Source organism: Amblyomma americanum, chromosome 1, assembly GCF_052857255.1.
Source record: "Amblyomma americanum isolate KBUSLIRL-KWMA chromosome 1, ASM5285725v1, whole genome shotgun sequence".
NCBI classification, from domain to species: domain Eukaryota; kingdom Metazoa; phylum Arthropoda; class Arachnida; order Ixodida; family Ixodidae; genus Amblyomma; species Amblyomma americanum.
Genome location: NC_135497.1, coordinates 87,058,322 through 87,181,617, shown reverse-complemented (window position 1 = coordinate 87,181,617; position 123,296 = coordinate 87,058,322). Strand labels below are relative to the sequence as shown.

The 123,296-nt window shown below is 48.4% G+C and overlaps 3 protein-coding genes and 1 pseudogene across 5 annotated transcripts; 3 read left to right on the top strand and 1 right to left on the bottom strand.

Annotated features, from left to right (window-relative positions):
- Nucleotides 1-14,880: 14,880 nt before the first annotated feature.
- On the top strand, nt 14,881-20,993 carry LOC144113161 (natterin-3-like; annotated as a pseudogene). The gene is made up of 3 exons (XR_013310664.1): nt 14,881-15,228; nt 18,683-18,910; nt 19,732-20,993. The product of XR_013310664.1 is annotated as a natterin-3-like (transcript).
- A 29,825-nt stretch (nt 20,994-50,818) lies between these two features.
- Nucleotides 50,819-114,072, top strand: LOC144113159 (natterin-3-like). Of its 2 annotated transcripts, XM_077646088.1 has the most exons (4): nt 50,819-51,104; nt 54,732-54,961; nt 110,255-111,184; nt 111,727-112,098. In XM_077646088.1, the coding sequence occupies exons 1-3, from the start codon at nt 51,089-51,091 to the stop codon at nt 110,489-110,491; spliced, it is 483 nt and encodes a 160-aa protein (XP_077502214.1). In that variant the 5' UTR covers nt 50,819-51,088; the 3' UTR covers nt 110,492-111,184; nt 111,727-112,098. The 2 variants fall into 2 exon arrangements, with proteins under 2 accessions (XP_077502214.1, XP_077502213.1); XM_077646087.1 differs by lacking the exons at nt 50,819-51,104; nt 54,732-54,961 and having other exon boundaries at nt 110,489-111,184; nt 111,727-114,072.
- LOC144113165 (uncharacterized) lies at nt 81,509-83,466 on the top strand. The gene is made up of 3 exons (XM_077646092.1): nt 81,509-81,666; nt 82,376-82,497; nt 83,101-83,466. The coding sequence occupies exons 1-3, from the start codon at nt 81,534-81,536 to the stop codon at nt 83,221-83,223; spliced, it is 378 nt and encodes a 125-aa protein (XP_077502218.1). The 5' UTR covers nt 81,509-81,533; the 3' UTR covers nt 83,224-83,466.
- On the bottom strand, nt 113,344-114,870 carry LOC144113160 (uncharacterized). The gene is made up of 2 exons (XM_077646089.1): nt 114,579-114,870; nt 113,344-114,404 (listed from the first exon to the last, which is right to left on the bottom strand). Exon 2 carries the CDS (start codon nt 114,382-114,384, stop codon nt 113,344-113,346), a length of 1,041 nt encoding a protein of 346 aa, XP_077502215.1. The 5' UTR covers nt 114,385-114,404; nt 114,579-114,870.
- Nucleotides 114,871-123,296: the final 8,426 nt, after the last annotated feature.

Genomic DNA, 123,296 nt, shown 5'->3' with positions numbered 1-123,296 from the left:
TCGCTCTGCGTCCAGTCGGCCGGGAAGGCGAGCTTCCATGCCAGCTACACGCAGGCATTATTCAAGTACGCAACACGTTTCCCCAAACCGTGGCGCAGAGTCGTAGCCACGGCAGGTCCAGACGAAATTGGCAACGGCAGGGCACGCTAGGAAATAGTTTATTATCGTAACGCAAGGCAAAGCACAATGCGGAAGAATGTTCTGTCCGTAAAATAGGTGTTCAGTAGCTCACCAAGTCGACGTCGACCGCACTGGGTTCGTGGGCCGGCGGGCAGCGAAAGGGTTCCTCGGGGCACTCCGGTCAGGTCCGGCAGCGAGAGAGCGTTTCCCACCGCGAGTTCCTCCTTTTATCCCCTCTGGCATTGCCTCCCTAGCAACAAATCGTTGCCGTCATGCTCAGGCACGCAACCCTCTCCGCAGTAGGCAGCGCGATGCCATGACGTCACGTCAGTGCTGGGGCGGAAATGAGCAGAGTCGCAGGGGTGCCTTCTCTACGCATTCCTGGTGGCCAGCGCGCACGTGGAAGTCACGATCGCCGCTGGCGCAGGGGACGAGGGGGGTTACCAGTGTATCCCACAAGTGCAGTGTTCTAAAGAGGAAGTCTGTCTGTTGTTGGTTGTCTAGTTTTCGAGCCCCTTCAGATGCCAGTTACCCTTTCTACCGAAAAGAAAAAGAATCCTCACAGATAGTTTATGCACGTTTAGAGGGAGCTTAGTAGCCGCCGCGGTGGCTGAGTGGTTACGGTGCTCGGCTGCTGGCCCGAAAGACGCGGGTTCGATCCCAGCCGCGGCGGCCGAATTTCGATGGAGGCAAAATTCTAGAGGCCCATGTATTGTGTGATGTCAGTGCACGTTAAAGAACCCAAGGTGGTCGAAATTTCCGGAGACCTTCACTACGGCGTCCCTCATAGCCTGAGTCGCTTTGGGACGTTAAACCCCCATAAACCAAACCAGAAAGCTTAGTAACTTGTCTCGTGATAAATGTCTACTGTTTATTTTCTACATGTGTATATGACTGTGTCAAAAGTGTCGTGATGGCTAGAGAACTGTGACATGTTTATGACAAATGAAGAATGGAGACGCAGTTTACTATAACTTTGGCCAGGCAGGTAATTTTCTATAATACTGTGGATTGATCTCGGGGCAAATCTGATCATATTGGTCTAGGATTTCAAGTTCATAGTCAATAGCCTGCATGGTTGTATCGTCTAATACCACCAGGATTGTCGTAGCCACCTCGGTAGCTCGGTGGTTATGGCACTGGGCTGCTGACTGGAATGACGTGAGTTCTTCGATCCCGGCCGCAGCGATTGAATTTCGATGGAGGCGAAATTCTGGAGGCCTGTCTACTGTGGGATGCCGGTGCACGTTAAAGAACCATAGATGGTCGAAATTTCCGGAGCCCTTCACTACGGCGTCCCTCATAGCGTGAGTCACTTTGGCATTAAACCCTCATGAACCAAACCACAAGGATGTTGCATGCATCTGCTGTTCTATTCTATTCTATCTGTTCTCATTGAAGTGTACACTAGCAGAGGTTTCGATGTGTGCAGTATTATGGCCTTTTCTGATCTGACAGCAGTGGACACTGCTGCCTCACGGCTATGGGATACAAAGTGCATGGGTAATGTGCATTTATCTCTAAATATGTTCTCTATTTTAACCCATATAATGCTTAGCATCCTATATGTAGAACGCTTGCTTCAAACGTAATAGCTTCTTTCTGCTCAACGGCGCAAAGCATTGGCGTTGCGAGGTGTAGAGTCCGTTTCCTGGGCTATGCGAGTGGGGCAACAGGCCTCAAAAGCAAACCCGTTGAGCCGTATACTTTTGACAGGAAGGTGTACAACACTGCATATTTATAAACTGGTGTGCCTTGCACTTATGCTTCAAATACAAGCGCATTCGGTATATTTCATGATGTACAAGAAGTTAACCTAATTTCAGCGACGCCATTTTATAATTAGATAATGCGGGAAAGCCAACTCAACAAGCTTTCAAATGTGTTTTTGGCGTTCGATATTTTGAACCAAATTGCTGATTAAGAAAATTTAAAAACTGGTCATCCTTCCATGTTGAGGCCATAAGTTTTTCAGTATAACCTTGCCCCCTAAAATGAAAAAATTTAAAGCATTTATTAGTTATTAAATATAATATTCCAATTATCATCCATGACGTGCGTAATGTCCACCTTGCTTTACATCCAGTTCAATAGAACGCACCGAAATATCTCACAGTTTTTAGAATAAAAGTTGTGAAGGTTTATGACCCTGTGTATTGTATTCGTTATTGTTGATAATAATTTGTCTTTATTGCGCCGCGGACAAAGGTTTTCGTGTATTACTTTGAACGCGGTGTGAATACTATTAAGTTGCAGCGTGCTAAAGAGCTGCCAAGCAGATATGATGCTGTTCTCAAGCTTTTTTTTTTGCGTGCATTGTAGACTAGTAATACTGAAATTTAAAATAAAAGCATTACTGAACGAATGCTGCCTAGGTAGTAAAATTATTTTTCCTTTTTTATTCAGAAAAGAGTTTTCTGATTCTCAGCTTCAAGCATGGGCTCCATATGCGCGAAAGAGCGAGCGACGCGACAAGGCGGCACGGCGACGCTCGCTCCGTCGCTTGTGGGCAACCTCCATGCAAGCGAAGGCGGCAGGCGACGCGAACCCACGACGTGCTCAGCGGACTCCGTGCTTTGCGCACTCAAGCTTAGAAACACGCCCGTAACCTGTTCTTTCTCTTAAAATTTTGTGAGTGTGCCTCAAAGTCAGGGCCGAAGGAATATTTCCTCTACGGCAGCGGTGTAGCGGCAGTGGAGATAACCAACGGCGTGCTTGCGGAGACGAAGTCACATCACGGGTTCACGGGGGAGGTATGCTTTCGTTCGGTGCCTGTGCACTCCGGCTTAGTAAAAACACTCCCATAAACTGTCACCGCAATCTGACTGTAAGTGAGCAAACTATAATATACCAGTGAGAATGCGCGCCGCGAGTGTTTCTGCACGTATATACAGTTGGAGCGCAGCGGCACGGTGGATCGAGCGCCTGTACCCGCGGCTCGACACGCATCTCTCCCTGCAGTACGCCCGCTCGCGTAGTCCGCTAAAAATGCTATTAGCCCTCCGCAACCAACAAGTAGATTGTTTTAATTACTTAAATCATGCGGGTCTGCCTCTCAGCTACAAAAATATTTTCTCGACGGTGGCAATGACCCAAGACGACGCGCTGGTAGGGTTTCGTGAGATGTACCCGTGAGAAACCATGGACAAACTGGAAACGGCTTTGTGGGGCTCTGATTGGCCAGTCGTGTGGGGGACTTCCGGGCGACGAGCGAAATTTACTGTTGGCGCGGTAACTATTGCCATTTTACAGTGAAAGCTGTAATAGCTCAGAGCCAAACATAGGGGGTACGACACTGGAGTCGATGTCGCAGCTGCGCGTAACGCGCGTTTCACGTGGAAAAAAATAAGGAAGCCTGGTGTGGCGGCAGCCGAGAGTCTCAGTATATTGTATTATTCGAATTCTAAAGCCTCCGTTGGTTTTAAGAAAAGTAAAGGTACCTAACTGCCTCACAGTGCGATTGAGGTGTACACTGACCCAGTAAGCCAGTTGTGTCTTATTTTCCTCAAAACCAACGGATGGTTTAGACTGTGAATAAAATGATACTGGAACTAGACTAATTTTCTTCATGCAAGTGGGCCCTGGAGTTCGTGAAGTGTGCCAGGAACGCGGTCGAACGGAAGACCGCAATCGGAAGAAGGCGTAGTATACACGTGAGCATAGAGACGCCGAAACGGGCCTGTGAAACTTAATCAGCTCTCGCTGATTGATGCGCTAAGCCGGAAAGCTTAGGCCTACTAATTGTTTGCCTCCGGATTACTGCACATCATTTACGACTAATGAAAGCAGGGATTAGAATGAACCAGATTACACCCACTTGCCTAGAAGTGTGCCCTTCGGGCGGAAATCGCCGAGAACGACAACAACCGTGGTGTGCGGAAGGAAGCGAGAATAGGCATTACTCGGTGGGTAAGTCGTCATCTAGTCAGATTCCTGATAAGTGTGCCCGCGGGGTCTTCGTGCTAATATTTCCAATCCTGTCGACGTGTTCGAACAGTTTATTGATGACGACAAAGTCGGTGAGACGTTGCTCCAGGCAGAAAGGTGAAAAGACAGTCGTTGATGAACCCAACTTTATCTTCAAGTATAATGCAAATATGGGCGGCGTAGACCGGATGAACTGAAATATAGCGAAGTACCGAATTCCCATCCGAGTAAAGCAATGGTACACTCCTCACTCATTACTTGCCTCCTTTACGTAACAGTGAACAAAGCGCTGATTTTGCGCAAGCATGCAGGGGGAAACTTAGGTCATCCTGGTTTTCGGAGTGACCTTATCTGTTACATCGCAAAGTATGGATCGAATCCCTCACGTTGGAGGCCCATTGTACCATGCAGAAGACCGCAACTCTGTGCGAAAAGTGAGATGTTGAAGTGCACGTCCGGTGTTTCCAGGTGTTCCATACCCGTAAGCAGTATATTTGGGAAGGTCCGTGAAAGTGATTTCCTATATTCTCACATGCATGAAAATATCGGTGATGTTTGCTGAAATTTTTTGTTGAATTTTGTCAAAAAATAATTTTAATTCGTATTCTTACTCTCAGTTTCGGCATTATATGGGCTAAGTAAACATGGGCTTCACACGCAGCTCCCTATGATGTCCCTGCAGGCTCCTGGATTTGCATCTTACGTATTAAGGGAAGTGCTTTGAAGGCCATGCATGTGGCTTGGAACATTCATCTTGCTTCAGTAGGCTGAGAGGCTTTATTTTTTAAGGGTCACTGAGGACAATTTGAAGCCGGCCTGGCCTGTTTTGGTAGATTACCGCTTTCTGAGAGCAAAGACGCAACTTTAAATCAGCACGAAGCTTTGATAAGCTAGAAAAGGCCAAAAAATAAAATGCAGGTGTCGCTACCACTGACCAGTTTTACAAATTTTCGGCATCGACGGTTTTTTTTTTTTTAGGTGCAGATTCCAGAGGCTTATGGCAACTCCACAATTAGCATCAGTACGTTGACCAGGGAGTACTTTTTTGGTGTAGAAGTCGCAAGTTTGAATCGAGTGATGGGGGTAGTGGTGCTGGTGGCGGTGGTAAAAGCTTTATTTGGTGCACTGGGATGGGTTTTAGGGGCGAGTGGACGGTTTCGCCCCTCCCTTGCTTGGGTGGTAGTCCTTATTCGGGGACACCGTTGGTCGTAGCCGCCGCGCGGGAATTTTCTAAATGTAATTTTCTCCAGATTAAATCTCTCTTTTGTTGCTTGGCAATTGTCAGCATAACCAGGAAGAGCCATACAATCAATTTATTAACTACAAAAATGATATGGAGCTGTCCTCAATGTCACTTGAGTGCGGTGTGAGCACGAGAATAGCACAGATGTTTGTCAGTCTTCTTTATTCGAAACAGTTTCATACAAATTGCCTTGGGAGGCATAGCAAAAATCCCATTGAAAACCACTCACTTCCCCTTCAGTCATATTATCAAAGCTGAAAAAGTGTAACACAGCTAAACCTCGATGTAATGAAGAATTTTAGTATTAAAACTTCGTGTCCATAGGACAGGTTCAATGTAACGATGTAAACTTTGTCACTTTCAACGCAACGAAATTTCAGTGTTTGCTCGTGCGGGCTGAGTGGCTGCTGCGTCGAGGGCTATTGGGGCCCCGGACAGAGGGCCCCGCTCCCAGTACCGCAACATGTACCCCCAACCCTTAAGTAATAAATGTTTTTTTACGCACACGCTGCGCGGAGTGCGTGACGAAGCGTGCGTTTTAGGGTGCCTCAGTGAAGCTTCCTGCCTGCCGTGCCATTCGGGGAATGCAGTACGTGACGTCAAGGCTGGCACGAGCGTCGGCACAGTCTGGGCAGCCTGCAGCTCTCACTATCTTGCCTAAAAATCAGCGCCTTGTTTATCACGTTTATTGATCCCCGAAATTCGTTGAAAGTACTGGAAGGGTCAGTGCCGTGGACGCGCCCTGTCTCTCTCAACCGCCGACTAGTATGCGCACTAGGGCATTATGATGGAGCGAACTTGCTACACATTTAGGCTAAGCGCATGCTCAAAAGGCATGCACAGCTGGGGACATCGTCCTAGCTGTTCCTCCTTCTAGACTTTGGATCAACCGGCACCATGCGCGCACGCGTCTCGAACTAATCTGCCTGAATGACGAGTGGGTGAAATGGTTTTGTTCGCGTTTTATGTGCCGAAGTTTCGCTTTGTAGCGACCAGCGGGAATTAAAATAAAAAAAATCAGAGGGCACTTAAGGCTACTTAGGTGCTGTGAAGGCGACAGCATAATTAGTGTGTCATCGTGAGCGTTCGACCTCGCCGCAGGTCGCGCACTGAGAAATGAAACGAAGACACGCCTCCGAACGCTGATTTCACAAGCGCCGAGTCCACAAAGGTCCGAGTGAAACACTCGGTTTGAATACCTGTCGCGAGCTGGCCTCCAACATGACTATTGGTGAATTCCAATCGCAGGCCCGGAGTGGTCTGCACGCTCTGTGACAGAGCGCCTGAATCCGGCGCAGAGCGCGCGACCTGAAATTGCGATTGGAGTACACTTGCTCTGGCCAGAGCATGCAGGCCAGAGCATGTAGGGCGCCGCTATCGCCGCTGAAAAAGAACGTCACGCAAACTTCCGGTCGGATCCGCCGATTTCGGCGGAGCAGTCCCGACTGCTCCACGGAGCAATCTCGGCTCTGCAACCGCTCCCTGTCTACGGTTGGAAGACGCGATCCGTGCCTCAGATCTGCGTTTGGAATACAGTTGCTCCGAAAAGAGCAGGAAACGCTGCTCCAGAAGTGCTCCAGCTCTGCGATTGAGACGTATGCTATACGATGATAGAAACGAATGAGCAGCGCTGACAGGACGGAAGAGAACACAGACATGCGCTGACTAGCAACTGAATGGTTTATTTCGACAGGGAAAAAGTCGCCGCTGCTTGTTTCCCAAGCCATCTTGTCTCGCTTTGACGGCAACGCGCTATGCCGTGCCGCTCCGACACCGACCTCTGACGTCACCATGCAAGCGAAGAAATATATGGCTACCCTAGAGTGACTCACGATCCAGTACGTAACGGCAGTTTCGAATGTTTTGGGTCCTGTTTGAGATGGACTTTTACACCATTTGAGGACGTCCTCAAGACGTTTGGCATTTTCTGGGAAGTGTTATCCAGGTGGACTTGGAAGAAGCAGACGAAGGTATAGCGTCGACAGAATATATATGGGAGCTCTTGTATGAAGGAAATATTGGTGACGTAGTCCTCACCGCGGAGCGTGAAATGTATACTCCTGCAATAGGTTACTCGTTAGCATCGACATATGGCAGCAAGTTCTTGCGGTGGTTGTGAAAACAGGCGCACATTTCTCGGGAAACCGGGCATGGCCCATGGAGACGCTTATGTTTAAATCCGGTCGGAAAGTTACTGCCGCGAAGAATTTTCCGTCGTCCCTAGAGTTCACACCGATGAACTGAACCCGTAACCGTCGGCACCTAACATGCAATGCCGCGTGCACAGCCTGGTGTACAAATCGGGCCCCGGCAGCTGCCAGAACAACGTCGAAATAAAAGTGGAGAACTGGCAGCTTCTAATAATAAAATTCGTCGCTGTTTTGTTAAAACGAAGCCATGGCGCTCGGGTGCCGGTTAGAATGTTATCCAGGTTGCTTTGAAAGAAACAGCAGGAAGCAGTATACGAAGATAACCTCAAAGGGATACATGGACTTTTGTAGGAGCATCACACGATTGATTGTGCTGGGGAGTGCCAAATACGTCATGACAATAAAAAACACCCAGAGTGAATTGTGTGTAGTGTGTGTAGTTAAAACGGTGCAGTCGCCATTGTCACCAGCGATTGTACAGGAGTAGTGAGCCTCTCACAGCGTTATTTATAATGGGCATCAGGACCAGAAGCATTACAGAGGGAAATGGTACGTGAACACACGAGCGCGTGAGGAAGTTAAATTGCACTTCCGCATAGCCTCACACACGAGTGACGTCAAAATTATTGCGCACCTGCAAGAAACGCAAAAGCCATAGCAGCTCCCCGCGTTGTCTGCGCCTGCTCGTTTCTCCGTTAGTGCCCAGCACATTCCTCATACTTGTTTACCTTAGGAATGGGCGGCCCTGTGCAAATGGAGAAAATAAAATACGGTAGTCGCGCAAACATTAAACAGCACCAGAATACATACAATGCTAGCTTCCGTTTCGCTGAGCTGTTCATAACTCATACCATAGATTTCAGGCGGAAGGTGGGGAGCGCCTCCAACAGCATGGCAATAAAAAGCATCCAGAGTGCATTGTGTTGGGTGAATCACGTGAGGTGCGAGGCGAAAATTACTAGGAGAAACAGCATCGAATGAGCCAGCGGCGATGATCAGTAAGGCGTACGTATACAGGGCGCTCCCCTTACGATAAGGTGGTCGAAGAAATAAACAGCACTTTTCAGGAGCTAAGCAAACTTAAAAACAACGCTAATTAGAGAGTTTTAGTTTCACGTACGTAGAGGGTTCACGTACGCAAACGTGAGAAGTCTACGTAGCCTGCACGTAGGTCGTTTGAAACCCTTATAGTTACACGTACGCGAAGCACGCTGCGCGTTACGCCTAGCGCCATCTACTAAGAAACACAGACACTGGTTGCAGCCTAAATCATCCAAGACAAGTCTGTAAGCCAAGCCATACATAGCGAGACCGTTGCTATGATGACGACCAACGCTACTTCGTCAGGCTTAACAGCTGAAAAATCGCCATTCTGTCTGAAAAACAAAAGCTGTTTGTCGCTTGAAACCTTATGCGAGGGTAAGAATGGGCAAATCGAAGGCGAATGCAACAGTTTACAACACGATATCACGTCGAAGGATTAGAGACGAAACTGTTATCGCTGTAAAGCGGCGGGTAGGGCGCCGCCACGTTTGTCAACGCTACGTACGCGAGCGACGCAAAGACCGCAACGTAAAAATCCGAATCTCACTTACGTACGTGAGGCTCGCGCATACCCTTTGCGTTCTGCGCATGCGCACTGGTCACCCGTAAGAGCTCTACGTACGTGAAGCCTCTACGTACGTGAAGCTAAAACTCTCTATTAGTTAGCCAACCAACTAAGTCTTACTAATTAATATATTTTGATAAGCGCAGCCTACTGACTGAAGCCAACGGCGGGTTCGTAGCCGCTAAGGAGACGATGTGATGTCAGTGTTTAAAACGAAGAAAAAGACTCTCAGTAGAGGAAATCTTGTTTTTTTTTTTTGCACAATACCAAAACACACCTACGGTGCAAGCATAGCGTCTGCTGGTGACGTGTTGGAATGCTTCCGGCGCTCATTTCTAACCGTCTAAATAATGTGCATGGGGCGGCGCGGCATGCACATTATTTTCTTTCGTCGCTTGAAGAGAAAGGATAGCCTTCGATTTTGTGCAGAAGAAAGGACGACACTTGCTCGCGCTGCAGCCGTTTTTTTTTCTTCGTTTCTATCCGCGAATTCGACTAATAACTCTCCCCTGCTATTTCTAGAGCCTATCCCATAGTCACCTACCGCGTCTTATATATATTTACGGATCATGAATACCTTCTTCCGCAAACGAAAAAAACAGGAAGTGGACCTGGAAGAGCCCCAATGGTGAAACTAAAAATGAAATCGACTTCATACTATGCGCTAAACCTGGCATCATTCAGGATGTGGCCGTCCTCGGAAAGGTGCGTTGTAGCGACCACAGAATGGTAAGGTCTAGAATTAGCTTAGACTTGAAGAGGGAACGGAAGAAGCTAGTGAAGAGGAAGACCATTAACGAGTTAGCCGTAAGAGGGAAAGCACAGGAGTTTAGGATAGCGCTGCAAAACAGATATTCGGCTTTAACTGAGGAAGGCGATCTTGATGTTCATTCAATACACGATAATCTGACATCAATAATTACGGAGTGCGCAGTAGAAGTAGGCGGTAGGACAGTTCGAAAGGATACCGTGAAGCTATCTCAGGTGACGAAAGATCTGATTAAGAAGCGCCAAAGCATGAGGGCGTCTAACCCTACCGATAGAATAGAACTAACGGAGCTATCAAAGTTAATAAGTAAGCGCAAGATAGACGACATAAGGAAGTTTAATATGGAGAAAATCGAGCATGCTCTAAAGAACGGAGGTAGCGTAAAGGCAGTGAAGAGGAAACTAGGCATAGGTAAAAACCAGATGTATGCATTAAGAGACAAGCAGGGCAATGTCATTAGCAATATGAATAAGATAGTTAACGTAGCCGAAGAGTTCTACACAGACCTGTACAGTAGTCAATGTAATCAGAGCGTTAATGTGAAAGACAGCAGTGCACAGCAATGCGTCATCCCGCCAGTAACGAAAGATGAAGTAAAGAAAGCCTTAGAAGCAATGAAAAAGGGAAAAGCAGCTGGGGAGGATCAGGTAACAGCAGATCTGTTGAAGGATGGAGGGGACATCGTGCTAGAAAAACTAGCCAGCCTGTATACGCAATGCCTTATATGACCTCGACTGTACCAGAAGCTTGGAAGAATGCAAACATTATTTTAATTCATAAGAAGGGAGACGCCAAGGACTTGAAAAATTACAGGCCGATAAGCTTGCTATCCGTTGCCTACAAAGTATTTACTAAGGTAATCGCTAATAGAATCAGGGCAACGTTAGACTTTAATCAACCAAATGATCAGGCAGGCTTTCGTAAAGGATATTCCACAATAGATCATATTCACACTATCAATCAGGTGATAGAGAAATGCGCAGAATATAACCACCCTCTATATATAGCTTTCCTTGATTACGAGAAAGCATTCGACTCAGTAGAAACCTCAGCAGTCATACAGGCATTGCGTAATCAGGGGGTAGAAGAGCCTTACGTCAAAATACTGGAAGATATATATAGCAACTGCACAGCTACTATAGTCCTCCATAAAGTCAGCAATAAAATTCCATTAAGGAAGGGCGTCAGGCAAGGAGACACGATCTCGCCAATGCTGTTCACCGCATGTTTACAGGAGGTATTTCGAGGCCTGAATTGGGAACAGTTGGGAATAAGAATAAATGGAGAATACCTAAATAATCTGAGATTTGCTGATGACATTGCCTTGCTGAGTCACTCAGGAGGTGAACTGAAAATCATGATCAATGAGTTAGACAGGCAGAGCAGATCGATGGGTCTAAAAATTAACATGTAGAAAACGAAGGTAATGTTCAACAGCCTAGCAAGGGAACAACAGTTCACAACTGGAAGCGAGAGCCTGGAAGTTGTGACGGAATACGTCTACTTAGGGCAGGTAGTGACAGCTGATCCGGATCATGAGAGGGAGATAACTAGAAGGATAAGAATGGGGTGGAGCGCATATGGCAAATTCTCGCAGATCATGAGTGGCAGTTTACCAATTTCCCTCAAGAGGAAAGTGTACAACAGCTTAATCTTACCGGTACTCACCTACGGGGCAGAAACGTGGAGGCTAACGAAAAGAGTTCAGCTTAAGTTAAGGACAACGCACCGAGCCATGGAAAGAAAAATGATAGGTGTAACGTTAAAAGACCGGAAGCGGGCAGAGTGGGTGATGGAACAAACACGGGTTAATGACATCCTAGTCGAAATCAAAAGAAAGAAATGGGCTTGGGCAGAGCATGTAATGCGAAGGCAAGATAACCGCTGGTCCTTAAGGGTAACGGAGTGGATTCCAAGAGAGGGCAAACATAGCAGAGGTCGGCAGAAGGTTAGGTGGGCGAATGAGATTAGGAAGTTTGCGGGGGATATGGTGGCCGCAGCTGGCAAAGGACAGGGTTAATTGGAGAGACATGGGAGAGGCCTTTGCCCTGCAGTGAGTGTAGTAAGGCTGATGATATATATATATATATATATATATATATATATATATATATATATATATATATATATATATATATATATAGAATCAGCCTTTTTATTAGTATAGTCTGGTGGTTAAGGTCAATGGCGAGTCCATAACTATACGGACAAGAGGGCGTCATATATATATATATATATATATATATATATATATATATATATATAGACTCGCCATTGACCTTAACCACCAGACAATACTAATAAAAAGGCTGATTCTTAATTTTTAGTTAATTACCTGGGCAATTAGCATGATTTACAAAATTACCGATGTACACCGCTGCTGACAGTTTGTGTCTGAACATATTTTTTTTTCGTCACTCTATATTGCTAGGAGTTTTTGAAAGTGTTCGCTAAACACCCGGTCGCGGCGATTTTCCGGGCGGTACAGAGTTGCGTGCCGAAGCCCCGAAGCCAACCACCTCCACGTGGGGTGTGCTTGCAGGCGAGCCATGCAAGGGACGATGGGGGGCCTGAGATCTAGGGCGGAGCAGTGAGAGACCAACCGGTTTCTGGTGTTGACTGCGGCATTGATTGCAACGGAGAGCGGGCGCGCATCGAGGCACCCTACTTGCAACTACATCACCCCCTTTACCTGAAGCCCCCTCTGCCCCCTCTCTTCACCGTCCCTGGCCTTCCTGAGCGATAGTGCCTGCTTGTGAGAGGGTGGGAGCGAAGATTGGCGTGTCCTTCGCTTTTGGACAGGGGGGGGGGGGGGGATGGCGCTGGGTGGACACGCGCCGAACTAGGAGGCACGTGTGGGGAAACTGCAAAAAAAAAAAAAGCGCGGTGGGACAGTGGCCATCGGACAGTGCGCAGAATTGAGGAGCTCGTGCGGATTAAAGCGCCAATTCGGCTCCGCTGAAGGGGCTGCTGTTGACAAGTGACAACCTCTGAGAGAAATGTATTTTAGCAAATAAATTATATGTTCAATTTGTGCTGTAAGCTTCCTCAAATCGGCTAGTTGGTTTCCCATGCTCCACTTCACCATGCTCCACTTCATGCGTGCGCGCACACACACACACACACGCACACGCACGCACGCACGCACGCACACACACACACACGCACGCACGCACGCACGCACGCGCGCGCGCGCGGACGGACGCACGGACGGACAGTAAAAGACACCACCATTGCGCTGACCGCAACAAGCGTCCACACGCCACACGCTTCGAAATGCGCCTGTCAATTTCAGACGTAGGAGCAAGCTTCGACACTTGCCGCATCATCGCCAGTTGTTCAGCTGCAGGCTCCTTAGGCTCCGCAGTGAACTTTGGCCCGCAGCTGCGAACTTTTTGAACCTCTGTTGTGATGTCTTTCTGTCCGCCCTTGTTTGTATTGTGTGCGTTGTGGTGAAGTGAGGCTTCCAAAGTCTCCGGTCTCATCTTGTGGGGTCGCGGTGAGCACATTTGTTCCTGCTATATGTCCCCACGATCGAGTCAGTAAGATAGCGGAGGTTACTACATTAATGTGTGTTGCTAGCAGTAATGCCTCCATGTCGTACATTTTCCTCGCGCTAACTAATGACGCTATGCGCGGACACTGCGACATTTCCTTTGAATTTTCAAGACACCAAGCAGAAAGTGGCGGGAAGGGAAATATCTTTATGAATTTATTATACAAACTAGCCTTCCAAGGAGGTGATTTTTTTATTTATGTGTATGTGCTTGAAGGCTTGAAGGGATGATGTCTGAGAGGTCTCAAAAATACCACAAAAAAATGCGTCTGCGTGGACATGAACAGCGTGGGGAGACATATTCAATACCCCATACACAATACACTGGAACGGGAGGTGGAACGTACGACTCCCCTGTGCCCCGTTTCCAAGGCAGTATAATGCTTACGCCTTGACAGAAACAACGATCTTTTTTTTTCTGCCCCCATAAAAAAATTTTCCGCTCTCTCGCGCTTGCTCGTTTGGTCTAAAGCGTTGCGCTACACTGCCCAGCTGTCATCCAGTGCGGTGGTCCAGAACTTCCGCACCTTTAAATGCAGTCTTGCAGTGCGCGAAACTTGCTCTGCAACGGCTGTGCCCTTTCACGCAGCGCTGCACCCTTGGCCGCTTGTAATGGAAGCGAACAGCTGGTAAAGCTTCCGTGTGCCTGGTTGCGTAACCTTTGAATTGAAGCCCGCTATATGTCGGCCTCTGCTTACTTATTTACAGAACATTTTAAAGTTACACCGAAATAACGAATACACGGAAGAAATTTTGCCGCCCGCTTAACTACCAGCAGTATTTCGACCAGGAATAAAAATTATTCTACAAACTTTCAGCTCATCGTCAGCACTCTCGAGGGCCAAGAGACAAGCGTACAAAGTGCAGCGACAATACGGAGGTAACTTGGCTCGTTTACGTTGACACGAAGGGCGAGATGGCACACGCGCTGGTGATTTCAGCCGTGAGAAGCCTTGTTCTACAGCAGCCGTCGATATGTCGCGTCATCGTTTTCACACGACGCGAAATGTAATAGCTTTTCTGGTCACGCCTACGCTATTCAGTGACGTCGCCGCCGAATTTTGTTATTCTACCGCAACAGATAGGAGTCATCGTGAGCAGTGGCTGCACTGAATTTGGATTTTGGGTTTGCATTTGGATATGTAGCTTTCCTTTTGCATCGGTTTCAGCGATTGGTGTTGCTGGCGATGCACCGCAGAAAATCAGTGCGTTTCACGTCCCAAAGCTGCCCTTGCGCAATGAGATAAACAATGGAGGGCTCTAGGTTGAGTTCGACCACCACGGGTTCTTTACCGTGCACTGACAACGCACAGCACACGAGCGTGTTCGCATTTCGCTTGCGTCCGTGTGTGGCCGACGTTTCAGGCATTCGATCACACGACCTTGGGTGGCAGTGAAAAACCCTGTGGCGGTAGTGTGGTGCACTCTTGCTGGGGCAGAGAGAGAGTGAGGCAGAGAAGAAAGAGTGTGCTGCCCGTGCACTCTCCTCCTCCCAACGAGCTCGGCTACTACAGCTCGGCCAGCGCCGCCTCTATTCGTTCTTGGCACACCGCGTTCCAGTCGGCGACGAAACCCCAGCTACTCCAACCGTACAAGGGATGTGCAGCGTTCCGGCGCGGGCTTCAAAAGGCACGACTGCACCGCCGCTGCTACCGTACATTCGTTCCTGGAAAATGATGGCCTGAAACCAGCCCGCGTCGTTCGAAGTTTTTTCAGTGGTTGTGCCGCCATCTGTGGAGCTTGCGGAGAGTCGGCGCGCGGACGTTGCAGCCTACAAACCGTCTGACCGACTCAGTGGCAATCCCCTTCGTTCAGCGCGGGGCTGCGCTCAGTACTCGATGAACCCGAACTGGGGTAAGTGATTTCGAAGCATTGGCATGTGCACCATTTATTATTCTGAAACATAACAGTACAGCGATACAATATGAGAGTCTGCTCGCATTGGACCTCGAACATACCAGGGTATGGGCAGCGCTATGTTTTCACTGCCTAGAGTGTTAACGCACCTCAAATGAGCACGTGCGAAGGACGCGGCTCCGGCCTTGAATGATAAGTTATCCCACGCTGCCTCTCTCTTTGTCTATCTTTCTCTCTCTATTAAAGCACTCTAGGTGCTGAAAAGTTCTAAAGTACGGGAGTTTTTCTCCTCATCATTGGAGCTGCTGTTAAACTTAATGAATTCTCTTTGCATTTGGGATCAATTGCGAACAAAAACACATCGGCGCGCCTCCTCGCTAAAAACAGGAAATGCGTTCCTACTGAGAAGGAGGCCGCTACATTCAGCAGAACAGCGCAGCCCGCGCTAACGCCTCAGGTCGGGTGCTATGCTGTCGCTATCGGAAAGCATTCAGACTTGCGATCGTCATTCGTAACGAACACTCATGTCGACTACCAAGTTCACGTTAATAATATAAACAGTTGCTTGTTGAATTCTAAATTACCTACAGGAAAGTGCACTGCAAATTTCTAAGAACACCACGTGCGGCACGGTCTGATTACCACACGCGAAGCAGCACCGACCACGATTTGGCAATTTCGCCTGGAGGGTGAGCAACTGCGCTGGCTCCAGCTCCGCGCAGGAGGAAAGCTTGCGGAAGAGTTTCGGAATAAAATCCGATTCAAGCTTCGACTCGGGCTTCGGCCGAGAGGAAGAAAGGACAAACAAGGTGCAAAACTTGTGTGTATCAGTTAGAAAAAAACTTGCTAGTTCCAGTCCTGACCCTTTTACTTCGTCCTGTTGCGCGTTTACTTCAGATACCATCGAATGTTTAAGGTAAGGTGTAGGGCTGCAAAATGACTGTCCCTGTCGGACTGCGGAAGCCAGTAAAGAGTCACAGTTGGTCAGTCCCCCGACTGTAGGCACGGCATCTAGGAGTCGGAACTTTCGTTTTTAACGCGATAGCATTAAACACCCGATTACGCAGAAAATCCGGCGTCGGCGTTGTGAGCTTAAAATAACGGCCATGACTCTGGCAGGTGGTCTCCAGAGAGCAACTTATGGGAGACAGGTGGGCCACCTAGGTCACGTGACCTTGCGACGTCATCACAACGTGCCCACCGGATAGCGAGAAAACTGCCCACCGTGGAAGGTAGCAGTTGAATTAATGATTGGTCGCTCGGGAAGAGCAACCTCGGCCGCACAATAAGGCCCACCGCTGGGAGCACCTGCCATCCCAGGGCAATGGCGCATAACTTAAACGCTGCACCACTGCGCCAGCAGAGGCATAAGGACTGCCATAGATTTATGAATGCAAAGTAGAGAATGACATTCTGGCATATATGGGAACTAACCCATTACGCTCTCGCGTCATACCCTTGAGGCGGAGCTCAAGTGTCTCCTCCAATTTTCTGTTATTTCTTGAAAATTCGCAAGACTTGTATCGGTTTTTATTTTACAGGAATTTTTTCGTTGATATTGTTTTTTCAGTTAATATTTTCTGCGTATGGAAACCGATTTTTTCGGAGATGACGCGGTGATAACATGTGCGGTCAAATGGCACTTAGAACTTGTCTTGACTTTTTTTTTTGTCAGCCATAGCGTTTGATTTACCGGTAAATACCGCACAAGTGGCCGTTAATTACTGGTGAAACGTCTTATAACTGCTCTTGCACAAGGAAACCCTAAGGCAATAAAAAAATAGCGAAAACTAAATAGTGGAACCGTTAGACAAAGGCGCTATTGGAAGGTGATTCCTATCGCGAGCTGTTGCGCTAGGTTAAGCGCGACGGTGGGACATTACATGGTCTGCGCGTTGATAGCAATGGAACTGCCGCTTAACCTTCGTGGTATGCAAAACATGACGCTTTATCGTGATGCGCGTGTGGTTCCGAGTGTGATTACATGCAGTCCTAAACGGGTCAGGACAGTGAACAGCACTAGGCTGCCATACGACTTTTGACTAGGAGGTGTAGCCTCCCAGTCCCCAGGGGCATCTAATGTAGCGGAACAATACCTCAGAACGCACAACTGCACTGAGTGCAACTCCGAGTCGATGGTCGCCCGACCTTTTTCGGTTAAAACCTAAATTCGAAATTTGAATTCGGCGTACTTTTATCGGTTTAAGCCAAGAAGTCCAATTCCTAATTATATCTAAATAGTTTTTGTTTTACTTCGAAGCGGAATGTACAGCTGGCGCCAGCATACCAGGGGCAGAACCTTCAAAGCAGTCTATGGTGGCGGCAGCGCAAAAAAAAAAAGAACGATTGCAACAGTGCAGGGGACAGGACGGAGCGCTGAACTTTCAGCTGTATGTTTATTGACTTGAAGACGTTAATGTGCTGCCGGCCATGGTGAAAACAAAAATAGGCCCGAAGATTGTAAAGTAGACTGCACCTGTCAGCGTTTCTGGCGATGCGCGATCTCCTTATCTGTGAGAGCGACGGACGGTTTCCTCACGCAGGCATCGCCCTTCTTATGGGTGAAAAACACTTCGGTTCTTTCTCTTTAGATGGCTGCTGTTTATGCTTGAAAAGCAACCTATGGTATCTTCACGGAGTACAGCCGCATACAGCATAATGAGTGGCTAGGTGTACAGAAGGGCCGTTGTTCTTATGCACTGTTATTCTTTCGTATGCGCGTGTTATTACGACGGAAGTGTGGCGCATGTGAGCATGTCCACGTGAAGAACGACGTTTATACACAGCACAGGTTTCGCAATCGACGTATTCAATCGAATACTGAACCGCGCATGATTAATATTTGCTCTATGAATTGAAAATTTTTTGTAAGCAGACTATACGGTTACTTGGCGCTCACTCTCCACCGATCTGAAAAAGTGAAGACCGGACTCTCGTCGCAGTTAAGCCTCTTTCTTTAATTTTATAAACGTAAAAAATTCACCTGGTATGAAATGTATCATTCAAAGCATATTCGTGCAACAGATGTGAGCTCAGCTAACAGAACTATGCAGTCGTCCCCACACCTGTCTATAGCACTCGACCGGCGCACCTGAGAATAAGTACATTTGCGTCATCTAGGAGTGACCTAGGGCTCGAAACGAGACCTTATCGTGCATGCACATTCACATGGGTCATATTCAGCTCCTTATGTCTTTAAATGCTATATTTGGCTAGTCAGACAGCGGTGATTGTCGTAAATGCAGAACAGAGCGTGCCGCTCGAGCGCTTTAGACAGGTGTGCGGACGACTGTACAAGTAGCTTGCAATGCGTGAAAGTGCTGACTGAGTATCAGGCGGAGGAGAGGTCAGGAGAGAGCGCGGGAAGGGAGGTGAAGATGGCTTGATTTAAACTTTTATCCCGTTACTCGGCTACTGCTGCTCACTTTGTCCTCATCCTCGGCCTGCACAGTGTGGTCGGCCCCTAAAGCCTTGGCCTTCATGCCCACAATCATGTGGGTTCGCTCCGATGGTGGCAACATCCCGAACAACGCGGTGCCTGGAGGCAAGGATGGCGGCGAGAAGACATACATCGGCCGAGCGGAACACAACGCAGATCTGATTCCAGGCAAGGTGGTGGCTTCGCACGGCTGCTGCTGTGTCGTACGCCGGCGGCGAGCACCGCTACGAAAACTACGAAGTGAGCAGAGTTTCAGTGTGGCGTATACGTTTCTCCCAATCAGCTTTTCGTGCCTGTCTCCATGTTCTGGTGCTTATCTACGCAGATGTATGTCTGTATATGCAGAATTTCCCACCTAAAGCGATTTAAAGCGAGCCAAGGATTAAAAAGAAACGGGCCTTAACATGCTTGACAGATGTAAACAGCTAACCGCAGTCGTAGGGATCCGCAATCAGCCTTGGCAATTTTCCCGTTTTTCCGCGCTTACTTTGCAGCGAATACCACTGAAAGAATTAGCTGAAGGAAACCGCAGAACGCTTACTGCCTGGGGCGTGGGGACCTGCGACACTTCCTGCCTGTCGTTAGCGCGTCTGATATCCGCCGTTCGCGCTTCCGCCTTTCAGGCTGGAAGTGCATGCTCTCAGCAGCCACTGCTGAACCAAATAAGCATTCATCACCATAAGCAGGGCACGACGGAGTCCACTGTGAAGTTGTTACTCATAAATTGTTCCTTTATGAGAAACGGTGCCTCCATAGGGCGGAAGCTGGCGAAGGACACACCCCTCCTTAAAACTGGCGAGCCACCAACGATTTACGCGTCCTTCAGGTCCATTGGCTGCAACTGATTTTTATGACTGAAAATTAACCAGGCGATTTTTAGATGGATTCAGTATGTGCGTAAGTGTGCCATCTCCTCTTTGATGTGGTACGGTTGCGACGCATTCTCAATAATGCGTCATCCGGAATCCTCGATCCTTCAACAGGGGCTTTATTCCAAGTGCTTGCGTTAGACTCGCATCTGCCTGCACACGTGCCGTTGACATCTCGCCTCTTTTCTACAGATCCTGGTGTTTGACGGTGCCTCGGTGCACTGGGTTGCGAGTTCCGGCGGCTCCGTTCCGCACAGAGCCGTCGAGGGCGGCCGAACTTCTGCCGGCGAGAAGCTATACATCGGTCGCACCCACCACGAGGGGACGGTGACTGTGGGCAAGATTCAACCATCGCACGAGTGTCTGTACATTCCTTACGGCGGTTGGGAGCACCGCTACACGGGCTACGAGGCTCTGGCCCTGCAGTAGTGACTCTGAAAGAACCATGGAGGAAGGAAATGTGAGGAGAGGCCCCGTGTCTGCCAGATGCATTGCGAAAAGTGTGCCGGAAGACACGCGTAAATTCTAAGCCTACTTATGAGGCAAATAGCAGCGGCGGCAGCATGGCCGGCGCGTTGCCGCCGCGGGTAACGGAATGACACGGGAGACGAGGGAGCTGCCTCAGGTATATGGGGCGACCGCATCTTCCGGGCGCGCGGCGGCTTCACGTTTGCCACATCACATCCTCTCCTCTCGTTTTTCTTTCCTCCATGGAGAGAACGAACGTCAGTGACGTCATTCGTTTCCTATATACTTCATCAGGGAATCACAAACCAACCTTGCAATGCTGCTTGTCAGAATGATAAGCAAAGAATGTCAACAAACATCACTGAATCGGTGCACGGTGAATAGGGGTCAGGAAGGTGAGTTTCTTTTCAACACGTACAAAGTTTACCAGGTAGAGGGGGGGGGGAAGCTCAGGATGCTTAGCCAACGTTTCGACAAGAGAATTTTATTCGTCCTGAAGGGCATCTGGCACCTAAACGAAGACAAGACCTCCTGTCGAAACGCTGGCTAGACACACTGAGGATCCCCTCCTCCCTTATTAACTTTGTGTTGTCACTGAATCATTGTCACTTGCCGATACTTCCTCTGGTTGCTTTCTAAATTAAACCGACATACCGCAGAAGTCGAAAAACAAAGCTGCCTCAGGAAAACGTTGATATGCTCATCGAGGTTCAATGGGTGCCAGCAAAACTGTGGGCATTGATGCACGCCGTAATAAAGGACTTCTCATTAGTACTCGCCCCACGTGGTTCTTTCACGGTTGCACTAACATCAGCGTGCGAAAATTTCCGCCTGCGTCGAAATGCAGCCGCCGCTGCGCGGATCGAACCGGAGAACCCGTGCTCAGCTGCCGAACATCCCCGCCCTTGAGCCACCTCGGAGGGGCGTCCCGACGGCGTCGTGGTCGTATCGCAGGAGTAAACTTTACAAAACCACACTCCAACTTTCCCTTCCTTCCTTTCTCTTCCATATCTGCACAATGTTTACGTTTCTCGCTTATACCCAGAAATTCTGGGTACTCCGCGTAGCGTCAGATTGCACCACAACAATCAATATAATCGCAATTCCCCTCGGGACGCTTTGCACCCCACTGATTTTCTACGACAGCCTTAATGGCTCGGTGTGATCGCAGTACAAACTTTAACTGTAAAAGATTTTGCTACTCATCTCAAGATAAGACCATTCTCATCAATATGTTCATAACAGTATTTTACAATATTCCACATTTGCCTCAAAATTAAAAGTAATGTATGAGAAATCTGGACTTGTGGCCAGAAAACTGTCGCACATGTCATAGGCGTAAATGAAGATTGGGGGGAGGGGGTGCAGTCGACATGAGGGATCGAGGGGGGTCGCAAATTTTGTTCCCTATTGTTCCTTGCTACCCATAAGACTTGAAGAGGCGCTACCATGCCTCTCGGCTCGCCCTTATGGAGAGACCTCCGCATGCCTATGCCTGAGATGCTTTAAATACCGACGGGACAATGCTTGTTCGTCGTCTTCGTAAGTCTATGCAAACTGCTGCTCAACGTCATACCTTTTTTGTTCGCGCGGTTGCGTGAAAAAAAAGGCACCTTCGATCCCTCATGAGGATTCTGCCTTTCTGGACACCGCTGGCTTTTAGCATCCTGGTACGCCTGGTAGTGGAATAGCTATCCGCACATGAGCATTATACTCTACTGAAATAGCAAAGCCAAAGATAACTTTGAGAACAGTTCTTACCACCGCGAAACCTCAAAGCTGACCACATCAATTATTGTTCAAAACTGGAGAAAGAACTTATAGCTTTTTTTTTAAAATTTAAGGCTGACCGAACTATACTAGACCAGCAGAGTCGAGTAGGGAAGGCGGGGAGAGCTGGGAGCTGGGAGAGCCTGCCTGCACGTTGGTGAGTGGTCCCAGTCCACATCACAAATGGTGGTGGAAACATTATTACAACGAAATTACAGCAATACTTACGCAATAACATCAATAACTGCTGTAACTCAACCATTCACTTTTTCATGCCAGTTAGTATTTCAAAAACGTTTATAAGGCCATAAAAACTTTCGCGCGCAAATGCGTTACGCATTTTTTTCTTCATGATTTCCTCGAGTATACACCGCGGAAAATATTTAGCAAATTTTTCTAACGCATGTTTTACAATTCTTGATTAATATCAGTAGTGCGGAGAATGACCATAAAAGTATGAAAAACCCTCTAAGGAGAGAAACACATGAGTACTATTAGAAAATGCAAGCAAATCACTAGATGGCAGACAAAAGAGACACTCCTTCTGGCACTGCTTCGACAGGGAAAACTATAGAGCTACACTGGCGCAAGGCAAGGCGCTTTCTGACAGAAACAAAAGGCTCTGAAAGATGCTCGCTCACAAAGAGCCCAAGAATCCCGACGTTGTTTTAGCTAAACGCGAAGAAAAGAAAGAGGAACGGAGCTCCTTCTGCTCACCACGAGGCACGCGTTTCATCGAATTTCCGCTCGCCGCTATAGTCACGCTCTGAACGTGCAGTGCCTGCTGAAGGTCGCCATTTTGACCCAAGGCTTTCATTTTCGCCGCTTGGCAGCTAGACGAAGTCCAGAGAACTCACTTCACGCTCGATCCGCATCCAGCGTAACGCGACGACATTTCGACACTATCGTAAGAGCTCACGCCAGCCCGTTTCGGAGAGGAAAACGTCGCACAGCTCGGACAGCTCGAGAGCCGTACCGAGGGAACCCCGCCCGTAGCGCGAGCCCACGACTGCGCCCACGTAAGCGGCATGCCTCATCAACTTGTCTCTGCTGTTGTGCTTCCAGCTGCGATGCCGCAACGCCTTCACAGCAGCCTCAAGACGGAACACCAACGATCGCCCATTAGCGTGTGCATTCTGAACAGCAACTGCCCGCATGCCTTCGGCGGGCTGCCCACAGCTGCTCCAGAGAATTTTCCTCTGTTCGTGCTGGACCTGCTTCGGCGCCCAGGCTTTGCGCACAAGAACAGTATCCTTGCTGTACCCCATCGATGCGAAATGCCTGTCCCCCGTGGCGCGCAAGAACGCTCTGGTAGGCATGAACAGCCGACCATGATTGCAGTCGACGCAGAGCACAGTGTCGCCATCGCCAGTGCCCGGCATCTGCAGGCACCCTTGCCTCGATGCCCACGTCGTCCTCGCAGCAAACGTGACCGCCTAGTGCTCCAGGTTTCGGCCCCAGCTGTCGCCCGACTTCTACGTCTTCTTACGGTAGACATTGCACCGGGACCAGGTCGCATCGTCCTAGAAGCGGGACAGCTAGCCCGACTGCTGCGATATCTCGTCCAGGCTGCTGCTGCCGTGCTCCCCGTTCTGGGGACTGAAGCGCATTCACCATCCTACCTACGTCGCGTCAGAGAAGATGAGGGAGAACTTGTGCACCAGCTGGCGGCTTTCGCCAAAGCTGGTGCCCAGATTCATATTCTCCAGCTTGCTCTTGGTGTGCCTACGGCCCTCTTACCACCTGGGCTCCGTTTCATCGAAGAAGCGGAACACCCGTTCTGTGTCGTGTAGCGCGATCACCTCCCGGCCGGCTCACTTCCGGGGAAGCGGGACGTGAGGGCGCCTTGTCCGCCGAGAGCTGGACATGGAACGGGAGCGCCCTCACGATCTTCATCGTAGCCTCCAGCGGACCTCGACCAACGGGACGAGTGGATGTGATTGCAGGATAAATTTATTAGCGATTGACTTGTTGTTGAAGCATTAAGATGATGATTTTGACGCCTTCATTGGTGGTTCAAGTCTGATTTCCTGCACATGTGTGCCTCGATGCATGTTTCGCTCAGTTCGCATGGCTCATTAGTTACTAAGAAACCGCATGCTTACTCGGCTAAAATGAGTACGAACATTGCCGCTACACATGGAGTGCTGTGCTGGGCGTTCTATTAGTTCTCTTCAGTGAACTGAAATCAGTGTGGCATTTCTACCACATTATTTCGTCAGGTTTCTCGCCACGTGTTCTTAAGTATTGTTGCCCTTCATGCGTTAAAAACAAATTATCTCTCCTGTACTTGGATTTCTTGGCCGTGCATCAAATTGAACCAGCAGAGATTCTTCTCGACGAGATTCTTCTCGACGCTCTCTAACCAAGTTCAGCAGTACAGTTAAACCGCAGCTATTTTTTTTCAGCAGCACTACAATAATAATAATAATTGCTTTTTTTGGGATACTGCGCCATTTCCTTTCCCCAAAAAACCAATTATTATTATTATTATTGTAGTGCTGCTGAAAAAAAATAGCTGCGGTTTAACTCTACTGCTGAACTTGGTTAGAGAGCGAAAGTTGTGGTGTATCGGGCAACCATTTAACTTTGAGTGCTTTCGCGTTCCTGACACTGGATAGGCTGCAGCGCGCCCACCCTGCCACCTTGGCAGGTGGCAGTTCAATTAATAGTCGATTGTTAGAGGTTGGTCACCCAATGAACGCTGCGGCCTATTGCTGCAGTGCCGAGTGTCTGCCCCAACGTCGTAAGCGTTTATGCATGCAGCCCACATATCTCTCGTTCACCACCGCCACGTACCTCAAAACGCGGTTTAGGCGCCCACTGACCCAGGGAGCCAGTTACGCGCATTTCCTTTCCTCAAAATCATCGGAATCTAGAACGTTGTCAACGCCAACGCTAATGAACACAATGAACGCCGACGACCTATGGCTTCACTGCCGCGTTTCTGCCACAACGTTGTCAATGCCAACGCACGCAGCGCACATGTGTCACTACCGCCGCGTAGCTTAAAACGCGACTGAGGTGTCCACTGTCCGGGGGGGAGGGGGGGGGGGGAGTTATGCTCCTTAATTTCCTTTGCCTTCGAAGCTCCCGCTCTTCATCGCTTTCGGCAACGCTGCGGAGCGGCTGCTGGTCCCTGAAGGTCAAAGCGACGGAGTCGGCGAAACTCGCGTAACATGGCATAGTAAAGCTTTCGCTAAAGAAAAAAAGTTGCCAGTGAGCGTTAACCGATAGCTTCAAATTGTGAAGCACCCGCCGGTTAAGCTGTGTGGTCAGAGCACTTTGCTGAGCCCGGGAACTCGTGTTAGCGGCCGCGAAATGCATGCCGCCCTTGTGCTGTGCGACGTTTAGCGAGCCAAGGCGGCACAGTCCATTGGTCGCTTTAACTTGGTAAACCCAATGTACCAATCAAATCCTGACGAGGTTCAGAGTTAAGGGGGCACTGTGTCAGTTTTAGAACCTTATTCTTATAATAAGGGGGTTGGAATATTCGGATTGAACCGACAAAAATAAAAACAGAAACGTAATGACTTCATTTTTTTTTTCAAATTTAGTTTTAACCGGAAGAGGCCAGTATGCTTCAGATGTATGCGCCACAACTTGCGAACTATTGAATGCGAATTGCAATTGGTCAAACGAGAGGAGTGACGAGGTGTGGCGGCCAGAATCGCCGCGAGGAAAACGAGATCGTTGGATTAAGCAGTGCAGCTATGTGTTTTCACGTTCTGCTCCTGTATTTTAGATATGCCACGTGCATGACGAGAATGCACCACTTCACCATGCTTCAACTGCTGGCGTACCCTCTTCTCGCAGAGGGCCATGGCCCTGGCGCAGCCGTTGACCGCTGCTTGGTTAAGGCATTACTTCACAGAATGTAAGGACGTTGACAACGCTTGTAACCGTTGCAAGCCAGCGTCAACTCGAAATCATGCACAAGCGTTGCGAAGAAAGTTCCATGTGTGGCGACAATGGGATGGCACTTTCATTGCTGGAGTCACCTTACGGACTATGCAGCTGGAGCCCATGAAGGAAGGAAACAGTTGCCAGAAGCCCTCTGACTGAGCAAGTATAAGAAAACTGACTAAGTAAGTAGGACACCTTGTTGACTATGTCTGTGAAGTAGCCGTCACCTCCGCGTGAGATTTGCGACCAATGACGGGTCTCGCCGAATATTTTAACTAATTCTTGCGTTATTTTAGACGATAATTTCCTTTTCAGTTAGAAATTAAGCACCTGCGTGATCGCGGATTAATATTGGACCGTTTACTCTCCCACACCGAGAGCTGGAGAGGACAGCGAAGAGAATCCTCATTCATATGGCGTCAGTGACGTCACGATGAGGAGTGGGGGAATGCCGAGGTCCACCCTCGGAAAAAAAATCGACACGTGCACACCGTTTTTGGCGAATAAAGCATGTCAGCTCTGATTCGAGCAGTGGATTCAACATGCCGAGGTAATGCTCGGCGCTTGGGTCCACGGGCATCGACGGCCGTGATGAGGTCGGCTTCAAAGAGTTCCTGCGAGATCGAAAGCTTGCTGTGATGACTGACAAGTTCAAGGCGTCGAAAGTAAGCGCTGTCTGCTCGAAGCACATCCGTGACAGTGACTTCGTGCAGTGCTTATCCCCAATCCGGTCGCAAAGTATTCAATCAGGTATGCGGTCCATGCATGGCATCCCCATTTTGCTCACTGCACTGGTGTGTGCATCGAGCGCAAGCACGCTGGACGCGGGAACACAAGTTTTTTTTTTTCGAGATGTTTGCCATTAGGCATAATGAGAAAGGAAGAGAAAGTTAGAAGAAGGAGTCTAAACAAGCCTCGATTAAAAAGTGGCAAAAGTACTTGATAGAGCGATTATCATGAGTCCACTTGCGATAGTCGTCTTCAAAGTCCCATCGCAGGCCTACCATACTTAGGAAGCGTCATTTCACGGAGGCTGTAGCCGGGCAAGTTGACAGCAAGCGTTTTGCGTCACAGAGTTTGGGCGCAGCACCATAATGGGGACACTTGTCAGTCACGTGTAAACGTTTGCCACGCCGCAGATGACGCACAGAGGGAGTCAGAGCCGCTCCTGCCCGAATCCGGCGCACGGATACCTCCTCCTCCGGAGTGAGACTATGGGGGAGAGGGTACGAACACGGAGGAATTACAGCGCGTGTTCGCTGACGCAATGTTTGTTTCTCGGAAAAATGGATCAGGAACCGGTCTGGGGAAGAGGGGAAGGCGGAGGGATGTCTGATGTGCCAAGGTGTGTCATTGTATCCACATGAATATTATGCGCATCGTAAGCATGGCTGCGAATCCAGTGTATACGCACAGGATAGGGCTATTTTTTGCAGGCTTGGTGAATGGATTGTGTAATCTGGAATGTGCGCCGGACAGCCTTATGCTGCTTAAGGGCGGCAAGGGAGTGAGTGTAAATATGAACAATATCGAAAGTGGGTACGAGTGGAAGGGAAGCAATTGCACTGTGTATCGCTTGAAGCTCTAAGGCAAGGGGGGTGCAAGTATCCGCGCTATATGTAGTGCGGGAGTTAAGACGATGATGGGAGTGACTGTAAAAGTGCGGTAACTTCCTGCAGTACTGTGTGTGATACATCGATGTATATTATGCACCTTGGAGGTAGATGCGCGACTGATATCGGCGGCGAAGCAGAGGAGCGATGATAATAATTGGTTTTTGGTGGAAAGGAAATGGCGCAGTATCTGTCTCATATATCGTTGGACACCTGAACCGCGCCGTAAGGGAAGGGATAAAGGAGGGAGTGAAAGAAGAGAGGAACAAATAGGTCCGTAGTGGAGGGCTCCGGAATAATTTCGACCACCTGGGGATCTTTAACGTGCACTGACATGGTCTGTGAGTTGCAATATGACTATGGAGGAAGGGCCTGTAAACGATGAAGCTGAAGCGACATCTTGCGTGCTCTGATTGCCTCACGCTGGTCGATGATTTCACTTCATGTATTAAGTTGAGCGTACTCTTGCAGAATGTGTAGGGGTATAATACGAGGGAGATTTGTTATTGCGCGCATAGCCTCCTGATTGATTGCTTCAAGGGAGTCCCACTGTCCACGGGTGAGGCGATGAACTCGGGCCTGGTACACTATCCGCGGCTGGAGCATGGAGCGCACAAGCTGACGGGCAGTGTCAGAACGCGCTCCGCCAGAGCGCATAGCTACGCGTCGAATCAGACAGAGAGTAGCGTAAGCCGATTTGCGGGTCGCGTTAGGCACGGAGTCCCAGTCCCAGATGTATGAAGTAGAAGACCTAGAACACTTTCTACTTGAGGAATTTGAGAATTATCTACCGTGACGGTAAAAGGGGCTGCTTTCCGCAAGCCACATCTACTTCCAATGCGAAGGAAACATGATTTATTATACGAATGGGTCACACCGAAAGGGGGGAGTCTTAAGGCATCCAGCGCTTGCTGGAGCACCGACTGTTTCACAGACCCATCCGGATGAAAGGACCACAAGGTTATGTCGTCGGCATATGAAAGGACGCGTACAGAAGGCATTTTCTCTAGCGCTCGGACAAGGGGTATAAAAGTTACGTTAAATAATTAGGCGGAGGGGGGTGCGAGGACGGAGCCCTGGGGGACACCGCGGTTAGAGGTAGAGTGACCAAAGGCTTCCCATGGACGCGTACACTGAAGGTTCTCTAAGGTTCTGTTTATTAAAAATGAGTGGTGTCTCCTCTCAATTGACTCACTTTTAGGTAGCACAAGTTGCCACCACCTGTTTACAGTTCAAAGAGCATGCCGTTCTGAAATCTGCGTGTATCAGATGGAAAGGTCTATATAGAATACAATCTTCTAAATCTTGCCCAGATAGAGTTTATTCTCTTTGTTTGACATCGATTTTGTCATTAACCGCAGGAAAGAAAAAGAAACCTCTTCACTGACACGCCAGCAAATAAATATCGGCAAATGTAGGCAAATCGACATAGATTGCAGATGACCGACACCTGATCGGTCATCGTTCTGACATGGGACTCCTTAAGCGAAACCCGCCAGTGAACGGTAAGAGTTGCGTTACGGGGCACAAACTGAAAGCACTGAAAAACGCTTCCTCACAAAGAGCCCGAAAATCCATTACCTCTTTTAAATGACCTACAAGGAGAGAAAGATAAAGGCAGTTCGCTTTAAACACCGCTCAGCCCGCGCACCACGCGGCACGCGTCTCTTCCGATTTCCGTTCGCCGCTAGTCGCGCTCGGAATGTGCCGTGCTCGCTGCAGGTTGCCATTTTGTCCAAAGGCTTGCATTCTCGGTGCTTCAGAGCGAGTATTGCAGAGGACAACGTCGACAGCTGGCACAGCTGGAGAGCCGTACCGGAGGAACCCCGCCCGTGGCGCGAGCCCAGAGTTGTGCCCACGTAAGCGGCGTCCCTCATCAACTTGCCCCTGAGGGCTGTCGTGCTTCCAACTGCAATGCTGCAACGCCTCCCAAACAGACTTAGGGTGGAACAGCAACAATCGTAGGAGCCGCTCCTACGCGCTGGACGTTTGCTTTCTTCAATTCGACTGCCCGCGTGCCTTCGCCTTCTTGCCCAAAGCTGCACCAGAGAATGTTCTTCAGTTCGTGTTGGCCCCGGTTCGGAGCCCAGGTTTTGCGCACAAGAACAGTCTCCTTGGAGTACCCCATCAACGCAAAATGCCTGCCCCTGATGGTGCCCAAGAATGCTCTGGTCGACATGACCAACTGATCATAATTGCAGTTGCCGCAGAGCACAACGTCACCATCGCCAGTGTCCAGCGCCTGTTGACGTCCTTTTCGCTATTCTCACGTCGTCATCGCAGTAACCGGGACCGCCTTGTGCTCCAGGTTTCGGCCGAAGCTGTCGCCGGACTTCCGCGTCTTGTTGGGGCAGCCACTGCATCGGGACCAGCTCGCATCGTCGTAGAATCGGGACAGCTAGCTCCCTTGCTGCGAGATCTCGTGCAGGCTGCTGCTCCCGTGCTCTTCGCTCTTGGGAGAGAACCTGTTTTTGATACATATGAAGCGCATTAACCATCCGACCTCCGTGTCTTCAAAGAAGACGAGGAAGACCTTGTGCACCAGATGGTGGCTTTCGCGCATGCTGGTGCCCCGCTACCTCTCCTCCGGCTTCCTCTTGGTGCGTCGACGGCCCTTTTACCATCTGCGCTCCGTTTCGTCGAAGGAGCGTAGCAACCCTTCCATATCGTGCAGCACCATCACCTCCTGGCCGGCACACTTGCGGGGAAGCGGGACGTCAGTGCGCGGTGTGTTTCGATAGCTGGACATGGAACGGGAGCGCCCGTACGATCTTCGTCGTAGCCTCGAAGCGACCTCGACCAACGGGAGGAATGATGAGTGGAGCGACCGGATGCATTTTATTTCCTATTGAATTGTTGATGAAGCAGCAAGATGATAATTTGGACACGTTTATTAGTATTTAAAGTGTTAATTCCTCCAAATGTGTGCATCCATACATGTTTCGTTCAGTGGGCGAGGCGCGTTATTAGTTAAGAACAAATTGCTTGCTTACTCGGTTAAAGTGAGCATGAACATTGCCGCGACCCATGGAGTGCTGTGCTGACCGTTCAGTAATCTTCCGTCAATGTGGCATTTCCAACTTATTATTTCGTAATCTTTCTCGTCACCCGCTCTTCTGAGTGTTCGCTTTCGTGCGTGAAAAACAACCAAAAAATTAACTCAGCTGTACTTTGGTTTTCTGATTGTGCATGAAAGAGTATGAGCATAGAGCTTTTCAAGGTCCGTAAAGTGCTGCTGAATAAAAAAAAACAGTAGCCGTAGTGCATTAACCCATAGCATCAAACCCTGAAGGTCCCGACGCAGTTGGTCCGTTGTTCGAGCGCTCGGCTGAGCCCGAGGGCGCAGTTTCGAGGTCGGGTTTCGATGCAATCTAAATGAATGACGGCCGTGTCCCGGTGTGCTGTGCGATGTTTAACGATCCAAAGGGACACCACCCATGTGTCGCAATTTGGCTCGTTAAACCCCATGCAGTAATTAATTCCTGAGCGGTTCTGCGTTGGAGGGCGCACTCAGACAGCTTTGAGACCGTGTAATACCATATAAGTATGGGGCTTGAGTTTTCGGTTTTAACCCAACAAAAGATACTGATAACCGTACCGAATTCATTTTTTGAAATTCGGTTTTAACTGAAAAAAGTTTTTTACCTTTCAGATGTACGCCTCACCTAGCTGGCTATTGTATGAGTACGAATTACAATCGGTCGCACGAGAGAATCAAATGAGTATATCGCAGCCGCACAATTCAACACCAACCAAAGATCGATAACTCTAATCTTGAGCAGTGCGAGGAACTTGTGGCTGACTCAGAACCGCGCAGATAGCTTCGGCTGATCCAACGGGCAGCTGGATCCGAAAGACTCCTCGACTGAGGAAGCCAACTACTGCTCCCATCCTTAATCTATCCAAAGCCAACCCCCTTACCCTCTTTCCAATCAATCAATCAATGAATACCAGCTAGGTTTGGGGCGAATCGAACGGGATCATTAGATTAAGCAATGCAGTTAAATTTTTTGACGCATTGCTGCGCTACTTTAGACACGCGGTGTGCATGCCCAGAGTCCACCACCTCATCAAGCCTCGCCTGCTAGCGTAGGGCCTTCTGCTCGCCGACGGTCATCACTTTGTTACAGCCGTTACTTGGTTAAAGCATTACTTCACGACGTAAAAGGACGCTGACAACGTCTGTAACCGTTACAATCCACCGTTATCTCGAAACCACGCGCAAGCGTTGAGAAAAAGTGTCATGTTTGGAGACGGTTCGATGGCGATTCCACTGCTGCCGTCACCATGCGGCCTATGTAGACCGAGGTCATGGGGAAAGGAAACAGTTGCCAGAGGCCCTCTGACTCCTTGTGAATTCCTGCTGTGGTCACTTTTTATTTCAGTCCGAACCTTTGCTCTTGTAATGCCTTTGCACAGTTCACAGTTCGTTCCGTGAATGAAGGAGAGAGCAATTAGCCGAAAGCAGCAAACACTCTTGCAATTATCACGAGCGTATCTAATTTCAGCATGAAGGCGACCAGACAAAAAAAAAGTCTAGTTTCACTTGCGTAAATAGTGCAAAATGTATTTGTGTGTTGCTCGCCCGTACATTGCTTCTGCTTTTATTTCGTTTATTTGAATTTTTGCGTGATCAAGTTTTTAGAATTCAACTTGTATTTACGTTTTTCATATTTATGTTTTTCTCTTATGCCTCGGTCGCTTGATTTTCACGCTCTTAGCTTACTTTATGTCCAGCATTTTTTAAAGAAAATTTTTGTATATTGTAATATTGTAAGCTACTGCTGTGGAAATGTTGAAGCTAATGGTCCATTCTTCCGTTGCGTTGCAAAGTCTTACTTTTATACTCTTTCCATCGCTCGCATAGAGTGGTTAAGACTGCCATATAAAACCAATGGGGAGCGTTTTTGTCGATAGCAAGAACGGTAATAGCCAAAAATTGCAAGCCTAGTCACGGGATATCTGCGGATATACTGATTTTTTTTATAGTCAGATGTTACAATATACAAAAAATGCGTTCATAACCTCTTTCCCATTGAAACATGCTTTTGTCCGAATTGTTGAGTATATCGGCGATAGTACTTCGAATTTCCGGCGGACCAACTGCCTCGGGAGCTTCAGGATTTGAAGCTATGGGTTAATGAACTACGGCTACTGTTTTTTATTATTGTTATTCAGCAGCACTTTTACGCACGTTGAAAAGCTCTGTGCTTATTCTCTTTCATGCACAACCAGAAAACGCAAGTACAGCAGAGTTCATTATTTTTTTGCTTTGGTTTTTGGGGAAAGGAAATGGCGCAGTATAGCTGTCTCACATCTCGGCGGACCCCGAACCGCGCCGTAAGGGAAGGGATAAATGAGGGACTGAAAGAAGAAAGGAAGAGAGAGGTGCCGTAGTGGAGGGCTCCGAAATAATTTCGACGACCTGGGGATCTTTAACGTGTACTGACATCGCACAGCACACGGGCGCCTTAGCGTTTTGCCCCCTAAAAACGCAGCCGTCGCGGTCGGGTTCGAACCCGGGAACTCCGGATCAGTAGCCGAGCGCCCTAGGCACTGAGCCACCGCAGCGGGTTTATTGTTAGTATAAAAAAATACAGTACGTTTATCAGTTTTTTTTTCGGTTCAAACCGAATATTCCCACCCCTACTTATAAGAATAAGGCTTTAAACTTGCCTCAGTGCCTTTTCAACTCTGAACCTCTTCAGGATTTGATTGGTACATTGGGTTTAACGATCCAAAGTGGCCAATTGGCTGCGTAGCTTTGGCTCGTTAAACGTCCCACAGCACACGGGCGGCATGCATTTCGCATTCGCCGAAACGCGGCCTCTAACACGCGTTCTCTGGCTCAGCCCAGCGCCCTGACCACATAGCTTCACCGGCGGGTGCTTCACGATTTGAAGCTGTGGTTTAACGTTCACTGGCAACTTTTTTTTCTTTTAGCGAAAGCTTTACTATGCCCCGTTGCGCGAGCTTCGCCGACTCCCTCGCTTTGACCTTAAGGGACCAGCAGCCGCTTCGGAGCTGTGCTGAAAGCGATGAAGAGCGGGAGTTTCGAAGGCAAAGGAAATTAAGGCGCATAACTTGCCCCCTCGGACAGTGGACACCTCAGTCGCGTTTTTAGCTACGCATGCGTTGGCATTGGCAACGTTGTGGCAGAAACGCAGCACTGAAGGCATAGGTCGTCGGCGTTTGTTGTGTTCATTGGCGTTGGCGTTGACAACGTTCTAGTCTCCGATGATTTTGAGGAAAGGAATTAAGGCGCATAACTTGCTCCCTGGATCAGTGGGCGCCTCAACCGCGCTCTGAGGTACGTGGTGGTGGTGAAAGAGAGAGATGTGGGCTACATGCATTGCCGTTCACAAAGTTGTGGCAAACAAGCGGCACGGCAGCAATAGGCCGCACGCAGTGTTCATTGGGTGACCAACCTCTCGCGATCGAGCATTAATTGAACTGCCACCTGCCACCTTGGCAGGGTGGGCGCGCTGCCTATCCAGAGTCAGGAACGCGAAACCACTCAACGTTACATAGTTGCCCGATACACCACAACTTTCGCTCTCTAACCTGGTTCAACAGTAAGCCGCAGCTTTTTTTTTTCGGCATCACTACAACCTCATCGAGAAGAATGTATGCAGGTTCTCTTTGATGCACGACCAAGAAATTCAAGTACAGGAGAAATAATTTGTTTTTTTTTTAAGCATGAAGGCAAACAAAAGAAAGAACACGTGGCGAAAAAGCTGACGAAATAATGTGGTGGAAATTCCACACTTTCGGCAGTTCACTTAAGAGAACAAAATAGAACGAATGAAACGTTCAGCACAGCACTCCATGGGTAGCGGCAATGTTCGTACTCATTTTAGCCGAGTAAGCATGCAGTTTGTTAATAACTAATGATACCGCGCGCACTGAGCGAAACATGCATGGACGCACACATGTGCAGGAATTCAGACTTGAACCACCAATGCAGGCGTCAAAGTCATCATCTTAATGCTTCATCAACAAGACAATCGGTAAGTAAATTTATAATGCGGTCGGTTCAACCAGTACTCGTCGCATTGGTCGAGGTCGGCTGGAGGCTACGATGAAGATCGTGCAGGCGCTCCCGTTCCATGTCCAGCTCTCGGCGGCCGTAAGGACCTGCACTCCCGCTTCCCCGCAAGTGAGCCGGCCGGGAGGTGATCGCGCTACATGACACAGAACGCGTGTTCCGGTTCTTCGATGATGTGGAGCCCAGATGGTAGTAGGGCCGTAGGCGATCCAAGAGCAAGCTGGACAAGAGGAATCTGGGCACCAGCTTTGGCGAAAGCCGCCAGCTGGTGCGCAAGTTCTTCCTCGCCTTCTCTGACGCCGCGGAGGTCGGATGGTGAATGCGTTTCAATCCTCAGAACGGGGAGCACGGCAGCAGCAGCCTGGACGAGATATCGCAGCAGCCGGGCTAGCTGTCCCGCTTCTACGACAATGCGACCTGATCCCGGTGCAATGTCTACCGTAAGAAGACGTAGAAGTCGGGCGACAGCTGGGGCCGAAACCTGGAGCACTAGGCGGTCACGTTTGCTGCGAGGACGGCGTGGGCATCGAGGCAAGGGTGCTAGCAATTGGCGAGCACTGGCGATGGTGACACTGTGCCCTCCGTCGACTGCAATCATGGTCGGCTGGTCATGCCGACCAGAGCGCTCTTGCGCGCCATGCGGGACAGGCATTTCGCATCGATGGGGTACAGCAAGGATAATACTCTTGTGTGGAAAACATGGGCGCGGAAACAGGTCCAGCACGAACAGAGGAACATTCTCTGGAGCAGCTGTGGGCAGCCCGCCGAAGGCATGCATGCAGTTGCTGTTCAGAATGCACACGGTAATGGGCGATCGTTGGTGTTCCGTCTTGAGGCCGCTGTGAAGGCGTTGCGGCATCGCAGCTGGAAGCACAACAGCAGAGACAAGTTGATGAGGGATGCCGCTTACGTGGGCGCAGTCGTGGGCTCGCGCTACGGGCGGGATTCCCCCGGTACGGCTCTCGACGTTTTCTTTTCCGAAACGGGCTGGCGTGAGCTCTTACGATAGTGTCGAAATGTCGTCGCGTTACGCTGGATGCGGATCGAGCCTGAAGTGAATTCCCTCAACTTCGCCTAGCTGCGAAGCGGCGAAAGTGAAAGCCTTGGGTCAAAATGGCGACCTGCAGCAGGCACTGCACGTTCAGAGCGTGACAAGCGGCGAGCGGAAATTCGATGAAACGCGTGCCTCGTGGTGCGCAGAAGGAGCTCCGTTCCTCTTTCTTTTCTTCGCGTTTAGCTAAAACGACGTCGGGATTCTTGGGCTCTTTGTGAGCGAGCATCTTTCAGAGCCTTTTGTTTCTGTCAGAAAGCGCCTTGCCTTGCGCCAGTGTAGCTCTATAGTTTTCCCTGTCGAAGCAGTGCCAGAAGGAGTGTCTCTTTTGTCTGCCATCTAGTGATTTGCTTGCGTTTTCTAATATTACTTATGTGTTTCTCTCCTAAGAGGGTTTTTCATACGTTTATGGTCATTCTCCACTATACTGATATTAATCAAGAATTGTAAAACATATGTCAAAAAATTTGCTACATATTTTCCGCGGTGTATATTCGAGGAAACCAGGAAGAAAAAATGCGTAACGCATTTGCGCGCGGAAGTTTTTATGGCCTTATAAACGTTCTTGAAATACTAACTGGAATGGAAAAGTAAATGTTTGAGCCATAGCTGTTATTGATGTTACTGCGTAAGTATTGCAGTAATTCCGTTGTAATAATGTTACCACCAAAATTTGTGATGTGGACTGGGACCACTCACCAACGCGCAGGTAGGCTCTCCCAGCTAAGTAGGCGCCCCGCCTTCCCTACTCGAGTCTGCCACTGTGATATAGTTCGGTCTGCCTTGTATTAAAAAAAAAGCTATAAGCTCTTTTTTCAGTGTTGAACAATAATAGATATGGTCAGCTTTGAGGTTTCGCGATGGTAAGAACTGTTCTCAAAGTTATCTTTGGCTTTACTATTTTATCAGTGTATAATGTTCATGTGTGAATAGCTATTCGACTACCAGGAGTACCAGGATGTTAAAAGCCAGCGGTGTCCAGAAAGGCAGAGTCCTCGTGAGGGATGGAAGGCGCCCTTCTTTTTTAAACGCCACCGCGCGAGCGGAAAAACGTATGACGTTGAGAAGCAGTTTGCACAGACTTACGAAGACAGCGAACAAACTTTGTCCCTCACGTATCTAAAGCACCTCAGGCATAGGCATGCAGAGGTTTCTCCATAGGGGCGAGCCGACAGGCATGGTAGCGCCTCTAAGTCTTATCGGTAGCAAGGAACAATTGGGAACAAAATTTGCGCCCCCCCCCTCGATCCGTCATGTCGACTGCACCCCCCCCCCCAATATTTATTTACACCTATGACAGGTGCAAGAGTTCCCTGGCCACAAGTCCGGCTTTCTCATACATTACTTTTAATTTTGAGGCAACTGTGGAATATTGTAAAATACCGTTATGAACATATTGATGAGGATGGTCTTATCTTCGGATGCGTAGAAAAATCTTTTTCAGAATTAAACTTTGTCCTGCGATCGCACCGAGTCATTAAGGCTATCATAGAAAACCAGTGCGGCGCGTTTTTGAGAATAAAAAAAAGCAGAAAACTACAAGCGTCCCGAGGGAGGATCTGCGGTTATATTGATTGTTAAGGTGCAATCTGACGTTACGCGGAATAGCCAGAATAGCTGATTCCCAGAATTTATGGGTATGAGCTTTATTGCGGCGTGCCTCAATGGCCACAATGTTTCTGGCACCCATTGAACCTCGATGAGCATATCAACGTTTTCCTGAGGCAGCTTTGTTTTTCGACTTCTGTGGTATGTCGGTTTAATTTAGAAAGCAACCAGAGGAAGTATCGGAAAGTGACACCCATCCAGTGACAACACAAAGTGAACAGGGGAGGAGGTGATCCTCAGGGTGTCTAGCCAGCGTTTCGGCTTGTCTTCGTCTGGGTGTCAGATGTCCTTCAGGACGAATAAAATTTTCTTGTCCAAACGTTGTCTAAGGATCCTGAGCGTCCCCCTACCTTGTCCACTTTGTATGTGTTGAAAAGAAACACACCTTCCTGACCCTTATCTGCCGTGCACCCATTCAGTGATGTTGTTGTCGTTTTCTCCCACCCTCTGCGCGAGATTGTAAACGGCACAATATTAATAATCTACATCGCCGGCGCTTAATTTGCAACCGAAAAGAAAATTATAGCTTAATATAGCTTGCGGATTACTTAAAATATTCGGCGAGAGTCGTCATTGGTCGCAAATCTTAAGCGGAAGTGATGGCTGCTTACCGCCGACGCTTCACTCCAACTGCTGCACGGCCTTCCTAGCACAAGCCTCGCCTGAGATAGTATATCGTTCACCGGATTCCCCGCAGAAGCTGTGTGTGCGTGTTAGTGCATGTGTGTGCATGAAGCCTGCACTTTCCTAGCGCCCCTAGCGGATCGGAACAGGGAAACTTCTCGACAAGGAAGGTGCCTCCTCCTGAGCACCCACCAGTGGGTGAGAACACCTCCGGGCACCTGCCAAATTCTACGGACTTCCTCCACGCGAAGGCCAAGGGTGGCCTCCGTATAACGGCCCTCGTCGCAAAAATAACTTCATGGACATCACCTGAAAGGTGCCTCTTGCTGTTACTCACGCAGCTTATAAATATAGGTTGGACTTTTCTGTCTTTACTTTCAATATTCAGCGGACTTTTTTCGGTGTTCATTTCAGAATGCAATCAGTTCATTTGGGTAGCCGGAGTAGTGGATAGCGTACTGGATGTTTTCTGTGAAGGGGCGCTAGGGCTGAAGTTCACGTATGAACTTCCCCTTGATGAATGTTTGTAGTTCCTGGATGTGTGCATTTTCCTCTCTAGGCCTCATGTGTGCTGGATCTTTCGGCCCAGAACCAAAAACAGATATTTTACCTTATTATTCGGCCCACTCAAAATCAGTGAAAAGAGGCATAGTGCGAAACGGCAAGCGTGGTGCCCTGACGAAGTCTTGCCCCCACAAGCTTCTCGACAGCCTTGAAAAGCAGGTGACCAGGCTGGGTAAGTCCGTATACCCGAATGAACTGATTGCATCTGTCGCCGAAGGCCTCTTAATTGAGGTAATAAAGGGTTACCGTTATAACGGCGTTGCTAGGTCTGAGCCCAACAAGATGCGGGCAGCTGTACCGGGCATGCACGGGTTGTCACACCAGCTCAAAAAGTTGGCGATGAAAAATGGTGTCTCGGTGGTATTAACGGCACCCAATAAACTGGACAGGTTTTGCCGTATCGTGAACGGTGACAGCGGAAACAGCAGTGCCTGCACCAAGAAACACCGAAATAGACCCGTCAAGTGCCAAAAGGACGTCGTATATAATATCCCGTTGCCCTGCGGGAAACGATATTTGGGGCAAACCGGGCGCTGCCTGATTGAGCGGCTGCAGGAGCATCAGCAGAAAGTTTCAGCAGTTGCCATAGAAGGCCATCTGGCCGAACATTGCAAACTGTGCCCATACAAGCCAGCATGCATACCAGAATGGGATAAGACTGTGGCTGTAGGAAGGCTGAAAACGAAAGATGGAAGGGAGATCCTTGAAGCCTTCCACATTGCTAAGGCACGGGAAGGCTGCGTAAGCAAACAGTCTTCGGCCTTAACAAAGAAGGAAATGCGCTATTTAGAAAGTTATGTTTCACGGTCCAGTGAGTGATTGGTAGGTTTGTTCACACTACCTTGAGTCCATGTGTCTCCAGTGTTTAGTATTCCATTTAATTTTACTATGTTTGACAATGTTGTGGTTAGGGCTTTGTTTGATGTGTTTTTTAGGACCACGTGTGATCAGTTTTTATGACCACGTTTATTCGGGTTTAGTGGAAGATCCAATTTTGCTAAGTTTATATTGTCGTGTGTAGGCCTCTTTAGAGGTCCCGTTGTTTCTATATTTTTCATTCTGTCCGCCCTTTGGTGTGGTCATCAACATTCGGTAGGCCCTGGTGTTCCTTGCATCATCTGAACATTGGTGCTGTTTGCACGTGTTGTTGGTCTTTCTGCAGGTATCTCGTGCTGGCTTTTGCTTCTTGATAAGTTTTCATCTGATACAGACCACACACCGTTTTTATGTTTAACTTTTAGATCCTCCTCGTTTTTCGTTTGTGTTTCGCGCCACATTAAAGCACCCTATCAAGTTAGATTTCACTTATCTTCTATTGCTAGATGCCTTCGGGGTGCTCCCGAGCACATGTGCCTTGTTCATTTTGTTCCTTCAAGCTTAATTTTCTTCATCGTCATTTGACGCGACGGCAACTGACAGGTGGCACTGGTGGCGCAGAAAGAAAGTGTATAAATACTGTGTTTCAAGTAAAAGATCCAGTTGCAAGTCTAGCGTGTGTTCTGTCTCTTACTCTTACTTTGGTCCCTGTCTGAGTTTTGCGCTAGTCAATATGTTTCACTGCTACAATCAACTAGCCCAAATGAAAGCCTTAGCTTTGACGAACAAAGAGGCTCTCGCTGGCGACGTCTGCAGGCTGGAAATTTTTTAAGGCCCGCTTTTGGGTTTACCATGCCTAAACCGAAGACAGAGACGACAATGTCTCCCTGTCTCCGTGAATTGTATTGAAAGCGAATTCACATTGCTTGAAACTAGACTACGAAATGCAGACTGCTCTCCTTAATCTAACATGTTTTTTTTTGCTCTCATCTTGAGATGCGCTCGTTGTCATTTTTCTGATATTTTCAATGAACATATTTATATGCGTGTCAATAAACATAGCGGGAGCCAGCGCCCGTATAGTCATGTCTTTATGAGTATTCGTCAAAATATAGCGCTCTTTAATTTAAAGAAAAGAAATGCATCACCAACTAGCCCCGCAACGTGTTTTATTAAGAGACAATGACCAATGTCGGACTTGTGAGGCGAGATCGGAACCCTCGACCACGTAATTTGGGAGTGCCCTGGCTTCCCGGGCGTCAGTGAAAATATCACGTGTACAGATGCCTTGCTGCGAAGCGAGGTCCCCGCTAAACAGCTACACGCAATACGCCAGGAGGCCGAATGCGCGAGATGCACGGCCCCCGTCCCCGGAGCCTGGATGCCGGGGCCGGGGGGTAGGGGGCCTCCTACATTGGTGGAACAACGAAGTTTTCAGTCAATCAAAACATCATTAAGGGTGTCAACCTAAAAAAAAAATACCGAGTGAGTTGGGGTCAGAGTCCGTTGTTCTTCAGCTTTTCATTGCAAAAACGAAAGTTTTGGAAGAAGAAAGCCTGCCAATCAGTTTTGGGCAGCGGATTCAACATCTTAATGAAATGGCAGCCCACAAGAAAACACAGACGGAAAGAAGGGGACAAGCGCTTGTGCCCTTCTTTCTATCTGGGATTCAACATGCCGAGGTATTGCTCGGCGCTTGGGTGCACGGGCACCGACGGCCGCAACCTAGTCGTCTTCAAAGGGTTCCTGCGAGATCAAAAGCTTGCTGTGATGGCTGACAAGCTCAAGGCGTCGAAAGTAAGCGCTGTCTGCTCGAAGCACATCCGTGACAGTGACTACGTGCAGTGCGTGCTAATCCCCAATCCGGTCGCGGGGTATTCATTCAGGCACGGCTGAACAGTGACGCGCTTTCTATGAGTTCATCGTCTAAAAAAAAAAAAAAGAACTGAGACGATAAAGTGAGTCAGGTTTGGGCTCCTACTTCGGTTCCTTTCTTCCTTCATTCATTATTACAGCGCAAAGACGGCACAGAACAAGAAGGGGACACAACAGCGCTGGTGTCCTATTTCGGATTCTGTGGTTTTTGTGCGGAACTATACGTGTAGAGTGCTCGCGACCGGGCAGTCCAAGAAGAGAAAATAAGCGATGGGAAGCACTCGGTCCTTCGGCGTATATATATGCGGCTTATAAGCGTGTCTTAATTTCTCGCGCAAGGGAATGTGCGCTTTCGACCTTTCCAATAAGCGTTCCTTGGGCATCCCCGTTTTGCTCACTCTATACTGCCGCGCGCATCGGCGCAAGCACGCTGGACGCGGTAACACAAGTCACCTGCACCTGTTTACAACATTTCGAGGAGCAGCAGTTCTGATATCTGCGTGTATGAGATGCAAAACTCTATAGAATACAATCTTCTAAATGTCGCTCAGATAGTTTTTAACCTCCTTGATTGACTTCGATAATGCCAATAAGCAGCAAAAAAGGAAAGCAAATCTCTTCACTGACACAGCTGCAAATAAATATTGGCAAATGTAGCGACAGCTGATCCTGATCATGAGAGGGAAATAGCTAGAAGGATAAGAATGGGGTGGAGCTCATATGGCATGTTCTCTCAGATCATGAATGGTAGATTACCAATATCCCTCAAGAGAAAAGTGCACAACGGCTATATCTTATCGGCACTCACCTATGGGGAAACGTCGAGGCTAACGAAAAGGGTTCAGCTTAAGTTGAGGACAACGAAGCGAGCCATGGAAAAAAAAATGATTTGTGTAACGTTAAGAGACCGCAAATGGGTACAGAGGGTGGGGAAACAAACGCGGGTTAATGACATCCTAGTCGAAATCAAGAGAAAGAAATGGGCTTGGGAAGGGCATGCAATGCGAAGGCAGGATAACTGCTGGTCCCTAAGGGTAACGGAGTGAATTCCAAGACAAGGCAAGCGTAGCAGGGGGCGGCAGAAGGTTAGGTGGGCGGACGAAATTAAGAAGTTTGCGGGCATAGTGTGGGCGCAGCTGGCAAAGGACAAGGTAAACTGGAGAGAAATGGGAGAGGCCTATGCCGTGCAGTGGGTGTAGCCAGGCTGATGATGAAATGTAGGCAAATCGCCATAGATTGCAGGTGACCGACACCTCATCTGTAACCATTCTTATATGAGACTCCAAAAGCGAAACCCGCCAGTGCAACCCGAAGAGCTGCGTTACAGGGCACAAATCGAAAGCACTGAAAAACGCCTCCTGACAAAGAGCCCGAAAATCCGGGACCTCTATTATATATGACCTGGAAGGAGAGAAAGATGAAGGCAGTTCGGTTCAAACCCCGCACGACCCGCGCCCCACGCGGCACGTGTGTTTTCGAATTTCCGTTCACCGCTAGTCACGCTCTGAACGTGCCCTGCCTGCTGCAGGTCGCCATTTTGTCCAGATTATTTCGTTCTCGGCGCTTCACAGCTACTTTCGCAGAGGACAACGTCGACAGTCGGCAGAGCTGCAGAGCCGTACCGGGGGAACCCTGCGTGTAGCTCGACAGCGCGAGGCCACAGTTGTGCCAACGTAAGCGCCGTCGCTCACCTACTTCTCTCCTGTCGTGCTTCTAGCTGCAATGCCGCAACGCCTCCCGGACAGGCTTAAGGTGGATCAGCAACGATCTTCCAGGAGCGGCTCCTTCGCGCTTAACGTCTGCTTTCCGAAAACCGACTGCCCACGCGCCTTCGGCGGGTTGCCCACAGCTGCACAAGAGGAAGTTCTTCATTTCATGCAGAGCCTGCTTCGGAGCCCAGATATTGAGTACAAGAACAGTCCTCTTACTGTGCCACATTGTTGCGAAAAGCATTCCCCTGGGGGCGCCCAAGAACGTTCTGGTAGGATTGCAGTCGACGCAGAGCGCAACGTCGCAATCGCCACTGCCCAGCACCTGCTAGCACTCTTTCCTCGATGCTCACGTCGTCCTGGCAGCAAACGGGACCGCCTCGTGCTCCAGTTTTCGGGCCCGGCTGTCGCCCGACTTCTACGCCTTGTTCCGGCAGCCACTGCACCGGGAGCAGCACGCGTCGTCGTAGAAGCGGGACAGCTAGCCCGGCTGCGGCGATATCTCGTCCAGGCTGCTGCTGCCATGCTCTTCGCTCTTGGGACTGAAGCGCATTTACCATCCGACCTCCGTGGCTCAAGAGACGACGAGGAAGAACTTCTGCACCAGCTTGCGTCTTTTGCCAAAGCTGGTCCCAAGATTCTTCTTGTCCAGCTTGCTCTTGGTGCGTCGACTGCCCTATTACCATCTGGGCTCTGTGCCGTCGAAGAAGCGGAGCACCAGTACCAGGTCGTGTAGCGCGATCACTTCCCCACCGGCTCACTTGCTGGGAAGCGGGACGTGAGCGCGCCTTGTCCGCCGAGAGCTGGACATGGAACGGGAGCACCCGCACGATCTTCATCGTAGCCTCGAGCTGAGCTTGACTAACGGGAGGCGAAATGAGTGAAGCGCCCGGATAAATTTTAACTGACCGAATTGCTGATGAAACAATATGATGATTTTGACTCGTGTTTTGTCTCTTCAAGTGTGATTTTTTTTAAAATGCGTGCTGACGTGTGTTTCGCTCTGTGGGCACGGCGTTATTACGTAACAAATTCGGCAGTTAATTCTCTTCGGTGAACTTCCGTCAATGTGTCAATTCGGGCACATTATTTCGCCAGCTTTCTCGCCATCCGTTTTTTTTATTGACGTGTTTCTTTCGTCCTTGAAAAACAAATATCTGTCCTGTACTCGAGTTTTTTGATCGTGCATGAAAGAGAACCTGCAGAGATGCTTTTCAACTTGCGTACAGGTGGTGCTGCTAACACACAAAAAAAGTGCCGTAGAGCATCAACCCCCATAGCTTCAAATCTTCAAATGCCCGCAGGGATGGCTGTTTGGTTAGTGGGCTCGGCTGAGCGCCAGGACGCAGGTTCGAGGCCGCGTTTCGATGGAATCGAAATGCATGACGCGGTACGCTGTGCGATGTCAACACAGCTAACGCCACACAACCCACGTGTCGCTTTGGCTCATAAAGCCCAAGTTACCATTCCATTCCTGAAGCGATAATTCATTAATGCCGCACTCAGATAGCTTTAAAAGCGTACTAACTTATAAGCAGTCTTTTAAGTTTTCAGTTAAGACAAAAAAAAACATAAACGTATCGATTTCACGTTTGAAATTCAGTTTTAACCGAAATAGGTGGGAAATCTGATGTACGCCACAATTTTCTGGCTGTTGAGTGCGAATTACAATTGGTCACAAGAGAGAAGTACCGATCTATGGCAGCCAGAATTGCGGCGAGGAAAACGAGATCGTTTGATTAAGCAATGGAGTTATATGTTTTGACGCACTGCTCCGCTTCTTTAGACATGCCGGAAACAAACCGAGAGTCAACCACCACATCAAGCTCCGTCTGGTAGCGTCGAACCTTGTGCTCACAACAGAGGGTCATCACCATGTCAGAGCCGTTACTTGGTTGAGGAATTACATCATGGGTTCTAAAGGCACAGACAATGTTTGTAACCGTTGCAAGCCACCGTAAATTGGAAACCATGCACAGGCATCTCTAAATAGTGTCATGTGTGGCGACGGTTCAATGCCACATCCATTGCTATTGTCATGCGGACTATGCATTCTGACACCAAGGAGGAAGGAAACAGTTGCCAGATGCCTTCTGACTCCTTCTGGATCCCTGCTGCGGTCAATTTTTGCTTCCAGTTCTTGCCTTGTTTCTTGAAAGGCATTTGCTTCTGTCAAAGTTCGTTTCGTGAGTGAAGGAGTGAACAGCATGCCTCAAGCAATAAATATACTACCATTTAGCACAAACATATATAGTCGTGCCCCGTTATTAAGACCCCGTTAATATGGACAACCCGAATTATGGTTAGTTATGACCAAACTGTTTCAATATATTTACGCCTCGCTAATGTGAAAATTCGCTGACCGAACAATGGACAGGGTGAAAACGCGCCATAACGCGTCTCTATGATCACTCAGCGCTTCAATTGGGCTAAAACCTGCACCGCATAATTTTAAAGATAATGAGTACCCGAAGAATCACCGCTGGCTTTCATTATTGTCAGATTTCAACTTCACTGCCTGCCAATAAGCGGAGAAGCAGTCCGCAGTCATCAATAGATCCTTTACAACTTCTTGTTTTTCTTCATGATTCGTTTTTGCGGACGACTCGCTTTATTGACACTTGCGCGGGAAAGTGTTCCTATTAACGCGGCACGACTGCAATGTTTTTTTTTCAGCATGAAGATTACCAGACAAAAACGTCTAGTTCCGTTTGCGAAAGCGGGAAAAATGTATGTTTGTTGCTCGCCGGTACATTGCTTTCGCTTCTTTTTCGTTTATTTGGATTTTTGCGGGGGGGGGGGGGGGATTTTTAGAATTGAACTGATATTTTTGTCTTTTGGCTGGATTGCTTTATTTTCACGCTGTTAGCTTATTTCTACGCCGGCGGTATTATATTGCAACCACTCTTCTAACGCAAGGAGAGCTCGGCATTCTCAATGGGGCGAACCCACATGAGAGCGTCATCAGCGTCACCTCTTGAGGATTTCACATGCTCACGTGAGGGAGGATGCGCGCATGAAAATTTGTGAGGACGATGGTGAGGAAGGGAAGGCATGGTGAGGTGAGGGCGATGGAGGGAAGGCATGGTGAGGTGAGGGCGAGGGAGGGCTAGATGCATGGGCTAAGGGCGAGGGTGGAGGCCCGAACCGTACTCCGAACTCACGCTTCTTGTCTGCGCAGCCCGTTACGGATTCCTGTTTTTGAGCGCTGGTTCTTAGGGCGAAGGTTCGCGGGGAAGACGGATAGGTTCTGCAGTCAGGATGCGCACGATGCGAACACGAAAAGCGGGGAGCCGGACGCCTTCTCCGTCGCCGTGCCCGTGTTGTAAATAAAACAAACAGAGGAAGCGCGCAATAAGATCCTCAGCTAGGCTTTGAAGGAAAACGAAAAACGCGGGAAACGGCGAAGAAGCGTGAACGAAAGTCATAAAACGGTCGGCACACTCGGTGGACGAAGGCTTACGGAGTCGGGACTAACCCAGCGAGCGGACTGCGCGACAGTGAGTGAAGAAGTGCGCGTTGATGACGAAACGTGTGCCGGCTCGCGGCAATCATTGGATCGTCGTGATATAAATTCGACCATGTCTGCTCGAACCAACGCTCTTAAAAAGAACTTGCATGACTGGATGGCTGTGTAGAGTTCGACTCATCGCGGCGCGGATGGGGCATCTCCCGTTGCGATCATGTCTGCGCCACGGCGGCGACGCCGCTGGTTTTGCAATACTTCTCACAATTTGGTCTCTTGAATGGGAGGTGTGTGTGCTGCGACTATAAAGCTCGTATCACCAGTGCTATCGGAAGAAGTTGTTCGAAGAAATTCGCCATAGCAAGTAGTGAGGTTAGATGATGCAGCGATGTTGTTGTTCTTCATTCATGGTGTTCCCGTTTGCTGACGCAGCGACACGTTAACAGGCCATTATTATTGCGCTTTGAAGATGTATGCGAATATTTAGCTGTACTAGATACTCTACCTAAGTCCCATCGAGACAAGTCCACCTGCTGCCATGGTACAGCCTCCCCGCAGTATGTGACTCCTCACTGACGCATTCAGACAAAAACCAAAATTCACACGAGCGTATACTACAAGGATACTTCGCACTGCAAGAAAAATATGACGCCTGTACTGAATTTTACATTGATGACTGAAAAAAAGTTGGAAATGCAGTAATTCAATGAAACAATGAAAAAATAATACGACTGCCAGAGTGCGCATCGGTTTTTACTGCCGAGTGTTATGCCATCTTCGAAGCTGTAGAACAAATAGTGAGAGAGAACATCAAAAACAGAATCATTTACACTGCCTTCCTTAGTATGCTCAAAGCACTTCTTGAAATGCTGCTTATCCCATAATAGCAAACATCATGCATGTTACAGTCACGACACAAAACATAACATTATATTCTGCTGGGTCCCTAGCCATGCTGGAATTGTGGGTAATGAAAAAGCAGATGCATGCGCTGCACAAGCCCGAATTCGTCAAATAAAACAAGTGAACATACCGCACAGGGATTTCTTGAAGTTAATGTACAGTAAACTCAGAAAGAAGATTAGGTTAAGATATATGTGGGTTTAACGTCCCAACGCGACTGAGGCTATGGGAGACGCCGTAGTGGAGGATTCCGGATAATTTCGACCACCTGGGTTTCTTTAACTGCGCTGACATCGCACAGTACACGGGCGTCTAGCATTTCGCCTCCATCGGAATTCGACCGCCACGACCGGGATCAAACCCGCGTCTTTCGGGTCAGCAACCAAGCACCATAACTACTGAGCCACCGCTGTGGCTCCTGAACCACAACGGTGGCTGTGGTTCAGGCTCCGACGTGTCGGAGTCGATGCGCCCGGAACGCAACTTTAAAGATTGCGTATCTGGCTCAGAGACTCTCATACTGGTCTGTGGGTATTTACGGCAACGGCTACGGATTACAGCCATATACGTTTACGTACCTAAATCTTTCTTGGCAATAACCGGCTCAGCAGTGGGACCGCCGAGTACAGAAGCCACCGGGTTGTACAGTGAGTGAGTGATTTGTTTATGCACAGCGGGTTATCAGTCAGCGCTGTGCATAAACATAATGCACCAACTACCCCGCACATCAACTCTTGTTGAGTGGTTGGTAGACGAGTTATTGAGTGCGTGGATGAGTTGAGTGAGCGGGTGGGTGAACGAGTGAATGAGTCGGTGGGTGTTAGTGGGTCGGTGAGTGGGCGGCTGAGTGAGTGCTGTTAAAAAAAGAAAACTGGGCTAAATACCTCTTCCAAGTGTTTCTTCCAGTAGGGACGGGGAGCTTGTACTCTACAAACCAGTGACTGATTTGTTGGCCACTCACAAAATCCAACATTATAGGTAGGCACAATAGCCGGCGGCGTGTCGCGGTGTCGGCCTGTTGCCCTCCTTCACATTCAGTGTCCGTCTTGCGAGAAGCTTCAGGCGATGTCCGCTAACTGGCAGTGCGTTTGCCTTCCCACAGCGCGTCTTTTGGCCTCAAGGTAGTCGGCGAAAGTTATCACTGATTTTGTTCTGTTAAAAGTCTCTCTTTGGTTTTTGGCATTGCTTTTAGTTCGATACTGTACGAAGAATTCTAAACAGTATGTAACAATCCAATGTTTTGCCCATAATTTGTTGCATAGCACGGTAATAACAACGCGTCGCGGTTCACCGAAGTGCAAAAGGTGTAGAAGTGTTGGCAGATTTGGTTCCGTGATGAGAAGTTTTACTCAACACGCCTAGTTATTATTTAAACGCCTATCAACCTAAGGTAAGTTCTAACATTTTAAAACGCGCGTGTTGGGTGTTATATATGTGTATACTCAGTGATATTCCAAAGTCAACAAATAGAAAAAGCAGTCATATATAGTGCGATGGATAAAATACTGGCCTCGCATTTAGGGGCCCCGGGTTTGATCTCAACCACTTGCCGAGTCAGGGAGTTTGTGATGAGCTATTGTACGTGCATCACAGATTTTACATCACAGTTCTTGTAGATGACAGGGTGCGAGCATATTCGTCTAAAAAAAAGAAAATACGGGTGTTATACTACAAACTTGAGAGAAGGAAAAACTTACAGCACTTGTCCTTTAGTGATACAATTTTGTTAGTACTAAATTTGGACGTTTCGTGCAGGCATTTTTAATCTGCACTCGTTGCCGCCAGTGAGAAAGAGCCTGTATTTGATGTAATCTCAAGCAGCTTTCCAGAGGCATGATCAGTTCAGCATCTGTATAATTTACAATATTAAACACACACGCACACGCACACACACGCACGCGCACGCACGCGCACGCACACGCACGCACGCACACACAAACGAACACTAACGGAAAGTAAAACACGACCATTGCGCTGACCGCAACAAGCCACACGCTTCGAAATGCGCCTGTCAATTTCAGACGTAGGATCAAGCTTCGACACTTGCCTCACCATCGCCAGTTGTTCACCTGCAGGCTCCTTAGGCTCCGCAGTGAACTTTGGCCCGCAGCTGCGAACTTGTTGAACCACTGTTGTAATGTCTTTCTGTCCGCCCTTGTTTGTATTTTGTGCATTGTGGTGAAGTGAGGCTTCCAAAGTGTCCTGTCTCATCTTCTGGGGTCCCGGTGAGCACTTTTGTTCCTGTTATATGTTCCCACGAGTCTGTAAGATAGCGGAGGTTACTACATTAATGTGTGTTGCTAGCAGTAATGCCTCCACGTCGTACATTTTCCTCGCGCTAACTAAAGACGCTATGCGCGAACACTGCGACATTTCCTTTGAATTTTCAAGACACCAAGCAGAAAGTTGCGGGAAGGGAAATATCTTTCTCAATTTATTATGCAAACTAGCCTTACAAAGAGGTGATTTTTTTTTCTTTATGTGTATGTGCTTGAAGGCTTGAAGGGGTGATGTCTGAGAAGTCTCAAAACTACCACAAAACAATGCGTCTGCGTGTACATGAACAGCGTGGGGAGACATATTCAATACCCTTTACACAATACACTGGAAGGGGAGGTGGAATGTACGACTCCCCTGTGCCCGTTTTTCATGGCAGTATAATGCTTACGCCTTTACAGAAACAACGATCTTTTTTTTTTCTGGCCCCATAAAAAAATTTCCGCTGTCTCGCGGTTGCTAGTTCGGTTTAAAGCGTTGCGCTACACTGCCAAGCTGTGATCCAGTGCGATGGTCCAGAACTTCCGCACCTTTAAGTGCAGTCTTGCAGTGCGCGAAACTTGCTCTGCAACGGCTCTGCCCTTTCACGCAGCGCTGCACCCTTGGGCTCGCGTAATGGAAGCGAACAGCTGGTAAAGTCTCCGTGGGCGTGGTTGCGTATCCTTTGAATTGAAGCCCGCTATATGTCGGCGTCTGCTTACTTGTTGACAGAGCATTTTAAAGTTACGCCGAAATAATGAATACACGGAAGAAATTTTACCGCCCGCTTAACTTAACTACAAGCAGTATTTCGACCAGGAATACAAATTATTCTACAAACTTTCAGCTCATCGTCAGCACTGTCGAGGGCCAAGGGAGAAACGTAAAAAGTGCAGCGACCATACGGAGGTAACTTGGCTCGTTTACGTTGACACGAAGGGCGAGATGGCACACGCGCTGGTGATTTCAGCCGTGGGAAGCCTTGTTCTACAGCAGCCGTCGATAGGTCGCGTCATCGTTTTCACACGACGTGAAATGTAATAGCTTTTCTGGTCATGCCTACGCTGTTCAGTGACGTCGCCGCCGAAGAGTTTTGTTATTCTACCGCAACAGATAGTCGTCATCGTGAGCAGTGGCTGCTCTGGATTTGGATTCTGGGTTTGCATTTGGATGTGTAGCTTTCCTTTTGTATCGGTTTCAGCGATTAGCGTTGCTGGCGATACACGGCAGAAAATCAGTGCGTTTCACGTCCGAAAGGTGCCCGTGCGCTATGAGAGAAATAATGGAGGGCTATAGGTTGAGTTCGACCACTACGGGTTCTTTACCGTGCACTGACAACGCACAGCACTCGAGCGTGTTCGCATTTCGCTTGCGTCCGTGTGTGGCCGACGTTTCAGGCATTCGATCACACGACCTTGGGTGGCAGTGAAAAACCCTGTGGCGGTAGTGTGGTGCACTCTTGCTGGGGCAGAGAGAGAGAGTGAGGCAGAGAAGAAAGAGTGTGCTGCCCGTGCACTCTCCTCCTCCCAACGAGCTCGGCTACTACAGCTCGGCCAGCGCCGCCTCTATTCATTCTTTGCCCACCGCGTTCCAGTTGGCGACGAAACCCCAGCTACTCCAACCGTACAAGGGATGTGCAGCGTTCCGGCGCGGGCTTCAAAAGGCACCACTGCACCGCCGCTGCTGCCGTACATTCGTACCTGGAAAGTGATGGCCTGAAATCAGCCCGCGTCGTTCGAAGTTTTTTCAGTGGTTGTGCCGCCATCTGTGGAGCTTGCGGAGAGTCGGCGCGCGGACGTTGCAGCCTACAAACTGTCTGACCGACTCAGTGGCAATCCCCTTCGTTCAGCGCGGGGTTGCGCTCAGTACGCGATGAACCCGAACTGGGGTAAGTGATTTCGAAGCATTGGCATGTGCACTAATTATTATTGCGAGACATAACAGTACAGCGATGCAATATGAGAGTCTGCTCGCATTGGACCTCGAACATACCAGGGTATGGGCAGCGCTATGTTTTCACTGCCTAGAGTGTTAACGCACCTCAAATGAGCACGTGCGAAGGACGCGGCTCCGGCCTTGAATGATCAGTTATACCACGCTGCCTCTCTCTCTCTCTCTATCTTTCTCTCTCTATTAGAGCACTCTAGGTGCTGAGAAGTTCTAAATTACGGGAGTTTTTCTCCTCATCATTGGCGCTTTTGTTAAACTTAGTGTTCTCTTTGCATTTGGGATCAATTGCGAATAAAAACACACCGGCGCGCCTTTTCACTAAAAACAGGAAATGCGTTCCTACTGAGAAGGAGACCGCAGTCCGCGCTAACACCTCAGGTCGGGTGCTATGCTGTCGCTATCGGAAAGCGTTCAGACTTGCGATCGTCATTCGGAACGAACACTCATGTCGACTACCAAGTTCACGTTAATAATTTAAACAGTTGCTTGTTGAATTCTAAATTACCTACAGGAAAGTGCACTCCAAATTTCTAAGAAAACCGCGTGCGGCACAGTCTGATTACCACACGCGAAGCAGCACCGGCCACGATTTGGCAATTTCGCCTGGAGGGTGAGCAACTGCGCTGACTCCGACTGCGCGCAGGAGGAAAGTTTGCGAATGAGTTTCGGAATAACTTCGAATTCAAGCTTCTGCTCGGGCTTCGACAGAGAGGCAGAAAGAACAAACAAGGTGCAAAACTTGTATCAGTTAGAAAAAAACTTGCTAGTTCTAGTCGTGACCCTTTGACTTCGTCCTGTTGCGCGTTTACTTCGGATTCCATCGAATGTTTAAGGTAAGGTGTGGGGCTGCAAAATGACTGCCCCGTTGGAATGCGGAAGCCAGTAAAGAGTCACAGTTGGTCAGCCCCCGACTGTAGGCACTGCATATATATATATATATATATATATATATATATATATATATATATATATATATATATATATATATAATTGGTTTTTGGCGAAAGGAAATGGCGCAGTATCTGTCTCATATATCGTTGGACACCTGAACCGCGGCGCAAGGGAAGGGATAAAGGAGGGAGTGAAAGAAGAAAGGCATCTACGAGTCGGAATTTTCGTTTTTAACGCGATAGCATTAAAGGCCCCATTACGCAGAAAATCCGGCGTCGGTGTTGTCGGCGGCGGCGTTGTGAGCGTAAAATAACTGCCGTGGCTTTGCCAGGCGGTCCGCAGAGAGCAACCTATAAGAGGCAGGTGGGCCACCTAAGTCACGTGATCTTGCAGCGTCATCAGAACCTGCCCACCGGATAGTGAGCAAATTTCCCACCGTGGCAGGTGGCAGTTAAATTAATGATTGGTCCTCAGGAAGAGCAAGCAACCTGGGCCGCACAAGCCTCACCGACGGAAGCACCTGTCATCGCAGGCCAGTGGCCCATCGCTTAACCACTGCACCACTGCGCCAGGAGGGGAATGATGATTCCCAAGCATCTATGAATGTAAAGTAGAAAGTGACCTTCTGCATATATTTGCATCAACCCTTTATGCTCTCGCGTCATCCACTTAAGGCGGAGCTCAAGTGTCTCCTCCAATTTTTTGTTATTTCTTTAAAATCCGGCAGAGTTTTTCCGGTTTTTATTGCACAAGAATTTTTTTCGTTGATATTCTTTTTCAGTTAATATTTACTGCGTATGAAAACCGATTTTTTCGGAGATGGTACATGGTACCACGCGGTGATAACATGTGCGGTCAGATGGCACTTTGGCAGTTTGTCCTGAATTTTTTTGTCAGCCCTAGTGTTTGATTTACCGGTAAATACCGCACAAATGACCGTTAATTACTGGTGAAACACTTATAACTGCTCTTGCAGAAGGAAACCCTAAGGCAATAAAAAATAGCGAAAATTAAATAGTGGAACCGTTGGACAAAGGCGCTATTGGAAGGTGATTCCTATCGCTAGCTGTTGCGCTTGGTTAAGCGCGACGGTGGGACATTACATGGTCTGCGCGTTGACAGCAATGGAACTGCGGCTTATAACTTTAGTGGTATCCAAAACATGGCGCTTGATCGTGACACGCGTGCGGTTCCGAGTGTGATTACATGCAGTCCTAAGCGGGTGAAGACAGCTGATTAGCACTAGGCTGCCAGACGACATTTGACGGTGAGGTGTGGCCTCTCAACCTTCAGAGGTATCTAATGTAGCAGAACAATACCTCAGAACGCACAACTGCATTGAGTGCAACTCCGAGTCGATGGTCGCCCGACCTTTTTCGGTTAAAACCTAAATTCGAAATTTGAATTGGGCGTACTTTTATCGGTTTAAGCCAAGAAGTCCAATCCCTAATTATATCTAAATAGTTTTCTTTGTTTTACTTCGAAGCGAAATGTGCAGCTGGCGCCAGCAGACCAGGGGCAGAACCTTAAAAGCAATCTATGGGGCGGCAGCGCAAAAAAAAAAAAAACGATTGCAACAGCGCAGGGGACAGGACAGAGCGCTGAACTTTCAGCTGTATGTTCACCGACTTGAAGACGTTAATGTGCTGGCGACCATGGTCAAAATAAAAATAGGCCCAAAGATTGTAAAATAGAGTGCACCTGTCAGCGTTTCTGGCGATGCGCGATCTCCTTATATATGAGAGCGACGGACGGTTTGCTCACGCAGGCATCGCCCTTCTTATGGATGAGAAACACTTCGGTTCTGTCTCTTTATATGAATGCTGTTTATGCTTGAAAAGCAACCTGTGGTACCTTCACGTAGTACAGCCGCATACAGCATAATGAGTGGCTAGGTGTACAGAAGGGCCGTTGTTTTTATGCATTCTTATTCTTTCGTATGTGCGTGTTATTACGACGGAAGTGTGGCGTATGTGAGCATGTCCACGTGAACAACTACATTTATACACAACACAGGTTTCGCAATCGACGTATTCAATCGAATACTGAACCGCGCATGATTAATGTTTGCTCTGTGAATTGAAATTTTCTTGTGAGCAGCCTACTGTTACTTGGAGCTCACTGTGCACCGATCTGAAAAAGGGAAGACCGGACTCTCGTCTCAGTTAAGCCTCTTTCTTTAATTTTATAAAAGCAAAGAATTCAGCTGGTATGAAATGTATCATTCAAAGCGTATTCGTGCAACAAATGTGAGCTCAGCTAACAGAACTATGCAGTCGTCCACACACCTGTCTATAGCACTCGACCGGCGCACCTTAGAGTAAGTACATTTGCGTCATCTACTAGTGACCTAGGGCTCGAAACAAGACCTAATCGTGCATGCGCATTCACATGGATCATGTCTAGCTCCTTATGTCTTTAAATACTATATCTGGCCACTCAGGCTGCGGTGATTGTCGTAAATGCAGAACAGAGCGTGCCGCTCGAGCGCTTTAGACAGGTGTGCGGACGACTGTACAAGTAGCTTGCAATGCGTGAAAGTGCTGACTGAGTACCAGGCGGAGGAGAGGTCAGGAGAGAGCGGGGGAAGGAAGGTGAAGATGCCTTGATTTAAACTTTTACCCCGTTACTCGGCTACTGCTGCTCACTTTGTCCTCATCCTCGGCTTGCACAGTGTGGTCGGCCCCTAATGCCTTGGCCTTCATGCCCACAATCATGTGGGTTCGCTCCGATGTCAGCAACGTCCCGAACAACGCGGGGCCTGGAGGCAAGGATGGCGGCGAGAAGACATACATCGGCCGAGCGGAACACAACGGAGATCTGATTCCAGGCAAGGTGGAGGCTTCGCACGGCTGCTGCTACGTGTCGTACGCCGACGGCGAGCACCGCTACGAAAACTACGAAGTGAGCAGAGTTTCAGTGCGGCGTATACGTTTCTCCCAATCAGCTTTTCGTGCCTGTCTCCATGTTCTGGTGCTTATCTACGCAAATGTATGTCTGTATATGCAGAATTTTCCACCTAAAGCAATTTAAAGCGAGCCAAGGATTAAAAAGAAACGGGCCTTAACATGCGTGACAGATGTAGACAGCTAACCGCAGTCGTAGGTATCCGCAATCAGCCTTGGCAATTTTCCCGTCTTTCCGCGCTTACTTTTCAGCGAATACCACTGAAAGAATTAGCTGAAGAAAACCGCAGAACGCTTACTGCCTGGGGGTTCGGTGACCTGCAACACTTCCTGCCTGTCGTTCGTACGTCTGATATCCGCCGTTCGCGTTTGCGCCTTTCAGGCTGGAAGTGCATGCTCTCAGCAGGCTCTGCTGAACAAAATAAGCATTCATAACCATAATCAGGGCACGACGGAGTCAACTGTGAACTTGTTACTCATAAATTGTTCATTTATGAGAAACGGTGCCTCCGTAGGGCGGAAGCTGGCGAAGGCAACACCCCTCCTCAAGACTGGCGAGACACCAACGATTTACGCGTCCTTCAGGTCCATTGGCTGCAACTGATTTTTATGACTGAAAATTAACCAGGCGATTTTTAGATAGAGTGAGTATGCGCGTAAGTGTGCCATCTCCTCTTTGATTTGGTACGGCTGTGACGCATTCTCAATAATGCCGAGCTTCTTCCGGCGAGAAGCTATACATCGGCCGCACCCACCACGAGAGGACGGTGACTATGGGCAAGATTCAACCATCCCATGAGTGTCTGTACATCCCTTACGGCAGTTGCGAGCACCGCTATTCGGGCTACGAGGCTTTGGCCCTGCAGTAGTGACTCTGAAAGAACCATGGAGGAAGGAAATGTTAGGAGAGGCCCCGTGTCTGCTAGATGCATTGCGAAAAGCGTGTCGGAAGACGCGCGTCAATTATAAGCCTAATTATGAGGCAAATAGCAGCGGCGGCAGCATGGCGGGCGCGTTGCCGCCGCGGGAAACGCAATGGCACAGGAGACGAGGGAGCTGCCTCAGGTAAAAGGGACGACCGCATCTTCTTGCGCGCGGCGGCTTCACGTTTGCCACATCACATCCTCTCCTCTCGTTTTCCTTCCTCCATGGAGAAAATTCCATTCCATTCCAAAAACTTTTATTTCCATTAGAAATGGAGACCGCCTACTCCCTACCCCTGGCGCGCAGGCCTGGGGGAGGGGCCGGGCCTCCGCGACTAGATGCAGGCAAAGAGTTGCTGGCTCTTCGCGGCCTCTACCGCCAGATGGATGTCTTTCCTCTGCATGACGGGGTCTGCGCTTTGCAGAAGGGTCTCCCAGGCTTCTCTACTTTTTATTCCTTCATTGACCGCTGGGGAGTGTGTGCATTGCCAGATTATGTGGTCGAGGGTCCCCCTCTCCCCGCATTCCTTACATTTATCGTATATGTCTTCGTCTTTCAGGACGTGTGATGCTCATACCGGATTTATGTAGTTTCCTGCTTCTAATCTGCGCCAAGTTGTTGCCTCTCTGTTTCCGAGCTCTTTGTCCGGTGGAGGGACAGTTCTTCGCTGTAATCGGTAGTTTTCTATTATCTCCGTGTATATCTGTAGTCTCTCGTCAAGCTCCTTGCAATCGGGCGGCTCTGCTCTTGCCCGGAGGTAGAGATCTCGGGCTAAGAGGTGCGCCGCCTCTTTGCCTGGAACTGACGTGTGAGCTGGTGCCTATACGAGGCTAATTTTCCTATCAATTTTCCTTCCAACTAGTATTCGCACCGCTTCTGGTGCTGCTCTGCCCCTTCCGTAATTGTAGATGGCTGTTTTGCTGTCGCTTATTATGTAACTTGCCTTGGTGAATACGCAAGCAAGCGCTATTGCTACTTCTTCCGCTACCTCTGGATTGCGGCTGCGTATTGTTGCTGCCGAGATTGCTTTACCTCAGCCATCTACTACCGAGGCTACTGCTGCTCCCAGTTTGCCGCTCGCCGCATCTGTGTATGCCACTGTCTCGCTGTTTACTTCGCTGAAGCGTTTGACTAGTGCTTCAGCTCTTTTTTCCCTCCTTTCCTTATTGAAGGTGGGATGCATGTTCTTGGGAAGCGGGTCAATCCTCAGCTGTTCCCTGATCTTTCTTGGAATATCCTGTTTCTTTTGCATGCCTCTGTCCGCCTCCAGTCCCACCATGCTTAGAATGACCCTGCATGTGTATGTTTGGCTGATTCTTTCCTGCCGGGTGGTCCTTACTGCTTCGGCTGTTTCTTTCCATGTATTATGGATTCCCATTGCTAGGAGTCTTTCGGTTGAGATGCTTATGGGTATTCCGAGTGCTCGGTTGTAGCATTTCCTGATTACTGAGTCCAATTTATCTCTTTCTGAGGCCCGGATGTTTAGATATGGTGTAGCGTAGCTGAGTCGGCTGATGACGTACGCTTGTACCAGCTTAACTAGGCTCCTTTCTTTTAGCCCTCTTCCCTTGAGGGCTATTCTTCTGAATATCCCAGTCATCAGTGCTGCGTAGCCTTCCAATTTATTTATGGTTTCGTCGTTGTATCCGTTACTTTGAATGTAAAGACCTAATATTCTTATTTTGTCTACTTTGGGTACTGGTTTGTTTCCGACCATGATTTTGAGATCGCTGTCTTTTTTCAGCCTTAATGATTTGGGGCTGTACAATAAGAGTTCTGATTTTTCTGGTGAGCAGGCAAGCCCCCTAGCTGCTATGTACTCTACCACTGTATCTGCAGCCGTTTGCAGCTTGTTCTCTATTTCTGCGTCGCTACCTTTGTTTATCCAGACGTTTATGTCGTCAGCATACATGCTGATATTTAGGTTTTTTATTCTCCCAAGTTTAGCTGGGAGACCCCTCATTGCCAGATTGAAGACGAGTGGGGAGAGTACCGATCCTTGTGGGGTACCTCTGTTTCCTAGCTCTATTTCTTCCGATTCCAAATCTTGGTATCTTATCTTTGCCGTCCTGTCTGTCAGGAAGTTCTTTATATAATTGTAGGTTCTGCCTCCTACGTCTATTTCCTGAAGTTCTGTCAGGATTGCCTCGTGTTTGACATTGTCAAAAGCTTTCTTGAGGTCTAGATCTAGGATTGCTTTTATATCTCTCGATCGCGAGTCTATGATGTCGTGCTGGAGTCTCAACATCACATCCTGGGTGCTTAGGCCCGGCCGAAATCCGACCATCTCATTCGGCCATAGTTCATTATCTTCCATGAATCGGGTTAGCCTCGCTTGGATTACATGTTCCATTAGTTTCCCTACACACGATGTGAGGGAAATCGGCCTGAGGTTCTCAAGCTTAGGGGGCTTGCCCGGTTTGGGGATTAGCATAATGCTAACTTCTTTCCATTGTTTCGGAAGTTCACCCTTCTCCCATACCTGCTGTACATATTTTGTTATAGCTGTGATCGACTCATCGTCTAGATTTCGCAGCATTTTGTTTGTTATTCCATCTGGTCCTGGGGCCGATTTCGTTTTAAGCCTGATAATTTCCGCTCTCACTAACAGCCTCCGTTATGGGTGCGTCTAGCTCCTCATTTGGGGGTCCCCCATATTCTGGTAGGCTGGTGCGAGTCACGTTTCCTATGTATGTTTGCTTGATTTCTTCCATGAAGCTCTCGTCTGTTCCGTCGTATTTATGTCGCGTCTTGGTTAGTCTTATGTTTGTCTGCGACCTGGATTGGGTTGGGTCTAGTAATTGTCTTAGAATGTTCCATGTCTTTTTTTTAGACTTATGCCTTTTTCCATGTCGTCGCATTTGCTACACCAATTTTGTTCGCATAGTTGTAGTGCGTATTTTTCGATTTCACGATTTAATCTGGCTATTCTTCTTTTTTGATTCCGGTTCCATTTCTGTCGTTTGAGCCAGTTTTCTAGACTACCTTTTGCCTCCCACATGTGCAGTAGTTTGTTGTCTGCTATGAGTGGGGCGTCTTGGCCTTCTAGAGTTACCGTTGCATCGGCGGCATGTCTTTTGAGTGTGTCTGTCCACTCTCCTAGGTCCGTGATGGTTGCGGCTGAGGATTTCTCCCTGCGCTTTCTAAATTTGTCCCATTCTGTGACTTTTGGCTGTTTTAAGCGTTTTTCTTTGACTCCCTTCATTAGCGTAGTGGCAATTATATAGTGGTCGCTGCCTAGGTCTTGTCCTGTATTTTCCCACGTTACTGTTCTGGTGTTTTTGGAGAGTGTTAGATCGGGTGTGGTGTCCGCGGTTACACTGTTTCCTTTTCTAGTCGGGTTTCCTGGGTCGGTGTGTAGTGAGAGGCTCAGTTCTTGTATATCCGCCCACAGCTGCCTTCCCTTGCCGTCTTTCCTGTTGTATCCCCACTCCTGATGCAGCGCATTAAAGTCTCCTACGATGAAGAGGGGGTTCTTTCCCGCTGCTTTTAGAGCTTTTCGGAAGATGGCCCTGAACCTGATCTTTTTCTGTTTAGGGCTTGAGTAGATGTTTAGTAGAAAGAGACTGGGCTCTTCTTTCCTACCCGTAAGCATTTCCAGTAAGACTCCTTCTATGTCCCTGGATTGAATATCGTGTTCAATTGTTGCTATGTTTCTTTTCACTAGGGTTGTCACCCGCGATTTTTCCCCTTTATCACTGTGAAACGCCTGATATTCTGGGAGGGATGCTAATTTCCCGGTCTCTTGCAGCGCTATTGCTAGCGGCTTCTCTACTAATGTGTCTATGTAGTTTTGCAGTAACGCTCGCTTGCGTTGCAATCCTCGGCAGTTCCACTGCCAAATGATAGACTTATTTTGGGCGTTTCTGGCCATATTGAATTTGAGTAACAGTGGCCTCTAAGTTTTTCTGTCGCTCTCCAAGGGCAATCAGCTCGGTTCTTTTGTGTTTGTAGTTCGGTTCTCTGCGCCTGCAGTTCTGCTGTTATGCTTTCAAATCTTTGATTTATATTCTCGTGTATCTGGCTGAGTGCAGCCATGACCTGCGCCATGAAGTCTCTTTGTTCTGTCTGCATCGCTTTTATCGCGTTCCTATTTGCTTCACATTCATTCTTTAGCTCTACCCATATGTCGGTTTCATTATCTCCTTTTCGTTTAAGTGGGGGTCTTCTGACTGTTTCTGCCTCCTCTATTTTCTCTCCTACTATTTCCTGCCGCTCGAGTGTTGGGGGGTAGTTTGTTGAGCTACCTGTATGGGTTGTGCGGGTTGTGTGCGGGGAGGGGGGATGTTGCCTTTTCTCCTTCTTTTTGTGCTTTAATGAGGTTATTTATGAACCCTTGAAGCTCATCTACATTTTTCTTTAACTGTTCTATTTCTCTGTCCTTATCATCTTTAGCCTGGGAGGGCCCTTCTACAAAGCTTACTTGTTTGGGTTCTCTGCTTGGATCCCTGCTTCTGCTCCTTCTCTTGCCCCAGGGGTCCTTTGGGTCCCTTGATCTCGATCTCCTACGTCCCCTGGTCTCCTGGCTCCCGGGGGTCGGCGGGTTTCCTTAGCTGTTTCCTCTCAGCTTGGGGAAGTCCTCCTTGCCGAGTTTGTCTCCGTCCGCCGGGGGTTTCTGTTGCTGGGTCGCCAGCTCTTCTTGTTTGTCCTTTTTCATCTCCCAGATTCTTTTCTTGATTTCGTACGGTGTTCGGTATAGCTCTTTGCACTTTTTGTCGCCGAGTGGGTGCTCTTTTCCGCAGAGCTGGCACTTGACTTCGCATTGGTGATCTTCCTCGGCACTTTTTGTTGTCTGGGTTCGGGCACACGTCCGATCTGTGCCCCATTCGGCAACACGCATAGCATACCTCGTACTTTTTCTTGTACAGGACGCATCTCGTCGGCGTGGGTGAAAGGTACACTTGCCTTGGCACCGTGCTCTCTTCGAAGAGGATAAGCACGGCCTTCGTTGCCTTTTCCAGTCTTCTCACTCCTAGGATTGGGGGGTTCTTCGCGCTGAAGTACTCTAGTCTCTCTTTGATTTCGTCTTCAATCCAGGATAAAGGGGCGTCGTATATGACGCCTTTTCCGCTGTTCTCCGGCGCCGCCACGTATGCTTTGACGCTCACCTTTTCCTTGCCTATCGTCAGCTCTCTGGTCGCTGCGTATTTATTCCTCTTTATTTTGTCCTTCGTAGCGATGAGGATCGATTGCTGCTTTGTGTTCAACGTGATGATGTCGTTCACGCCTTTGTCGCTTGCCCCAGCCGCTGCGCTGAACGAACGTCAGTGACATCATTCGTTTCCTAGATACTTCATCAGGAAATCACAAACAACCAACCTTGCAATGGTGCTTGTCAGAATGATAAGCAAAGAATGACAACAAACATCACTGAACGGGTGCACGGCACATAGAGGTCAGGAAGGTGTGTTTCTTTTCAACACATACAAAGTGGACCAGGTAGGGGGGGGGGGGAGCTAAGGATGCTTAGGCAACGTTTCGACAAGAGAATTTTATTCGTCCTGAAGGGCATCTGGCACCTAAACGAAGACAAGACCTCCTGTCGAAACGCTGGCTTGACACAAGGAGGATCCCCTCCTCCCTTAATCACTTTGTGTTGACACAGAATCGGTGTCACTTGCCGATACTTCCTCTGGTTGCTTTCTAAATTCAACCGACATATCACAGAAGTTGAAAAACAAAGCTGCCTCAGGAAAACGTTGATATGCTCATCGAGGTTAAATGGGTGCCAGCAACGCTATGGGCATTGATGCACGCTGTAATAAAGGACTTCTCATTAGTACTCGCCCCACGTGGTTCTTTCACGGCTGCACTAACATCAGCATGCGAGCATTTCCGCCTCCGTCGAAATTCAGCCGCCGCTGAGCGATTGAACCGGAGAACCGGTGCTCAGCTGCCGAACATCACCGCCCTGGAGCCACCTCGGAGGGGCGCCCCGCGAGCGTCGTCGTCGTATCGCAGGAGCAAATTTTACAAATCCACGCTCCAACTTTCCCTTGCTTCCTTTCTCTTCCATATCTGCACAATGTGTACGTTTCTCGCTGATACCCAGAAATTCTGGATATGAGCAATTCCGGGTACTCCTCGTAGCGTCAGATTGTACCACAAAAAACAATACAACCGCAATCCCCCCTCGGGACGCGTTGCACCCCACTCGTTCTCCATGACAGCCTTAACGACTCGGTGCGATCGCAGGACAAACTTTAACTCTAAAATATTTTGCTACTCATCGGAAGATAAGACCATTCTCATCAATATGTTCGTAACAGTATTTAACAATATTCCACAGTTGCCTCAAAATTAAAAGTAATGTATGAGAAATCTGGACTTGTGGCCAGAGGACTGTTGCACCTGTCATATGCGTAAATAAAGATTGGGGGGGGGGCGCAAATTTTGTTCCCTATTGTTCCTTGCTACCCATAAGGCTTGAAGAGGCGCTACCATGCCTCTCGGCTTGCCCTTATGGAGAGGCCTGTGCATGCCTATGCCTGAGGTGCTTTAGATACCCACGGGACAATGCTTGTTCGTCGTCTTCGAAAGTCTATGCAAACTGCTGCTCAACGTTATACGTTTTTCGATCGCGCGGTGGCGTGAAAAAAAAAGGCAACTTCGATCCCTCATGAGGATTCTGCCTTTCTGGACACCGCTGGCTTTTAGCATCCTGGTACGCCTGGTAGTCGAATAGGTATCAGCACATGAGAATTATATTCTGCTAAAATAGCAAAGCCAAAGATAACTTTGAGAACAGCTCTTACCACCGCGAAACCTCAAAGCTGACCACATCAATTATTGTTCAAAACTGGAGGAAGAACTTATAGCATTTTTCTTTAATATAAGGCTGATCGAACTATACTACAGCAGCAGAGTCGAGTAGGCAAGGCGAGGCGCCTACGTGTGCTTGCAGAGCCTAACTGCGCATTGGTGAGTGGTCCCACTCCATATCACAAATGGTGGTGGAAACATTATTACAACGAAATTACAGCAATACTTACGCAATAATATCAATAACAGCTATAGCTCAACCATTTACTTTTCCATTCCGGTTAGTATTTCAAGAACGTTTTTAAGGCCATAAAAAACTTCCGCGCGCAAATGTGTTCGCATTTTTTCTTCATAATTTCCTCGAATATACACCGCGGAAAATATTTAGCAAATTTTTCTAACATATGTTTTACAATTCTTGATTAATATCAGCAGTGCGGAGAATGACCATAAGAGTATGAAAAACCCTCTAAGGAGAGAAACACATTAGTAATATTCGGAAATGGAAGCAAATCACTAGATGGCATACAAAAGAGACACTTCTTCTGGCACAGCTTCGACACGGAAAGCCTAGAGCAACACTGGCGCAAACCAAGGCTCTTTCTGACAGAAACGGAAAGCTCTGAAAGATGCTCGCTCACAAAGAGCCCAAGAATCCCGACGTTGTTTTAGCTAAACGCGAAGAAAAGAAAGATGAAGGCCGCTCCTTCTGCGCACCACGAGGCACGCGTTTCATCGAATTTCCGCTCGCCGCTATAGTCACGCTCTGAACGTGCAGCGCCTGCTGCAGGTCGCCATTTTGACCCAAGGCTTTCATTTTCGCCGCTTGGCAGCTAGACGAAGTTGAGGGAATTCACTTCAGGCTCGATCCGCATCCAGCGCAGCGCGACGACATTTCGACACCATCGTAAGAGGTTGCGCCAGCCGGTTCCGGAGAGGAAAACGTCGAGAGCTGCCACAGCTGGAGAGCCGTACCGGGGGAACCCGGCCCGTAGCGCGAGCCCAAGACTGCGCCCACGTAAGTGGCATCCCTCATCAACTTGCCTCTGCTGTCGTGATTGCAGCTGCGATGCCGCAACGCCTTCACAGCAGGCTCAAGACAGAACAGCAACGATCGCCCACTATCGCGTGCATTCTGAACAGCAACTGCCCGCATGCCTTCGGCGGGCTGCCCACAGCTGCTCCAGAGAATGTTCCTCTGTTCGTGCTGGACCTGCTTCGGCGCCCATGTTTTGTGCACAAGAACAGTATCCTTGCTGTACCCCATCGATGCGAAATGCCTGTCCCGCATGGCGCGCAAGAACGCTCTGGTCGGCATGACCAGCTGACCATGATTGCAGTCGACGCAGAGCACAGTGTCGCCATCGCCAGTGCCCGGCACCTGCTAGCACCCTTGCCTCGATGCCCACGCCGTCCTCGCAGCAAACGTGACCGCCTACTGCTCGAGGTTTCGGCCCCAGCTGTCGCCCGACTTCTACGTCTTCTTACGGTAGACATTGCACCGGGACCAGGTCACATCGTTGTAGAAGCGGGACAGCTAGCCCGACTGCTGCGGTATCTTGTCCAGGCTGCTGCTTCCGTGCTCCCCGTTCTGGGGACTGAAGCGCATTCACCATCCTACCTACGTGGCGTCAGAGAAGATGAGGAAGATGTTGTGCAGCAGCTGGCGGCTTTCGCCAAAGCTGGTGCCCAGATTCCTCTTGTCCAGCTTGCTCTTGGTTCGCCTACGGCCCTCTTACCATCTGGGCTCCGTTTCATCGAAGAAGCGGAACACGCGTTCTGTGTCGTGTAGCGCGATCACCTCCCGGCCGGCTCACTTCCGGGGAAGCGGGACGTGAGGGCGCCTTGTCCGCCGAGAGCTGGACATGGAACGGGAGCGCCCTCACGATCTTCATCGTAGCCTCCAGCGGACCTCGACCGACGGGACGAGTTGACGCGATTGCAGGATAAATTTATTAGCGATTGACTTGTTGATGAAGCGATAAGATGATTTTGACGCCTTCATTGGTGGTTCAAGTCTGATTTCCTGCACATGTGTGCCTCGATGCATGTTTCGCTCAGTTCGCATGGCTCATTAGTTACTAAGAAACCGCATGCTTAGTCGGCTAAAATGAGTACGAACATTGCCGCTACCCATGGAGTGCTGTGCTGAGCGTTCTACTTAGTTCTATTCAGTGAACTGCCGTCAGTGTGGCATTTCCACCACATAATTTCGTCAGCTTTCTCGCCACGTGTTTTCTTTTGTTTGCCTTCATGCGTAAAAAAACAAATGATCTCTCCTGTAGTTGAATTTCTTGGTCATGCATCAAACAGAACCTGCAGAGATTCTTCCCGATGAGGTTGAGGTGCTGCTGAAAAATATAGCTGCGGTTTAACTGTACTGCTGAACTTGGTTAGAGAGCTAAAGTCGTGGTGTATCGGGCAACTATGTAACGTTCAGTGGTTTCGCGTTCCTAACTCTGGATAGGCAGCGCGCCCACCCTGCCAAGGTTGCAGGTGGCAGTTCAATTAATGGTCGATCGCGAGAGGTTGGTCACCCAATGAACACTGCGGCCTATTGCTGCCGTGCCGCGTGTTAGCCACAACTTTGTGAACGCTAATGCACGAAGCCCACATATCTCTCTTTCACCACCGCCACGCACCTCAAAGCGCGGTTGAGGCGCCCACTGACTCAGGGAGCATGTTATGCGCCTTCCTTTCCTCAAAATCATCGGAGTCTAGAACGTTGTCAGCGCCAACGCCAATGAACACAACAAACGCCGACAACCTATGGCTTCAGTGCCGCGTTTCTGCCACAACGTTGTCAATGCCAACGCATGCGTAGCTTAAAACGCGACTCAGGTGTCCACTGTCCGAGGGGGCCAGTTATGCTCCTTAATTTCCTTTGCCTTCGAAACTCCCGTTCTTCATCGCTTTCGGCACAGCTCCGGAGCGGCTGATGGTCCCTGAAGGTCAAAGCGGTGGAGTCGGCGAAGCTCGCGTAAAGTGGCATAGTAAAGCTTTCGCTAAAAGAAAAAAAAAAGTTGCCAGTGAGCGTTCACCCATAGCTTCAAATCGTGAAGCACCCGTCGGTGAAGCTGTGTGGTCAGGGCGCTGGGCTGAGCCAGAGAACGCGTGTTAGAGGCCGCGTTTCGGCGAATGCGAAATGCATGCCGCCTGTGTGTTGTGGGACGTTTAGCGAGCCAAAGCGACGCAGCCAATTGGCCACTTTGGCTCGTTAAACCCAATGTACCAATCAAATCCTGGAGAGGTTCAGAGTTGAAAAGGCACTGAGGAAAGTTTAAAATCTTATTCTTATAAGTAGGGGTGGGAATATACGGTTTGAATCGAAAGAAAACTGATAAATGTACTGTATTTTTTATACTAACAATAAACCCGCTGCGGTGGCTCAGTGGCTAGGGCGCTCGGCTACTGATCCGGAGTTCTCGGGTTCGAACCCAACCGCGGCGGCTGCGTTTTTATGGGGCAAAACGTTAAAGCGCCCGTGTGCTGTGCTGCGTGGTCAGGGCGCTGGGCTGAGCCAGAGAACGCGTGTTAGAGGCCGCGTTTCGGCGAATGCGAAATGCATGCCGCCTGTGTGCTGTGGGACGTTTAGCGAGCCAAAGCGACGCAGCCAATTGGCCACTTTGGCTCGTTAAACCCAATGTACCAATCAAATCCTGGAGAGGTTCAGAGTTGAAAAGGCACTGAGGAAAGTTTAAAACCTTATTCTTATAAGTAGGGGTGGGAATATACGGTTTGAATCGAAAGAAAACTGATAAATGTACTGTATTTTTTATACTAACAATAAACCCGCTGCGGTGGCTCAGTGGCTAGGGCGCTCGGCTACTGATCCGGAGTTCTACGGTTCGAACCCAACCGCGGCGGCTGCGTTTTTATGGGGCAAAACGTTAAGGCGCCCGTGCGCTGTGCGACGTCAGTGCACGTTAAGGATCCCCAGGTCGTCGAAATTATTTCGGAGCCCTCCACTACGGGAGCTTTCTTCCACTCTCTCCTTTATCCCTTCCCTTACGGTGCGGTTCGGGTGTCCGCCGAGATGTGAGACAGCTATACTGCGCCATTTCCTTTCCCCAAAAACCAAAACAAAAAATAATTAACTCTGCTGTACTTGGGTTTTCTGGTTGTGCATGAAAGAGAATAAGCACAGAGCTTTTCAACGTGCGTAAACGTGCTGCTGAATAACAATAATAAAAAACAGTAGCCGTAGTTCATTAACCCATAGCTTCAAATCCTGAAGCTCCCGAGGCAGTTGGTTCGCCGAAAATTCGAAGTACTATCGCCGATATACTCAACAATTCCGGACAAAAGCATATTTCAATGGGGAAGAGGTTATGAACGCATTTTTTATGTATTGTAACATTTGACTATAAAAAAATCAATATATCCGCAGATATCCCGTGTGTAGGCTTGCATTTTTTGGCTATTACCGTTCTTGCTATCGACAAAAACGCTCCCCACTGGTTTTATATGGCAGTCTTAACCACTCCATGCGAGCGATGGAAAGAGTATAAAAGCAAGACTTTGCAACGCATCGGAAGAATGGACCAATACCTTCAATATTTCCACAACAGTAGCTTACAATATTACAATATTTAAAAATTTTTTAAAAAATACTGGACATAAAGTAAGCTAAGAGCGGGAAAATCAAGCGACCGAGCCATAAGAGAAAAACATAAATATGAAAAACGTAAATTCAAGTTGAATTCTAAAAACTTGATCACGCAAAAATTTAAATAAACGAAATAAAAGCAGAAGCAATGTACGGGCGAGCAACACACAAATACATTTTGCACGTTTACGCAAGTGAAACTTGACTTTTTTTGTCTGGTCGCCTTCATGCTGAAATAAGATACGCTCGTGATAATTGCAAAAGTGTTTATTGCTTTCTGCTAACTGCTCCCTCCTTCATTCACGGAACGAACTGTGAAGGAATCAAAGGCATTACAAGAGCAAAGGTTCGGACTGAAAATAAAAAGTGACCACAGCTGGAATTCAGAAAGAGTTCGAGGGCCTCTGGCAACTGTTTCCTTCCCCCATGACCTCGGTCTACATAGGCCGCATGGTGACGGCAGCAGTGGAATCGCCATCGAACCGTCTCCAAACGTGACACTTTTTCTCAACGCTTGCGCGTGGTTTCGAGATGACGGTGGATTGTAACGGTTACAGACGTTGTCAGCGTCCTTATACGCCGTCAAGTAATGCTTTAACCAAGTAAAGGCTGTACCAAAGTGATGACCGTCGGCGAGCAGAAGGCCCTACGCTAGCAGGCGAGGCTTGATGAGGTGGTGGACTCTGGGCATGCACACGGCGTGTCTAAAGTAGCGCAGCAATGCGTCAAAAAATTTAACTGCATTGCTTAATCTAATGATCCCGTTCGTTTCGCCGCAAACCTAGCTGATATTCATTGATTGATTGATTGGAAAGAGGGTAAGGGAGGTTAGGATTAGGATAGATTAAGGATGAGAGCAGTAGTTGGCTTCCTCAGTCGAGGAGCCCTTCGGATTCAGCTGCCGGTTGGATCAGCCGATGCTGCCTGCGCGGTTCTGAGTCAGCCACAAGTTCCTCGCACTGCTCAAGATTAGAGCTATCGATCTTTGGTTGCTGTTGAACAATGCGGCTGCGATATACTCCATTGATTCTCTCGTGCGACCGATTGTAATTCGTACTCATGCAAGAGCCAGCTAGCTGAGGCGTACATCTGAAAGATACAAACTTTTTTCAGCTAAAACCGAGTTGCAAAAATAAATTCAGTACGGTTATCAGTATTTTGGGGGGTGTTCAAACCGAAAACTCCAGCCGCGTACTTATATAATATTACACGGCCTCAAAGCTGTCTCAGTGCCCCCTCCAACGCAGAACCGCTCAGGATTTAATTGGTGCATGGGGTTTAACGAACCAAATTGCGACACATGGGTTGTGTCCCTTTCGATCGTTAAACATCGCACAGCACACCGGGACACGGCCGTCATTCATTTAGATTCCATCGAAACGCGGCCTCGAAACTGAGCCCTCGGGCTCAGCCGAGCGCTCGAACAACGGACCATCTGCGTCGGGAGCTTCAGGGTTTGAAGCTATGGGTTAATGCACTACGGCTACTATTTTTTTTATTCAGCACTTTACGGACGTTGAAAAGCTCGATGCTCAATCTCTTTCATGCACAACCAGAAAACCAAAGTACAGCTGAGTTAATTATTTTTTTGTTTTTCACGCAAGAAGGCAAACACTCCTAAGAACGGGTAACGAGAAAGATTACGAAATAATATGCTGGAAATGCCACATTGACGGAAGATTACTGAATGGTCAGCACAGCACTCCATGGGTCGCGGCAATGTTCATGCTCACTTTAATCGAGTAAGCAAGCAATTTGTTCATAACTAATAACGCGCCGCGCCCACTGAACGAAACATGTATGGATGCACACATTTGGAGGAATTAACACTTTAAATACTAATAAACGTGTCCAAATCATCATCTTGCTGCTTCATCAACAGTTTAATAGGAAAGAAAATGTATCCGGTCGCTCCACTCATTACTCCTCCCGTTGGTAGACGTCGCTTCGAGGCTACGACGAAGATCGTACGGGCGCTCCCGTTCCATGTCCAGCTCTCGAAACACACCGCGCACTGACGTCCCGCTTCCCCGCAAGTGTGCCGGCCAGGAGGTGATGGTGCTACACGAAATGGAAGGGTTGCTACGCTCCTTCGACGAAACGGAGCGCAGATGGTAAAAGGGCCGTCGACGCACCAAGAGGAAGCCGGAGGAGAGGTAGCGGGGCACCAGCGTGCGCGAAAGCCACCATCTGCGGCACAAGGTCTTCCTCGTCTTCTCTGAGGAAACGGAGGTCGGATGGTGAATGCGCTTCATATGTATCAAAAACAGGTTCTCTCCCAAGAGCGAAGAGCACGGCAGCAGCAGCCTGCACGAGATCTCGCAGCAAGGGAGCTAGCTGTCCCGATTCTACGACGATGCGAGCTGGTCCCGACGCAGAGGCTGCCCCAACAAGACTCAGAAGTCCGGGGACAGCTTTGGCCGAAACCTGGAGCACAAGGCGGTCCCGGTTTCTGCGATGATGACGTGAGAATAGCGAAAAGGACGTCAACAGGCGCTGCACACTGGCGATGGCGACGTTGTGCTCTGCGTCAACTGCAATTCTGAACAGTTGCTCATGTCGACAAGAGCATTCTTGGGCACCGTCAAGGGCAGGCATTTCGCGTTGATGGGGTACTGCAAGGAGACTGTTCTTGTGCGCAAAACCTGGGCTCCGAACCAGGGCCAACAGGAACTGAAGAACATTCTCTGGTGCAGCTTTGGGCAACCCACAGAAGGCACGTGGGCAGTCGAATTTAAGAAAGCAAACGTCCAGCGCGAAGGAGCGGCTCCTGGAGGATCGTTGCTGTTCCATCCTAAGCCTGTTTGAGAGACGTGCAGCAGTACAGCTGGAAGCACGACAGCAGGGGCAAGTTGATGAGGGACGCGGCTTACGTGGGCACAGTCGTGGGCTGGCGCTGCACGCAGTGTTCCCCTGGGAAGGCTCTTCAGCTCTGCCAACTGTCGACGTTGTCCTCTGCAAAAGTCGCTGCGAAGCGCGGAGAATGAAATATTCTGGACAAAATGGCGACGGCAGCAGGCAGGGCACGTTAGCGCGACTAAAGCGGCGAACGGAAATCGGAAGAGACGCGTGCCGCGTGGCGCGCGGGCTGAGCGGTGTTTAAAGCGAACTGCCTTTATCTTTCTTTCCTTGTAGGTCATTTAAAAGAGGTAATGGATTTTCGAGCTCTTTGTGAGGAAGCGTTTTTCAGTGCCTTCAGTTTATGCCCCGTAACGCAACTCTTCGCGTTGCACTGGCGGGTTTTGCTTATTGAATCCCATATGTCAAAACGATGGCCGATCAGGTGTCGGTCATCTGCAATATATGTCGATTTGCCTACATTTGCCGATATTTCTTTGCTGGCATGTCAGTGAAGAGGTTTCTTTTTCTTTTCCTCGGTTATTGACATTATCGATGAAAAACAATGAGGATAAACTCTATCTGGGCAAGATTTAGAAGATTGTATTCTGTATAGACCTTTCCATCTGATACACGCAGATTTCAGAACGGCATGCTCTTTGAACTGTAAACAGGTGCTGGCAACTTGTGCTACCTAAAAGTGAGTCAACTGAGAGGAGAAACCACTCATGTTTAATAAATAGAACCTTAGAGAACTTTCAGTGTACGTGTCAATAGGAAGCCTTTGGTCACTTTACCTCTAACCGCGGTGTCCCCCAGGGCTCCGTCCTCGCACCCCCCCCCCCCCCGCCCGTCATTATTTAACGTAACTTTTATACCTCTTGTGCGAGCGCTAGAGAAAATGCCTTCTGTACGCGTCCTTGCGTATGCCGACGACATAACCTTGTGGTACTGTCATCCGGATGGGTCTGTGCAACAGTCGGTGCTCCAGCAAGCGGTGGATACCTTAACATCACGACTCCCCCCTTTGGGTGTGACCCTATCGGGTAATAAATCATGTTTCCTTCGCTTTGGAAGTAGATGGGGCTTGCGGAAAGCAGCCCCTTTCACCCTCACGGTAGATAATTCTGAAATTCCTCAAGTAGAAAGTGTGCGTGTTCTAGGTCTTCTACTTCATACATCTGGGACTGTGCCAAGGTATCGTGGGCGGCTGTGGTGTTGGTTGGCGCCGAAGTTACAATTAATCGGGCCAACCTGCCCACCACTGCACTCTCCGTAAGTTCGGAGGGGGAGGAGCGACAAACTTCTCCACCCCGCGTGCGAAAGATTGTGATCCGACTGCTGACCGGCGATAGGGGCCACGCCTGATTAGTCGTAGACCGGAGGCATGAGACGTAGGCAAGTTCCGTAGCGAATTAATTTAATTAGGCAAACAACAACCAAGTATTACAATATGCCCGACAAGGTAGCGCCGTACACTGACGTGACGCAAATAACACAAGCACCAATTCAACACGTTAACACAACAACTAACACAAAGAAAGAAACATCAGGGCGATTGCTATACAAAAATGTTACGAGACGGAAATACAGTACAAAGGATTACAACGAGAAACACAGAAAGCAAAAATACAAAGATAAAGGAGTTGAAGTGAGTGGTGAGAAACGATGGCTTAGCTGCGGAGTGGCAAGGTCCGGTCGCAGGGAGCGTCGGGCTGCGGTTGCTCATCGCGGGGCTGATGGGGGCTTCCGGATACGGGCGAACGTGGGCCTCGCGTCTTCGGGACCACCGTCGCCGCGCTCTACGCGTCAGATCTCCGCCTAGGTTCCTTGCCGACCACTTCCCTGGCTGACCTCACTCACGACCGCACGCACCCGTCGCTCCCTTCGCATGGCAAAGAATGAAAAAAAAAACACAGGAAAAAAAAAGACTCTTCAGGAGCCACGCACAGAGGAATGCAGCTCCCAAAAAGAAAAAAAAAGAACACATGAAGGAATCTCGAAAGAATTCGGCACAATGCCTTAATCCCACGAGGAGTCATTGGGGCCGCGAACAGTGCCGGGGCATTCAATCCGCTTCTGCTGTTCCCAACACTTGCAAGCGCTTGCCACCTGTATGGCAACAATGCTAGGAGGGGGAGGGGGAGTAGTTTTGAGTGACCCCTCCAGCGCTATGGTGAGAATGCCGTTCCCCCGCGGGTAAGGGGGAAAAAGTCGTCGACGCCGCTCCGCGACGTGTTTCTGGGAAACAAAGGTCAAAGCTGGACAGGGCAGGCATGACCTTTGTGGCAGACTGGGACTCCGTGGCTAAACGCGACCCGTAAATCGGCGTACGCTACTCTCGGTCTGATTCGACGCATAGCTATGCGCTCTGGCGGAGCGCGTTCTGATACTGCCCGTCAGCTTGTGCGCTCCATGTTCCAGCCGCGGATAGTGTACCAGGCACACGTTCATCGCCTCACCCGTGGACAGTGGGACTCCCTTGAAGCAATCAATCAGGAGGCTATGCGCGAAATAACTTATCTCCCTCGTATTATACCCATACACATTCTGCAAGCGTACGCTCAACTTAATACATGAAGTGAAATCACAGACCAGCGTGAGGCAAACACAGCACGCAAGATGTCGCGCCGTGTGTTGTCCGTCTTTCTGTGTCCTCGTTTCTTTGCGCTACGTTTTTCACCTTGAAGTTATGAACCAACAAGCCCAAGCATATACCCTTCCGCTTCAGCTTCATCGTTTACTGACTCTTCCTCTATGGTCATATTGCAACTCACACACCATCACTCCTCTGCTTCGCCGCCGATATCAGTCGCACATCTACCTACATGGTGCCTAATATACATCGATGTATCACACACAGTACTGCAGGGAGTTACCGCAGTTTTACAGTCCCTCCCATCCTCATCATAACTCCCGCACTACATATAGTGCGGATACTTGCACCCCGCTTGCCTTGGAGCTTCAAGCGATTCACAGTGCAATTGCTTCCCTTCCACTCGTACCCACTTTCGATATTGTTCATATTTACACTGACTCCCTTGCCGCCCTTAAGCAGCATAAGGCTGTCTGGCGCACATTCCAGATTACACAATCCATTCACCAACCCTGCAAAAAATAGCCCTATCCTGTGCGTATACACTGGATTCGCAGCCATGCTCACGATGCGCATAATATTCATGTGGATACAATGACACACCTTGACACATCAGACATCCCGCCGCCTTCTCCTCTTCCCCCAGACCGGCTCCAGACCCATGTTTCCGAGAAACAAGCATTGCGTTAGCGAACACGCGCTGTAATTATTCCGTGTTCGTACCCTCTCCCACGTAGTCTCACTCGGGAGGGGGAGGTATCCGTGCGCCGGATTCGGGCAGGAGCGGCTCTGACTCCCTGTGTGCGTCATCTGTGGCGTGGCAAACGTTTACACGTGACTGACAAGTGTCCCCATTATGGTGCTGCGCCTTAACTGTGTGACGCAAAACACTTGCTGTCAACTTGCCCGGCTACAGCCTCCGTGAGATGACGCTTCCTAAGTAAGGTAGGCCTGCGATGGGACTTTGAAGACGACTATCGCAAGTGGACTCATGATAATCGCTCTATCAAGTACTTTTGCCACTTTTTAAGCGAGGCTTGTTTAGACTCCTTCTTCTAACTTTCTCTCCCTTTCTCATTATGCCTAATGGCAAACATCTCGAAAAAAAAAAAACTTGTGTTCCCGCGTCCAGCGTGCTTGCGCTCGATGCACACACCAGTGCAGTGAGCAAAATGGGGATGCCATGCATGGACCGCATACCTGATTGAATACTTTGCGACCGGATTGGGGATAAGCACTGCACGAAGTCACTGTCACGGATGTGCTTCGAGCAGACAGCGCTTACTTTCGACGCCTTGAACTTGTCAGTCATCACAGCAAGCTTTCGATCTCGCAGGAACCCTTTGAAGACGACCTCATCAGGGCCGTCGATGCCCGTGGACCCAAGCGCCGAGCATTAGTTCGGTATGTTGAATCCACTGCTCGAATCAGAGCTGACATGTTTAATCGCCAAAAACGGTGTCCACGTGCCGATTTTTTTTCCGAGGGTGGACCTCGGCATTCCCCGACTCCTCATCGTGACGTCACTGACGCCATATGAATGAGGATTCTCTTCGCTGTCGTCTCCAGCTCTCGGTGTGGGAGAGTAAACGGTCCAATATTAATCCGCGATCACGCAGGTGCTTAATTTGTAACTGAAAAGGAAATTATCGTCTAAAATAAGGTAAGAATTAGTTAAAAGATTCGGCGAGAGCCGTCATTGGTCGCAAATCTCACGCGGAGGTGACGGCTACTTCACAGACATAGTCAACAAGTCACTACTTAGTCAGTTTTCTTATACTTACTCAGTCAGAGGACTTCTGGCAACTGTTTCCTTCCTTCATGGGCTCCGGCTGCATAGTCCGTAAGGTGACGGCAGCAATGAAAGTGCCGTCCCACCGTCGCCCCACATGGAACTTTCTTCGCAACGCTTGTGCATGGTTTCGAGTTGACGCTGGCTTGTAACGGTTACAAGCGTTGTCAGCGTCCTTACATGGCGTGAAGTAATGCCTTAACCAAGCAGCGGTCAACGGCTGCGCCAGGGCCATGACCCTCTGCGAGAAGAAGAGGCTACGCTAGCAGTTGAAGCATGATGAGATCGCGCATTATCGTCGTGCACGCGGCATATCTAAAATAGAGGAGCAGAACGTGAAAACACATAGCTGCACTGCTTAATCCAACGATCTCGTTTTCCTCGCCGCGATTCTGGCCGCCACACTTCGTCATTTCTCTCTTGTGACCAATTGCAATTCATATTCAATAGTTAGCAAGTTGTGGCGCATACATCTGAAGCATACTGGCCTCTTCCAGTTAAAACTAAATTTGAAAAAAAAATGAATTCATTATGTTTCTCAGTTTTATTTTCGGTTCAATCCGAATATTCCAACCCCCTAATTATAAGAATAGGGTTCTAAAATTGACTCAGTGCCCCCTTAACTCTGAATCTCGTCAGGGTTTGATTGGTACATTGGGTTTACCAAGCAAAAGCGACCAATGGACTGTGTCGCCTTGGCTCGCTAAACTTCGCACAGCACACGGGCGGCATGCATTTCACGGCCGCTAACACGAGTTCCCTGGCTCAGCCAAGTGCTCTGACCACACAGCTTAACCGGCGGGTGCTTCACGATTTGCAGCTATCGGTTAACGCTCACTAGGAACTTTTTTTTAGCGAGAGCCTTACTACGCCATGTTACGCGAGTTTCGCCGACTCCGTCGCTTTGACCTTCAGAAACCAGCAGCCACTCTGGAGCTGTGCCGAAAGCGATGAAGAGCGGGAGGTTCGAAGGCAAAAGAAATTAAAGCGAAACGTCCCGCTTCCCCTCAACTGAACCGGCCGGGAGGTGATCGCGCTAGCCGACATGCAACGGGTGTTCCGCTTCTTCGATGAAACGGAGCCCAGATGGTAAGAGGGCCGTAGGCACACCAAGAGCAAGCTGGAGAATAGGAATCTGGGCACCAGCTTTGGCGAAAGCCGCCAGCTGGTGCAGAAGTTCTCCCTCATCTTCTCTGACGCGACGTAGGTCGGATGTTGAATGCGCTTCAGTCCCCAGAACGGGGAGCACGGCAGCAGCAGCGTGGACAAGATACCGCAGCAGCCAGGCTAGCTGTCCCGCTTCTACGACGATGCGACCTGGTCCAGGTGCAATGTCTACCGTAAGAAGACGTAGAAGTCGGGTGACAGCTTGGTCTGAAACCTGGAGCACTAGGCGGTCACGTTTGCTGCGAGGACGACGTGGGCCTCGAGGCAATGGTGCCAGCAGGTGCCGGGCACTGGCGATGGCGACACTGTGCTCTGCGTCGACTGCAATCATGGTCAGCTGTTCATACCGACCAGAGCGTTCTTGCGCGCCACGCGGGACAGGCATTTCGCATCGATGGGGTACAGCAAGGAAACTGTTCTTGTGCGCAAAGTCTGGGCGCCGAAGCAGGTCCAGCACGGACAGAGGAACATTCTCTGGAGCAGCCGTGTGCAGCCCGCCGAAGGCATGCGGGCAGTTGCTGATCAGAATGCACACGGTAATGGGCGATCGTTGGTGTTCCGTCTTGAGACTGCTGCGGAGGCGTTGCGGCATCGCAGCTGGAAGCACAAACACAGACACAAGTCGATGAGGGATGCCGCTTACGTGGGCGCAGTCGTGGGCTCGCGCTACGGGCTGGGTTCCCCGGGTACGGCTCTCGAGCTGTGGCAGCTCTCGACGTTTTCCTCTCCGAAACGGGCTGGCGAGACCTCTTACAATTGTGTCGAAATGTAGTCGCGTTGCGCTGGATGCGGATCGAGCGTGAATAGAGTTCTCTGGACTTCGTCTGGCTGCCAAGCGGAGAAAATGAAAGCCTTGGGTCAAAATGGCGACCTGCTGCAGGCACTGCACGTTCAGAGCGTGACAAGCGGCGAGCGGAAATTCGATGAAACGCGTGCCTCGTGGTGCGCGGACTTTGAAGAGAGCTCCCTTCATCCTTTTATTCTTCACGTTTGGCTAAAAGAACGTTGGGATTCTTGGGCTATTTGTGAGCGAGCATCTTTCAGAGCCTTTCGTTTCTGTCAGAAAGCGCCTTGCTTTGCGCCAGTGTTGCTCTAGGTTTTCCCTGTCGAAGCAGTGCCAGAAGGAGTGTCTCTTTTGTCTGCCATCTAGTGATTTGCTTGCATTTTCTAATAGTACTCATGTGTTTCTCTCCTTAGAGGGTTTTTCATACTTTTATGGTCATTCTCCGCACTACTGATATTAATCAAGAATTGTAAAACATGCGTTAGAAAAATTTGCTAAATATTTTCCGCGGTGTATATTCGAGGAAATCGTGAAGAAAAAAATGCGTAACGCATTTGCGCGCGGAAGTTTTTATGGCCTTATAAACGTTTTTGAAATACAAACTGGCATGAAAAAGTAAATGGTTGAGCTACAGCTGTTATTGATGCTATTGCGTAAGTGTTGCTGTAATTTCGTTGTAATAATGTTTCCACCACCGTTTGTGATGTGGACTGGGACCACTCACCAACGCGCAGGCAGGCTCTCCCAGCTAAGTAGGCGCCCCGCCTCCCCTACTCGACTCTGCTGCTGTAGTATAGTTCGGTCAGCCTTATATTAAAAAAGGGCCCTAAGTTCTTTCTGCAGTTTTGAACAGTTATTGATGTGGTCAGCTTTGAGGTTTCGCGGCGTAAGAACTGTTCTCAAAGTTATCTTTGGCTTTGCTATTTTAGCAGAGCATAATTCTCATGTGCGGATAGCTATTCGACTACCAGGCGTACCAGGATGCTACAAGCCAGCGGTGTCCAGAAAGGCAGAATCCTCGTGAGGGCTCGAAGGTGCCTTTTTTTTAACGCCACCGCGCGAACGAAAAACGTATGACATTGAGCAGCAGTTTGCATAGACTTACGAAGACGACGAACAAGCATTGTCCCGTGGGTATTTAAAGCATCTCAGGCGTAGGCATGCACAGGTCTCTCCATAAGGGCGAGCCGAGAGGCATGATAGCGCCTCTTCAAGTGTTATGGGTAGCAAGGACCAATAGGGAGCAAAATTTGCGCCCCCCCCCTCGACCCCCTATGTCGAGTGCACCCCCCCCCCCCCAATCTTTATTTACGCCTATGACAGGTGCAACAGTTCTCTGGCCGCAAGTCTAGCTTTGTCATACATTACTTTTAATTTTGATGCAACTGTGGAATATTTAAAAATACTGTTATGAATATATTGATGAGAATGGTCTTATCTTCCGATGTGTAGCAAAATATTTTAGAGTTAAAGTTTGTACTGCGATCGCACCGAGTCGTTAAGGCTGTCGTAGAAAACCAGTGGGGTGCAAAGCGTCCCGAGAGGGGATTGCGGATATATTGATTGCTGTGGTGCAATCTGACGCTACGCGGAGTACCCGGAATTGCTCATACCCAGAATTTCTGGGTATAAGCGAGAAGCGTAAACATTGTGCAGATATGGAAGAGAAAGGAGGCAAGGGAAAGTTGGAGCGTGGTTTTGTAAAGTTTACTCCTGCGATACGACGACGACGCTCGCGGGGCGCCCCTCCGAGGTGGTTCAAGGGAGGGGATGTTCGGCAGCTGAGCACGGGTTCTCCGGTTTGATCCACGGAGCGGCGGCTGCATTTCGACGGAGGCGGAAATGACCGCATACTGGTGCTAGTGCACCCGTTAAAGAACCCCGTTTGGCGAGTACTAATGAGAAGTCCTTTATTACGGCGTGCCTGAAAGCCCACACTGTTGCTGGCACCCATTGAACCTCGATGAGCCTATCAACGTGGTCCTGAGGCAAAGTTATTTTTCGACTTCTGTGGTATGTCGGTTTAATTTAGAAAGCAACCAGAGGAAGTATCGGCAAGTGACATCGATTCAGCGACAACACAAAGTTAATAAGGGAGGAGGGGGTCCTCAGTGTGTCTAGCCAGCGTTTCGACAGGAGGTCTTGTCTTCGTTTAGGTGCCAGATGCCCTTCAGGACGAATAAAATTCTCTTGTCGAAACGTTGGCTAAGCATCCTGAGCTCCCCCCCCCCCCCCCTACCTGGTCCACTTTGTATGTGTAGAAAAGAAACTCACCTTCCTGACCCCTATTTACAGTGCACCCATTCAGTGATGTTTGTTGTCATTCTTTGCTTATCATTATGTCAAGCACCACTGCATGGTTGGTTGTTTGCGATTCCCTGATGAAGTATCTAGAAAATGAATGACGTCACTGATGTTCGTTCTCTCCATGGAGGAAGGAAAAACGAGAGGAGAGGATGTGACGTGGAAAACGTGAAGCCGCCGCGCGCTCGGAAGATGCGGTCGTCCCATATCCCTTACAAAAATCAGCATTGCCATTTCGTTGACCAAATGTTGACACCTTATAGAATCAACAACTAGTCAACAAAAACAAAATGTTTGTTGACTGCAGTCAACAGCAATCAATAAAATTTATATTACACTTTGCCAACACAGTCAGTGTCATTGACTGCAGTCAACAGGAGTCAACAAAATTTATATTAAACTTTGCCAACACTGTCAGTGCCATTGACAGCAATCAACGGTTATCAACAGAATTTACACTTACCTTGTCAACAAAGTTGATGCTGTTGACTGCATTCAACGGGTATCAACAAAATTTATGCTTAACTTTGCCAACATTGTCAGTGCCATTGACTGCAGTCAACAGGAGTCAATAAAATTTAGATCAAATTTTGCCAACACTGTTAAAGCCATTGACTGCAGTCAACGGTTGTCAACAAAATTTATATTTATCTCGTCAACAAAGTTGATGCTGTTGACTGCATTCAACGGGTACCAACAAAATTTATGCTTAACCTTGTTAACACTGTCGATGCTGTTGACTGCATTCGAGAGGTGTCAACAAAATTTATACTCAACTTTATCAACACTGTCAATGCTGCTAACAAAAATCAGTGAGTGTGAAGATTTATATTTACCTTGTCAAAAGCTGTTCTTAAACACGCGTTGAATTACAGAAGCATAGTATGGGTAAACTAGGCCGAATATATATTTAGCTTAGGTATTCAAGGAGCAATGCCTTAATATATAAAAACCTTTTATTAGCACTCAAATAGGCTGATACATGCCTGCTCTTTTCCCTTGGGAAATACTATCAATATCTTGCTGATTCTTTAAAAGGATGAGGTGGGATCATGCATCATGTGTAAAAAAGCACCATGGAAGTGCGACATTTAGTTAGGCGATTTCCAAAAATCTGTCCTTGAGATTCTGTTAGCTTTAAAGTATAATTCAATGTTATTGTGTTCTTGTGTTCATAGGTGCAAAGTAGATAAAAATTCAGTAATATCGCAAAACCCCAAAGAAGGTCCTTGCACATTTAAAAATGCAAGATGTAACTTACAGGGGATATAGTTAAAAGCTATATATATATATATATATATATATATATATATATATATATATATATATATATATATATATATATATATATATATATATATATATATATATATATATATATATATATATATATATATATATATATATATATATATATATGTATATATATATATATCCTTTGTGCCAACAGCTTTGTGTTAGTTGCTGCATTATGTAGAACTGTCTTCTAGCCAAGTAAGATGTAATGACAGATTAAAATTTTGGGGAAGTCCACCAACACTGTTTATTTGAAATATTGGGAATATAAGGGTTGCCACCATTAATTCTGTGTCAGAAGATGACGGTAAGAGTCACCTCTGAATCACGGTACTCGGAATCTTCAGGACTTGCACGCAGTGCGCCAGATTTGCTGCGACGATGGAAATGGCATTTCGAGCGATAGGGAACGTCAGCGGATGCGTCCCAAAGATATCTGCCGAATTCTCGCTTACGGGACTTTGTAAATTGTCTACCATGCGGCAGTCGTTCGCCTGTTGCACGCTGTAGCGGTGATATCACTCGCACCGCCGCACTAGTGCTGGTACTGCTCAGTAAACGTAAGAAATTTTTCTTTTCCTGCCCATCGGTTCTTCGAGGCGCACGCTGACTTGGCAGATGAGTAGTTGACACGGAGACGAAGCTTGGCCGATCACACTCGGAGAATAGCTGAACTGAACTTTATACAAAACACAAGTGATAACCCAGACGAAATAGTAGCGATTCCACTTCCAGTTACAAAACCGGCTCAAAATTATGCGCAGCTACAAATTCAGCCGCGTATAATGCAACTCTGTAATCGTCTCACCGAGATTGACGAACTGAAAGCCGCCAGCGCCGGATTGCCGCGAAGGGCGGAAGTGGTGCCATCAAATGACCTGCACAGTTGTAATGCTGACCTCGGCGAACCTCGCGTCGTGGTGCTTTCTTACGAAAACAACAGATGGCACCGTTAGCGCCCTTTGGCGAAAACCATGAGTTGCGACTTTCGGTTCTTCGATTTCGAGGCAGACGATTACGGGTTTCCATCATGCGCGGGTGATCATGCCCGACTCGCTTAGCCCACCGTGTCTCCGTAGTTTTGTTTAGTAAACGTTGCACGATGGCACGACCGTAAAACAACGCGATTCGGCAGAAACCAATGAGGCACAGAAGCAGACGCCGCACGTGTTATCTCCGCGCCGCGACCGATGCGACCGAGCAGTTACTATATGCATCTATATAGTAGCTTTAGCACTCTCTTACAGCCAGCGCCCTCTACGCTTTTCATCGCTCCAGCGACCAACACAGCGCGGACGGTAAATTGGCGGGCTTGGCAGACGTTGGCGGGAAGACGCAGGCGGGCTTTGTCGTCGTGACGACGTTGCTTTGTTCGTGACTCCCGTCGGTCTACCCACAGCGACCCGCGGGAAAGTTTGCATTGACGTTGTGCCGGAAAATGACGCACATATTTGTGAAGTGGAAGGACGAAAATAAGTGGGACGTGTACCCTGTGAAAATGATCGAGGATGCCGCTGTGGGCATCCGCCTGTTAACCCAGGAGAACGCCATTAGTGAACTGCGCGGCCAAGAAGTTCGGGTGCGCTGGCAGGAGGGTCAGGATGCTGCACCGGCGGAGCTGCTTGCTTTCGGTAAGTTTTGTCTGTAACAACGTTCCAGCGCATGACTACGCAAAAATGAAGCGCTGGGTAGGTTGAGTTCATATTGTAGCTTGTTTTAGAAGGACCTCGCCAGTCTTGGACCAGCGAATGGCCTGTTTACGTCGCTTTCTTTAGTTGCCTAAATTGCCAGTTTTCGCGATAACCCGCTAGGGTCGAAAAGTTTGCACATCGGAAACTCTTGCGATGTAATATCACTTCCTTTGTCGTCATATGTTGTATGAAAGGCGCCTTGTGCTGTATTTTTTTAAGCATATATAACTGTAAGCAGGCTGGAGTGCTCAAGCAGTTTAACAAAGCAGAATATTTGTGCACCTGTTATGGGCTTGACGATTTTCTATGGCGTTTGTGTGCTTCGCGTCATATCATTAGTGCAAACAGTCTCTGAAACTAAGCACATTCTTTAAAATTTCGCTTCCCTTGTTCCGGAGAACACCGCTCGAACACTCTAGGCTAGTGCGCTGATGACTACACTGTAAGAGCTATCTGATGTGACGTTTTTAGTGCAGATGATTTTGAAACCATGCTTTAAGATCAAGATTGAGGGCTCTCTTGCAAGCATATTTTGTGCCACCCGAAGGCCCTTTAGGGGCATTCATGACATACTTTTGTGCATTATGTACCATCTCTATTTACAAAACATTACACCACGCTGCATAATATTGTTTATGCATTGTTTCAGGGAAACCAACTGTTCTTGAGCGGAAGAGAAAAAAAATTGTTGCTGCAGCGGCCAGCGCTGAAGAGATTGCGACTGCATCTTCAACAAGTGTTCAAGGGAGTGGGGCAGCATCACCTGTACAGGTAGTAACTCCTGGCTTTACTTTAAACATCATTCATTGTGTGTCAAACATGCTGATCCATGCTGACCCAAAAGACGCGGGTTCGATCCCGGCTACAGCAGTCGAATTTCGATGGAGGCGAAATTCTAGAGGCCCGTGTGCTGTGCGATGTCGGGGCATGATAAAGAACCCCAGGTGGTCGAAATTTCCGGAGACCTTCACTACGGCGTCCCTCATAGCCTGAGTTGCTTTAGGGCGTTAAGCTCCCATAAGGCAAACCAGATTTCACAATAGCACTACGGAATGGCCTGCCAAATACCATCACATCATGCACTGACCGCAAATCATTCCAGTATAAACTAAACGACCATTTTTTATGAGGGCAAAAAGTTCCTGCCATATTCACCTCGGCATTTTGAACAGCTGTTTATTGTTGCTTTTCTTTTTTATGTCATGCCTTTTGCATTGTTTTTCCTGTTTCGATCCCATGCATTCCACTTTGGATTGTATACGCGTCACAAGATTATTTAACTGTTATATACTGTTTTTTATCTTACTGTTCACTTTTATGAGTCTATTCTTTCTGTCTTTTGGCCTTGATTTTGCTCCCCCTTATGTAATGCAGCAACTCTGCTGCAGTGCCGCACTGGAAATGCCTGAACTCCTGGCGAAAATTGCGGAGTTGACTGCAGAGAATGAGGTGCTGAAAAGGAAACTGGAGTCAGCAGAGACTACAGTTGGTAAATAGTTTTCATCAGTGCGTTATGTTGTCTCAGTGGCTCAGCACGTGGTGTCTAATTTTTTCAATCTATTTTAAGCACAGGCATTCACTTTCTGCCACGACATCTATCATGCTTCTGTACCCTTGTTATTGAAGGGCAACTCTGAAGGTTCTTATAGAACCTTCTGAGTTAATAATCAAAATGCATTCCTTACAGGTCACTTAAGCTCCGCCTTTAAGGGTATGATGCGACAGCTTTGGTGGCTTCCGTCTGCGGATTCCCTTGCAGATTCTCGTTCGCGTACATGCGCTTCACACATACTCGCACATACTCTTCAGCATGCGCATGCACTTGTAAGCTACCACATTATGTGAAAGACCCACAGACAGATATGAAGCCCTGCTTAACCAGGTCATATGAACGTGCCTGTGTGGCCTAGAGGTAGCATGTCAGACTCCGAATGCAAGGGTCCTGGAGGGTTCATACCCCATCACTTCCCATCTGAAATAAGGAGCACGAGTTCGCAGCTCCTGCCAAGTCAGCCATGTTACATGGTCGCATGACGTTGCACAACCCTATGTCGGATCAGTGCCTGGTCATGTCAGCTGGCAGGCACCACCTGCCAGAGCCATGCCTGTGATTTTTCGCTCACAACGCTGACATCGGATTTTTTGGGAAACGGAGTCTTTAACGCTGTTGTGTTAAAAAGCAGAAACTAGTCACTGAAACTGGCCTTTGACCAAACGATGAGGGTGCGTACAGGTCCTTGAAGCCTTTGAATTTGGAAGTCTCATATTTCTGAGCACCAGTTCTGGCAGTTCGGGTGCAGGTCTGGTTGTCTGCTAGTTTTAGCGTTGCTGGCAAATTGCAGCCATCTGTGTGCTGCCCATATCAACAGCTGCCAACATCCCAAACTGCGTGAGGAATTTTCAAACAGCACATTGCAATGAATGTTGCCGTGAGACAGCCTGGGTGCATGCGTATTGCATGGCAGCTGGCATGAAACACGCGTGCGGTTTTTCTGAATATGACTGAATTGCCAGTATGGTGCACGCGTTTGCTTGCATTTAGTCGTGCCATGTAAGCATAGCTGCAACTTGGGCATTGTTCTCAATGATGTGTTTTTTACTTTTTGTCCTAACACGCAAGCTGCATAATCTGCTGCCACATTTGCACTGGCTGCACCGTTCTGGCACTCTCCAATAAGAAGGTTTACCTGAATGTTTCCTTATCTGATACTGCATAGTGTCTGCATTTTTTAAACAAATGGCTTCTTCCAGAGGGCACTGTGTTGCACTGCTGAAACCGATGAGGAACAATTCATGTACGACTTTGAGAAACAGCTCATGTACTGCAGGCGAATCGAACAGACTGCTAGTAACATTTACTGCTGAACACAGCTGCCTCAAAGGGAACTGGGCAAACTCGCTTCATGCAGTGCAGACATACTTCATGTTGTCTACATGCGTAGCTTTGATACCATTTCTTCAGGAAATTCAATAGATATGCCAGAGAATGAGGAATTGCGTACCATAAACTGTAATACATTTTGCTGGTAAAAATATTCTTAATGGGGTGCAAAAGACTGCTTGAATGGATGCCGGCTATACTTCAGATGGATTCTTTGTCATGCAGATGCTGACTCAAAAAGAATTAAGGGAATTAAGATGGTGAAAAGGCTGAAGGGGATGATGGCCAAATTCGAAAAAAGTCCTGGTCCCTGCACGCCAGCCGATAAGGTATGTGTGCTTGTTCACTTGTCACCATCAGTGTGTAGGCATTCTCATATTTCTACTAGACAGACTCATTGCAACTGGATTTTGATCAGGTGGCATTCGGACTAGACAAAGCTCGGCAGTGCTCCACAGCTATTTTCAGGGATAATGATGACATTTGAGGTTCACTCACAGATTGCTGTCATAACTTTGTGTCCCTTTTAAACATGTAACTGGATACCAAAGGAATGTGAATAACCCTTTAGCATGCTTTGCACACAATTGTGCACAAAGCGAACTCATAGCTTTTTCTGAGACTGCTGCACCTAGTTGTGATTTCCTTGTTTCAGGTAAGTTTTGCATACTTCATGTTTCAAATAAGGTGGTTTCTTATGTCATGTAGCAAATGCAGTAAGCTATATTTTGTGAAACAGTGAATGTTGCAGCTTGTTTGATATCTTTTTGGAGGCATATAATCTACCACCAAAAGTAACATCACTTTTTTTAAATGCGAAAGCACTATATGGTTACATCGCGTCAGCAAAAAGTGTCTGCAAATTTTGTCTGCATGATTATGTCGTGTGGAGATAAATCTGGAAAAGCTTGATTGTGTCAGGTAGTGCGTGAGTAGGTCTTGAAATGAAAAATAGTTTGGTTGATGAATTTTATTATTTAAATAATTTAATTGAATTAATATCTGTAAATGCTGTGTTTGAAGCAGGTTTTGCGTGACTGATTTAAAGAAAGTTTATATAAATGCATGAGAAGGCTTACTTAGAATAAAATAAAATGAAAAACAATAAATAAATGAAATAAAAGGCAAGAAATTTTTAAAAATGAGAAATTGAGGGAGGAAGAAAAGAAATGGAAATGTGAAACTTTTAAGCAGACTTAAGTGCAATCCTGTAATTTTTCTTTCATAAGCATAATGCATACATACTAAATTGAAAATATTTTTGCAATTTTTATGGTATTAATTTGATACATTGCATTTCGATGGTACCATTTTCATTAGCCATGACATTTTGAATGAAATTTTTGACATCCCCACAAAAGATTACCTGTTAATATCGTACGCTGGAAAACTAATTGTCTTTATTAAGGGTATTGTATACCATTTAGGTGGAAAAATATTTCTTCAAATATTTTTCTTACAGATTTAAAAACTAAGTGGTGTCACAAATTTATTAAAAACAATAAATTGTGTCAGAAGGGTTTAATGGATCAGTCAGCATAGTTGAGTTTGTAAATGATGCCGGGTGCCCGTTCCTTCCATGCTTCCATGCATGGTCTTTGGTGCTTGTTTTTCAAGTGCACAAGGTGCCGGAGGGTTGTCTGTGGCTTGTGGCTTGAAGCTTTCCGTGTTCCCAGAAAGAAAGGTAAATGTATTGACCAGCCATCTGTTCCTTGGCAAAAGGGCAGTCACTAATGCTAGTACTCTAAGGAATATATTTGCCATGTTTTCTGAACTGGTATTTTTTTCTTTTTGAAAATGGTTTTTGGGGAGAGGAAATGGCATAGTATCTGTCTCACTTCTTGGGGGAAACCTGAACTGTGCTATTAGGGAAGGGATAAAGGAGGGACGGAAAGAAAAAAGGAAGAAAGAGGTGCTGTAGTGGAGGGCTCTAGAATAATTTCTACCACTTGGGGACCTTTAATGTGCACTGAGATCACACAGCACATGGGACCATCTCCAAACTAACAATCAGGACACATCAAACCATCTGATTGATTAGAATAGCCAACAAGCACCGAGGCATGCGTGAGCATGACCCGAGGCATGGTTTACTCCCTTCCCTACCTCTACCTCACAAAGGTGGAGGAGGAGAAGGTAAATGCAGTAATAAGACAGGCATACAAGGCAGCCTTAAATCTCCCACAACGAGCTCCCACCACCCATCTCCTATGCATGGCAGTACGCAGTACACTACAAAACTAACTGAAGCTAATTGCATGGCTCAGATCAACAGACTCTCCTCCACAAATACAGGTAGACACATTCCCGCCACTCTAAAGATTCGGCCAACAGGTCCACCCCACAACAACTCCCACACCATCCCAACACACATCAGGGACAGACTCGTAGTTCACCCTCTGTCCAAAAACATACACCCAGTTCACAACCAGGCCAGACGTGTAGCCCGTGTCAAGGGACGCCGTCTACGCGGCCGCGCCTGAGTACATCCACAATTCGGCCTCTGCCATCACTGTAGCATCACATGACCTCAAACACATAGCCTTGTGCTCGACCAACACAACAACCTCACTTGAAGCCGAAGAAGCAGCCATAGCGCTTGCCATTTCTTCCTCTGCTTCCACACTCATTCTGAGTGACTCTAAAACAGCAATCATGAATTTTGCACGGGGACAGATTCATTCTACCACCCGAAAAATTATCAATTCTTGCTCCACAGAACCCCAACCCCGTTCAAATAGTTTGGGTGCCAGCCCATGCAGGCAACCCCGGCAGCGAAGTGGCTCACTCTCTTGCTCGAGCGTACGTCAACCGGGCAGACCACACCATAGACCAGGGTAGCGCTAGGGACCGACTCGTCACCTATCAAGAAATAACCCTCCATTACAGGGAGCAAAGACTCGTCTATCCGCCACCAAACATCTCCCTCGAAAGAACAACAAAAGACCTGGAGACAGCTCCAGGCTCGCACATTCCTTTCACCAGCTTTGTTAGCCCTTATCCACCCAGGCCAATACAGACCTGAATGCTCTCTTTGTGGGGCTCCGAGAGCCAACTTTGACCACATTTTATATCTCTGCCGAGAATTCCAACCACCACCTCGCTGGAACCTCACAGACAGAGAGGGTTGGGAGATCGCGGTCTCCAGCTTCGAACCGGCCTCACAAAGGTGGCTGGTAGAGTGGGCTGGAGAGGTCGCCGCACGTCATGGACTGTTGGCCACCACCCGGGATCAAGAGCCAGACCAACCCTTGGCATTATCTCATCCATGAGGCTCATCAGTAAAGTTTTCACCTACCTACCAGCACACGGGCGCCTTTGCATTTAACCTCCAATGAAACGCAGCCGCCCAAGGTCCGGTTCGAACCTGGGTACTCTGGCTCAGTAGAGGAGCACCTTGGGGGGGTGTTTGCTGAATTGCTTTTGAGGTCATGTCATGTCTCGCTTTGAGCATTCTTTTTTTTTGTCATATGCCTTTAAATGGGAGCTCAGTGCTACTGTTGACTGATTTAATTTGTACGTTGTTGCTCTTGGGCTGCTTTTACCTCGGAAGGTGCTCCTAAATTTGTTTTTCTATTTTGCTACATAATCGCTGGATGAAAGTTAGGCTTTTGTAATGACCAGTTCATCACATTTGACTCTTTTTATGTTATTGATATTTGAATTATTTATATTTTGGGCCATGTTTATATTCCACCACCTTGTGAAAGCTGTTCTTCCTCAGAAGATGCTTATGATTAGCCCCTCAAAATACAAAGCTCTTTTGCCTACTGCCCTTGTAAGAGTGATTTTACAATATGCAAGCACTCTTTGGTTCCTAAAATCAATCACTGACGTCACTCAGCTTGAGAGAATGCAACGAAAAGCTGCAAGGTTCATTCATAACAAATACAAACCCTCTGACTCCCCTACTGATACTACCGCATTAGCTGGCCTTCCATCACTATCACCTAGGGGAAAAGAATCTCACCTGAAGTTTTTATACCAATTATTATGCAGCAGCTATAGTGTAAATGTGTCTAAATATGCATCCTTCTGACACTCACTGCAATCCCGGCACAAGCATGCACATATGCTGACTGAATACTCACGTCAAACCAACATTCTCAAGCATTCTTTCTTTACTTTAGCCATCAGCAAATGGAATTACCTCAATCCATTGATTACTAGTGCGTACTCACTATCACTATCTTCCTTCACCTCTAGATTAGGATTCAACAAAAATCAGTAAAGTGGTCATAGTCCTACATTCTACCAGATGACTGCGCAGCCATTACTTGTGTTGCCATTTCTTGATATGTTATTTTTACAGATGGTTGTGTGGACCAGTGTGACCTGTTTCCTTCTTTTTCTAGCATGCTTACTAACAAGAGTGCTGCTCTCTTTGTTTTCTTTTTTTCTGCTGCTCTGAATTTTTAAGGTATTCTTTGGTAACCTGCCTACTAGTATTATATAACATCTATTTTCAAAGTTTCCTTTCTGTTCATCCTCTGGAAGCAATTTCTCTTTATTGTTTGGTACTTTGTATTGTACTGATTGCCCACCTCCTATGGTCTCGTATTGAGACTAGCAGTATTGTAAATAAATAAGCCAATTATACTGTATCTTATGGCACAACCCCATAGCAGGAGCATGTTTCATTATTAGGTAGCAGTTTCTGTGTGGTCACTGTAAATGAAGGCCTTCTATAAAACTTTGTTCTCTTCTCTTTTGCTGTCTTGCGAATGCTTTTGTCACAAAGGTGGAACATGCTTTGTCTTTGCAGGTTGATATTGGTGGTGGCGTTCTTGTTGATAAATCGGTGCTCGGGCTGTTGAACCATTCGAACAGTGGGCCTGGGAAGTATGCCCGTGCGCTGCTCCGCCATCTGTTTTCGCCTGAGGAGCTGCAGGGCAGCTCTCTCTTCGGGCAGCAGAACACTCGCACACACTCCAAACGCGGGTCTCTGGACCAAGAGAAGGTCTCGGCAGTAATTGGTAAGTGTCCTTTTCAGACATATCTTTATGTAGGAAGCCATCTAAAATACTTTTGATAAATCCATATTGCTCATTTAGAGCTTAGAACTCTATTGCTGAGGGTAAAAAAATTCAATATCCTAGGTTGAAAGCACTTGAGATTTTTTTGCAAACAAAACAGGAATCCAAACTAGAGAAACAGATGGTACTGTTTTAAATTGAACATGAGTAGTGTAACTGGCCTACCGAGTTTAAAACAAATAGAATATTTGTGGCAATATTTGCTACTTGTGCAAATAATCAGACAAAACGGAAGAATAGCGTTAAACATTGATGTGATAGCGGCAGCAGGGGCGTAGCAAGGGGGGGGGGGTGCTTATGGGCCTTCAGCCCCCCCCCCCAGAAATTTGACATGAGCCCCCTCGAACAAAATTTCTGGCGGTGCCACTGCAATTGAGCTACGGCGACGGCTGTCCAATCTGCTGCTCTCGTGGGTAATTTGTTTATTGTGTGTAAGCAAACCTCGACAGTGTTCACATGCGCCACCCTCGTCATACCGGCGGACGTAGCGCGTCTTTTATTACCGCGAGTGTGACGTGGAACATCATCCAACGGCGAGGGCGGAAACTGTGCGAGAGCCCTCTTATGCTACCTATGGTATCAAGACTTCCAGAACCGAGACCCTATGTGTGTGTGTGCGTGTGCGTGCGTGCGTGCGTACATATATATGTATACACACACAATACAGGGCGGCTCGACATGAGCCCCTCCCCCCTTGCCCGAACAAAATTTCTGGCAACGCCACTGAGCGGCAGCGCTGCAGTACGATTCTAACTTACGGAGTTAAAGCTATAGCTGTTAATTACGCAGCACTGATCTCCACTAAGGTGCTGCAACACGAATTCATTATGTTAACTCTATGAACATCAAGTTATGCGTGTACAAAAATTATTTTCTTATTGACAATGATAGAGAATAAACCAGAGCCACAGCTAAGGGCATGAGAGGGGCAAAAGCATATATTAGCCATGGCCTCCATGGCTGTTAAACTTGGCGAAGCCTAGCCGTGTTGTCGTGTCTTAGAGGTCATGTATGAGCATTACGAATGCTGCCACACGAAAGGGCCATGTAGTGGCACTAGACCCTTCATCACGCAGATATTGATCACCGCAGGATGGTACCCAGCATTAGTGTGTGCCCTGTTCTTTGAAAGAACAATCATTGAGGGAATATACCATGCCAAGCCTTATTTGAACATTATGCCTATTGTTCAAAAGCTGTTCGAAAGTTCATAGCCAATTCGATCCGGTTCAAATAATTTCCAAAATACACTATTTGACTTGTTCGATATTTTATAATAGTCCACTGGCCGCAATGACTGAGTGGTTATGGTGCTCAACTGCTGACCCGAAAGACGCGAGTTCGATCCTGGCTGTGGTGGTCTAGTTTCGATGGAGGCGAAATTCTAGACGCCCGTGTACTGTGCGATGTCAGTGCACGTTAAAGAACCCCAGGTGGTCAAAATTTCCGGATCCCTTCACTGCGGCGTCTCTCATAGCCTGACTCGCTTTGGGACATTAAACCCCATAAGCCAATCCAAATCAAACTGATTTTCTAATATTCGCGCACACCTAACACAAAGCGTATAGCAAGACCTCACCAAATGGTATGTGGCCGCCGTGGTGGCTGAGTGGCTACGGCGTTCGGCTGCTGACCCGAAATACGCTGGTTCGATCCTGGCCGCAGCGGTCAAATTTCGTTGGAGGCGCAATTCTAAAGGCTAGTGCACATGCACTGTGCAATGTTGGTGCACATTAGAGAACTCCAGGTGGTCGAAATTTCCGGATTCCTTCACTGCGGCGTCTCTCATAACCTGTCTCGCTTTCGGACATTAAACCCCCATAAAGCATAAACCAAATGGTATGTAAAAAAAAAAGAATAGGAAAGAATGAGAAATGTCATTGCTGAATGCCTTGAAATTGCAGATTGCATGCACGCATACAAGAATACTGCTCCCACTATTGTGACACGTATCTGTTAAACTGCATGAAGTAACTTATTATATTTGCCCTTATTAGCAATAGCTTCACACTGCACATTTGAGAGGGATATGGCTGTATTCATTATATCATTGCTTATAGTTTTATGGAGCAAACAAGATTTACTGTACAGATAAGGAAAAGGATAGGACAAGTCGATTTGGCAAAGGCATATATGAATGTTGCAGAAATGAGAGGGCGATACCACACATCAAGTGCTTTGGCACAAGATTTTTTTACTTGTTCAACATCAGTTTGCTATTTTGTTTTCAGGCTTTACGTGCAGGAAGTTCCCAGATGCAAGTGCAGCCCTAATCAAGAATAGCCTGGCGAGCTACCTGGCTCGCCTCAACAATGGCCCGGCAGCAGCAATGCCATCTTGTGACGCGCCTCATTATATGGAACCCCGTTTATATGTTCTTCACCAGACCAGCAAAAAAAACCACATAACAGCCGGGAAACTGCAATAGTGAGGAAAGCTCCGAAAATGAATGAAAACAGTGCAGCTTTGACTTTAAAACTATTTATTTCCACATAAAAAATCGAGAAGGATGGATTGCTGTTTCTTTCGCTCACTGGAAAGCACCACGCATTTCTAATAGCCTGGAAGGCCGCATTGTTGTCAGCGTAGCGTTGAGGTGCGACGTCCCTGCGCAGGTGGTCCAGAGCCACGATGGCTTCTCCAAAACTTGTATCTGCCAACTCCCCGGAATCATGCGGCTCGTGCTGTTCATCATCATCTCAGTCAGCGGCTTCACTCGCGACCGAGTTCGCAACGATTTCGATCATGCTTTGGCACCCCGACATCACTACGGCAGCATCCACGGCGACATAGTCGTTCATACTTGGCGCCACCAGCCTGCTTAGCTTTCGGGCCAAACATCGCGGCATTCGCTTCTATCGGCATGCTTCGAGACTGCTGTTTAGCGTTGAGGGAGGCAGACCAAGTCTTGGCGTTGTGGACTATATTCCTCGCTGGCTGCCTGTCGACTGTGTTTAGTACGTCCAGTTTTTGCTCAAGGGGAAGCGCCTTCCACTTTCTTGATGCCATCAAAGCACGACAAAAATTGCAGTTACATTGTTCGATGTTCACGGGGCAGATGGCGATCTAGTGGCGACCTCTCCAGCTCTTGTGCGGCTTCTTGCAGCCACTTGCTTAGCTAAGCCTGGCCAAGACTTGTCAAAAGTTAAAGTGGCGGTTGGCGCGCATTGCCCAGACGGGCTCGGGGTGCCAGGTTGCGACATATCATTCTGGAATGGTTTCACACCTACAACATAACAGTGGGGTTCCCAATACATTGGATCCTTTGGGAGATATTGCTGGGACTGGATGAAACCGAGCAGCAGCCGGAAAAATGTGCAGTGAAGAACATAACAGCGGGGTTCTACTGTAATGGGCCGGCAGCAACATTCACCTGCTGTGACATATAATTTTTAATTAGTTTATTTCTTAATTATAACTTCAGCTCTAGTCAGGCACCTGTGATATTTTACAAATAAAACAATTTTTAACATTTTTTTCTTGTACATCTTGAAGTGCATGCAGGTACGTGTGCCACAATCCTCATTTGCATATATATGTCCTTCCAGCAGGATTGCCTTTCTGTGTGCATCAACAAAATGACTACAACTTCTCAACTCAACAACGGTTGAACAGGGGATCAACAAGGTTATCTTTCTGTGTGCATCAACAAAAGGGCAACAACTTCTCAACTCAACAATGGTTGAACAGGGGATCAACAAGATTATCTTTCTGTGTGCATCAACAAAAGGGCAACAACTTCTCAACTCAACAGGTTTCAACAGATGGTCAACAAAAAAAGTGTGCCAATATGCAAGAATTTGGCAACAATAAGTTGCATAGCCATTTTGTTGCCATGTTATTGACTGTGTTGACGGAAGTCCACGAAACGATCACTAAAACAACACACCGATTTTTGTAAGGGATATCTGAGGCAGCTCCCTCGTCTCCCGTGCCAATCCGTTTCCTGCGGCGGCAACGTGCCGGCCATGCTGCCGGCGCTGCTTTTTGCCTCATAAGTAGGTCTAGAATCTACGCGTGTCTTCCGGCACGCTTTTCGCAATGCCTCTGGCAGATACGGGGCCTCTCCTCACATTTCCTTCCTCCATAATTCTCTCAGAGTCACTACTGCAGGGCCAGAGCCTCGTAGCCCGTGTAGCGGTGCTCGCAACCGCCGTAAGGGATATACAGGCGCTCGTGGGAGGGTTGAATCTTGCCCGCGGCCGATGTATAGCTTCTCGCCGGAAGAAGTTCGGCCGCCCTCGACGGCTCTGCCCGGAACGGAGCCGCCGGAACTCGCGACCCAGTGCACCGAGGCGCCGTCAAACACCAGGATCTGTAGAAAAGAGGCGAGATGTCAACGGCACGTGTGCAGGCAGACGGGAGTCTAAAGCAAGCACATGGAATAAAGGCCCTGTTGAAGGATCGAGGATACCGGATGATGCATTATTGAGAATGCGTCGCAGCCGTACCGCATCAGAGAGGAGATGGCACACTTACGCACATACTCACTCCATCTAAAAATTGCCTGGTTAATTTTCAGCCATAAAAATCAATTGCAGCCAATGGACCCGAAGGACGCGTAAATCCTTGGTGACTCGCCAGTCCTGAGGAGGGGTGTGGCCTTCGCCAGCTTCCGCCCTACGGAGGCACCGTTTCTCATAGAGTAACAATTTATGAGTAACAACTTCACAGTTGACTCCGTCGTGCCCTGCTTATGGTCATGAATGCTTATTTGGTTCGGCAGTGGCTGCTGAGAGCATGCACTTCCAGAAAGGCGCAAACGCGAACGGTCAAACGAGAGGAGTGACGAAGTGTGGCGGCCAGAATCGCGGCGAGGAAAACGAGATCGTTGGATTAAGCAGTGCAGCTATGTGTTTTCACGTTCTGCTCCTGTATTTTAGATATGCCACGTGCATGACGAGAATGCACCACTTCACCATGCTTCAACTGCTGGCGTACCCTCTTCTCGCAGAGGGCCATGGCCCTGGCGCAGCCGTTGACCGCTGCTTGGATAAGGCATTACTTCACGGAATGTAAGGACGCTGACAACGCTTGTAACCGTTACAAGCCAGCGTCAACTCGAAACCATGCACAAGCGTTGCGAAGAAAGTTCCATGTGTGGCGACGGTGGGACGGCATTGCTGCAGTCACCTTACGGACTATGCAGCTGGAGCCCATGAAGGAAGGAAACAGTTGCCAGAAGCCCTCTGACTCAGTAAGTATAAGAAAACTGACTGAGTAAGTAGGACACCTTGTTGACTAGGTCTGTGAAGTAGCCGTCACCTCCGCGTGATATTTGCGACCAATGACGGGTCTCGCCGAATCTTTTAACTAATGTTTACCTCATTTTAGACGATAATTTTCTTTTCAGTTACAAATTAAGCCCCTGCGTGATCGCGGATTAATATTGGACCGTTTACTCTCCCGCACCGAGAGCTGGAGAGGACAGCGAAGAGAATCCTCATTCATATGGCGTCAGTGACGTCACGATGAGGAATCGGGGAATGCCGAGGTCCACCCTCGGAAATAGACCCGTCAAGTGCCAAAAGGACGTCGTATATAATATCCCGTTGCCCTGCGGCAAACGATATTTGGGGCAAACCGGGCGCTGCCTGACTGAGCAGCTGCAGGAGCATCAGCAGAAAGTTTCAGCAGTTGCCATACAAGGCCATCTGGCCGAACATTGCAAACTGTTACCATACAAGCCAGCATGCATACCAGAATGGGATAAGACTGTGGCTGTAGGAAGGCTGAAAACGAAAGATGGAAGGGAGATCCTTGAAGCCTTCCACTTTGCTAAGGCAGGGGAAGGCTGCGTAAGCAAGCAGTCTGTGGCCTTAACAAAGAAGGAAATGCGCTATTTAGAAAGGTATGTTTCACGGTCCAGTGAGTCATTGGTAGGTTTGTTCACACTACCTTGAGTCCATGTGTCTCCAGTGTTTAGTATTCCATTTAATTTTACTATGTTTGACAATGTTGTGGTTAGGGCTTTGTTTGATGTTTTTTAGGACCACGTGTGATCAGTTTTTATGACCACGTTTATTCGGGTTTAGTGTAAGATCCAACTTTGCTAAGTTTATATTGTGGTGTGTAGGCCTCTTTAGAGGTCGCGTTGTTTTTATATTTTTCATTCTCTCCGCCCTTTCGTGTGGTCATCAACATTCGGTAGGCCCTGGTGTTCCTTCCTTCATCTGAACATTGGTGCTGTTGGCACGTGTTGTTGATCTTTCTGCTGGTCTCTCGTGCTGGTTTTAGCTTCTTGATAAGTTTTCATCTGATACAGACCACACACCGTTTTTATGTTTAATTTTTAGATCCTCCTCGTTTTTCGTTTGTGTTTCGCGCCACATTAAAGCACCATATCAAGTTAGATTTCACTTATCTTCTATTGCTAGATGCCTTCGGGGTGCTCCCGAGCACATGTGCCTTGTTCATTTTGTTCCATCAAGCTTCAATTTCTTCATCGTCATTTGACGCGACGGCAACTGATAGGTGGCACTGGTGGCGCAGAAGGAAAGTGTATAAATACTGTGTTTCAAGTAAAAGATCCAGTTGCAAGTCTAGCGTGTGTTCTGTCTCTTACTCTTACTTTGGTCCCTGTCTGAGTTTTGCGCTAGTCAATATGTTTCACTGCTACAACCAACTAGCCCAGATGAAAGCCTTAGCTTTGACGAACAAAGAGGCTCTCGCTGGCGACGTCTGCAGGCTGGAAATTTTTTAAGGCCCGCTTTTGGGTTTACCATGCCTAAACCGAAGACAGAGGCGACAATGTCTCCCTGTCTCCGTGCATGCTATCGAAAGCGAATTCACATTGCTTGAAACCAGACTACGAAATGCAGACTGCTCTCCTTAATCTAACATGTTTTTTTTTTGCTGTCATCTTGAGATGCGCTCGTTGTCAGCTTTCTTATATGTTCATTGAACATATTTATATGCGTGTCAATAAACATAGTTGGAGTCAGCGCCCGTCCAGTCGTGTCTTTATGAGTATTCGTCAAAATATAGCGCTCTTTAATTTAAAGAAAAGAAATGCATCACCAACTAGCCCCGCAACGTGTCTTATTAAGAGACAATGACAAATGTCGGACTTGTGAGGCGAGATCGGAACCCTCGACCGCGTAATTTGGGAATTCCCTGGCTTCCCGGGCGTCAGTGAAAATATCACGTGTAGAGATGCCTTGCTGCGAAGCGAGGTCCCCGCTAAACAGCTACGCGCAATACGCCAGGCGGCCGAATGCGCGAGATGCACGGCCCCCGTCCCCTGAGCCTGCATGCCGGGGCCGGGGGGTAGGGGGCCTCCTACATTGGTGGAACAACGAAGTTTTCAGTCAATCAAAACATCATTAAGGGTGTCAACCTAAAAAAAAAATACCGAGTGAGTTGGGGTCAGAGTCCGTTGTTCTTCAGCTTTTCATTGCAAAAACGAAAGTTTTGGAAGAAGAAAGCCTGCCAATCAGTTTTGGGCAGCGGATTCAACATCTTAATGAAATGGCAGCGCACAAGAAAACACAGACAGAAAGAAGGGGACAAGCGCTTGTGCCCTTCTTTCTGTCTGGAATTCAACATGCCGAGGTATTGCTCGGCGCTTGGGTGCACGGGCACCGACGGCCGCGACCTAGTCGTCTTCAAAGGGTTCCTGCGAGATCAAAAGCTTGCTGTGATGACTGACAAGTTCAAGGCGTCGAAAGTAAGCGCTGTCTGCTCGAAGCACATCCGTGAGAGTGACTACGTGCAGTGCGTGCTAATCCATAATCACGTCGCGGGGTATTCATTCAGGCACGGCTGAACAGTGACGCGCTTTCTATGAGTTCATCGTCTAAAAAAAAAAAGAACTGAGGCGATAAAGTGAGTCAGGTTTGGGCTCCTACTTCGGATTCTGTGGTTTTTGTGCGGAACTATACGTGTAGAGTGCTCGCGACCGGATAGTCCAAGAAGAGAAAATAAGCGATGGGAAACACTCGGTCCTTCGGCGTATATATATGCGGCTTATATGCGTGTCTTAATTTCTCGCGCAAGGGAATGTGCGCTTTCGACCTTTCCAATAAGCGTTCCTTGGGCATCCCCTTATTGCTCACTCTACTGCCGCGCGCATCGGTCGCAAGCACGCTGGACGCGGTAACACAAGTCGCCTGCACCTGTTTACAACAGTCCGAGGAGCAGCAGTTCTGATATCCGCGCGTATGAGATGCAAAACTCTATAGAATAAAATCTTCTAAATGTCGCTCAGATAGGTTTCAACCTCCTTGATTGACTTCGATAATGCCAATAAGCAGCAAAAAAGGAAAGTAAATCTCTTCACTGACACAGCTGCAAATAAATATTGGCAAATGTAGCGACAGCTGATCCTGATCATAAGAGGGAGGTAATTAGAAGGATAAAAATGGGGTGGAGCTCATATGGCATGTTCTCTCAGATCATGAATGGCAGATTACCAATATCCCTCAAGAGAAAAGTGCACGACGGCTATATCGTATCGGCACTCACCTACGGGGCAGAAACATGGAGGCTAACGAAAAGTGTTCAGCTTAAGTTGAGGACAACGAAGCGAGCCATGGAAAGAAAACTGATTAGTGTAGCGTTAAGAGACCGGAAGCGGGTACAGAGGGTGAGGAAACAAACGCGGGTTAATGACATCCTGGTCTAAATCAAGAGGAAGAAATGGGCTTGGACAGGGCAAGTAATGCGAAGGCCGGATAACCGCTGGTCCCTAAGGGTAACGGAGTGAATTCCAAGATAAGGCAAGCGTAGCAGAGGGTGGCAGAAGGTTAGGTGAGCAGACACGAAATTAAGAAGTTTGCGGGCATATTGTGGGCGCAGCTGGCAAAGGACAGGGTTAACTGGAGAGAAATGGGAGAGACCTATTCCGTGCAGTGGGTGTAGCCAGGCTGATGATGAAATGTAGGCAAATCACCATATATTGCTGATGACTGACACCTCATCTGTAACCATTCTTACACGAGACTCCAAAAGCGAAACCCGCCAGTGCAACCCGAAGAGCTGCGTAACAGGGCACAAATTGAAAGAATTGAAAAACGCCTCCTCACAAAGAGCCCCAAAATCAGGGACCTCTATTATATATGACCTGGAAGGAGAGAAAGATGAAGGCAGTTCGCTTCAAACCCCGCTCGACCCACGCCCCACGCGGCACGCGTGTTTTCGAATTTCCGTTCACCGCTTGTCACGCTCTGAACGTGCCCTGCCTGCTGCAGGTCGCCATTTTGTCCAGAATCTTTCCTTCTCGGCGCTTCACAGCGACTTTCGCAGAGGACAACGTCGACAGTTGGCAGAGCTGCAGAGCCGTACCGGGTGAACCCTGCGTGTAGCTCGACAGCGCGAGGCCACAGTTGTGCCCACGTAAGCGCTGTCGCTCACCTACTTCTCTCCTCTCGTGCTTCGAGCTGCAATGCCGCAACGCCTCCCGGACAGGCTTAAGATGGAGCAGCAACGATCATCCAGGAGCCGCTCCTTCGCCCTTGACGTGTGCTTTCTGAAGATCAACTGCTCGAGTGCCTTTGGCGGGTTGCCCACAGCTGCACCAGAGAATGTTTATGTCGTGCTGGCCCTGCTTCGGACCCCAGATTCTGGCCTGAAGAACAGTCTTCTTGGTGCACCCCAACAATACGAAAAGCATTCCCCTGGTGGCGCCCGTGAACGTTCTGGTAGGATTGCAGTCGACGCAGAGCGCAACGTCGTCATCGTCACTGCCCAGCACCTGCTAGCACTCTTTCCTCGATGCTCACGTCGTCTTGGCAGCAAACGGGACCGCCTCGTGCTCCAGTTTTCGGGCCCAGCTGTCGCCCGACTTCTACGTCTTGGTGCGGCAGCCACTGCACCGGGACCAGCACGCGTCGTCGTAGAAGCGGGACAGCTAGCCCGGCTGCGGCGATATTTCGTCCAGGCTGCTGCTGCCGTGCTCCTCGCTCTTGGGACTGAAGCGCATATACCATCCGACCTCCGTGGCTCAAGAGAAGACGAGGGAGAACTTCTGCACCAGCTGGCGGCTTTCGCCAAAGCTGGTCCCAAGATTCCTCTTGTCCAGCTTGCTCTTGGTGCGTCGACGGCCCTGTTTCAATCTGGGCTCCGTGCCGTCGATGAAGCGGAGCACCCGTACCAGGTGGTGTAGCGCGATCACCTCCTCACCGGCTCACTTGCTGGGAAGCGGGACGTGAGAGCGCCTTGTCCGCCGAGAGCTGGACATGGAACGGGAGCGCCCGTACGATCTTCATCGTAGCCTCGACCTGAGCTTGACTAACGGGAGGCGAAATGAGTGAACCGACCGGAAAAATTTTCTGACCGACTGAATTGCTGTTGAAACAATATGATGATTTTGACTCGTTTTTTGTCTCTTCAAGTGTGAATTTTTGAACATGCGTGCTTCCACGTATGTTTCGCTCAGTGGGCACGGCGTTCTTAGGTAACAAATTGGGGAATTAATTCTCTTCAGTGAACTTCCGTCAGGGTGGCAATTGTGGCACATTATTTGGCCAGCTTTCTCGCCATCCGTTTTTTTTACTGGCGTGTTTCTTTGGTGTGCTTGAGAAACAAAAATATCTGTCCTGTACTCGAGTTTTTTGGCCGTGCATGAAAGAGAACCTGCAGAGATGATTTTCAACTTGCGTACAGCTAGTGCAGCTCACACACAAAAAAAGTACCGTAGAGCATCCACCCCCAAAGCTTCAAATCCTGAAATGTCCGCAGGGATGGCTCTTTGGTTAGTGGGGTCGGCTGAGCGCCAGGACGCAGGTTCGAGGCCGCGTTTCGATGGAATCGAAATGCATGACGCGGTACGCTGTGCGATGTCAACAGAGCTTACGCCACACAACCCACCTGTCGCTTTGGCTCATTAAGCCCAAGTTACCATTCCAATCCTGAAGCGATAATGCATTAATGCGGCACAGAGGTAGCTTTAAAAGCGTACTAACTTATAAGCAGTCTTTTAAGTTTTCAGTTGAGACTGAAAAAAAAAGATAAACGTATCGATTTCATGTTTGAAATTCAGTTCTAACCGAAATAGGTGGGAAATCTTGTAATGTACGCCAAAATTTTCTGGCTGTTGAGTGCGAATTATAATTGGTCACAAGAGAAAAGTACCGATCTATGGCAGCCAGAATTGCGTCGAGGAAAACGAGATCGTTCGATTAAGCAATGAAGTTAAATGTTTCCCCATGTCTGCTCGAACGAACGCTCTTAAGAAGAAAGTGCATGACTGGATGGCTGTGTAGAGTTCGACTCATCGCGGCGCGGATGGGGCTTCTCCCGTTGCGATCATGTCTGCGCCACGGCGGCGACGCCGCTGGTTTTGCAATACTTCTCACAATTTGGTCTCTTGAATGGGAGGTATGTGTGCTGCGACTACAAAGCTCGTATCACCAGTGCTATCGGAATTAGTTGTTGTTCGAAGAAATTCGCCATAGCAAGTAGTGAGGTTAGATGATGCAGCGATGTTGTTGTTCTTCATTCATGATGTTCCCGTTTGCTGACGCAGCGACACGTTAACAGGCCATTATTATTGCGCTTTGAAGATGTATGCGAATATTTAGCTGTACTAGATACTCTACCTAAGTCCTATCGAGACAAGACCATCTGCTGCCATGGTACAGCCCCCCCGCAGTATGTGACTCCTCACTGACGCATTCAGACAAAAAGCAAACTTCACACGAGCATATACTACAAGGATACTTCGCACTGCAAGAAAAATATGACACCTGTACTGAATTATACATTGATGGCTCAAAAAAAGTTGGGAGTGCAGTAATTCAATGAAACAATGAAAAAATAATACGACTGCCAGAGTGCGCATCGGTTTTTACTGCCGAGTGTTATGCCATCTTCGAAGCTGTAGAACAAATAGTAAGAGAGAACATCAAAAACAGAATAATTTACACTGACTCCCTTAGTATGCTCACCGAACTTCTTGAAATGCTGCTGATCCCACAATAACAAACATCATACATAATACAGTTACGACACAAAACATAACATTATATTCTGCGGGGTCCCTATAGCAATGCTGGAATTGTGGGTAATGAGAAAGCAGATGCATGCGCTGCACAAGCCCGAATTGGTCAAATAAAACAAGTGAACATACCGCACAGGGATTTCTTAAAGTTAATGTACAGTAAACTCAGAAAGAAGATTAGGTTTAGATTTATGTGGGTTTAACGTCCCTGCGCGACTGAGGCTATGAGAGACGCCGTAGTGGAGGATTCCGGATAATTTCGACCACCTGGGGTTTTTTAACCTGCGCTAACATAGCGCAGTACACGGGCCTCTAACATTTCGCCTCCATCGAAATTCGACAGCCACGACCGGGATCATACCAGCGTCTCTCGGGTCGGCAAGCAAGCACCATAACTACTGAGCCACCGCTGTGGCTCCTGAACCAGGCAAAAGCTCTGACAGGTCGGAGTAGATGCGCCCGGAACGCAACTTTAAAGATCGCGTATCTGGCTCAGAGACTCTCATACTGGTCTGTGGGTATTTACAGCAACGGTTACGGATTACAGGCATATACGTTTACGTACCTAAATCTTTCTTGGCAATACTTGGCTCAGCCGTGGGACCGCCGAGTACAGAAGCCACCGGGTTGTACAGTGAGTGAGTGATTTGTTTATGCACAGCGGGTTATCAGTCAGCGCTGTGCATAAACATAATGCACCAACTAGCCCGCACATCAACTCTTGGTGAGGGGTTGGTGGACGAGTTAGTGAGTGCATGGATGAGTTGAGTGAGCGGGTGGGTGAACGAGTGAATGAGTCGGTGGGTGTTAGTGGGTCGATGAGTGGGCGGCTGAGTGAGTGCTGTTAAAAAAAAACTGGGCTAAATACCTCTTCCAAGTGTTTCTTCTAGTAGGGACGGGGAGCTTGTACACTACAAAGTAGTGACTGATTTGTTGGCCACTCACAAAATCCAACATTATAGGTAGGCACAATAGCCGGCGGCGTGTCGCGGTGTCGGCCAGTTGCTCTCCTTCACATTCAGTGTCCGTCTTGCGAGAAGCTTCAGGCGATATCAGCTAACTGGCAGTGCGTTTGCCTTCCCACAGCGCCTCTTTCGGCCCCAAGGTAGTCGGCGTAAGTTATCACTGGTTTTGTTCTGTTAAAAGTGTCTCTTTGGTTTTTGGCATTGCTTTTAGTTCGATACTGTACGAAGAATTCTAAACAGTATGTAACAATCCACTGTTTTGCCCATAATTTGTTGCATAGCACGGTAATAACAACGCGTCGCGGTTCACCGAAGTGCAAAAGGTGTAGGAGTGTGTGCCAGATTTGGTTCCGTGATGAGTAGTTTTACTCAACACGCCTAGTTATTATTTAAACTCCTATCAACCTAAGGTAAGTTCTAACATTTTCAAACGCGCGTGTTAGGTGTTATATATGTGTATACTCAGCGATATTCCAAATTCAACAAATAGAAAAAGCAGTCATATATAGTGCGATGGATAAAATACAGGCCTCGCATTTAGGGGCCCCGGGTTTGACCTCAACCACTTGCCGAGTTAGGGAGTTTGTGATGAGCTATTGTACGTGCATCACAGATTTTACATCACAGTTCTTGTAGATCACAGGCTGCGAGCATATTCGTCTAAAAAAAAGAAAATACGGGTGTTATACTACTAACTTGAGAGAAGAAGGAAAAACTTACAGCACTTCTCCTTTAGTGATACAATTTTGTTAGTACTAAATTTGCCCGTTTCGTGCAGGCATTTTTGATCTGCACGCATTGCCGCCAGTGAGAAAGAGCCTGTATTTGATGTAATCTCAAGCAGCTTTCCAGAGGCATGATCAGTTCAACATCTGTATAATTTACATTATTAAACACACACACACACACACACGCACGCGCACACACACACACGCACGCACGCACGCACGCACGGACGGACGGACGGACGGACGGACGGACGGACGGACGGACGGACGGACGGACGGACGGACGGACGGAATGTAAAACACGACCATTGCGCTGACCGCGACAAGCCACACGCTTCGAAATGCGCCTGTCAATTTTAGATGTAGGATCAAGCTTCGACACTTGCCTCACCATCGCCTGTTGTTCACCTGCAGGCTCCTTAACCTCCGCAGTGAACTTTGGCCCGCAGCTGCGAACTTGTTGAACCACTGTTGTAATGTCTTTCTGTCCGCCCTTGTTTGTATTTTGTGCATTGTGGTGAAGTGAGGCTTCCAAAGTGTCCTGTCTCATCTTCTGCGGTCCCGGTGAGCACTTTTGTTCCTGTTATATGTTCCCACGAGTCTGTAAGATAGCGGAGGTTACTACATTAATGTGTGTTGCTAGCAGTAATGCCTCCACGTCGTACATTTTCCTCGCGCTAACTAAAGACGCTATGCGCGAACACTGCGACATTTCCTTTGAATTTTCAAGACACCAAGCAGAAAGTTGCGGGAAGGGAAATATCTTTCTGAATTTATTATTCAAACTAGCCTTACAAAGAGGTGATTTTTTTGTTTATGTGTATGTGCTTGAAGGCTTGAAGAGATCATGTCTGAGAAGTCTCAGAAATACCACAAAACAATGCGTCTGCGTGCACATGAACAGCGTGGAGAGACATATTCAATACCCCATACACAATACACTGGAACGGGAGGTGGAATGTACGACTCCCCTGTGCCCCGTTTTCAAGGCAGTATAATGCTTACGCCTTGACAGAAACAACGATCTTTTTTTTTCTGCCTCCATAAAAAAATTTTCGGCTCTCTCGCGGTTGCCCGTTCGGTTTAAAGCGTTGCGCTACACTGCCCAGCTGTCATCCAGTGCGGTGGTCCAGAACTTCCGCACCTTTTAATGCAGTCTTGCAGTGCGCGAAAGTTGCTCTGCAACGGCTCTGCCATTTCACGCAGCGCAGCACCCTTGGCCTCGCGCAATGGAAGCGAACAGCTGGTAAAGTCTCCGTGGGCGTGGTTGCGTATCCTTTGAATTGAAGCCCGCTATATGTCGGCCTCTGCTTACTTGTTGACAGAGCATTTTAAAGTTACGCCGAAATAACAAATACACGGAAGAAATTTTGCCGCCCGCTTAACTTAACTACAAGCAGTATTGCGACCAGGAATACAAATTATTCTACAAACTTTCAGCTCATCGTCAGCACTGTCGAGGGCCAAGAGAGAAGCGTAAAAAGTGCAGTGACAATACGGAGGTAACTTGGCTCGTTTACGTTCACGCGAAGGGCGAGATGGCACACTCGCTGGTGATTTCAGCCGTGGGAAGCCTTGTTCTCCAGCAGCCGTCGATACGTCGCGTCATCGTTTTCACACGACGCGAAATGTAATAGCTTTTCTGGTCACGCCTACGCTATTCAGTGACGTCACCGAAGAGTTTTGTTGTTCTACCGCAACAGACAGTTGTCATCGTGAGCAGTGGCTGCACTGGATTTGGATTTTGGGTTTGCATTTGGATATGTAGCTTTCCTTTTGCATCGGTTTCAGCGATTAGCGTTGCTGGCGATGCACGGTAGAAAATCAGTGCGTTTCACGTCTCAAAGCTGCCCGTACGCTATGAGATAAATAATGGAGGGCTCTAGGTTCAGTTCGACCACCACGGGTTCTTTACCGTGCACTGACAACGCACAGCACACGAGCGTGTTCGCATTTCGCTTGCGTCCCTGTGTGGCCGACGTTTCAAGGATTCGATCACACGACCTTGGGCGGCAGTGAAAAACCCTGTGGCGGTAGTGTGGTGCACTCTGGCTGGGGCAGAGAGAGAGAGAGTGAGGCAGAGAAGAAAGAGTGTGCTGCTCGTGCACTTTCCTCCTCCCAGCGAGCTCGGCTACTACAGCTCGGCCAGCGCCGCCTCTATTCATTCTTGGCACACCGCGTTCCAGTCGGCGACGAAACCCCAGCTACTCCAACCGTACAAGGGATGTGCAGCGTTCCGGCGCGGGCTTCAAAAGGCACCACTGCACCGCCGCTGCTGCCGTACATTCGTTCCTGGAAAATGATGGCCTGAAACCAGCCCGCGTCGTTCGAAGTTTTTTCAGTGGTTGTGCCGCCATCTGGGGAGCTTGCGGAGAGTCGGCGCGCGGACGTTGCAGCCTACAAACTGTGTGACCGACTCAGTGGCAATCCCCTTCGTTCAGCGAGGGGCTGCGCTCAGTACGCGATGAACCCGAACTGGGGTAAGTGATTTCGAAGCATTGGCGTGTGCACCATTTATTATTCTGAGGCATAACAGTACAGCGGTACAAAATGAGAGCCTGCTCGTATTGCACCTCGAACATACCAGGGTATGGGCAGCGCTATGTTTTCACTGCCTAGAGTGTTAACGCACCTCAAATGAGCACGTGCGAAGGACGCGGCTCCGGCCTTGAATGATAAGTTATCCCACGCTGCCTCTCTCATTCTCTATCTTTCTCTCTCTGTCTATTAAAGCACTCTAGGTGCTGAGAAGTTCTGAAGTACGGGAGTTTTTCTCCTGATCATTGGAGCTGCTGTTAAACTTAGTGAATTCTCTTTGCATTTGGGATCAATTGCGAATAAAAACACACCGGCGCGCCTCCTCACTAAAAACAGGAAATGCGTTCCTACTGAGAAGGAGACCGCAGTCGGCGCTAACACCTCAGGTCGGGTGCTATGCTGTCGCTATCGGAAAGCATTCAGACTTGCGATCGTCATTCGGAACCAACACTCATGTCGACTACCAAGTTCACGTTAATAATATAAACAGTTGCTTGTTGAATTCTAAATTACCTACAGGAAAGTGCACTGCAAATTTCTAAGAAAACCGCGTGCGGCACGGTCTGATTACCACACGCGAAGCAGCACCGGCCACGATTTGGCAATTTCGCCTGGAGGGTGAGCAACTGCGCTGACTCCGACTCCACGCAGGAGGAAAGTTTGCGGAAGAGTTTCGGAATAAATTCCGATTCAAGCTTCGACTCGGGCTTCGACAGAGAGGCAGAAAGGACAAACAAGGTGCAAAACTTGTGTGTATCAGTTAGAAAAAAACTTGCTAGTTCCAGTCCTGACCCTTTTACTTCGTCCTGTTGCGCGTTTACTTCAGATACCATCGAATGTTTAAGGTAAGGTGTAGGGCTGCAAAATGACTGTCCCTGTCGGACTGCGGAAGCCAGTAAAGAGTCACAGTTGGTCAGTCCCCGACTGTAGGCACGGCATCTAGGAGTCGGAACTTTCGTTTTTAACGCGATAGCATTAAACACCCGATTACGCTGAAAATCCGGCGTCGGCGTTGTGAGCTTAAAATAACGGCCATGACTCTGGCAGGTGGTCTCCAGAGAGCAACTTATGGGAGACAGGTGGGCCACCTAGGTCACGTGACCTTGCGACGTCATCACAACCTGCCCACCGTACAGTAAGAAAACTTCCTACCGAGGGGGGTGACAGTTAAATTAATGATTGGTCGCTCGGGAAGAGCAACCTCGGCCGCACAAGGCCCTCCGCTTGGAGCACCTGCCATTGCAGGGCAGTGGCCCAACGCTTAACCGCTGCACCACTGCGCCAGGAGAGGCATAAGGACTGCCATAGATTTATGAATGCAAAGTAGAGAATGACATTCTGCATATATGGGAAATAACCCATTACGATCTCGCGTCATACCCTTGAGGCGGAGCTCAAGTGTCTCCTCCAATTTTCTGTTATTTCTTGAAAATCCTGCAGAGTTTTTCCGGTTTTTATTTCACAAGATTTTTTTTTCGTTGATATTCTTTTTCAGTTAATAATTTCGGCGTATGAAAACTGATTTTTTCGGAGATGGTACATGGTACCACGCGGTGATAACATGTGCGGTCAAATGGCACTTTGGCAGTTTGTCTTGACTTTTTCTGTCAGCCCTAGTGTTTGATTTACCGATAAATACCGCACAAATGACCGTTAATTACTGGTGAAACACTTATAACTGCTCTTGCACAAGGAAACCCTAAGACAATAAAAAATAGCGAAAACTAAATAGTGGAACCGTTAGACAAAGGCGCTGGTGGAAGGTGATTCCTATCGCTAGCTGTTGCGCTAGGTTAAGCGCGACGGTGGGACATTACATGGTCTGCGCGTTGACAGCAATGGAACTGCGGCTTATAACTTTAGTGGTATCCAAAACATGGCGCTTGATCGTGACACGCGTGCGGTTCCGAGTGTGATTACATGCAGTCCTAAGCGGGTGAAGACAGCTGAACAGCACTAGGCTGCCAGACGACATTTGACGGTGAGGTGTGGCCTCTCAACCTTCAGAGGTATCTAATGTAGCGGAACAATACCTCCGAACGCACAACTGCACTGAGTGCAACACTGAGTCAGTGGTCGCCCGACCTTTTTCGGTTAAATCCTAAATTCGAAATTTGAATTCGGCGTACTTTTATCGGTTTAAGCCAAGAAGTCCAATTCCTAATTATATCTAAATAGTTTTCTTTGTTTTACTTCGAAGCGAAATGTACAGCTGGCGCCAGCAGACCAGGGGCAGAACCTTCAAAGCAGTCTATGGTGGCGGCAGCGCAAAAAAAAAAAACGATTGCAACAGTGCAGGGGACAGGACAGAGCGCTGAACTTTCATCTGTATGTTTACTGACCTGAAGACGTTAATGTCCCGGCGGCCATGGTCAAAATAAAAATAGGCCCAAAGATTGTAAAATAGACTGCCCCTGTCCACGTTTCTGGCGATGCGCGATCTCCTTATCTATGAGAGCGACGGACGGTTTGCTCACGCAGGCATCGCCCTTCTTATGGATGAAAAACACTTCGGTTCTTTCTCTTTAGATGGCTGCTGTTTATGCTTGAAAAGCAAACTATGGTATCTTCACGGAGTACAGCCGCATAGAGCATAATGAGTGGCTAGGTATACAGAAGGGCCTTTGTTTTTATGCACTCTTATTCTTTCGTATGCGCGTGTTATTACGACGGAAGTGTGGCGCATGTGAGCATGTCCACGTGAAAAACGATATTTATACACAACAAAGGTTTCGCAACCGACGTATTCAATGGACTATTGAACCGCGCATGATTAATGTTTGCTCTGTGAATTGAAAATTTTTTGTAAGCAGCCTATACGGTTACTTGGCGATCACTGTCCACCGATCTAATAAAATGAACACCGGACTCTCGTCGCAGTTAAGCCTCTTTCTTTAATTTTATAAAAGCAAAAAATTCACTTGGTATGAAATGTTTCATTCAAAGCATATTCGTGCAACAGATGTGAGCTCAGCTAACAGAACTATGCAGTCGTCCACAAACCTGTCTATAGCACTCGACCGGCGCACCTGAGAGTACATTTGCGTCATTTACGAGTCACCTAGGGCTCGAAACGAGACATTATCGTGCATGCACATTCACATGGATCATGTTTAGCTCCTTATGTCTTTAAATGCTATATTTGGCCAGTCAGGCAGCGGTGATTGTCGTAAATGCACAACAGAGCGTGCCGCTCGAGCTCTTTAGACAGGTGTGTGGACGACGGTACAAGTAGCTTGGAATGCGTGAAAGTGCTGACTGAGTACCAAGCGGAGGAGAGGTCAGGAGAGAGCGGGGGAAGGGAGGTGAAGATGGCTTGATTTAAACTTTTGCCCCGTTACTCGGCTACTGCTGCTCACTTTGTCCTCATCCTCGTCCTGCACACTGCAGTGTGGTCGGCCCCTAAAGCCTTGTCCTTCATGCCCACAATCATGTGGGTTCGCTCCGATGGTGGCAACGTCCCGAACAACGCGGGGCCTGGAGGCAAGGATGGCGGCGAGAAGACATACATCGGCCGAGCGGAACACAACGCAGATCTGATTCCAGGCAAGGTGGAGGCTTCGCACGGCTGCTGCTGTGTCGTACGCCGGCGGCGAGCACCGCTACGAAAACTACGAAGTGAGCAGAGTTTCAGTGTGGCGTATACGTTTCTCCCAATCAGCTTTACAGGCCTGTCTCCATGTTCTGGTGCTTATCTACGCAAATGTATGTCTGTATATGCAGAGCTTCCCACCTAAAGCGATTTAAAGCGAGCCAAGGATTAAAAAGAAACGGGCCTTAACATGCGTGACAGATGTAAACAGCTAACCGCTGTCGTAGGTATCCGCAATCAGCCTTGGCTATTTTCCCGTCTCTCCGCGCTTACTTTTCAGCGAATACCACTGAAAGAATTAGCTGAAGAAAACCGCAGAACGCTTACTCCCTTAGGGTTGGGGACCTGCAACACTTCCTGCCTGTCGTTCGCGCGTCTGATATCCGCCGTTCGCGTTTGCGCCTTTCAGGCTGGAAGTGCATGCTCTCAGCAGCCACTGCTGAACCAGATAAGCATTCATCCCCATAAGCAGGGCACGATGGAGTCAACTGTGAAGTTGTAACCCATAAATGGTTCCTGTATGAGAAACGGTGCCTCCGTAGGGCGGAAGCTGGCGAAGGCCACACCCCTCCTCGGGACTGGCGAGCCACCAAGGATTTACGCGTCCTTCGGGTCCATTGGCTGCAATTGATTTTTATGGCTGAAAATTAACCAGGCAATTTTTAGATGGAGTGAGTATGTGCGTAAGCGTGCCATCTCCTCTTTGATGTGGTATGGTTGCGACGCATTCTCAATAATGCATCATCCGGAATCCTCGATCCTTCAACAGGGGCTTTATTCCGAGTGCTTGCGTTAGACTCCCGTCTGCCCTCACACGTGCCGTTGACATCTCGTCTTTTTTCTACAGATCCTGGTGTTTGACGGTGCCTCGGTGCACTGGGTCGCGAGTTCCGGCGGCTCCGTTCCGGGCAGAGCCGTCGAGGGCGGCCGAACTTCTTCCGGCGAGAAGCTATACATCGGCCGCACCCACCACGAGGGGACGGTGACTGTGGGCAAGATTCAACCGTCCCACGAGTGCCTCTACATCCCTTACGGCGGTTGCGAGCACCGCTACACGGGCTACGAGGCTCTGGCCCTGCAGTAGTGACTCTGAGAGAACCATGGAGGAAGGAAATGTGAGGAGAGGCCCCGTGTCTGCCAGATGCATTACGAAAAGCGTGCCGGAAGACACGCGTAAATTCTAAGCCTACTTATGAGGCAAATAGCAGCGGCGGCAGCATGGCTGGCGTGTTGCCGCCGCTGGAAACGGCATGGCACGGGAGAAGAGGGAGCTGCCTCAGGTATACATGGCTTGCACGTGACGTCACATCCGCCTGCTCGTTGACCCGGCGACCATGCTTGTGACCCAGTCGCTCAGTCTTCGTTCAGTGCTGTGCTGCCGCGGATGCTTTCAAATTCGTGGCACCGGCACCGTTCACAGATCTTCTTCATCCGATTTGTGCCTGCTATGGCGCCGCATGAACCTTTAAACGCGGGTTAATACTCTAAACTCATCGGCAGTATTCGCCTTCGTTACGAAGACAAGTTGAAACTGTGCGATGATATCGATCCATACACGCTGCGGCCCGGAGTGGACACAAGTGCCGATGTGAGTGGCTTCCCCGAGATTTCGCACGGCGACATCGTCACGTATCTTGTGTTTTCCGCGAACTTTGTGACTTTGGAAAACATGAAAGCGTACAAAGCTTTGGAGTCCCACAATTATTTTACAAGCGGCTGGGTGAAGCACCTTTCTGCCAAGGAATTCCAGGACGGCAAAGTTGTCCTGCTCGGCGAGGTAAGCATTATGAATCCATTTGATGATTGCAAACCTTGTTAATCTGTATGAGCCAAGCTGTGACGAATGGTCCGTACGCCGTTTGCGCTAAGCGCTCTGTGCGGCGCATCTGAAGCGCGACATTCGGTTATGTATGTACGCGAGCACGTGAAGTGCTCATCGGTTCCAAAAAACAAACAGAAAAACGGAACTTGAGGTCAAATCTAGGTGATCAGAATACTTTGCTTCGTGATGACCTCGGTGGCTCACTCGAGGACCCGGCGTTGAACAGCCAAGTCCGAGCTGGGCAGCGCAGTCTCCCACAGATTAAAAGAACCGAGTTGCAGCTCCCATTATGTGCCTTTGTTTTTATTTTGCACAGTCTGAATGGCATTGCAAATGAGCAGGTTCAGACAGACAAGTTCGTGCACCGAAACTCTGAAAAAAAAACGGCTCAAATGTTTTGTTCTAAGACGACATCCCTAGGCAAAGTGCAACTGAACCGCAGCAATTTTGAAACGATAGGTCAGTAAAGCCGACGTTTTTTCTCGTTGTCTTCGCAGGTGAACCACTCACAGAGGCTGGGGCACAAACCTCTCCAAGTGTGGATTTTGTGCAAGAAGGATGGCGCTGTGATCACTGCGCACTGCACATGTATGGCTGGAGCAGGGGAAGCATGCTCCCATGTTGGAGCCTGTTTGTTTGCAGTTGAGACCGGCATCAAAATGATGAAGTCAAGAAGTTGCACCCAGAAGGATAATATGTGGCTGCCCGCTTATGTCGAAAAAGTACAATATAAGCGACTCAAGGACATAAACTTCACATCATCTAAAGGGAAAAAGCGGCAGCTTGATAGCAATTCCTTTGAGGCAGGTCCAGTCAAGGAGCGGGCTCATGTCCCGCCACTTTCAGAGCAGGAGCGTACCAAGCTTTACGGCTCAATACAGGATGCCGGCATTGTTCCTTCAATTTTTTCAGTCCTCCCCGGATATGATGGACACTTTAAAAATCCTGTACCGATGCATGATGCCCGTTTGAGAAACCTCTACTCCGAAGAAATGTTGGCGCATGATTTGGATGTTTTGGTTAAGAAAGCCAATGATGTCATGCCATCAATAATTATAAGTGAAGAGACCGTAAAGGCCGTTGAAGCTTTGACAAGGCAACAGAGCAGCTCGTCTAATTGGTTTTTGTACCGAGCGGGCAGGGTGACTGCTTCTGTAATGAAAAGGGTGTGCCACACAAGCATTGATAACCCTAGCATATCACTGCTAAAACTGATATGCTATCCTGAAAAGCAGTCGCTGAAGACGCCTGCCATCACATGGGGAGTGAAAAATGAGCCCCGTGCCTTCAGGGCATACCAAACCAGTGAAGCCGAGAAGCACGACATGTTCAAGTGCTCCAAGTCGGGGCTGCACCTGAGTACAAGATATCCGTATGTTGGAGCAACACCAGACGGTCTTGTTTGTTGCGCATGCTGTGGGAAGGGTGTTGTTGAACTTAAGTGCCCATTTTCGCTCAGGGAAGTGAAGGACGTTACAGAGATGGCTACTGCAGGTTCCTGCCTGGAAGCTGTCAATGGTGTAGTCCAGCTACGGCGACAACACGGATATTTCTACCAAGTGCAGACACAAATGGCTGTATGTGATGTTCAGTGGTGCGACTTCGTGGTGTGGACACCTAATTTGTTGCACGTGGAGAGAATACAGAAAGACAGGCACTTTTGTGAGGAAATTCTGGCTGCTGGAAGAAAATTCTTCATTCATGCAATCCTGCCCGAAGCTTTTCAGCACCTACTTCACCAGGCAGCATGCTAATCCAGTGGTAAACTCTCCCAGTGATGTCTACTGTTTTTGCCGTGGACCAGAAACTGGAAAGATGGCTGCTTGCGACAACGCATCCTGCCACTACAAATGGTTCCACTTTTCATGCGTGGCACTCAAGCGAGCACCAAAAACTACACTGTGGTTTTGTCCAGAGTGCAAAGGACCCAAAGGCTAAGCAACCTGTAACACAACTTGGACAGCTGCCTCATGTTTCAACCTTGGAAGTGCGTCTTGAGGCTGGAACACACGTGGCCCATATGGGACACGCTGAAATCTGGCGTTGAAAAATGACAATGCCGTCAGCAGATTCTGAGTTTGCTTTATTCAGACATGCAGGAGCAGGACTCACAATCACTCATCCACTGAGGCTGAAGCCTGCTGTCCAGTGGCGTCGTTTGGTGCAGCAACAATTGATGCACACAAGTTAGATAGCACACAACACACAGTTACAATTTTGTCGAGTGGTGCGACTTCATCTCCTGGCCGGCACACAACGTAATCGATTGGCACGACAGACTTCAGAAAAATAAACTTATTCCTAATGAGTCCAATTACTCTTATCACGTGTATTCGCACGTTTGCGAGCTTTCTTGTGCTCTGCACATCTTCTGCTGAAAGTTGTTTCTTTCCCCTGGTAAACGCTGGCACGTGAAGCTTTGCACAGTAGAAACCAACGCTTTCGCTGATGTTAAAACCCCTGTCTGCGAGTACAACGTCTCCAGGCACCAAGTTGTCCAAAAACCCACAGTGTTCGGTGATATGTTTGTCACTTGCCCTGCCTCCCCAACCTTCGGATATATATGTAACAACACCTTGTGGAGCAATCCCAATCAGGAACTTGGCTGTATTGCTACCTTTATACTGGGACCATGTTTCACATCTTGGAAGATACGATGATGGCCTTTCTATCTTGATTTCGAAGCAATCGATGATGACTGCTACATTCGCACCAAACGAGTCGAAGAATGCCTGTGGCATTGTCTTTTGCAAAGCATCTCGTGTGGGCCAGATTATTTCATCTTTAAGTCTGCAATACGCCACGTGCAGCCACTTGTCGAAAATGCGCGATACTGTAGCCTCTGAAATACTGAACCGAAATGCAAGGTCAGCGTTTTGCAGATTTACTTTTAGCTTCATCATGAACAGAACGAATTCTTGAAATTTTGTTAGCTTATTGTTGACATTGTGTGAAATGAAGCTTGCTAGTGCTTCGAACACAGCAAATAAAACAGCAAAGTTTGGCATCCCAGTGTACAGTCGCACCTTTGCTTCACAACTTTTCATTGAGTCTTCAGTCACCTCGAGCTGCTCTTTCTCTTTCTGCAATGTGTACAGATGTTCATTCAGAACTACAGAATGCTGCTCCAGTGCCTGTATGTCTTGCATGGTCATGTCGGTTTGAACAGCGATTCCTGTATAAAAAAAAGTTTATAAGCTCGTAAACTAGAGTGGCAGCCAGCGAAACTGCATGTTGGCTAGGCATCACAAGCACTAGGTAAGCGGACCGACGCACCAAAGGCCTTGGAATGCATCGTAAGCAAAAACAAATGACCATGCATTACTATGAAAAAAAAATGCCTACTGACCTGTCTCATTTTCATCGGCGCTGACTTCCTCGGCTTGCGGTGGCTGTGGGGAATCGGGACAGGCACGCGGCGACGCCTCCGATGCCACTGCTGTCGCTTCAACATCGGCCCGTCGCTTGTGAGCGAGTCTTTTTGCTCTGCGATCGTGCCGCGCAGAATCAGCATGCCTGGTCCCGTGGCCGAGACTGAGAGACGGGGCCCAGTCTGGATTTGTCTCGTCGAACAGGTTGGACGGTTCTCCTGCGGACGCAAAGCTGTTTTCAAAGCGTTCCACGTAGTCGTGTTGGCTTTTTTTCTATAAAACGGAGATACATACAGTAGGCTCACCTTTTATGAAATGCACACCGCAGACGCGCACATTGGGGCTTTCGTGGTTGAAATTAGCACGTTTTATGCGCGCTAACCACAAGCTGCGGCGCTTCGCACTCAGAGTCTTGGTTCGCTCGCACTGGTTTTCGATCACTTTCGGCAGAGAGAAAAACCTCGCGCTAGTTGGCCTTTTCTTTCTCCCTGTAACGTCGCTGCGAGTAGAGCAGCCCACAACGGCGCAGTTGACCATGCTGAGACTGCAACGCTTATGCACACGCGGAACACAACACGAGCTGGCACTACCGCGACCACTCCAGTGCGCACGGAGCGGCGGTGGGTCATGAATATGGCGGCCGCGTATCCCAGCATTCCTGTTGATGACGTCGGTGCAAGCCATGTATATGGGACGACCGCATCTTCCGGGCGCGCGGCGGCTTCACGTCTGCCACATCACATCCTCTCCTCTCGTTTTTCCTTCCTCCATGGAGAGAACGAACGTCAGTGACGTCATTCATTTCCTAGATACTTCATCAGGGAATCACAAACAACCAACCTTGCAATGGTGCTTGTCAGAATGATAAGCAATGAATGACAACAAACATCACTGAATGGGTGCACGGTAGATAGGGGTCAGGAAGGTTTGTTTCTTTTCAACACATACAACGTGGACCAGGTAGGGGGGGGGGGGGGCGCTCAGCATGCTTAGCCAACATTTCGACAAGAGAATTTTATTCGTCTTGAAGGACATCTGGCACCCAGACGAAGACAAGACATCTTGTCGAAACGCTGGCTAGACACACTGAGGATCCCCTCCTCTCTTATTCACTTTGTGTGGTTACTGAATCGGTGTCACTTGCCGATACTTCCTCTGGTTGCTTTCTAATTTAAACCGAAAAACCACAGAAGTCGAAAAACAAAGTTGCCTCAGGAAAACGTTGATGTGCTCATCGAGGTTCAATGGGTGCCAGCAACAGTGTGGGCATTGAGGCACGCGGTAATAAAGGACTTCTCATTAGTACTCGCCACACGCAGTTCTATCACGGGTGCACTAGCATCAGTATGCGGGCATTTGCGCCTACGTCGAAATGCAGCCGCCGCTGCGCGGATCGAACCGGAGAACCCGTGCTCAGCTGCCGAACATCCCCGCCCTGGAGCTACCTAGGAGGGGCGTCCCGCGAGCGTCCGTCGTCGTATCGCAGGAGCGAACTTTACAAAACCACGCTCCAACTTTCCCTTGCTTCCTTTCTCTTCCATATCTGCACAATGTGTACGTTTCTCGCTTATACCCAGAAATTCTGGGTATGAGCAATTCCGGGTACTCCCCATGGCGTCAGATTGTACCACAACAATGAATATAACCGCAATCCCCCCTCGGGACGCTTTGCACCCCACTGGTTGTCCATGACAGCCTTAACGACTCGGTGCGATCGCAGTACAAACTTTAACTCTAAAAGATTTTGCTACGCATCGGAAGATAAGATCATTCTTATCAATATGTTCATAACAGTATTTTTACAATATTCCACAGTGGCCTCAAAACTAAAAATAACGTATGAGAAAGCTGCACTTGTGGCCAGAAAACTGTTGCACCTGTCATAGGCGTAAATGAAGATTGGGGGGGGGGCGAAAATTTTGTTCCCTATTGTTCCTTGCTATTCATAAGACTTGAAGAGGCGCTACCATGCCTCTCGGCTCGCCCTTATGGAGAGGCCTGTGCATGCCTATGCCTGAGGTGCTTTAGATACAAGCGGGGCAAAGCTTGTTCGCCGTCTTCGTAAGTCTATGCAACCTGCTGCTCAGTGTCATACGTTTTTCTGTTCGCGCGGTTGCGTTAAAAAAGGCACCTTCGAGGCACCTTCGAAAGGCAGCACCTTCGAGGATTCTGCCTTTCTGGACACCGCTGGCTTTTAGCATCCTGGTACGCCTGGTATTCGAATTGCTATCCGCACATGAACATTATACTCTGCAAAAATAGCAAAGCCAAAGGTACCTTTGAGAACAGTTCTTACACCGCGGAACCTCAAAGCTGACCACATCAATTGTTGTTCAAAACTGGAGAAAGAACTTATAGCTTTTTTTTTAAATATAAGGCTGACCGAGGCAGCAGAGTCGAGTAGGGAAGGCGGGGTGCCTACGTGTGCTGGGAGAGCCTGCCTGCACGTTGGTGAGTGGTCCCAGTCCACATCACAAATGGTGGTGGAAACATTATTACAACGAAATTTCAGCAATACTTACGCAATAACATCAATAACAGCTATAGCTCAACCATTTACTTTTTCATTCCAGTTAGTATTTCAAGAACGTTTATAAGGCCATAAAAAACTTTCGCGCGCAAATGCGTTACGCATTTTTTCTTCATGATTTCCTCGAATTTACACCGCGGAAAGTATTTAGCAAATTTTTTAACGTATATTTTACAATTCTTGATTAATATCAGTAGCGCGGAGAATGACCATGAAAGTATGAAAAACCCTCTAAGGAGAGAAACACATGAGTAATGTTAGAAAATGCAAGCCAATCACTAGGTGGCAGACAAAAGAGACACTTCTTCTGGCACAGCTTCGACACGGAGAGCCTATAGAGCAAAACTGGAGCAAAGCAAGGCGCTTTCTGACAGAAACGGAATGCCCTGAAAGATGCTCGCTCACAAAGAATCCAAGAATCCCCGACATTCTTTTAGCTAAACGCGAAGAAAAGAAAGGTGAAGGGAGCTCCCTTCAAAGTCCGCGCACCACGAGGCACGCGTTTCATCGAATTTCCGCTCGCCGCTTGTCACGCTCTGAACGTGCAGTGCCTGCTGCAGGTCACCATTTTGACCCAAGGCTTTCATTTTCGCCGCTTCGCAGCTAGACGAAGTCGAGGGAACTCACTTCAGGCTCGATCCGCATCCAGCGCAGCGCGACGACATTTCGACACCATCGTAAGAGGTGACGCCAGCCGGTTTCGGAGAGGAAAACGTCGAGAGCTGCCACAGCGGGAGAGCCGTACCGGGTGAACCCCGCCCGTAGCGCGAGCCCACGACTGCGTCCACGTAAGCGGCATCCCTCATCAACTTGTCTCTGCGGTCGTGCTTCCAGCTGCGATGCCGCAACGCCTTCACAGCAGGCTCAAGACAGAACAGCAACGAACGCCCATTACCGCGTGCTTTCTGAAAAGCAACTACCCGCATGCCTTCGGCGGGCTGCCCACAGCTCCTCCAGAGGATGTTCCTCTGTTCGTGCTGGACCTGCTTCGGAGCCCATGTTTTGCGAACAAGAACAGTATCCTTGCTGTACCCCATCGATGCGAAATGCCTGTCCCGCATGGCGCGCAAGAACGCTCTGGTCGGCATGAACAGCTGACCATGATTGCAGTCGACGCAGGGCGCAGCGTCGCCATCGCCAGTGCTCGCCACCTGCTAGCACCTTTCCCTCGCAGCAAACGTGACCGCCTACTGCTCCAGGTTTCGGCCCCAGCTGTCGCCCGACTTCTACGTCTTCTTACGGTAGACATTGCACCTGGACCAGGTCGCATGGTCGTAGAAGCGGGACAGCTAGCCCGACTGCTGCGATATCTCGTCCAGGCTGCTGCTGCCGTGCTCTCCTCTCTTGGGACTGAAGCGCATTCACCATCCGACCTACGTGGCGTCAGAGAAGATGAGGGAGGACTTGCGCACCAGCTGGCGGCTTTCGCCAAAGCTGGTGCCCAGATTCTTATTCTCCAGATTGCTCTTGGTGTGCCTACGGCCCTCTTACCACCTGGGCTCCGTTTCATCGAAGAAGCGGAACAACCGTTCTGTGTCGTGTAGCGCGATCACCTCCCGGCCGGCTCACTTGCGGGGAAGCGGGACGTGAGAGCGCCTTGTCCGCCGAGAGCTGGACATGGAACGGGAGCGCCTGCACGATCTTCATCGTAGCCTCAGCCGACCTCGACCAACGGGACGAGTGGATGTGATTGCAGGATAAATTTATTAGCGATTGACTTGTTGTTGAAGCAATAAGACGATGATTTTGACGCCTTCATTGGTGGTTCAAGTCTTAATTCCTGCACATGTGTGCGTCCATGCATGTTTCGCTCAGTGCGCGCGGTATCATTAGTTATTAACAAACTGCATGCTTACTCGGCTAAAATGAGTACGAACATTGCCGCTACCCATGGAGTGCTGTGCTGAGCGTTTCATTCGTTCTACTTTGTTCTCTTCACTGAGCTGCCGCCAGTGTGGCATTTCCACCACATTATTTCGTCAGCCTTCTCGCCACGTGTTTTGTTTTGTTTGCCTTCATGCGTAAAAAAACGACGTATCTCTCCTGTACTTGAATTTCATGGTCGTGCATCAGAGAACCTGCAGAGATTCTTCTGGATGAGGTTGTAGTGCTTCTGAAAAAAAAAAGCTGCGGTTTACTGTTAAACTAGGTTAGAGAGCGAAAGTTGTGGTGTATCGCGCAACTATGTAACGTTGAGTGGTTTCGCGTTCCTGATACTGGATAGGCTGCAGCGCGCCCACCCTGCCACCTTGGCAGGTTGCAGTTCAATTAATGGTCGAATGCGAGAGATTGGTCACCCAATGAACGCTGCGGCCTATGGGTGCAGTGCTGAGTGTCTGCCCCAACGTCGTAAGCGCTAATGCATGCAGCCCACATCTTTCACCACTGCCACGTAGTACCTCAAAACGCGGTTTAGGCGCCCACTGACCCAGGGAGCCAGTTACGCGCATTTCCTTTCCTCAAAATCATCGGAGTCTAGAACGTTGTCAACGCCAACGCCAATGACCGCAATGAACGCCGACGACCTATGGCTTCAGTGCCGCGTTTCTGCCACAACGTTGTCAATGCCAATGCATGCAGCGCACATGTGTCACTACCGCCGCGTAGTTTAAAACGCGACTGAGGTGTCCACTGTCCGGGCTGGTGGGGGGGAGTTATGCGCCTTAATTTCCTTTGCCTTCGAAGCTCCCGCTCTTCATCGCTTTCGGCACAGCTCCGGAGCGGCTCTGGTCCCTGAAGGTCAAAGCGACGGAGTCGGCGAAACTCGCGTAAAGTGGCATAGTAAAGCTTGCGCTAAAAGAAGAAAAAAGTTGCCAGAGAGCGTTAACGCATAGCTTCAAATCGTGAAGCACCCGCCGGTTAAGCTGTTAAGCCAGAGAACGCCGGTTAAGCCAGAGAACGCGTGTTAGAGGCCGCGTTTGGGCGAATGCGAAATGCATGCCGCCTGCGTGCTGTGGGACGTCTAGCAAGCCAAAGCGACGCAGCCAATTGGCCACTTTGGCTCGTTAAACCCAATGTATCAATCAAATCCTGGAGAGGTTCAGAGTTGAAAAGGCACTGAGGAAAGTTTAAAACCTTATTCTTATAAGTAGGGGGTGGGAATATTCGGTTTGCACCGAAAGAAAACTGACAAACGTTCTGTATTTTTTTATACTAACAATAAACCCGCTGCGGTGGCTCAGTGGCTAGGGCGCTCGGCTACTGATCCGGAGTTCTCGGGTTCGAAGCCAACCGCGGCGGCTGCGTTTTTATGAGGCAAAACGTTAAGGCGCCCGTGTGCTGTGCGATGTCAGTGCACGTTAAAGATCCCCAGGTCGTCGAAATTATTTCGGAGCCCTCCACTACGGCAGCTTTCTTCCACGCTCTCCTTTATCCCTTCCCTTACGGTGCGGTTCGGGTGTCCGCCGAGATGTGAGACAGCTATACTGCGCCATTTCCTTTTCCCAAAAACCAAAACAAAAAATAATTAACTCTGCTGTACTTGGGTTTTCTGGTTGTGCATGAAAGAGAATAAGCACAGACCTTTTCAACGTGCGTAAAGTGCTGCTGAATAATAATAAAAAAAAACAGTAGCCGTAGGTCATCAACCCATAGCTTCAAATCCTGAAGCTCCCGAGGCAGTTGGTCCGCCGAAAATTCGAAGTACTATCGCCTATATACTCAACAATTCCGGACAAAAGCATGCTTCAATGGGGAAGAGGTTATGAACGCATTTTTTTGTGTATTGTAACATTTGACTATAAAAAAAATCAATATATCCGCAGATATACCGTGTGTAGGCTTGCATTTTTTGGCTATTACCGTTCTTGCTATCGACAAAAACGCTCCCCATTGGTTTTATATGGCAGTCTTAACCACTCCATGCGAGCGATGGAAAGAGTATAAAAGCAAGACTTTGCAACGCATCGGAAGAATGGACCAATACCTTCAATATTTCCACAACAGTAGCTTACAATATTACAATATTCAAAAATTTTCCTTAAAAAATACTGGACATAAAGTAAGCTAAGAGCGTGAAAATCAAGCGACTGAGCCATAAGAGAAAACATAAATATGAAAAACGTAAATTCAAGTTGAATTCTAAAAACTTGATCACGCAAAAATTCAAATAAACGAAATAAAAGCAGAAGCAATGTACGGGCGAGCAACACACAAATACATTTTGCACGTTTACGCAAGTGAAACTTGACTTTTTTTGTCTGGTCGCCTTCATGCTGAAATAAGATACGCTCGAGATAATTGCAAAAGTGTTTGTTGCTTTCTGCTAACTGCTCCCTCCTTCATTCACGGAACGAACTGTGAAGGAAGCAAAGGCATTACAAGAGCAAAGGTTCGGACTGGAAATAAAAAGTGACCACAGCTGGAATTCAGAAAGAGTTCGAGGGCCTCTGGCAACTGTTTCCTTCCCCCATGACCTCGGTCTACATAGGCCGCATGGTGACGGCAGCAGTGGAATCGCCATCGAACCGTCTCCAAACGTGACACTTTTTCTCAACGCTTGCGCGTGGTTTCGAGATGACGGTGGATTGTAACGGTTACAGACGTTGTCAGCGTCCTTATACGCCGTGAAGTAATGCTTTAACCAAGTACAGGCTCTACCAAAGGGATGACCGTCGGCGAGCAGAAGGCCCTACGCTAGCAGGCGAGGCATGCATGATGAGGTGGTGGACTCTGGGCATGCACACGGCGTGTCTAAAGTAGCGCAGCAATGCGTCAAAAAATTTAACTGCATTGCTTAATCTAATGATCCCGTTCATTTCGCCGCAAACCTAGCTGATATTCATTGATTGATTGATTGGAAAGAGGGTAAGGGAGGTTAGGATTAGGATAGATTAAGGATGAGAGCAGTAGTTGGCTTCCTCAGTCGAGGAGCCCTTCGGATTCAGCGGCCGGTTGGATCAGCCGAAGCTGCCTGCGCGGTTCTGAGTCAGCCGCAAGTTCCTCGCACTGCTCAAGATTAGAGCTATCGATCTTTGTTTGCTGTTGAACCGTGCGGCTGCGATATACTCCTTTGATTCTCTCGTGCGACCGATTGTAATTCGTACTCATAGAATAGCCAGCTAGCTGAGGCGTACATCTGAAAGGTAAAAAACTTTTTTCAGTTAAAACCGAATTTCAAAAATGAATTCGGTACGGTTATCAGTATCTTTTGTTGGGTTCAAACCGAAAACTCCAGCCCCGTACTTATATAATATTACACGGTCTCAAAGCTGGCTCAGTGCCCCCTCCAACGCAGAACCGCTCTGGAATTAATTACTGCATGAGGTTTAACGAGCCAAATTGCAACACATGGGTTGTGTCCCTTTGGATCGTTAAACATCGCACAGCACACCGGGACACGGCCGTCATTCATTTAGATTCCATCGAAACCCGACCTCGAAACTGTGCCCTCGGGCTCAGCCGAGCGCTCGAACAACGGACCAACTGCGTCGGGAGCTTCAGGGTTTGAAGCTATGGGTTAATGCACTACGGCTACTATTTTTTTTATTCAGCACTTTACGGACGTTGAAAAGCTCGATGCTCATTCTCTTTCATGCACAACCAGAAAACCAAAGTACAGCTGAGTTAATTATTTTTTGTTTTTCACGCACGAAGGCAAACACTCCTAAGAACGGGTAACGAGAAAGATTACGAAATAATATGCGGGAAATGCCACATTGACGGAAGATTACTGAATGGTCAGCACAACACTCCATGGGTCGCGGCAATGTTCATGCTCACTTTAACCGAGTAAGCAAGCAATTTGTTCATAACTAATAACGCGCCGCGCCCACTGAACGAAACATGTATGGATGCACACATTTGGAGGAATAAACACTTTAAATACTAATAAACGTGTCCAAATCATCATGTTGCTGCTTCATCAACAGTTTAATAGGAAAAAAAATGTATCCGGTCGCTCCACTCATTACTCCTCCCGTTGGTAGACGTCGCTTCGAGGCTACGACGAAGATCGTACGGGCGCTCCCGTTCCATGTCCAGCTCTCGAAACACACCGCGCACTGACGTCCCGCTTCCCCGCAAGTGTGCCGGCCAGGAGGTGATGGTGCTACACGAAATGGAAGGGGTGTTACGCTCCTTCGACGAAACGGAGCGCAGATGATAAAAGGGTTGTCGACGCACCAAGAGGAAGCCGGAGGAGAGGTAGCGGGGCACCTAGCGTGCG

Bases quoted from the DNA above. Each gene is read 5' to 3' on its own strand.
- LOC144113159 (XM_077646087.1), top strand. From the start codon at position 111,077: ATGAAAGCGTACAAAGCTTTGGAGTCCCACAATTATTTTACAAGCGGC. The intron at 111,185-111,726 runs GTAAGCATTATG...TTGTCTTCGCAG, and splicing joins AAGTTGTCCTGCTCGGCGAG to GTGAACCACTCACAGAGGCT.
- LOC144113160 (XM_077646089.1), bottom strand. From the start codon at position 114,384: ATGACCATGCAAGACATACAGGCACTGGAGCAGCATTCTGTAGTTCTG.
- LOC144113165 (XM_077646092.1), top strand. From the start codon at position 81,534: ATGATCGAGGATGCCGCTGTGGGCATCCGCCTGTTAACCCAGGAGAAC. The intron at 81,667-82,375 runs GTAAGTTTTGTC...GCATTGTTTCAG, and splicing joins GGCGGAGCTGCTTGCTTTCG to GGAAACCAACTGTTCTTGAG. The intron at 82,498-83,100 runs GTAGTAACTCCT...TATGTAATGCAG, and splicing joins GGGCAGCATCACCTGTACAG to CAACTCTGCTGCAGTGCCGC.